This window comes from Thermobia domestica, chromosome 16 (assembly GCF_964235325.1).
Source record: "Thermobia domestica chromosome 16, izTheDome1.hap1.1, whole genome shotgun sequence".
In the NCBI taxonomy this organism is placed as follows: domain Eukaryota; kingdom Metazoa; phylum Arthropoda; class Insecta; order Zygentoma; family Lepismatidae; genus Thermobia; species Thermobia domestica.
Genome location: NC_137469.1, coordinates 34,325,749 through 34,453,281, shown reverse-complemented (window position 1 = coordinate 34,453,281; position 127,533 = coordinate 34,325,749). Strand labels below are relative to the sequence as shown.

The 127,533-nt window shown below is 36.6% G+C and overlaps 2 protein-coding genes and 1 pseudogene across 8 annotated transcripts in view; 1 reads left to right on the top strand and 2 right to left on the bottom strand.

The window, feature by feature from the left end:
* Positions 1–7,514: 7,514 nt before the first annotated feature.
* LOC145672448 (glucose dehydrogenase [FAD, quinone] pseudogene) lies at positions 7,515–25,344 on the bottom strand (annotated as a pseudogene). The gene is made up of 2 exons (XR_014128624.1): positions 25,263–25,344; positions 7,515–9,331 (listed from the first exon to the last, which is right to left on the bottom strand). The product of XR_014128624.1 is annotated as a glucose dehydrogenase [FAD, quinone] pseudogene (transcript).
* Positions 25,345–37,328: 11,984 nt separating this feature from the next.
* LOC145672988 (cytochrome P450 4C1-like) lies at positions 37,329–103,932 on the top strand. The gene is made up of 12 exons (XM_081742282.1): positions 37,329–37,532; positions 56,602–56,708; positions 59,625–59,715; positions 66,993–67,178; positions 69,796–69,865; positions 73,728–73,854; positions 75,480–75,579; positions 76,804–76,916; positions 80,200–80,268; positions 84,451–84,622; positions 96,055–96,234; positions 99,680–103,932. Exons 1-12 carry the CDS (start codon positions 37,370–37,372, stop codon positions 99,838–99,840), a joined length of 1,539 nt encoding a protein of 512 aa, XP_081598408.1. The 5' UTR covers positions 37,329–37,369; the 3' UTR covers positions 99,841–103,932.
* Positions 103,933–106,765: 2,833 nt separating this feature from the next.
* Positions 106,766–127,533, bottom strand: part of RIC-3 (RIC3 acetylcholine receptor chaperone) — a 144,463-nt gene continuing 123,695 nt past the window's right edge. For all 6 annotated transcript variants that reach the window (XM_081742275.1, XM_081742277.1, XM_081742276.1 and 3 more), the window contains 4 exons: positions 121,148–121,208; positions 117,929–118,030; positions 111,998–112,101; positions 106,766–109,258 (listed from right to left, as the gene is read on the bottom strand). In XM_081742275.1, coding sequence (XP_081598401.1) covers positions 109,133–109,258; positions 111,998–112,101; positions 117,929–118,030; positions 121,148–121,208 — 393 coding nt within the window. In that variant the 3' untranslated portion in view covers positions 106,766–109,132. The remainder of the gene's footprint in view (positions 109,259–111,997; positions 112,102–117,928; positions 118,031–121,147; positions 121,209–127,533) is intronic.

Below are 127,533 nucleotides of genomic sequence, written 5' to 3'. Positions count from 1 at the left end.
ATGACTTTACAACAATATTATTGTGACTGATTACTGAAAACATAGAACATTATTCGCTACTTGGTAGAAGTGCCAAAGATATTTTGTAAAGCTTTGCTCATATTAAACGATAAATACCAATGCAAATTCTTCCACAGTGTTGCCAATTTGGGGGAAAAGTCGCTAAATCTAGGGGATTCGCATTCCCAAATAGCGACAAAAAATAATTTTTCCGATTAGCGACTTTTTTGGTGATTTTGGAATGACGATTTGGCGACTTATTTACAAATCTAGCGACTTTTGTACTGCGAACAACTTATCATAAAATAAGTACTATTAACTCGAAGCAGTTTACATATATGTTTATTTTCCTTTTGCTTATTTGAACCAGTGCAGATATTGACGAGCTGGGAAAGTACATAACATTTATCTCTATATTCCCGCTTTGATTGCTGTTATCTCTTACCTTCTAACGGGGACCAACTCCACCTTTTAATATCCTTTAGTTTAGAGAGCTTCCGTTTAGAAGCACACATATTTCATTAACGATAGCAAACAGATTATTTGTAGAAGCGTGAGTAGAAGTGAAGTAAGATTTTTCAGAGACCTTGAATTTTGTTCGTTTTTCTAAACTTATTTTTGATTTCGTTGAAGCAAAATTGATCATAAAGTTTATATATATATATATATATATATATATATATATATATATATATATATATATATATATATATATATATATATATATATATATATATATATATATATAAGTGAAATTGTTAGTTATATATGAGCAGGATCGGATCTAGGATTTTCTGAGGGGGAGGGCACCAATAACTACCAGTACATTTGAATTCAGTTGGAATTTTTTAAATGCCTTTAGGCATCTGTAGTATGAGTGAGGAAATGCCCTGGAAATGCTAAGGGTTAGGCTATTTGAGAATGCGTTTTCGAAGCGTTACCACCCGTAGCGAACGCGACCATAGTGGTTATTCGGTAATTTTACTTTCTCCAGAGCTATAAATCATACTGCGAACCAGTCAGAGTTTCCAGATCTTTTTTGCCAGGTCCAGGTCTATAATAGCAGAGTTCCAATACTCTGCACAAAGCATCTTCCAAGCAGCTGTTTCTTGCTAAAATCCCCTTGCCTAGCAACACATCTTTCCTTTTTTTCCTTCCTTTAAACATCTTTTAAACAGCAGGCGGTCTATTGTTCCGAAACGCACCAAATACGCTCGAACTGATGTTTTCTCCGCGTTTTTATTGCTTTCGCGTTTTTGATTAGCCACTCACATTTAAATACATGGTTAGCGTATTTCAAGGGTACGCATGTAATAAAAACGCGTGGCGAACGCTTATGATTAGCCATGGGCTAAGTGTCTGTTCTCGGTAAATCCTTTTCTTTCAACTTTTAAAAAATTGACTTAAAATATCGATTTTGCAAAACTTCCCTTTGTTTTAAGCCCAAATGGAAACATGTCAGCAGATTTTTTTTGGAAAGTGTTACTATTTTCTTCTGCTACCTTCTGACTTTAGTTAGTGTATATTTACAACAAAGAGGGGGTGCATGTGCACCTTGCAACCCCCTAAATCCGGCCCTGTATGTGAGTCTTTCATATACGTTCTTTTAGCGTATATAGTATTATGGCTTGAATTGATCACGTATTTTATACACACAAACACAAACACACACACACACACACACACACACACACACATATATATATATATATATATATATATATATATATATATATATATATATATATATATATATATATATATATATATATATATATATATATATATATAAGAGGCCAAACTTCACGAAAAATTTTTTAGCGACTTTTCACCGAAAATTGGAGTCATTTCATCTCCTATTTAGCGACTTTTTGTATCAACTTGTTGGCAACACTGTTCTTCCAGGTAGTAACTAGTTATTTTTGATATGCTCGGAAGGAGATGTGTTTGTGCTGGATTGACGCACAAGTAACACGCTAAAGTGGTAGTCATTTTGTGTTGTTTCAACACCTCATTTTTTACAGTGTAAACTATGAAGAAATCTCTAGTGAAAGAATTTAAGAATATTTACGTTCCTTCCTTTGTTCCTTCAAATATAGCAATTTTCTTTTCATTATGACCCCAACAATTATAAAATGTACATATTCAATAATGTCATAAAATATTTTACATCTGCGTTCTTTTCTCTGTTGAATCAAATATTAAGAGAACTTTCTTTCCACGTAACTTTTTTGTTTTCATTATTCCGTCAACTACTGTCTGTTCGAAATTAGGTTAAAAGAGCAGTAGAAAACTGTTTCTGAAATAACGTGTTTGATACTACAGAGAAGCGATGACGAAAAATAATGATTAAAAATGACCACACTGTTACAGAATGGCACCATGCTGTCGAAAGCTTGAAATTTCCCTGACTAGTAGCAGAAATTCTGAGAATTCTGTAACCTTTCTAGAAATTTCAAATTCCCTGACTTTTCTAGGATATCCTGCTCACTCGCCACCATGTTTATTGCAAGTAATACAAATCTCCTCATAAGAAAGAGTAACCAAAAGCTTGCTATAGCTTTTTATTTTTAACACTGACTTGTTTTTCTCGTTTCTTTTTGTTTCATCCTTCCTTATTTTTTTCATTTCTAGTTTCGGAGGGTACGGACCCCGCCCCCTTGACTACGCGCCTGCGCTAGCGCAGTCCCCATTGCAAGAACAAGAGTGGTGAGGTAAAAGATCAGCCAAGCTCATACGTCGACGCAACAGACAAACTAAACATGTGATAGTAATTGACTCACATAAACTAAACATGTGATAGTGATTGTGACTCATTATTTACAACGGTTCAGTTCTGTCAAAACAACGGAGTGGAGCGCTTGGAGCCAATCTCTTTACTGTACTTTCAGGACACATTTTATTTGTTGAACAAAAGTTATTAATATATTCGAATGGCTAATTTGCACTCAAAATTTCATAGACATTCAAATTTTTACAATATTATTTTTTATATTTTTCACATTTCGGAGCCCCTCTCAAGATCGCGTGTGTACAACTGCAAACGTCGCACACACCTTAGGCCGGTCCTGCTCAGCTATATTTCATAACGTAAGTAAATAACTTTTTTTAATCAATAAAGTTCTGTGTTCGAAGTGGACTAATTACCACGAAACATTACGTCACAACCGGATAGTGCAAGTTTAATGTAAATTTAAACCGTAATATTCCGGTTTGAGCCGCTAGATGGAAACACCAATATTTTCCTACTGTATACACTATACAAACCACATTCTTACTCTATGATACAAACTGTTCCTACTACATAAATTTATTTCGATGCTAGAGAACTCTTTCTTAATCTTTTTTGTTTTTCGTTTTGATATTAATGAGAAATTATATACTAACTTACTGCTTATCTAAATTAAACAGGTTTACTTCTTTTGTAGTTAAACCGGTCTATATCTGTCTTCTCAGGCGATTTTAATGAGACATGTTGGATTTTGTTGGCACAAGGGAAATATTTATATTAAGGACGTTTCCATAAATATTGCATAAGTAAGGCTTACGTCTAGACATAACCTTGAGTAAGAATTTCCTTTTATATCTGTCTTCTTGAGGAGCAATTTCATCATGTGCGGCTCCTGTATAAGGTTTCATGATACTATTTTAATGGTACCCACGGTTTGAAAATATTGAAGTAGTGTTTTTTGAAAACAATACTGTACTTTTGCTCTTTGGCACAAATCAATATTGATAGACCCAGGGACGTACGGAAGGGGGGGGGACACGGGGGTCCGGACCCCCCCCCCGAAATTTCGACTTTTTAAAAAATTAGCCTAATTTTAGGGGCAATTTTAGCAATTTTAATATAAAATAGCTTCATATTTAGTTTGGACCCCCCCGAAATAAATTCCTGGGTAGATGTAGGGGTCTCAGACCCCTACATCTTTCAAGATTTCATTAAAAAGAAAAAGAAAAGAAAGAAAGAAAAAGAAAGAGCAGTTTATGTTTACAGTTGCATAAGCGCTGCAATCGGACATTTTAACATCTCGCACACGGCAGAAAGTGTCTGGAGCAGTGATGCTAGCTCCTCAAGTTAAAATTTTCCTCAGGAATGCTCAAAAATTCCCTTTTTAAGATAAAATTTCCCTAATTTTATTTCACTATATATATATATATATATATATATATATATATATCGGGTGGCCCAAAAGTAGGTATACAGTGACACCTAAAACTTATTAGACGCTCAAGTATTCGAAATATCCTCAATCAACATTTCAATGTTCTTCAAACCTACCCGGAAAGCTGCTACACATATTGCCAGACAAACTTTTATCCGAATCAATATCTTACCTGTGTCCGAACCTGTTTTATCAAATTTGTCTCTGGTACGATAAATTCTTAAGCGTGTTTGTGCATGTTTTAAGATTCCACTTTCTTTCCTCTTCAACCAAGTTACCAACCATCATTCAAGAAATCAAGATATGTGAAAAGACAAAGAGAAAAGAAGTGTCAATCAGGTTATGACAGTACTAACTACGACTGTATACCTACTTTTGGGCTGCTCTGTATATATTTAAAGAGAGCATTATTGCGTATCTATGGATTACTAAACTGTGCTCATATCTTCACAAAATACATTTTTGCTTTTGATCTATTATTACTTCAATGTTTATCTTGTATAGTGACATCTTCAAGCCAGGAAGCGGAAGGATTGTGGGGGGTAAAGTTTGTCACTTTGTGTGTGGAATTCTGGAAAGAATGTCACCGTCTTTCGTCATACTCCCCTAGTGCTTAGTAACATAACATTTGTTGAAAAACTAAATTTCCCTACATCTTATCTCAGATTCGTAAAGTCTCCCTTTTTCCCTCCTTTAAAAAGTCTTTGCGAAATCTCCCTACGCCCCGTGAAATTTCTCTCAAACGAGCATCACTGGTCTGGAGTCAAGGAATAACGCATTTATACCTAACTCACTTTTATTTTCTTACATTGTTCAATTGGTTGTAGCAACTTGACAACCGTAAATGTATGTACCTTCATGTATTTCTTTGATATACAGTATTTTGTTCAACTGAGTATCACTGTGGGTGGAGCAACTTGTGGTTTTATGTAATAATAATACTATAAGACATTTTAAACAATTATAAAAGATCCTACCCAACTTAAATTTAGGGGCTATGAAATGGCGATTTTCGTTTTTCGACTATGATCCAGTCAACGTGGCGATCGGTTAACTGGAAGTTTACTGTAATAAGTAATAAGCTTCACTTTTAAGAACCAGAAAAATGTTTTTTTTTTTTTTTAAGCCGATGCTCTTGACAATTCAGAATTCATCACTCTGTTAGACGTGAATCTTCTGTTAGACAGGACAACCATAGCTCCAAGGTTAATAGAGTAGTATCGTGAGTGTGAAGTTTAGCTTTTACCAATTTAACACTACCAATGCAGCCTTTTCCTTTGTCTATGATTATCACTGTTGCCACACTTGGTACAATTGTACCAAATTTAGCCTTTTTTTTTTTTTTTTGTCATTCGTCGGCCCGTTGGTACCACGCTGGCATTTTCAGACCCTTTTGTGAAAAAGTTGGTACAATTCTACCCAATTCAGCACCATTTAACAAATACATGTCACATTTTCAAAAGTGTCAGTAACACTTTTCCTACATCTCTTTCTTTTGATGTCTTTCATGAAAGGTTCTAGGACCCTGGACCGGTTTTACATTTTTTACAAGTGTCAGTTAACTTACCTTATATTCTTCATACAGTCTATTATCCTTCTTTGGTCATGAAATAAGCGAGAATAAGGTGCAATAATTTATATTTTAATATTTTATTATAACGTACTGTTTACACACGAACTCAGAGATGATTGATTTGTTCCTAGTTTTATATTTTTTCATATATGTCAATAATACTTTTTTTGGTTTATTGGTCATTTTGAAATAGAGGAGCCTTTGGTTTCGTTACAATACGTACCGAAGATGATAACTGTTTTCCCTTTTAATTTGCGGCCTCTATTATACTTCCTACGTGCGAGTCATCTACTTCTAAGGTTGTTCGGGTTCCTCCTATTTGGATGGTTTTAAAAAATAATTTTTAAAAAGAGCACTTTGTTGATTTGCCCTCTTGGAAGAGGGGAGTGAGAGTGTTCTAGAACTTCACGTCTTTTGCTTTCGTGTTATAGAGCCATGTATTACACTGTTATAAAATAATGAATTCAGCCCTTTTTGTTTCAATTTGGTACTATTTTTCAGCCCACTCCAGAGATAAGACTGTGGAAACACTGATGATTATTGTTATTGAAACTATAATTAACTTATTATTGTCATTGTATATTGTACAGTATATTGTTTTGTTATTAATGTATCTTCTTCTTCCATTGAATTAGATTGTAAAAATCGATTAGAAACTGGGGGAATCGGGTAAAACCTGGTTACATAACGTTAATAAATCAACTACTTCTTAGATTTTGAGCAAATTTTATGAGCTAGAGCTTTTCTATTTCAAGTGTGCCCTCAGAAAATATGCGAAACATACTTTGGCCCCACCATCGCCGCCCTCTTACGGATGATACCTTATATTTGCTTTGGAGAAAGTATTGAATAATCTCGGGTATGTTGCCGATTTGTCATTCAGCCGTGTGGTCTTGGCAAGTGAAGATCGTAAGCTACTTAAAATGGGTAACAAGACAGTGCACAGCGAAGCCCGTGAAATAATTCAATGTGGCATTCCTGTCCCCTTCCAACTATTGAAGGATATCGGCCACAGCAAATTATCCCTCCTCTTTATACTGGGGCACGAGAAAACACACATCGACAGCAGAGCCAGCAGGGGCACACTTGAAATAGAAACGTTCTAATGAATTATGATTTCATTAGCAAAGTCGTTAGACAATTAAAGATCTTACTAGTCGAAACACGAGAGTAATCCAATGTTCCCAGAAAGGAATCCATAAATCCTTTGATATCTTGTGATTCTTGCGACTTTGTTATACAAGATGTTTCTAAAGTCTTCATCCAATTTCACAGTACCTATTATAGATTGAAAATGACTAACCGTGTTTAAATGATACGTCTACAATTTTAAAGACAAAGTGTCCAAGTTTCATTTGGCTGGCGGGAGATCTTACTAGTGCATAGGAGCGATGTACACTAGTAACATCTCCTGTCAACCATCAATCAGCAAACTATTCCTATCAGTATTCAAAGTATGAAAAGTGTTTGCCTATTGACTCATTTGTCGAGTGCGGCCGATAACAACTTTGCGTTTCTGAAAAGCCTATACAGCATTTTGAAATTGGATGATATTTTGTGAATGTATTAATAAGTATGTGGACTTCAATACTCCTTTCGAACTGTAAGCGTTTCATTTAAATTTTCAAGTCATAATAACTTGAAATCGTACGAATACTTTAGAGCCACTCTGTGTTTCTACCAATCAATTTTGATGGTGGGAGGGACTTTATACATATATCAACTTTAAAAAAATATAAATTAAATAAAACAAACTAGATTTTGTAAAATAAACTTTATTTCTGTAACCATTCCTCTTTGATCATGTATGCACCTTTTTCTCCGATCATTATGGCCGCTGCATGAGTGTTTCCACTAATTATAAATGGCATAATAGAATTGTCTATAACTCTTAAACCTTTAATACCATACACCCGTAGTCGAGGGTCCACTACTGCTAAAGAATCAGAAGGAGGACCCATTTTACATGTCCCTACAGTATCCCCTGCAATCCAAGTATAATGTGTAGCAAGGCATATCCAATAAGAATCGGTTCCAAATTTATATTTCGAACAAGCGGGCGCTGATTTCATATCAAGTTCAGCTCCAATGCCTTTTAATGTCGGGGTATCAAGCAAATTCAAAAGTAATTTTATGCCTTCAAGATAGACGTCTAAGTCACGAGTTTGTGTGAAGAAATAAGGATAAATCAAAGGAGGATCATCAGGATACTTGGTTCTTAATTTTATCCTACCGCGGCTACGAGGATGTAGGACTAATGGGTAAATGACTATGGAATCGTAGTAGCTTGATAACTGTGGTGGGTTTTCTGGACTTGTGATAATAAATTCTAAATCTGGATAGAGCGAATGCTGGTTCTCAAATTTAGATTGAAAGAATGCTGTTACCAGAGGGTACGATGACAATGGGCCTTTTTGGTGAATATAATATAAGTAAGAATTACATTGTTCTTGCATTGCTGACGGTATTTTAAGAGTTTTATTCAATTTTAGTATAAATCTATCTGTGGTCACGTGATCTTGGAGATTGTATCCTACTTTGAGATCTTCAATGACATTAATCTTCATTTCTTGCAAGTGATCTCTGGGTCCTATACCGGAGAGCATTAGTAATTGAGGACTTTTAATAGCGCCTGCAGATAATATAACTTCCTTTCTAGCGTGAATTACACCTACACTACCGTTTCTGTGATATTCAACTCCAAAAATCTTTCTTGTTGAGGGCTCTATGAGAACTCTTGAGACCATAGTATGCTCTGCAATATGTAGATTAGGCCTGAATTTGACTGGTCTCAGGTACGCTCGATTGGTACTGTATCGTTCGCCTCGGAACGAAGTGGTTTGAGGAACGGTAACACCAATGGGTATTTCACCGTTAATGTCATTTTTCTCAAACCCAAGTTCTCTCAGTGCGGAGAAAAAGTGCCACACATTTTCATCGAAATATTGAAAGGATTGCACGATTTGATTACCGCCAACACCATGATATTTACTATGTGCAAGGTCAGGATCTAAAATATCTTCTGATTTCAGAAAGTAATGGAGAACGTCATGGTAACCCCAGCCGATATTCCCCCGTTCAGCCCATTTATCGTAATCTAGCTTGTTTCCCCGTGTGTAAATCATGGAACTAATAGAACTCGTCCCTCCGAGCACTTTACCAGCATGCATCACACAATATTTACCACGGCGAGCAATGCAAGCTGTGTTTTCAGGTTCTGTCCTAAAAGCCCAATCTACACTAGAGTTTATTAAGTCTCTTCCTCTAGCTGGCACTTGTCCATGATACGATTCTTCACCTCCAGCTTCCAGCAATAACACGTTCCATGATGCCACTTCGGAGAGTCGATTGGCTACCACAGATCCAGCAGTTCCTCCTCCTACCACGATGAAATCATACTCTGAAAGCAGTTCAGTTGTGTCTTTAATAGCTTTCCTATTGAACGTTACTATGCTCTGGTATAAACTCATCAAGATCATGGATGCAGGACCACAGCATGTATGGAAATCTGTTATGTCACAGTTTGGCGATATGGTGGAGGAGCTTGGCCACGTCATGATCACTTCTTGGTCTTCAAGCGTATATTTAAACGCTGAAAGAAAATAAGTAGCATTATTTGTATTTTCATTAAGTATATACTGTTAATCTAGATATAAAAGAAAGTACACTCACTGTCATTAATATCTTTTTATGATACTAGCAAGATGAGAGTACATAGTATGGTGAATGAGATCACCACTACAGGAAAATGCAGGAATAGAAGAATATAAAAACAACAGAAGTAGGAGCGATTGGACAAAATCGAGAGAAATAGGAGTTGTGTGACCATAGGGTGTTCTACCTATTACAGGCGCGCACTCAGAAATTTATGTTGGGATGTCCGGAGTTTGGGGTCCACCACTAGTAGTAACTATGTCCAAGTAGTCAGTGGCGGCGATTGGACGTTAAAAGTGGGGGGAGGCAAGACATGATCTGAATATTTGTATATCAATGTTAGTTCTCGTGGTTGTTTCTAACACTTTATTTGACGAAAGGTTGTATAACTAAAAGGATGCTATTACCGTATATGGTATTTCATATTTATTAAGTAAATTGACAAGAGCAACGCAAATAATTACTAGCTCTTTGTACTCTTAAACAACGAAGGTGTAAGAAGAGATTCGATTTCTTGCTCATGAACATCTTAAAGGTCTGTCTCAAAAATTATGTGATCAGATTATTTAATAAATTTGCAAAACAAATAAATGAAAAGGATGATATTAATTATAGTAATGAATAATGAGGCTTGTTTCGCAAATGTTATGTTGCAACTGGAGATTAATGAGCAATTTATATTTTTAATTCCACATACGTTATTAAATGTATGTTATTATTCTTAGAAAGACAGTAAGTACTACAAGTACATGCTACGGCATTTAAAGAAATATTTACATGTTCGTTGCCATTAGGTGCAGTTTCACTTTCTTGGAAACACAACAATACTTAGAATCAGTCCACACTCCAGTTATACAAAATAATCCTAAAACCTAGAATTATGTTGAGTTCACTAAATTTAATTGTATATACACTCATACACCCTTAAACACGCCACTTCACTAGTATATTACACTGCAAAACAATGGAAAAGGTAAAAGTTGTTTCTTATTTCTCTTTTCCATCAATATTCCTTACTATTAGGAAGAAAAGACGTTTTAGGAACTGTCGATTTTTGTGCAATTAAAGAATAACTTATGACTTTTTTTTTTTTTTTTAATGTTCTCTTAATTAGTTTCAAAGCGGCTGAGTAACATATCGAGCCATTGTAAGAAGAAATGAAAGTACGCTGGAATTGTTGCGCTCCAATAGCAATTTTGGAGCAATTTTCCGTGGCAATTAAAACCCAGTTCGTGTAGCTTCCTTAACTCCACGAGAAGACAACCAATACGTACTCACGCAACGGCAAATATTATCTGCCACCATTTTTTTCTATGAATCAGTAATGAATAATAAAACTTTACATTTCCAAATGAAACTATTTACATTACTAGGTCACTTCAAAAAAGTGGGGGGGCAACTGCCCCCTTTACCCCCTTTACCCCCCCTAATCGCCGCCATGCAAGTCGTTAAACTGGTATTATTCTACACCCGATAAAACGATAAGAAATTTTAAAATTTCCACCTATATTCTCAGCAAAAATAATAAAATAAATTGTTCTTATAAGAAAAGAAATAGTACAGACGTAGTGTAAGATCAAATTTTAAGGTATATCAACCATTTTTCTTCGAGAGCAATCATAGTTATCTTAGAAGAGTAGTACGACCTGGCATATACGGGGCGAAATGTTGGACGACGAAGGAGAGAGAAACAAAAGTTGCATGTTGCGGAGTTGAAGATACTGCGGTGGATGTGTGGAGTGACGCGGAAGAACTGAAGTGATCCGAGAAACGCTAAAGGCGAGACTAGTACTAGAAAATCTGCAAGAAAGTAGGGAATGGTGGAAACTTCAACATCGAAAAAATGAAATGAAATCTTTGAGTCTTACGTCTCACGGTTATGCCGGTTAGGCTAAAGGAGACGGTGATTACGAGAAATGAATGAAATGGTGGAATGAAGAAAGTGGGAGGAAACGGGAGAACCCCGAGAAAACCCACGCACACGATGTTTGTCCACCACAAAGTTCACTTGGCGGGAGCAGGCTTTGAACCCGGGACCCCATGCACTAGAGGTGAATGTTCTACCACTGAGCCACCTTGGCCCCCAACTTCAATATCGAGGAACTGCATAATTTACACTGTTTACCAAATATTGCTAGGGTCATCAAGTCTAGGAGGCTCAGGTGGACTGGTCACACAGCCAGGATGGAAGAAAGTAGGAAGTTTTAACTGGCAGTTCAAGTGGAAAACGACCATTAGGAAGACATAGGCGCAGATGTGAGGACAATATTAAAGTAGATCTCGCAGAAATAGGAATACAAAATAGAAACTGGATCCAGTTGGCTAAGGATAGAAATCAATGGGGACGCGCTGTTATGGACGCGTCATTCAACCTATCGGTTCCAGTCTATGAGACAACAGGAGACGAATTTTTATGACGAGACAGTGGTCTTCCAATAAAAAGAGATATACTTTTTAAGGCGAGACAGCAATTTCACATCTTTCCAAGACGAAATACTCCCAAATTTCGTCTCGTAAGCTTTTAAGCTTTTGATGTTCCAATTAATCCGCTACACCACATGACACATTGCCAAACTTCATTAAGCTAACTTGTTAATTCAATCGAATAATTTGCTTTTCGTTACTGTATGGTTAGCGTACGCGACTTTGACGCTGGACACCTGGGATCGATTCCCGGTGAGATTGATTTTAGTTGAGCGTCCCTTTCAGCAGCGAGGCTATATGAGACGTGGACCTACTGATTAACGTGGAATCCGAACCACATGAGCTCCCGCCGGGAATCGAACCCGGGTCTCCCACGCCAAAGGCGAGTACGTTAACCGCTTAGCCACGGAGGAGCTCTCCCGCTGAGAGTTCATAGGTCCTTGTCTCATACAACTTCGCTGCTGACAGGGACGCAAAACTACACTGAAGTACTAACCAATCTAATTTTTACACATAATAATAATAATAATAATAATAATAATAATAATAATAATAATAATAATAATAATAATAATAATAATAATAATAATAATAATAATAATAATGCGAAAGAAGTTATATAATTAACTAACTAAGAAACTCTATGGCCTATGGGACCCGGAGGTTCAATGCCGCGTTCACAAAAGCTCTCCACTGACTTCTATCCTTAGCTAACTGCATCCAGTTTCTACTTTGTATTCCCATCTCTGCGAAATCCATCTTAATATTGTCCTCCCATCTGCGCCTAGGTCTTCCTAATGGTCGTTTTCCGATTGGTCTTCCAGTCAAGACTTTGAAAGCGTTTCTACTTTCTTCCATTTTAGCTAAATGACCCGCCCACCTAAGCCTCCTACACTTGACGACCCTAACAATGTTGGGTAAACCGTATAAATTATGTAGTTCCTCGTTATGAAGTTTCCGCCATTCCCCAATCCTGTTCCTCTTGGGTCCGAATATTCGTATCAGGATCTTGTTCTCAAATACTTTCAGTCTATGTTGTTCCCACAGAGTAAGTGACCATGTTTCTCAGCCATACAAAACAACAGGCGTGATCATCGTTTTATATATTTTAAGCTTCAAATTCCTCGACAGAATTCGCGACGACAAGAGATTTTGAACCGAATACATACATACATACATACATACATACATACTACATACATACATACATACATACATACAGACACAGACACACACACAGACACACACACACACACACACACACACACACACATATATATATATATATATATATATATATATATATATATATATATATATATATATATATATATATATATATATATATGTGTGTGTGTGTGTGTGTGTGTGTGTGTAATCGATGTTGATCTTTTATATGTTTAAGTACCAAATTTCAGGATTCTACCAGGAACGGTTTTTATTTTACAGGTAATTGAATGAACCATGGCGGAGTCAGATGTCAAATTCATCAAAGAGGAGTTGCGAGGTGTAATGAAGTTCTTCTTCCTGCAACAGAAGACGCCCAAGGAAATCCATGGTTGCATGCCAGACACATTGGGTGGACAATGCCCGTCATACTCCACTGTGAAGAAATGGTGTGCGAACTTCAAGCGTGATGAATTTTCAACAGAAGATGCTTACTGGTGTGACAGGCCAGTGTCAGTGTCAACTCCGGAAAAAGTGGACCAGATTCATGTTCTGATTTTGAGCAACAGACGGATTTCGCTTCAGAATATAGCTGACAAAGTGCACATATCCAAAGAACGTGTTGGGTCAATAATCCATGATCAGTTGGACATGCCAAGCTTTCTGCAAAATAGATTCTGAAATGTTTGAACGCGGACCAGAAACGCGAAGGTGTGAGATCATCGCAGGTGATTTTACGGCATTTTGCGAACTCCAAGAACGATTTTTCGAATCGACTTGTTACCCAGGATGATACGTGGTTGCATTACTTTGATCCGGAAATCAAACAGCAGTCATGTGAGTGGCGCGGCTCAGGATCTCCAAGGTCCAAAGAATTCAAAGCACAAAAGTCCGCAGGGATTTGCTTGCCCCAATATTCTGGGATAAGGATGGTGTTTTGCCCTCAGACTACTTTCCAAAGGGCCAAACCATAACTGCAGAGTATTACTGCAGTCTGCTGGCTAAGGTAAAGGACGCTATTAAAGAAAAGCGCCGGGGAAAGTTGACACGAGGTGTCTTGTTCTTGCAGGACAATGCTCCCATCCACAAGGCTGGCAGAACAATGGATTTTCTGAGGGACCTAGGGTTTCAGTGCATTGACCACCCACCTTACTCGCCAGGTCTTTCCCCTTCTTATTGTTACATGCTTCCAAAACTCAAAACAGCACTGAAAGGACAGAAATTTCACAGTGATGAAGAGGTGATAACAGCTGCGGAACAGTCTTTTGCAGAACTTGAGATTTTTTTTATTTTTTATTTTATTTATTTTTTATTTTATTTATTTATTTATTTTATTTTTATTTATTTATTTATTTTTTTTTTGAGGAGTTGGAGAAGTTGCAACATCGAAGTGCCAAGTGTGTTGACCTTCGAGTTGACTATGTTGAATAGCCTCACACTTTTATGCCTGCAGCTCAAGTCCTTCTGGGTCGGGCCAAGAACTTATCAGCCCACCCTCGTATATATAATGTCCACACTTTTTGCTCTCATAACTAAAAAGGCACCTCTAAATTACCAAACAAGGTCAAATTGAAGAAAATACATTCTTATAGGCAGACTAAGCTGACGAAAGTAAAGTAGATTGCGTTGATCACAGTGGTCGCTACAGATCTTCTTATAGCTCTAATTAAATTCAGCTACCTATTAAATTCGCTCAATTATTGAAATAAATAACAAAAAGTATTGAAGAAAGTTTCAAGGAAAAATGAAAATTATCATAGACATTATATTATTATAACATTAGTATTAGTTCTGAAACTCATTAGAAGAAAAGTGTTTCTGAAAAACATCATTAACAAATCATACTACCTCTTTTATGATCAATTCTTATGTTTGGAAGTATATCGGGAGTGTGAAGAGGAATTATAATTAAATCCTGTTACCTGGGTTTATTGATAAATCATATAATTGAATAGAAACTCATAATTAAATAATATGAAGTGAATTAATATCATTCACATCTCAGCTTCGTTTGGTTGTCAAACGTGTATATTTTTAATTACAGAAACTCCTTAAAGAAGGGGAAGTTTTTTAATTACAGAAACATTTAAAAGGAAAGAAAATGTTAAAAATTGAATGATATGCTTAAGTTCGAAAATTTTACAAGGTAATAATCAATCGAAAGGTAGCACCTTTAAGTTAGAAATTACTTGCAAGGAAGATAAAATATCCCGTTTAAGTGGAATGTTTTGCTCGACAACTGTAAGTATGACTTTCCACAAGAATTGGCAGCATCCAAGAAATCAACTATCAAAAAATGGAAATTTAGATGAGAAAGTTCCTGTTTTGAACGTAAGTTCCCTTTTAACTAGTTTTCGGTGAAATATGATTCGGCCAAACAAGAATTCCTGTTTCACTAACCATAGCTGACTGCATAGCTATGTAAGTAATTTCGTAGCTTAATACATTGGGTGAAACCGGCGGGAGTCAATATTTATACCATTGGACAAATCTCTTTAACGTGTTGAGTATCTACTAAGTCATCTCCGTTTCTTTTTAGCTCATTGATTTACACGGAGAACTATTTTTCGTTTTTAAATAAGCTTAAATTTACTGATTCTTTAAGTCTAGTTAAATGTCCTTTACTTTATTAAAAAAAAATTGCATTTTATATTAATTAAATATTAGTTAAAATAAATTTAGCTATTAGATATTAGAAATATTAACTTTCACGAAGTGTAGGATATTTAAATGTACTTGAAAAAGAAACCAATAAAATTAAATCATTAACATTCCAGGTTATTTCAAACAAAACAAAAAAAAAGGAAAAATAATCACCAATATAAATGCGTGAGCTAAGAAAAACAAAGATGACGCCGATGTTCAACATCCTTAACACTTGAAACAGACAGACATTAGCAGTTATACAACTATTCCGTCTAGTGTTGCCGACAAGACGAGAATTTTTTTGTCTTGTTTCGATTCTTATATGGAAAACGAGACGAGAAGTGCATTTTCAAACTCGAGTCGAGACGAGAAACACGATTTTTTTTCTCGTTTTCGAGACGAGACGCAGAACATGAAATTTGTCTCGTTTTCGAGACGAGACAAGAAATGACTCGAGTCTCGTAGGGAATACAAGTTCATTCAAGTCTCCGATCTCAAACATTATACTAGTGTTATCTGATTCATACGAAACAACTATAAATTGATAAAAAAATATATTGAACGAACATAATTAACAGCATTTATCAATGTTTAAAGATACGCATATCATTACACAAATATACTCCAATAATAAACATAGTTTAAATGTTGTTATAACACACTATTCATGGACCTCTCGTGACTCAGAAGGGTTCCGATAACTTGAAAATCAGGGCATATATCGTCTCATCTCTTCTTGTGGGCAGTACTAAGCTGTCAAAAAGCTGATCTTGCGCTTTGCTCAATTTTACCTTCTAAAAAATGCCTTAGTAATAGCCTAAATTGTAACATGTACGTTATTTTCTTTAATTGACTCTCAAATAAGCTCTTATATACATACTGCACATACCTTCTCAGGTAACACAATAGCACATTGGAGAAGATCACACCAGCAGCTTCTTAACTGAGGAAGCAAGCGTGTTAAAGACAACTAACCTTTCTCAGACCTACCACGCAGTTCCTTCCGTTTATATAATGTTTAAGAAAAACAATGCTGGAGAAAAATGTCAGAAATAACTCTAGTTCTAAAGTGACATTTTTCTCAGAAATCAAGGCGAAGAAAAAGAACACACTGCAGGATTTATCTTATGTGTCTGTGTCTGTCTGATTAGCACCCGAGGTCACTACGGAAGATCTCTTGTAAAGATTCTTGTCTATTAACGGAAATTTTCGTTCCACTTCCGGTGTCCTCTTGTTTGGCAGAATTTACTTACCGAAGGAAAGAACGTTCTCACAGGACTTCACAAGATAACCTTCGTTTGACTCGTCTTCAAAACTAGTTTTTTTTTTTTTTTTTTTTAATACATCACAGATTTTAATCTTCTTTTTGGTTACTTCCATTGTTTTATTTTATTTTGTGAATTCTGGAAATATGACAATATAGGCAGGTTCATAAATATTCATTCTGCATAATATTGTTTAAGTTACGTAACTAGCAGTTTTTTTTTAAATGTTGTAAACAGGAATTAGACTATATAAATGCAAATTTTTAGAACTAAAAATATCGCTGTAGCCTCTAACAAAATGCAATCATTACTGCTATCAACACGATCCATAGTTGGCAGATTCAAGATTTAAACATTTCTGCGTCATTTTAATTTCACCCTAACTGTTTTAAATTAGTGTTTGTTTCTGTCTCATACATAAAAAGGACTAGGACACTTCTACCGGTTTATCTCTGACACCTGCAATGGGTCTGTTTTATAGGACTTCCAATATTTTTGGAGATTTAAAAATTAAGTAAAGAATATATTTTACAAAACTTTACATTGCGGGCACACATATTCAACAGCTAATAACGGATAATAAAATATCAGTGGACGAATTTTCGACAATAGGAACATTTACTATTGATATGCCACATTGACTTGATCCCTAGTCTTCCATTGCAAGCGCTGCTATCGGCTGAAGGAAATCCACTCGCTTTCTCTCGCTTAGCAACAGCTGAACCCTTATTGGCTCAACGCGTGGGTGTGTGAGGGTGTGAGCGTTAGTTCGCATTTTTGCCACGGCTCAAGTCGTTTTGGCAGCACAATAGTTATTTGATGTAACTTTAATTTCTATAAAGATGTTTTATTTTATTACCAGCATAAATGCCCGTTCTTCGCATAGAATGTTTAATGAACATAAAACCAGTAATTTAAATCCTGTAGAAATTGCTCCGTTTTCCTCCTTCAGAAGCTGAATTTATGAAAACGCTGACGTCAGACACTTGAGTAGGATGTGGGAGGAAACGGGAGTACCCCGAGGGAAAACCCATAGACACGATGTTGTTCACCACAAACTTACTTGGTTGGGGACCGAAGCAGGAACCCCACGCACTGAAGGTTAGCTGTATACCACTGAGCCACTGTGCTCCGTCGGTTATTTTTAATATATTATATAATAAAAACAACTGAGGGAGGCACGCTTAGTAGTAGAGCGCTTATCTACGGTGTGTGGGGTACCTGATTTGATACCCAGCCATGAAATTTGTGGTAGACAACATCGTGTTCTATGGGTTTTTCTCGGAGAATTCCTGTTCCCTCCTACGTTCTCATCAAGTGTATCATCGTTTCCGCCGAGTTTTATCTCCCTAAATTCAAGGATTAGTTAGATATATTATTCTTAGCAATAAGCTGAACCCCTTTTAACCTCCTTAGAATACATGACAAAAGTTTTTGTCCAAATTCATATTTTTTAGCTAGTGTAATATGGAGTGGGCGCTGGTCAGTGAGTCAGTTTTACTCTTTTATACGTATATAGTATATATACAATTATTGCTTAACCAAGTTCGAGATATAATGAGTCACACAGACACAGTTATTGGAAACAATAAAGGAAGACGGCTAGGGGTTATATGTAAAACTATCATATCTTTAAAACTCTCTGTGATGGTTCTGACTCCTTAACACTATAAGAAGTCAGTGTAGTTTGTGTAAGTGGAATATTAATTGGCGTGTTCAGTTGAGTGCGTGCATAATGAAATTATGATTAGATAGTTCTTGTATTGTACAGGTAGTGTTGTTAATCCTAATCTTCAATGTATTCCTCTACTCCAGCTCATTTGTTTCCAGTTTGCCATAGTTCTCTTTAGAACAACAACGGAAAGGATCTTGTCACTCTAACCCTGAACTACTGGCTTAGTGGCCGCGCCTAGCTACGTTAGAGTAAGTGGGGGTAGAACCTACCTTCAGGTAGAATACTGACACATTGACATAGGGTCTACCCTTAAAGTTATTCGTTGAGAAACCAAAAGTGAAAATAATAGCCTAAGAAAAAACTGTTATAAACAATATTTTTTATAAAATGCTCTAAAGAAATTGTAGTAGTAAGACTAAAAGAGTTGGAAGTTCTTCCTTAGGACATCAATTTAGCATTAAATAGCACCCAACACTTTGTCTTAATCTTGATGATGATTTGTAGTTTAACGTCCCTTTCAGCAGCGAGGCTATATGAGACGGGACATACTGATTAACGTAGGATCCGACCCACATGAGCCCCCGCCAGGAATCGAATCCTTTCCGGCGGGAGCTCATGTGGTTCGGATTCCACGTTAATCAGTAGGTCCACATCTCATATAGCCCTCACTGCTGAACGGGACGTAAAACTCAAAATCAACTCAACTCAAGGAATCGAACCCGGGTCTCCCATACCAAAGGCGCGTACGCTAATTGCTTATCCACGAAGGAGCTCTAGTCTTAATCTTGTTTCTTAATTTTTCCTCACCAAAAAATGATTTTTCTTCCATTTTAGTGCATTTTATAAAAGCATCATTTTAAAATTTTTGAACCGTTATTTTTTCTCTCTTTTTTTTTATTATAAGATACTTTCATATTCAATCAATTGTTAAAGTTTATCACAATCTGAAACGTAATTCATGAAGATCTCCTGAATGTTATATGCACACGCCAACTTCAGAGCTCTCATGGTTGCATAACATAATAGGATATATAGTTAGTAGAGAACAATATAATTTTCCAATAAAACGATAAGCCAGAGAGAGAAACTTATGCAAATTATTATCGTCGGGTTTATACGTGTACAACATTTCAGAGCACTTTTGTTTGTTTATATGGAAATACGTGAAATTTAAGTTGCAAGATATGACTCTAACAAGAAAACAAAGCCTTTAGATTGCAAAGCAAAAATATAACTGTTTACCCTCACTAGATTAAAGTTCTTCGATTAAAACTATCGCAGATAATTATTTAATATCCTCATAATTTTTTAATATATCTTATGATTTGTCTTGAGGATAGTATCGATGGACTTGAATGATAATCTATTCCAGGAGTGGATAAACTATTGTAATGTATGGTAGACAATCAGTACACGGGTTTTCCCTCAACTTTTTTTTTTTCTATTTTATACAGTATTGCACACAGAGTTACAAATAAGTAATGATTTTTATTTTAAGTTGGACCTCCTGCCCCGTGCAGCGCGGAGTTTGGTAAGGAACTTCTTGCCCGTAGCAGCTCAGAGGTAATGAAATCTTTCCGGCCCAGAGCAACTTGGAGAGATAGGTAGGATGTAATCAGTGGGAGACTGATGACCAGGGCCCGGATCTTGTTGACCTTAACTTTTCTAAAAAGTGACCTATAAAATGACACTAAAATTTCTGTAAAATGACCCTAAAATTCACAAAAATTGACCTTAAAACTTGCGTATTTTAAAACGTTTACTTCGTTAAACATACTTTTTAAAAATATCTATTGGATTTTAACTATCATTTCTCAGTCATTTTCAAAAGTTTTGTTTCAGTTAGTTGCAGCTCATTGATCAAATGTTGTGTTCAATTATCAGTCCATTGTACGGTATTGTACGTACTGAAAGTGTCAATTCACTCCCGAGTTGAAACTAGGAAGTACCCTTAAACAGTGGTTTATTTGTGGATTTTGTACAAGGGGGGAATATTTATAAAGAATTGCTACCAAAACATGAAGTTGAATTATTGTACTTTAAAACAGATTATGTAGCCTATGAAAGGGGGAGATATCTTTCCAGGCTAGGAAGACTGAATTAAACTTAGAGACAGGGAAGTCAAGACTTAGAAGGGGGGAAATTCCCAGGCTTCCCTGGCTACAAAAAAATCCCTGCACTTAAAGAATAAAAGTTCGCAAGTGTAGACTGTATACACGAGAATAATAGATAAAAAGAAGTTTAAAATCTTTGAACGCCTTCTAATTTATTCTTAGTTATTCACCTGATCATATCCTTTGTGGTCAACAACCCGAAAACATCTATTTGACCACCTACCAACCCCCACCCCTCGTCAACCAGCTACAGTTTAGTGTTCATTAGCTTGTTAGGAATGCAGTTTTTCCATCCCAAAAGTCAGGAAGCAGGAAAAGAGATAATTTAACTTCCTGTTTTTCAAATCCCCGTAAAAGTATTCATTTTAAGATTTCTTTATGTAGAAGAAAAGGAATAAAAAGACCATAAGTGACCTAAAAGTTACCTTAAAATATTAAAAAATGACCTGAAACTTCAAAACGTCAAAAGGTAACCAAATGTTGACCCTAAAAAGATATATTTTTAGAACCTAGAGTTGATGAACAATGTTTATATTTCAACTTGTCTTGTCCGATGCGTAACAGTAAAAAGTTGACTTTTCAACAAGATCCGGGCCCTGCTGATGACTTTTGCCTTTGTATATCTTATATATATATATATATATATATATATATATATATATATATATATATATATATATATATATATATATATATATGTATGTATAGCCAGTTTGCAGGCGGAGCCTGTGGAAGGGTTGAAAAGGTCCTCTTTATGACTCTTGTGTCATTTTTGTATTTTTTGTGCTTTTCTTGTATTTCGTTCGAAATGACATTCGTCAGCTGCTTGCGATCTTTGTGCTGAAGCACGCGGTGATGTTTGTACGAGATTCGTAAATATCTGTTAAGGGAATCCATTTGTAAAATGTAACTAATTATAATAATAACACAACTGTCAACCTATATAATGCTTTTTATTTCTTGGGAACAAGAGCGAGACCCTTTTGTTTGGTATTTAACATTTACTTTTAGTTCTGAGACTATATGAAACTTTAACTTCTATTGGAAATTGAATTCAGTATGATGGAAACATCGATCAACGATCAGAGTAAATTCCTACAAGTAGGCCTATGAAATTTATTAATTTGAAAACAAACACGTCATTGCTAATTAAAAACTCAACCGAATTGTTAAAGGTCTTGTTTCGCAATCGAGAGGTCCTGAATTAGAATCCTACAATCCGCCATCCTGTCGAATATCTACAATTTTTCAGGAGTTTCCCTTTTTCACCAGACGAATTTTGGATTAGTGCCTTGTAGATTTCATTGGAAAATTTCTTCTTAGTTCTTATTTTTCCTATTGTAAAAACAACTTTAAAGCTGTTTCTGACACTTCATTAGTAAACACATTTTCTTGTTGTGTAGTTGTTGTAGAGGTAGTTTAGCGCCCCTATTCGGTACCAAGACTATATGAGATATGGACCTATTGTTTAAGGTGAAATCAGAAACACCACAATGCCTTCAAACTGCAATGCTGTCCCACCGAGAATCGAACCCAGGATCCCATGCATCTAAGGCGTAGGCGCTAGCCGCTACAATAGTATCAGCACATGTTGGCAAGAGATTGTCCAAGGTGAGACATATCATGCCCTCAAGGCCTCTATATCAATCGACAGACTTCATTGCGTGAGGGTAAATCCTCGAATGCACTTTTCAAGAAACTAATTTTTATGGCACTAAAAGTATGTGATAATGAGATATAAATTAATGACATAAAACTATCACCAACTACGAAGCTTTAATTTTAAAATATTTTTCATTACATTTATTGTCCTAGTAGCTGTACTATTTCTTGAAACAAAAAGTGCTTTAAGCAGCAAGAACTAATTTTCCAGTAGGAAAAAAAAGACATAAATAAAAGAATATTCTTTTGAATATTCATAACGTGATAACATAATGCGATAAGACAGTTTTCATTATGTAACTGACTTATTTTTAAAATTTATTCAAGTCACAATTAAATTTTTAGTTCTAATATTACTTTCAGTATATAAAAAAGTAGACCAAAAATGTGTTACTGTACACAATTCTATGTCTAAAAAACTTTTAAAATGTCAGGGCCTAAAAATAATTTTGTCAGTAAATTTATTCTGTTCTAAAGATAGCTTGGCTTGCGTAGTGATCGTTCTTGTTACGTAAAGCTTGCATGGATGGATTTTCATTTATTAACAAAATCCTATTCTGTTCGTAAATCCGAATTTATGGGTCAAGCTTTTAAAAAAACGAAGCTTTACGTCATAATCACGAGCATTTAGGGTAATAACCTTATCAAAAGCCTAAGTATATATAACCTATAAAAAAAATCAAATGACGCAAATAGTAACTAAATTTTGTGACTGACGTAGTCTTTATGTTAGTCATATACTAAATCATTAAAGTTTATATTTCATGTGTTGACTCGTAAAACTTCAAAAAAATTCCGAACTATATCAAAAATTTTCATAGCCACAAATACAATTTAATAAGTAATCATTTTGCAAAGACGATAATAATAATAATAATAATAATAATAATAATAATAATAATAATAATAATAATAATAATAATAATAATAATAATAATAATAATAATAATAATAATAATAATAATAATAATAATAAAGTAAATTTCAACGTAAAGCCATTTCTAAAAACTGTAATAGCATCAATTCACTAATTCCATACCAGGACTTAAAACTAACATTGTTCTTAAGTGACCAAGTTAAAATTTAAATGATCTGAAATCTTTTAGTTTAACGTCCCGCGATTATGCTCTTTAGTCTAAGGGAGACAATGATTAAGGCAAGTGAATGATGATGGAAGAATTGGTGGAATGAGAAAGTGGGAGAAAATAGGAGTACGCCGAGAAAACCCGTAGACACGATGTTGTTCATCACCAGGAGCGTCATTTCAGATTTTGCTTGGGGGGGCAAGACCCCTTGATATTAGTAAAATTTAGCGTTTTTCACTGATTTATTACTATGCTGTTGATAAAATCTATATACATCTCAAACTCAGGGGGGGCAAATGCCCCTTCCTGCCCCCCTAAATGACGCCCCTGTTCATCACAAACTTATTTGGCCAAGGATGGAACTAGGGACCGCATACACCAGAAGTACGCGCTCAACCACTGAACCACCGTGTCCTCTAATCAAGTCAAAGACTCCAACATCACCTTTACTATCAAATATACACATTATAAAACCTGTCTTATAATGTGTACATTATGTACATTATAAAACCTGTCTTATAGTCAATTTATTAATTTAACGTCATTAAAAGCTTCACACAAGGTAAAACATATCTTTTATTTATCTCACCATTAGCATTAGGTAATGCATTAAAAAGTTCACTATCAAAAGTAAACTAAATTAACAATTATTTTTATAGTTGTTATTAAAAACCTCTCGCAAACGTCCCAGGACTTGTATTCATAAAATAAAACCATAACAAGGTAACTACATGGTGAAAAACGCTTTAAGTCTTAAGTCTTTGTAACAATTCTAAAATATAATAATTACCACTCATTCCAGCTTTGGAACTTCTTGTATAAAATAAAAAGACAAATTCTGACCAAAGCATATATTATTTAATAAATAATATCGTTAACGAAATATAAATTAGACTACTAACTGTTAAACGCCGAAACTGTAACCAGTTTATTTTTTAAGTAGTATACTAGCTGAACCAGCGCTCTTTACAGAACGCATCATTCACATATGAGCATGAATCTCCTTGTCATTCCTCACAACATCTATACATGTCCCTTTACAGACACAAGTGAAGGACGTCTTGATAAAAATTGGCAAGGGGTATCATAAAGGGGAGATTTTTTCGATTATTTTTTTTAAATATCTCGCACTGTTTGCAAGATTTGAACCTACTTCCGGTTGGAGTTTTAATTCATGTATGATCAGTGTTTTCTTTCTTCTTGCAAGCAGCATATAATAAGCAAATGCATTCATTGCATACACAATTAATTATATGTCAATGACCAATGATGTTCATTGGGAAAAACACTCCAAACAATAAAGATTCATCTTAGATAGAAGAAATGGTTATCCTTCGTTTTTCGTTATTATTTGGCCATGAAACAAACGCCGGAGATATATACTAACCCAGTATACAAATATGTGATGTTGGAATATATAACTCGTAGGATACGATATTTTAATTTTTAAAATTTCAACACTTCCAGTGTATCCTTAAAAATATAATAAAGGTACAACGGCCATTTAACAAAATCAATGAAAACTAAACACTCTACACAAAATTTGCAATTGATCAGTGAAAACGGCATCTTTCTCGAGCTCGTGGTTTCCGAGATTTCATGATCAAAAGAACTGGCCACAAACATATAAACGTTCATAAACATACAAATTTTTCTTAGCCACAAACATATAAAACTAACATTTTAATATATAGAAAACTGCTATAGTCAGAATTGGTCTTTTAATATAATATAGTATTGTAAGGCACAGGTTCAGTTTCTAACAGCACAAAAAACAAAAATAAAAAACTTAAACTGTTCATTTGTTATTTCAAAATAAATAAAACCTCACCTTTGAATCAGCAAAGAGTAGAATACTCCCTCCGTTTAGGTACGAAACAAAATTCCAAATACTTCTATTCGTAATGCATCGTCAATTTTTATAAATAGAGACCAAAGTTATAAATCAATTTTATCTCATGTAGTGTACAAGAGCTAACACAGAGGTACCAGGTCATCTCAATTTGAAAACAATACAATGTTCATCTGTCGTGTTAAGTTCTATACAAGGATGCGGCTGACAATATTGGAAGCGCTCACATGAAGAGTTTAAATTTCACACGAAAATCAAGATGAACGAGAACTAAAAGCGAGAACGGAATTATTTACTGTATTGTCTCAGATATCTTTGGAGGGAATTGTGTAAGTAGATGTAACTGGAGATGTAATTTTCCGACACATGAAAGTAATAAAATAATCACACTTTTTCTTTCTTTTTTTCTTTAAGTTAAAAGTTTCAAAACAATGACAACAAAATATTTTAAACAGAGTGGCACAGTACAACCAATGTTCCAATTGTCTGTACTTTATAACACATGCCACTAATTAAAAGGGTTATAATTTTTAGGGGCAATTTTTCGCAGGAAAAAAAGGAAGAAAAAATGTGCTAAAATAAGGAGAGAAAAAAGATGCTTTATCTCGCAACTATTTTGACAACTGGCCTTTTATCTAACTGAAAACAACTTAATGCAAACTAGATGCCTCTCTCTATAATATGTATAAGTTCTTAAATGCAATCACTTTTGTATTTGGAGATACATTTTCTTTATAAAGAATTTCTTTTCACATTCATATCTGTGGAGCAATCTTCTTATTCACTCGGAATGGCAACTGTCGATACTGAAAATTTACATTCAATGTATGAATTACAGAGTTCCGTATCATGTAATGAATTCTACACCATTTCTTCGTCTTTCTTGATTAAAATAAATAAATAAGATCCTCAAAATTTGGTTTTGAGTTCCTTCAACCAAGATTGGCCCTAGGTAATTTGCCGCTCCATGCAATGACACCATTTGCAGCCCCCATTTCTCCAGAAAGAACGAATCTTAAAAGCCACGATTTTAAGTATGCAACCCCATCATGGACAACCAAGACGAGGATAAGAGCAGTTGTACTCAGAAAGGCATAAACACTACAAATACAATTTCATTGTGTCTGCTTTTTCAAAATCTTTAAATACTAATATACAACGTATTATATTAGTGAAAGATAAAGCAAACACATCTGCAGAGGAAGATGATAATCCTTTTTATAGAATTTAGTATCGAGCTTCAATCTCAATATACAAGTTTGCAATCCCAGTGCAACTAGCTCTTTTTATCTTTATTTCTTGATTTTCTTTCTTTATCTGTTAAAAAAAATATTTCCACCTTGAATGATAAGGAACTTGTTTATGATAAAGACAAGGCTAGTTTTCATTCAAAACTGTGATAGCTAACAAAATGGAACAGGTGTTCTCTACTGTTCGAGAATTGAGTTCTCGTATTTGACAACAATCAAGCAATTCATGCTGGGATTTGTTTGACCATTTGCTTTAGGACTGTCCATGTGACCTCAAATAGAACGTCAGCTTAGTAAATTTAACTACCACCATGAAATCTGTTTCCAACAAGAAATATTTATTTTAAATAATACATTTATGACAGGTTTTGCCACCCCATGCAAATGCACATGTTTCACACATGGTAATTATGTTCAACTTGAGTTCATGTCGTCGTGTAAATGACTAACTTTCTCATTCAAAAGAGCACTATGAGATCAATACTATATCAGTATAAATTTAAATTCCTCGATATCAATCGCGACCATTAGCTTTTATTTTGTAGCGAGTACCCTAACAGCGCAATTACATAGCAGCCGTATGCCTATCATATTCCCTCAGGTACATGGGAATGTGTTCAGTTTGTGCCTTATGTACCTATAAGAAAGAAATCACATGGATGGCAAGTGTTAGTCACAGTCTATGTCCGCCGTAGGCACATACCTGACATGTACCTGAGGCACTTACCTAGTATGTTCTAGGTATGTTCTTCCCCATACCGTAAGCGTCCGATGGGCAACTAGCGACATCTCGCCACAAATTTGTGGCACCGCACCGACGATCCCGTTCCCACTTCCGTTTTGAAAATTATACCATCAGAGGCAGAGACGCGACGAAACGCCAATGAACAACATAATTACTCCCCAGAATGTGTTAAATCGCCTTTATGGGTAATTTGTTTACAATAAGATGAGTCTAAAAAAACACGAAAAAAAGTACCCGGGAATGGGCGCAAACCACCAACTTTACTAAGCGCGTGCTCTTCCGACTTGGCTACGGAGGCCATGAAAAAAAGTCGCCTGTAAAGGGATAAATGCTTGGGGTCTTTTTAATTTGGCTAATCAGACTGCTCTTGTAATCGTGTATATTCGACTATAACCGTTTGCGATCAGATGAAATTCTTTCGCCATGTAATTTTATAACAAAATGACGCGCGTTTATTTACTTCATTTCATGGTTCTCCCATATTCACTTTCAAATGATCGGGGACAATTGGCATCTAAAAACAAAAAAAGTACAATTTTACGCACTCATCTCAAGATTTTTCACTTCATGATATAGAGGCAGGAGTTACTTTTGACCTCTGGAGTTCACTTTAGAAACAATTCGTCAGGAACACATACATACATATATATACACCGGCATATAATAACCACATGTACATGACTGGCGATAGTTCGTGTTGGTCCCTTCGCGATTCTCCGCGCCACGATGAATCGAAGGAGCGCGGCCCAAAATGAAGTCCTCACTGTTACGCAGTGGTAACTTCAACACCTCGACTCTAGATATCTCTTTCGACTCGACGAAACCCAGCTGCCAATGGCCCACTAATGACAATCCTTCGACACGTCGCTATAGCGACGATCGACTTTTACCGGCAAGTGGGCCACTAGGTGTTGGCAACATTTACGGCATAGGGCTGGCAAAAGTTATATCGTCCACGGTATATTAGGTACATTTCAGTCACGTACAGAGCATGTATTTGGGCTGTCTAGTACATGCTGCACATGTTCCTGGCATGTACCTTATGTATTTCAAGTATCTCAAAGGGATATGCCTGGCACTTGTCAAATGTAGTTCTGCATATGGTACCCCCTTAAATAAGCAGTACCCTTGGCGAAATTGATAATTTTGAGTACGTTCTTATTCTTTATCCCTAACTACGTAAATAATTAACTGTTCACATATGTATGAAACACTCATCTTATTTTTTATTCATCAGTTATGTCATCTCTTTCTTCTAAATTCCTCTCCCAAATTCGATGCATTTGTCGCCTCTTTTTTTTAAGTGATTGTGTGCTAGGACAGGAAGTGGAGCAGAAAGCGCGAGAAACCGTTGCATGTTACTGCGCATAAGCAAATGCAAACAGCTGACTCTCATTCGTGCGTCGCTGCAGATATCAATTATGTGTCATAAGTATCTGGAAAAGTATGCACCTAAAGGACGTACCTCGAACATGAAAGATATATGTCCTAAATGACGACATAAAAACAAATGACTATCACAGTGTGAAACTGAGCCTGGTATATAAATGCAACACTTGTGGTACATAGTCGCAAATACCAATTAGGTGTAACAAGCACCTAAAACTTTAGGTAGCTGAAGTACATACTTAGCACATGAATACTATATGTGACAAGTGTCGGATACCTAAAAAGTAGCTGGGACACTTAAATGGCACATGCCGAGCACATCTTGTGCTGTTAAGGTAGTAGGATGTAGAGCTGTTAAAATTATAATAATTCATTAATCGTATATTTGAATAATGGATTCTTCGAATAATCATTATTCAAATATTCGAATATTATTCCTTATTTGAATATTCGAACAACATTCGTTACTTAAATATTCAAACAGTATTCGTTACTCGAACAATGTTCACTATTCGAATAATTGATTGAATAATTTTTCAGATGACAAATCATCATTGCAGTAATTACTTGGACAATGAATGAACTCATTCGAAGTTATTCGAATCAGGAATAATTCAAATAATTGTTCGAATATCGAAACTAATATTCGAATAGCATAAAAATATTCTAATTATTATTTCAAACAATCTTAACAGTACTAGTAGCATGCATATCCCACTATCAATCTACGTTTGGTGTTATGCTAACAAATTTTTTAATTTTTACTAGTAGAAGTGCTCGTTCTTCAAACTGAAAGAAAAATGTTCATTCAAAATCTTTGATGTGACTTTTAGTTTAGCGTTCCTTTTAGCAGTGAGGCTATATGAGACGTAGATCTACAGCTTAACCACATGAGCTTCCACAGGGAATCGAAAAATGAAATATTTCAGTTTAACGTAACATGGTTATGTCTTTTAGGCTAAGGGAGACGATTATTAAGGCAAGTGAATGTTGATGGAAGAAATGGTGGAATGAAAAAGCGGGAGGAAACGGGAGAGTACCGCGAGGAAACCTACGGATGCAATGTTGTCCATCATAGAAGTACTTGGCCGAGGATCGAATTAGGGACACCACGCCCCTGACATCGCCGGGAATTGAACCCGAGACTTCCACGCCAAAGGCGCAAACTCTAAACACAGTCACGAGGGAGCTCTGCAAAATCTTTGAAAGTAAAGAAATACGTGAAATATATAAAGACAAGCAACGCTTTCAGCATTGTCCCCATTGATTTTCGAGCCAGAACCTGTAACACAGTAGAAAAGTAGGGTTGCCTATCTCAAAGACATTATGGTTCACTGTACATATATGCACTATTAAGATTGAGCCCTAATCCCTCTTCGAGTCGAAAATAAAAAGAAAAAAAAAACTGCTTTGTACGCGATTTGATATGTGAATATCTGTTTATGTTCAAATTGGTGGCTCTAGGCGCTCCCTTCTATAAGAAAATATGATGACTAGACTTCGGAATTTTAGGCACCAAAAAGTTTAATTTTAGGCGCCTAAAATAGGTACTAAAAATAGGAAAATAGGCGCTAAAAATTAAAAATAGGCTCTAAAAATAATAGTATAAATTATTACATACCCCTTTTTATTAACATCTTTTGTTTTCAGTGAATCAGGTGATTCATTCAGTACACAACTTGCTCATTCGTAATTTTGGAAACAGTAAATTACCAACAGTTTCTCAAAGTTTTCGACTGTCAATCTCTCTCTTTTGTCTGTAAGGATCATCTTTGCTGCCGAAAACGATCTTTCCACTGAGACAGATGTTACAGGAGCATACTTAAATTTCGATACATTTTTCATTTCCACTTCGTCGGGGATGGTTTCATCCTCTCCCATCAAAACTTTCCCTATACGAGCCAACACAAGAAATCCCTCATTCTTCTTCACTACACTTTCCCACTTACACTGCACTTTTTCCCCAACTTTCCCCGTAGCACTTTGGATTTTCTTTTCGGCTTCGTTAACTACTGACACCTGTTCACTAAGTGGCTTTCCCGTAGCTTCCAACTTAGTGATCGTCGTAGGTAAGAATGAAAAATTTGACTTGATATATACAAGATCTCTTTTGAGAATGGGATCTTTGAAAAGTTCCTTCAAAACTGAAACACTTGCAATGTTTTCCACACCAGGAAGTTCGCCAACAACACCAGCAATAGCGTCCAAGTTCTCTGCGTAATACAAAGCTGCTTCAAGCCATGTTCCCCAGCGCGTTAGGACAGGTTGTGGAGGAAGAGAAATGCCAGGCAGTTTTTCTTTAAAGACAGCGATTCTCGATGGGGCTTTGCAAAAAGTTTTTTTCATGTTAGAAATGAGGGCATTGACTTGAGGAAATTCGTTCCTGATTGTTTCAGAAATTCTATGAAAAGCATGTGCTACACAGGTAACATGGATGAGGTTGGGGTAGAAAGGTTTTAGGTTCTTAAACGCAGCAATCATGTAAGAAGCTGCATCTGTGCAAAGAAGAAGAATTTTAGAATCATCCACACCACTAGGATACAGAAGTTGCAAACTTTTGTTCACGGTGTAAGCAATTGTCTGGGCACTCAGTTTCTTAATTTCCTTGCTACTTAACAAGTGAGGAGTTGAAGGTCCATCTTCATCAAGTTTTCCTACAACAACATTCACTATGTATCTATTGCATGCATCAGTAGTCTCATCGACGCCTACCCAAATGCTGGAATCGCCAATATCCTTTCTGATTGTATCAAGTGTATTGTTGTATTCAGAATCCAAACACGTTTTCCTGAGTGTTGACTCACACGGTATCGATTGCTGGCACCACTTCTGTAAAAACTGTCGGAATGTTTCATTTTGAAGTGTGTTCCATGGGATGTTGGCAGCGACAAGGGCTCTAGCAAGATCCGCATTAAATGTGTTCGCAGTTCCAGATTCAGATCCAGATCCAGAAGGCTGAGTTAACTGTGTCTGTTTCTGTTGTTTCTTCGCTTTAGATTTGGCAAGATGTCCAGCACCATCAATGTGTTGCTTTAAGTGGCACTTCTTTTCCTGAGAAACCTTAAAAAAAAAAAAAAAAAAAAAAACGCTTAGAAATATATTTTCAAATGCTTCTTACAAAACTAGTGAAGATGGTGGCGTTTTAACTTTAATTTCGGTTTCAAATTCTCTAATTTTCTTCGTGTACATTGCGACTAGTATTTTCAAACGGGTCAGTTCGGGTCAGCTTATTGTTGGACACCCTCAGTAACGGGTCGGGTCAGGTCAGCCTAACTCGGGTCACGAGTCTGGTATCGTTAGACCAACTCAGTTCACCAGTCGGGTCGGGTCAAACTATCTCGGGTGACCCGACTCGACCGGTGAACTGAGTTGGTCTAACGCTACCCGACCCGTGACCCGAGTTAGGCTGACCTGACCCGACCCGTTACTCGAGGGTGTCCAACCAAAAGTCGACCCGAACTGACCCGATTGAGAGCACTAATTGCGACAACTACCATCACTGTTTGCTTGCCTTTCTGGTCGTAATGTGCTTTTTTTTTTTTTTTTAATCGGTGAACGTTACATTATTGATTTAAAGTTGACAAAAAGGCAAACTTGTTGGTCTACCTCGTTAAAGACCAATATACCCCAGTCCCATTTCGAATCAGAACAGATCAAATAAAAGACTAATCGATGAGCATTTTACTTCAGAATAATCCCCAATTTACAGACAGAAGCAATAAAATTGTATATCAATATCTGAGAAATAATATTTAATTTTAAGCACTGTAACTAATTTAATTTTAAGCACTATATTTTATTTAATTTCGAATGCTGACACACTCCAACTTGGCAAAAATTAAAACATAATTTGGCAATATTTTGTTTGAGATTTGGATGCCAAAATAATTGCATGAAAAATTTCAAAATATCGTCCCTTTAAAATTTTCTTTAAAACTGTAATTTACAAAATTTTTAACTGATTTGAACCAAATTTTCCCCAAAATATGATTAAAATGTTTCAGTGTGAAAATCAGTGACCTGTCAAAAATTTAAAATAAGGGCCGTTTTAAAATTTCAAAAATTCAAAATTTTTGCAACTATCAACTGACAGAAACCAAAGTTAGAACGAAAATAAAGTATTAGCAATGCCTTAGTTGAGCGTGAACATCAGCATGATACAATAAATAAAATTGGCGTTTTTTAATTTTTTTTTTTTTTGGAAATTAGTTGTCTCTTGCGGCCCTGCGACAAAAGGTGTATGGATATTCTTCATCAGGAGAGAGAGAGAGAGAGAGCAATCGATTAGAATTCCTTTTTTTTTTTTTTTTGGCTTTGGGGAGAGAACATCAGAGACAAATTCTTCCTTTCTTAAGATCTGTCCTAAAATAAAATTATCCGCAATTGTAATTCTTGTTAGACGAGTGTCAGACTGTTCTTTTCTTGCCCCTGTGTGGAATTTATTTGTCTGTAACTATGGATGGAAATCAATAGCATCTTAAGACAATAGACAGTAGCACCTCGAGCAAAATTGATAAATAAAAAAACAAAGAGACAAACAAGTTTCTGCTTCGTAAAACAAGTTCTGAGACAATCTATGAACCTCAAACGCCGTTATTTAACTATTAACAGATCTTTTCTTTCTTTTTCGAGAAAAATAACAAAAAAAAAAAAAAAAAAAAAAATGGCCTTTAAACATTTTTCCTATCTTTTATGCTTTTCAAGATATTGACATTTCTAGTTTTTCTTTCAAACTGAAATCCTCGTTTTTAGATATTTTCGGGATGAAAGGATATATCCAGTTTCCTTAACTTTTTAAAGATAATCAATATTGGCATTGCACATTTCTTCTTTCAAACTTTTGGAACTGTTGGCATTTAAAAAAAATTGAATCCCGCCTTTCTTAACTTCTTTCGTATTTTTTTTTTTCTTTTGAAAAACGAGATAGCAAAAATATGTTTTCTTAAGCTCCTGAAACTGTCGAGTAATTGCTGGCATTAAACATTTTTCTCCGAAAAGAGGACCCCTTTTGGAGTTACTGACACAATATGTCAACTTTAACTTACATTGTTTTTAACCTTTACCGCTTTTTTTCGGGGGGGGGGGGAGTCCTTCGGAAAGAACCGAGAATGCCATGTCCGCTTTTCTCAAGATCCCCGAGAATCCCTAAAACTGTTGAATGTGTAAGTCTAGACACTTTCTTCCATTAGCACTTTCAAAACCATCGTTCATATATTTCATTTAAGCAGGCTGCTAGAAGTCTTTACATTTTAAAGATTTTCCTGTGTTACAGGATTATTTTTATGTTTTTTCTTAACTGATCTAAATTCCATGTAAATTAGATTTTCACGAGTTCAGCAGCTCAGTAACGTTGTCTCTTAAAATAGTTAACCTCCCATTGATAAAGGTTTTACTTTAGCTAGCTATACAGAAACAAGGAGGGGGGGTGTACAATTGATTTAATTAAATTTATAAATTCTGTAAATAAAAATAGCTTTTCTTACCTGCTTGCTGCACAATGGACAAAAGATTATTCTTCCATCGTATGTTAGATCTGGAAATTCTTGCAACCACTGGCGAATCAAGGTACTTTTTGAAGACTTCTCCTTTGGCATTGTTGCGTATGATACAAAACTTCTTTTTAAGAATCCTCAAGATCTGTGACTGGGCTGTAAGCCGTTGAGTCCAATTGTTCATGCGTTGTAGAGACGATGTATCGTTCTTGAACTACGTGTTTAAGATAAATCACTGCACTGACCCGAAAATGATACATGGATGGATACTCCAGTCAACTGAACCGCGTCACTTCATGAATCGTTTCTGTTCGTGGACTTTGGTTTTTCCCAAATATTGAAAGCGAAGACCCGAAGAGATTCTTGCTTCAATAGAGCTGTGTGTTGATTTGTGAATGTGTGTGTGTAAACTATTGTCCAAATTCCAGAGAGCTGAACGGATCACAGAAGAGCTGAAGTGAGCCGCTACAGAAGAGAAAAGGTGGAATAGTTCCAAGAATGCAGAACGGCAGGGAGGGGAATATTGGTTACTGCGATATGCACTTAGCAATAGCTTTGGTTTTGCCCCTGGGGAAAGAGAGACAGACAGAAAGAGATAGAGATCTTTCAGTACAGTGTCTGCAGGATGCAAAGGGATGGTTTGTCTTTGTCTTTCACAAATGGGCTTGACCTTGAGCAGAAATAGCTCAACTTTTAGAAACAATTTTTTACATACAACCACCCTCTGCGTTTCACTTCTTCATACGAGTTAGACTAAAATTAGCCTCGACAAACACACTCACTCTGCCTTCAGATTTGTCAATTAAATTTCACTCAACACTAAAAAAAAAGTTTATTTAAAAAATACAGGAATTTTGTATTTTTTGCAGTTTTAGGCATTTTTAGGCCAAAACGGCCAAAATAGGCGCTAAACTCCATTTTAGGCATTTTTAGGGCACTTATAAAGTGTTTTAATAGGCTTAATTCCTCATGATTCGTAAAGATCCGAAGTATTTTTTACTTCCTATAAAGGGAACAAAATAGGCATTTGCCTTAAAATCCGAAGTCTAATGATGACACATATATATTCTTCTATATAGTAGCACAAACAACTGTACCTAAATATTTAAAACTATCCATTTATTCTACTTTACTATCATTGCTAGCAGCGTAGTGATAGTTGTTATAATATGAAATATCGTCGTCGTTTTGGCAGAAGTTACTGAGTTCCTGAGTCGCAACTTTTGTATGTTAACACAGAAGATTGAACAGCGCAAGAACAGTGAAATTATGTGTAGGAGTCAGTGCCATAGCTAGAAGGTGACCAGAAAGAGCTGATCCTCTGAAACTTCCAGCTGAACTTAAGTTATAAGTAACTTAATAACTAAAATGTGATCTCAGCCCCCTTGTCTTAATATTCAGCTTACAGGCCTGGTAGAAGTAGGAAGATAACATAAAACTTCGTAGATCATAAGTATAGGACATAAAACATATACCGTGAGACGGGGTTACTTTGCACATCAGGGGTAGCTAAATTTGCACAAAATATGAAAAGAGTTTTACAGTCCTCTGTTAGTAAAACCATGAACTGTAAAGAGAAAGTTTCAACTGCTACCGTAAGATAAAACATCTAATTGTATTTTGGCTATAACGTTGGCAATTAACATCAGTTCTAATTACCGGGAGGGTTTGTTGTTGTAGAGGTATGGAAAGCAGTCATTGTAAAGACCGACAAAATTTGGAAGATATCACCTACAAGAATTTCCGTCAAAGTTAAATCAGTTTCGTAGAATACTACTGTGTATAATGGGACTTTGAAATAATAGTTGAAATTGAAGTGTGAAACGTTTTAAAGTCATAAAAGAAATAAAACTGGAAGAAGGCGGTTTCAGCCTCTAATCGGAGTTATTTTGCACCAATTCAAAGTAACCCTTAGATAAGAAAATTATTACTGCTGGTATCTTCTTCCTTCTAATTTTAGGTAAATTTCCTATTTAGGTAGATGCCAGAATAGATTTCTTGTTGGAAAATAAATTACGAAGAGTGGCTTGGTTTTTTTTTTTTTAGAAACCATTGGACTTTTCTGGGGTCTTGAAGCTTAATGAATGACTAACATTAGATTAAAAAAAAAAAAATCATGTCATTTGGATGGGCTTCAGGCTGAAATCCCCAAACCCTGTAAATCTTCCACTGATTACAGTTGGGATTATATTCTTGGTCATAAAGAGTAATCAAGGCGAATCAGTTCACGGCGATTTTTTTTTTTCTGTTCCTGAGTTGGCATTTTTGTGGGATATATGCTAAACTATCAGAACGTGGTTCCAGTACCGGTACCAGAAAATACGTAACTTTCTTTACAAATATCGATAATTCATACTAAGTACTGATACTGGTACCATCATTCTAATATCAATATTTGTAGTCTGCATGCAGTTTTGTGTAGGAAGTGAATGTATAAATACTGAAAGGAAAACATTGCACAGAAACATGATGTTCGTATGTTGGACATACATTTTTTGTATGTTGTGCAAAGTATCCTCACTTATGGGGTTACTTTGCACCAAAGTTTATATTTCAGTAACTATGGTCATACTTAATGTTTACTTCGCCCTTGGCGCGGGAGATCCGGGTTCGATTCCCGGCGGGAACTCATGTGGTTCGGATTCCACATAAATCAGTAGGTCCACATCTCACATAGCCTCGCTGCTGAAAGGGACGCTAAACTGAAATTCAACTCAACATTAATGTTTACTAATGCACTTGTACGAATGTTTTCCTTATATATCTAGCTATTATATGTTTAAAATACAGTGTTCTAAATAATTACGTTTGTAACTTACATGCGATTTTCTTTGAAATTCCTAGTGCAAAGTAACCCCGTCTTACGGTATTGACCTTAATTAATATTGGCAAAATGATTTTTAAACGGTCCTCTAACTTTGAGACAGCTGTATCTCAAAACTAATATTTTGGACCTAGGAGTTCTACCAGAATGATGACAATATCCACTTCGTTTCTTTACATTTACTTCCATGCTTGTTTCTCTCTACATCTTTGTCTTGAGGAAGAAAGTGATTAAATAAAATATTTGGTAAAGTTAATTAGTCATGGCAACACTGTCTCTAGATGAGTAAAGGTCTCCCACCCATCAACTTAGCATTGACCTTGTATTTCGTAATCGCAAGGCAGTTATCAAGTAGCCAGTGTTTAGTGAAGTTCACTGGGTGGAAGATGGAGTTACTGTTAGCGTTATTGGCTGTTACCGCAGCAATATTATTTTATTATTTCCTTCGAAAGGACTCCCGACAGCTTCAGTTGCTGAAGAATATTCCAGGACCTAAGCCACTCCCAATTGTAGGTAACGCTCTGGAATTCGCTGGGATCCCTCACGAACGTACGTATTACCAGTAATAAATAGCCTGTAAGTTATGCCTTACGTAATCGTCCAGTTAAATTAACCAATGTTGCCAATTACTAATACGTAAAATTTACTCGATATATTTTGAAATATCAGAGTGAAAACATCATTTGGCTTGGATAATTAGATATGGTTTTACGTATGATCTGCAAATATAGTAGGTTATACAGTAGCATACGAGGCTTCCGGGCTTAAGCTCCCCGAAATTTTATTTACTATTTTAAAGTAAATGAAATATCTTGCAAAAATTTCACAGTTCCAGGAATGAAGTTAGCAAAGACCCCCCGAAACAAAATCGAAAACACGCCACTAAGACTATACAATAAAAGTGGTAAGCAATGCAATTATGTGCAGATAGCTAAAATATGTAAAAATGCTCTTACTTTTATTTTTTAGTACTTTCCAATTGCATTGAAAGATTTGACTTTATTTTAAATTTAGCGTCCCTTTCAGCAGCGAGGCTATGTGAGACGTGAACCTACTGATTAACGTAGAATCCGAACCACCTGAGCTCGCGCCGGGAATCGAACCCCGGTCTCTCACGCCAAAGGAGCGTACGCTAACCGCTTAGCCACGAAGGAACTCTTATATTGAAAGAATATATATAATGATTTGTTTTTACGATTTACAAAATATGCGAGAAAAAATTGAAAATATTGCTGAAAATAAATCGTATATGATATGCGAGACGGTGCAGTACGAATTCATGTTTGTAATATGCTAGACTTTGTGGATCTCTCAAACAGGCCCATAATTAAAGGGTGGCCAGTTGGTTGACCAGGGCGTTGATCCTGAGTGGACCGAGGTCTGGATGACTTTGTTTGGGAATCTAATTACGAAACACATCTGACAACGACATATACACATCTGCATACCTCCCAAAAGATATATAGAAATCGGTACCACTGGGGCTGAGCCCCCCTAAAACTTTCAGTTGTTTCTTGACATATATGTATGAATGTAAGGTGAACTTGAGCTTCATCGTACGCACCTTTGGCGCTGGAGACCTGGGTTCGGTTCTCAGCGGAGCTCATATGGTTCGGTTCCCTTGTTAGCTATAGGTCCTCGTCTTATATATCCTCACTGCTGAAAGGGGAGGTCAACTCAAAATGAAATCAAAATAGTAAAGTGAACTGAAATCAAGTCCTTAAAAACGATCTCACCCTCCCTGTCTTGGTGTTCTGCTCTCCGATCTTGAAAGGACGGCAAATTGTAGATACTTGGTTAGTAGAAGCAAACCTACCAAAGACTACTGCTATTGTACGTAAGTATGTGGACAGCAGCAGCAGTGTTTCTTTCAGAAACAATGTTCCGAGGGGGGCACACTTAGCATTCCGGGTGGCACTGCTGGTACTACGCGTATTCTATTTATTATTATATGAAAGACGTATTATTTCGGTCTCCTCCGGGGGGTACTCTTAGAGCTCGGGGGGCAGTGCCCCAACAAAAAACGGTCTGGAAGAAACACTGAGCAGCAGGGTTCAAGGTGGTGGTGATTTACAGAACTCGTAGAAGGACAGAACGCATTCAAAGAAAAGAAATAGTGGACGGGAAAAAAATGAAGAGGATTGTCATAGAGAACCAATGACGATTAAGAAGGGGTAAGGGGGCATGCCGTCGGTAGCGGTGCCTGCCCCCTACGTGTAGTAGGTCAACTAATATAGAACTATTAATCTCGGTATGCAAAAAAAAAAAAAAAAGAAAAGAAAAAGAAAGAAAGAAAGAAAAAACCTACCCCTTAGAAATTATCTGCCCTTCCGCAGCCCCCCCCCCCCCCCCCAAAGAAATTATAGCTGGCGTCCTCACTATAAAAAACCGTAGAGACAATGCAACACAACTGACCAAAAACTCAATCGCCACCTGGAACGACCTGCTTCAGGACCGTAGCAATCCGCAGTGTGCAACGCATCGGTGCGCTGAACGAAGGGGCCGTTCACCCGCTGTTTCAAGGTCATATTACTTATTACAGAATATTTAAATGAAATGAAATATAATTTCTAGTTTATCGTTCCACGATTATGCACCGAGGCTAAGGGACGGTGATGACAATTAAATGGAACATTGGAATGAAGAAAATGGGAGGAAACGGGAGAAAACCCACACACCACATGGTGTTTATCCACCAAAAAAGCCTACTTGACATGAGCTGGGATCAAACCAGGACCCCACTGAGCGATCTACCACTGAACCAACGGGTCCTCTCAAATTTTCGTTCAGCAGCAAGTTTGTTCTGATTCCTCCTTCGCCTATGTAAATATGCAAGTACTTTTTCAAAAAGTAAAATTTATTTAAATATTAAAACCGTTCGTATTATACACTACCTTGCAGATAGATACCTAGGCTAGGCATTTGAATGCAAAATAGCAAAAGAGCCACTGAAATGACGGCGAAACCATGTGCATAAATATGCCTTTGTTGAAACCGGAAGCTCTAGCACACTTACTCGTATTGTTTTAATTGCATTACGGAAGGAGAGGCCCAGCCATTGCTACACCAAGGGCCTCAAGGAGAGAGAAGGAAGGCTCCACAGAACCAACCGAAGTACCATATTTTGTATATGAATCAATTCAAGGGGGATCCGTTGTTGTGTCCTCTAGCAGGGAGATCAAGTTTCACTATATTTTCAAAATAACTTGCTGATTGGAGGCTCCCAAATATCCTCCTTCACCGGAGCTCTGAAAAGATTTGTTACGTCATAACATGTTTCTACAATCGCAGTCCGCCGAGAGTTGCATAATCTCAATATACTCCGCAGGATTACCAATTGGAAACTGATCACTGCTGCCAACCCGTAGCACAAGAAATATACCGAGAACATAAAACATAGACCGCTCATTATTGTTGGAGAGAAATAGTGTTATCCACGAAACGAGTTGCATTTTCAAATTCGAAACGAGATGAGAAACATAATCTCATCTCGTTTTAGAGACGAGACAAGAAATTAAACAACTATGAATTGCTAAAGTGATTGTCCGAACACAATGAAGAGCATTTATCAACGTTTAAAAAGTAGTGCTGTCGAATTTTATGACATTTGCGGTTTTCGGTTTTTGAGAAAACCTGTTTTCTGAAAACCGACGGTTTTCAAAGCCGAAACCGCAAAAGCAGTTTTCAAAGCCGAAACCGCAAATGCGGTTTTCAAAACCGAAACCGCAAAAGCAGTTTTCAAAACCGAAACCGCAAAAGCGGTTTTCAAAATCGACAGTTTGGTTTTATGAAATTTCACACTTTTTTCAAATACCAGTTTTCGTTTTTTTCAAAAACCAATTTCGACAGCACTAGTTTAAAGATACAGAAGCATCACACATTATACTCCAGTAATAAAGATGGTTTAAGTATTATTATAATTATCACATCCTTCGCGCACCTCCCGTGACACAGAAGGATTCTAGTTTATCTAGACCAGTGGTTCTCAACCTAAATCCTATCACGACCTCCTTTTTTGACATCTTCTTGCCAGCAACCCCCTTATAATTTCTGGTTTGTAATAAGCTTGTATAGGATTTTTAATATACCTATTGCAGATATCTTACGATATCCATCTATTTCTATAATATAGTAGAATCTATTTCTTGCAATAGTGGATACAGTAACTTCCCTAAAAGCGAATGGATTAAAACCATATTTGGTCAGTTCATGAGGTTTACAAACATCGAATCCAACCCGTCATACTGTTTCAAAATGAATTGCATTGACTGGAGTAGGTATAGTTTTTCTTCCATGGTAAGCATTAAAACAAAGACAGGAAATCGTTCATCAGTTGAAAATCATTTGATAATGTGCATCACGAAGATTAACCGGACATCGCCGCACTAGTGAAATCACACCATGCTCAGGTATCTCATTAGCTTACAATTATATACCTAATTGTATTTAATATGCAGGTTTGGTTGCATTTGTAGTTTTCTAGTATTTTAATATGCAGTTCTCATTAATTTCAAATCGTACCCAAGGCCGGATCTAGAGGGGGGGGGGGCAATTCGGAGCACTTGCCCCGGGGCGCAGCTCGTTGAGAGCATGTAGGGAACACGGAATGTCGTATGGACGATGATGGGATAGTTGGTGGAATGAAGAAAGTGGGAGGAAATCTGAACCGAAAAATGTTTTCGCAGCATTTGTTTAAATAACAACCACTTTCTCTAATTCAGAAGTCAAATCAGTTGCCAAAAACTTAATGAAAGCAATCAAAGATCTGAAATTTGTAATTAATGTAGTATTTTGGGACTCAGTTTTGCATGAAATAAATGGGGCTAACAAAGAAATACAGAATAAGCAGTGCTTCTTTGAGAAAAAAATGTTCATTAGGGGCACACTTAGTATTGGAAGGGCACATATTATTTTCACACGGTACTATTCTATTTATTATTATATTATAGACGTATTATTTTGGTCTCCCCCCAGGGGGGCAAGGCTCCCCTAGAAACACGTCTGGAAGAAACACTGACAATAAGGATTTGACTTTGCAAAGGTCTCTTTATTTGTTATCTGATCTTTTGAACACAATCTCCAGGTTCAGAATTATGGATTTGACAGATGGCTGTCGGAAGCGAAAGTTACTGTTAATTTGATAGATGTGGAAGATCAGTTCAGAGAAAAGTGTATCTTGAAGACAGTAGCGTACGCAGGAATTTCTTTCGGAAGGGGCCCAAACTCAATATGAGGGTATTTTATGTTAAAGTTCCTAAAATTGTCCCTAGAGTTAGGCTAAATTTACAGAAAAGTCAAGATTTCGGGGGGTGGGGGTCCGGACCCCCAGGGCCCACCCTCTGCGTACGTCCCTGCTTGAAGAAGAAGAGAATGTCAGGAAAGATAATGCAGCAAGACTTTTAAACTGAAGAGGATCACCTCAGACAATCTTTCTTCAGAATTCTTAACCTCTTACTGGAAGAACTCTTTAGCAGAATGGACAGGCTTAAAGAAGTAAGCAAGAACTTCAGCTTCCTCAGCGGAAACTCATTGTGTGAAATATCTTCGGAGGACCTAGAGTTGTGAGCATGAAATATTTCAAAATGAACAATCAATCTGTCTCGTTCTGTACATTTGTTAGCGAATATTCTAGATCCAAGTTACAGAGGCAAGAACTTGACCACCGAAGAACAACCAGAGCTCTAGAATATCTGAGTCAGATTTCAAGGCTTTATTCAGATATTGATGAGACAAAAAGTTCTCTCCCAATTTGCACATTACAGAATGAAAGAAAATGTCTGGTGCAAAGAATATATGTGGTCTACTGCGTCAAAGGTGTTTCCTCTAACTAGGTGGAATGGACTATATCCTTCTTGAGCTCATAAAAGTTGCAAGCAAAGTCAAGATTTCGGAGCTCCTTCCTGCTCCTTCCAGAGTTGGCGTGGGTCAATGAAAACTTGACCCACGACCCACTGACCCACCAACCACCGTGACCCACCACCCACCATGACCCACGACCCACCGTGACCCACTCTGACCCACCACCCACCATGACCCACTGTGACCCACTACCCACGGTGACCCACCACCCACGATGACCTACTCTGACCCACCACCCACCGTGACCCACCACCCACCATGAATCACTCTTATCCACTTTGACCTACTCTGACTCACCAAAATCCATCGTCATCAACTCTGAACACGATCCACGGTAGTGTTGCCACGAGACGAGACATTTCTCGTGTCTCGTCTCGTCTCGTAAACGAGACGAGACACGAGACGGGACAGAACCCTTTTAGACGAGACACGAGACGAGACAGACTACTTGTCCCGTCTCGAAAACGAGACGAGACACGAGACGAGACGGGACGTCTCGTGAAATGTCTCGTCTCGTCTCGTGTCTCGAAAATCAAAACGCTGGCGGGAATGGCCATGATTGAAATTGCCAGTGGTCATATAGATTGCAAAAGGAAAATCCCCTTTGTGAGAAAATATGTTGAAAAGCCTTCATAGAAAAGTGTCCTGTCTATTGAATGAAACAATCGTGATACATGAGCTTCCAGGAGTATCATCCTTAATAACTTGTCCCCAATTCCCCTTGCTGTAAACTGAGGAATTCTCTTTTTTTTATTTCTGGCTGGAATGATGACAAACAAAATCAAAGACAGGCAAGATTTTTACAAGGTCAACAAACCGAACTACCACCACCATCTATTCAATTTGAAAACTGGGTAAGGTCTACACTCATTACTGGCTGTAGTTGAAAGTTCTGGCTGAGATGGTGTAAGATAACAGACCACACTTGTCTTTATTCTCTGGTGGCAGTATTCTTTTTGCTATATGAACCGAAAACGGCAATTGAAGTATGTCATCTTGCAACTAAAATTTTGTCTTCTCTCTCTCTCTCTCTCACACACACACACACACACACACACTCATACACATAAAACATACTTTTACCATTTTACCAATCGCTCGCTTATTATACAGCAGTCATGTTGTAAAATTCACCTCTTCGTTTGGAGGCGAAGGACAAAGAAAGCAAAGATATTATCGACAAACCCTTCACATTGTTTGCTTTCAGCAAATTTATGATACTAACAATAACACTTTAGGTGAAGATGTTTTACAGGGGGACCTTCGTTTTGTTACGCGGAAATGTTTGATCTGACCAGAGTGCGAAATTGTCCTCTGCTTCCATGTTGAGAGGAGGGGAATACTTCCCTTTCCTAGTGAATAATAATCATTAGGACCTGAATTATCTTCAGAAATTGTTTCTTACAGGCATATAAAATCTTCCGAACTTGATAAGTTTAAAGAACATTTGGTATAATATTCATGGAACTCCGTTGAAAGCAGAAAATATCATGAGAATGATCAAAATTCGAACATTGGAGAACATAATTAACAGAAAAGAAATAGGATACCCAAACCATATTTTTAAACCTGCTATAAAATGTATATCCTATATTTTTACTAATTCCTTACTCCCATGAAAGTATCCTGGGGAGGATATTCTCTCCATTTTTTTCAGACTGAAATCCTTTTATCCCGTACGATTTCGCCCCCTGACACAATACGAAAAAACAAATGCTGTTAAAATCCATACACATGACCCTTCCAGGACTCAACCCGGGGCCTTCAAGCCATGGTCTATCGCCGCAGACCGCTCGGCTTGGTATGAAGAGGTACGTTGTATGATTGCGAATAGATCACGACAATATAAGAAACTTTAATCCAAAATGGCGAACCAAAAATCAACTCTTTTTTAGCCACTAGCTAATCTGGGTGTACTGTCATGAGTTTGTTACAGAAACGGGGCAACCACCACATAGTAGCACACACCCCGCGGTTATGGGAACAGATTTGAACCATGGAGGTGAAGACTATCCCCAAGCATTCTTTCGTCCGATGTGTCGTTCAGCTCCCATTACTATGGCACTTTAAGTAGAGCTTACTGTGCAGTAACATATAAAATTTCAATCAAATACTTTCCATTACTCAATAAAATTATTTGGTTCCGAGCTATTTTTTTTTAATGCAACAAATCTAAACATGCTAAAATGGAAAGTAGTTTTTGGATTGTTATGGGTTAACACTGTGAAACCTAAAGGCTGGAATATATGAAATCAAAGTGTACACACATATCTATATCTCTATTCATCTATATATCTTTCCATCTCTCTCTCTCTCTCTCTCTCTCTCTCTCTCTCTCTCATATATACAGACACTATAAAGCAAGTGGGTTGATAGTATACGGTAGTGTCGGGGATGGTGACACCTTTACATCGAACTTTGCTTGTCGTGTAAACATTATTTGACATTAGTGTCTTCATCTTCGACGTACCTATGAGCAATTTACTGTATATTCGTGTATTGAAACTGGTGAAACAAATTTCAATGTTTCAGAATGGAGAAAAAAAAAAGAAGCCAGGGTCGAGAAGCCTCAGACAACTAACAGTAGAGATATATTATCTCGTAAACTATATGTCCTTGTCTTGTGAGCTTATTTGAATTTATTTTTAAGACCTTTAGGCAACTTTGGCCGAATGGATGATGATGGGGAAATCAGTGGAATGAAGAAAGTGGTAGGATACTAGGCAACTTCGAGAAAACACACACATTCGAAAAATGAAATGAAATGAAATGAAATCTTTGAGTTTTACGTCCCACGGTTATGCCGATTAGGCTAAAGGAGACAATGATGATGAGTAATGAATGAAATGGTGGAATGAAGAAAGTGGGAAGAAACGAGAGAACCCCGAGAAGACCCACGCACACGGTGTTTGTCCACCACAAAGTTGACTTGGCGGAGCTGGGATCGAACCCGAGACCCCAAGCACCAGAGGTGAACGCTCTACCACTGAGCCACCGCGGTCCCCACACACATTCAATGTTTGTCCATCACAAAGCTGACATGGCACTAACCGAGATCGAACCGACTACCACATACACTAGAGGTAAAGGCTTCACGGTGTAGCTACCGTGACATTTCTTGTCTTGTGTGGTCTGGGTAATACTTGTAACTTAGTTGTATCTTGATTAGCATAGTGCAGTCTGCTACATTTTACTTTCGTTCCCATGGTATGCTGCTATATTTTTTACGAGACAAGACGAGACAAAACGAGACAAAACGAGACAAACGAGACGAGACGAGACGGGACGGGACAGAGCCTCTCGAGACGAGACACGAGACGGGACGAGCACATTTTTTTGAGACGAGACACGAGACGGGACATGCTTTGCACGAGACGAGACGAGACAGCCTGAAGTCTCGTCTCGTCTCGTCTCGTGGCAACACTAATCCACGGCCTCTTCTGAACTGACTAAAGAGTTAACACTTGTAATAAAACATGACGGTGAAATTGTCACTAATTGGAGTTTGAATTTCTAGTCAATCGCTCAAGCACCACTCTGTTACAATAACGGTGGATCTGACCTTTACGATATAAAATGGTAAAGTGTTTGTCAGTGAGGAAATTGAAACAGTTCGAGGTGGGGGGAAATTAGTGTGTGCCTAAAATATACTTGTACTAAGAGAGTATTCTTGCAAGTGTTAATTTCTGAACGCATTCCACAAGAAACTTCCATTCGCAGGGAAATACCCCTGTACAATATGGAAAAGGTTATGGTTTCTCAGTTCACAGTATTTTTCTCACAAAAGACTTGAAAAATCAGTTGTTCATAGGGTATAAAGGTGCTCGGGTACCCTATGTGAAAGCATGTCCATAAAGTATGCTCATAATTGTAATTTGTGTAATCACTAAAATACCACGTTAAATTTAAGTTACAAATATGCATAATTGCAATTATTATGAATATTTATTCAAAAGTAGTTACAAAGTTGAATAACACAAATAAGCCATTAGTAACGCAAGTATACATTTTCCGTAACTCGTAATTTTCCACCTTAAAACAAATCTGAAATCGGATTTATTTCCTGTTGGTAACTTTTTGGCGGTAAATCATCCGCAGTGGAATGATGTCCATCCTTCAGCCAAGAAGTAACTAGCTCGTCTACTTTGAGCTTGTCTAGCGGTGGGCCATTAACATTGATGAGCAACAAGTTAGACAATTTTTGAGCACTTAATATATTTCTAATATCAGTCATCTGTAAATTCATAAGGGAAAATCACCGTTCGCACTCTGTCGTGGAAATTGATAATACTTCTACCCGATTTCTGCAACTTCTCATCGACAATCTATTTGGTCTAGGAATTAATTCGTGCGGGTGGACAAGAGATGGCGCAACGAACGGAGCGTCCCACAGTTCCGTGTATCCACACGTGTTGCAAACCCCTGTCATCGCGTATCGTTCGTAGTATAGGGCAGTGGATTAAAGCGTCAACAACACCAGTTTGTAGTTAAGTGAATATGGCGCAATTTGTGCCTGATAAAGTGTTTTTGCGGGGTGTCCTGCTGCATTACTTTAACATGCAGAAAAGTGCGACTGAAAGTCATCGTATTTTGGTGGAAGTGTATGGTGACCATGCTCTAGCTGAGCGAACGTGTCAGAAGTGGTTTGCACGGTTTAGAAGTGGTGATTTCGGCTTGGCAGACCAAGAGCGAGCTGGACAGCCAAAAAAATTTCAAGACGAAGAATTGACAGCATTGCTCGAGCAGGATTCGTGTCAAACGCAGGAACAACTTGCAGCAGCATTAGGCGTTGATCAAACAACAGTCTCCAAACGCTTGAAAGCCATGGGAATGATTCAAAAGATGTCACATTGGGTTCCACATGAATTGAAAGACAGAGACGTTGAAAGACGAAAAACCATTTGCGAATTGCTGCTTCAACGACAGAGCAGAAAGGGGTTTCTGCATCGAATTATTACGGGTGATGAGAAGTAGATCCATTACGAGAACCCTAAACGAAAAAAGGCCTGGGTGAAACCAGGTGCACCAGGTCCATCACAACCAAAACGAGATATTCACTGTGCAAAGGTTATGCTGTGCATATGGTGGGATATGAAAGGTGTTGTGTACTATGAGCTGCTGCAACCGGGTGAAACTATGAATGGAGAACGTTATCGACGACAATTAATGCGTTTGAAGCAAGCTCTGGCCAGAACACGACCAGAATGGGAGAACAGACATGATAAACTTATTGTTCAACATGATAACGCTCGCCCACATGTCGCAAAACCGGTCAAAACCTATTTAGAAAATGTCGGATGGGAAGTTTTACCCCACCCGCCGTATTCACCAGACGTTGCTCCTTCGGACTAATACTTGTTCGATTGCATGAACAACGATTTGATTGGACAGCGGTTTACTTCTTCAGAAGATATCGAAACATGGGTCTCTGACTGGATCGCTTCCAAGGATGAGGACTTCTTTCGCCACGGAATCCGTACATTGCCTGACAGATGGGCGAAAGTGGTGGCTATTGATGGACAATATTTTTCTTAAGGTATTTATGTATTTTGTGTTTGTACTACAGCTTCAATGTGTGCGTACCAACCGCACGAATTAATTCCTAGACCAAAATACTTGTTAGACTTAAGTCTGATAACGATTTTTCTCGGTCAGTTTTGAAATACTCAGCAAGAAGTATAATCTCTCTATCACCATACAACATCTTTTCCATATCGACCATGTCAGTTGGCAACAGGGCCGCCCACAGGGGGGATGTATGGCGCAAGCTGCGCCATTGAGAAAAATTTTGGGGGGGATTTTACTCTACTTTCGAACTAGCAATTTTACTGTCGGAATAGCATTAAAACACGATTTTGAGAAGCTAATTTTCAAAAATTTTCCGGGGTGAACCCCCGTACCCCCTTGCATCGATACTCGATGAATGAAGTACCGCGCAAGTAGCCGTATGAAAGGAAAGGTTGGTTCGTTTTAAGAGAGAAGGGCCGCCCACAGGAGGGATGAATGGCGCAAGTTGTGCCATCGAGAAAAAATTGGGGGGAATAAAAAAATTGGGGAAGAATTTTACTCTATTGTCGAATAAGTAATTTTGCTGTCGTCAGAATAACATTGGAACACGATGCGATTTTTTTTTTAATCTCGAGAATGAATCCCCCTACCCCCTGCTTAAAACTCTATGAATGAAGTACCGCGCAAGTTGCTATATGAAAGGATGGAGCCAAGTTCTGGTGAACAACAGTTACAAACACTCAAGGAATCACTTTCAAATTTTAGATTTGAAACTTGCCTATGTTGTCTGTTGAAAATTATAAAGTAGTTTGACATAATTGTGAGCTAGTGGTAACCATACATACAACAGCCAAGTTTCAAATTTAAATTTGAAGTGAGCCAGTGAGTGTTTGTAACTGTTGTCCACCAGAACTTGGCGCCTATTTTTGTGATTTCAATTCTTTTTAAGGCCACTCGTACTTGGCTCTTTTACAGGAATGTTTTTTGTTGGATATCACTTCTTTTTGTAGGCTGATTTCGAGGATAACATTTTCTTTTGGTATCAAACTCAATAACTTGTAACTTGCGTCTTACTTTTCATGTACAAGGGAATTATATCAATATTTTGTAAAGAAAAAAATAATAATACTAATTGTAAAAAAAGAATACCTGTGCCATACACAGTGTGTAGAAGTTTTTATACCCTTCAATATCCTTATAGAACATATTTAGTATTGTACACTACCAAGACTACTAATAAAAGTAATGCCATTTTTATAATTACTACTGCCCCTACTACTACTACAAGCATTCTATAATACTACTACAGTAAATAAAAAAAAAAACAAGAATAACAATTACTAGTATTATAAAAACTACTGCTACACTGGGCAATTGTTTTTAGAGGACTTGAGTTTTGTGGAGGGAAGAGATTATTAGTTTTGGGGGGGAGTGCGCCATCAGCTTTGGGGGGGATGGGCACCCCTGGTTGGCAATGTCGACCCATGTAGAACAGAAACTTCATCTACCACGCCTTTGATAGGGAATCTTGTGAATAAATTATCAATTAAAGCCTGATAAACTGCTGATTTCTTATTTGTTTATAAATTTAATTTTTGTAATTACACATGAAGGTTTGATAATATTACCAAGTTCCCTCCCCCGTCTAGAAAGCGAAAGGGAACGAGGTTTCTGGAAAGTATTCAGAGGTGAATGGGAATTTCCCTCCTTCTTCAACTTCAATTACCACACTGCTGTTTTCCATGTGCCAAATTACGATGTATTTCAATTAAATTATCATAGTATAATTATTTCCGTGTTGAATTATCAATACTTTTCAGTGGAAAAAAGGATGAAATTTCAAAGTTCCAAATCAAAGTAAGTAGACCAACGTAAAGGGAAAAAAAGTGTAAAATTTTCCATACAATTATGCGTACAATCCAAACTTCAAATTTCCGTGTAATTAAACTTACAGTACAAATTTTATGCCTATTTTTCTCACAACTTTATGGGTTGATTGCCCTGTGCTGTGAGCGCTCCATATAATAAACATAAGCTTCAGCAATTATTATAACAGAAAGCAATGGATATATGAAGCCAAGCACTGTATTTTTTGTTTCTGATTTTTCTTTTCTGAAATAACATCGATCGTTTTCGATCATTTTTACAAACCAATTCACTACCAATTTTCCATATATAGAAAGTGCCCCCCCCCCCCCACATAAAGGAGAATTTAAAAAAATGCTAGGACACATTCTGTTTATTTTCAATAAAGAGTTAATACACTGAATTTCAGCTCCGTAAGTTTAACGGCTTGCGAGATACTCATTATTTTTTCGCAAAAATTCGGATCCTCACTACCTCCTTAGGGTATTATGCATTATAATAAAAGCAATATAACATCCCAGTTTGGATTGAGGCCTAACTATATACCAAAAGTAATTTCATTTGACTTTGCAATTTGACCGTGATGATGAGGCACACATAGTTACATGATTCAAAAATGTATTTTTTCCAGTAGTTAGCTCTAAAAACTCACAGGTCTCGAAAGCCAATTGTAGTGTAAGTCCTATTGCTATTATTACTATTAAAAATATCAACATCCAAAAGTGTCCGAAGTTCTTTTTTCGCTTGGTTAGATATACTCACCTCAGGTAAGTAGACAGAAACAAGTGGAAAAGAAAGAGAAATGAAGGTCTTGAAAGTAAAACGGAGACAAATTTACCAGTCTTCAGAAGATACTGTCTACAATGCAGTGAGCAGAGAGGGTCGGTAGATCATACTGAGTCGGTGGGTCATGGTGGGTGGTGGGTGGCAGTGGGTCATGGTGGGTGGTCGGTCGCAGTGGGTCACAGTGGGTGGTGGGTCGCAGTGGGTCACGGTGGGTGGTGGGTCACTGTGGGTCACGGTGGGTGGTGGGTCACATGCTGTTGACCCACGACCCACTGACCCACTCAGAAAACTTGACCCACTTGACCCACTGACCCACTCCATCTCTGGCTCCTTCTGAAAGGATCTTTAGCACATATGGAAACATCCATTAGAAGAAACGCAACCGTTTAACAAATGAACATCTTGCTAAACTGACTTTTGTAAAAGCATAACCGGAAGTACACATCACCATTTAAAAAGAGATCTGTTGGAGATGAAAAGGAGTTGAACCAAGTCCGACTCGTAACCAAAATGATCCTACAAAGGAACAAGTGGATATTCAGTGAAGGAAAAGAAAAAGCATATTCAAGGACGAATGGACCTAATGTGTGAAGGAGAAACAGACACTTCTACACCTACAGACTCAGATGATGGTGACACTGATGTCAATATGCCATATACAGACTGGTGAATCTGATATCTTTCAGAACAGTGACAGTGTTCATTCTGATGTTCCTGATGGAAAAACATATTAAAGTCAATTAAACATGGCAACTGTCGAGTTTGTCGTATACTCGTATAACAAAAGTCTTACATGTCTTGCATCATACTTCTTGCTGGATAACTTAGCCTACTTTAATAATAATAATAAAAAAAAAAAAAAAGAGAGAGAGAGACTGTATTCACTGTAATAACTGCGATTTTTATTTCCACAATACTAGTGTTGTATCTGTATTAAACAATCATAGAAACGAAAAAAATATTTTTTCTAAAATTTCAATGAAATATTTCAATTTTAAAAATTTCATGGAATTATCCATCACTAAGAGGACCTGAAAAAGTCGTGCTCGGATCTCGCTTTGAAATACCAAGACGATTTGAATGCTATAGAATTATGTGTAGAAATTGAGAGTCCAGGCTGTTGTATTCTTGCCGGACCTCAAGAAGTCCACCCCAAGGAACATACTCGACATGATTACCGAAAATGGCCTTCGAAGTGTCTGTCCAAACGTCTCAGTGACTCTTAGAGAATTTTTCTTTTCCCCATGCGGTGTGGCGACTTGTGAAAGAAGTTTCAGCAAACTAAAACTCATTAAAACATACTTATGTTCATCCATGGGACACGAAACGCTCTGAGATTTGGCAACATTAGTTATAGGTAACAAGGTTGCTCAATCAACATCTTATGAAAAAAATGATTGAGGACTTTGCGTAAGAGAAAGCCAAAAGACTATTCTTGTGAACACATGTTACAAAACGAGAAGGGAATTATATACAGTTGAGTTGAGGTGATTTTTCTTTAGCGTTCCTTTCAGCAGCGAGGCTATATGAGACGTGGACCTACTGATTAACGTGGAATCCGAACCACATGAGCTCCCGCCGGAAATCGAACCCGGGTCTCCCACGCCAAAGGCGCGTACACTAACCGCTTAACGACGGAGGAACTCTGGGAATTATATAGAATACCATTGTTAATAGATATTATAAATAAAAGTACTTGTTCTCTATATTTATTGTTACATATAAATGGATGTGAAACGTGTTGTTAATAGATACTATAAATAAAAGTACTTGTTTTCTATATTTATTGTTACATTAAATGGATGTGAAACGTGTTGTTAATAGATACTATAAATAAAAGTACTTGTTCTCTATATTTATTGTTACATATAAATGGATGTGCAACGTGTGTAACTATCTACCTTAAACTTAAGCATATTACTAGAATAATTATTTACACACAGGTGGAAGACTCACACATAGAGTGAAGCCAATACACATGCGAAGAAAAGGCAATATAGACACCCGAAAAGCCAATATACACGAGAGAAAAGCCAATATATACATGAGAAACGCAATATTGCATGAGAAAAGCCAATATCACTTGAGAAAAGTCAATATACGTAATTATCTACATACATTTGGAAGGCCCAGACATAAAGTGAAACCCAACACAATTGAAAAGCCAATATATACACACAGGAGGATTCATAAAGTAAGTCAATGAAGAAGAATTTCCTGAGCCAACAAAAGAAGAGGAAGCTACAGGCTATCAAGTTAAGGGTCCGTATTTACTTACGGAAAAACTTTCTAAATGTAAAGGTAACCAAGGAAGTTCTGTCGCTTTTTCACCCAGCACATCCGAACATCGATATGTCACCTAAGACGTAACTGGAAGATCAAAAATAGTCCCCATCAGCATCGACGACCTTCTGCCAACGTTCTGGAAGGCCATTAATTCCATCGCGGTAGAACGTGGTGGGCCGTGAAGCGAAGAAGGTATCAAGTGCATTTGGCATCTCTACTAGGGATTTGAACTGGCGTCCAAGGAATGGAACAGGTGATAATCGGACGGTGCAATGTCCGAAGAGTATGGCGGATGAAATAGTGTTTCCCATCCAAGGCGTAGAATGCTGTCCTGGATCATCCCAGCCACGTAGGGCTTAGCGTTGTCCTGTAACAGGAGGACCCCTTTGCGATTCAGAAGTGCGATCCAGAGTTTTGACTTTTTCTTGAACACGGCTCAACTGCTGACAGCACACAGTTGCATGTATGCTCTGATCAGCTGGTAGCAGTTTCCGATGCACGATGCGGCGAGCAGTCAACCAAACACACAGGAGGACCTTCTTTCGGTGTACTGCTGGTTTTGGCTATTTTGGAACCGGTTCACGGAATGCTAACCAATGATGACGACGCTGTGGAGCTTCGTACAGGACCCAATTCACATCATATGTCAACACTCTGTCCAGAAATGGCTCCTTCCTCCGACGAGACAGAAAAGAAACACAGGTGTCTGCTCGCGTTGCCTTCTGATCCGGAGTCAAATCATGTGGGACCCATCGACCCAACTTGTAGTGCTTCCCAAGTTGATGGAGGTGCTGCCGAATGGTTTCTCCATTCACATTGAATAATAGTCCCAGTTCGTCAGATGTCTGGGCACTGTTCGCCTCAATTGTTGCCTGCAGATCTTCATTTTGTACATGTGTTGGTCTTCCGGCACGTAGTGCGTCTTCGAGTGTTTCGTCACCGCCCTTAAGCTTGTTAAACGAGCGCTGCACTGTCTCCGTAGTCACGACACTCTCACCAAAGGCCTGACATATCTTCCACCCCATTGCAGCGGCATTTGACCCCAGTTTGAACTCCTATAGCATACACACCCTTATGACGCTCTGTGGAGTTCCCATGTTCATTCTGTCCTTACGCAAGTTGACAGTGTAACTGAACCAGGTAGTATGTTGGATATACCCACACCAACAACTGACCTTCGCTTATCTCCATTCGCATTCAACTCACGGTATGAGGGGCAATTGAACACAGACCTCCACAAAAAGTGACAGAACTTTCTTGGTTATCTTTATATAAAGATGGAAAACAAAAATATTTTACCGTTCGAACATTTTTAAAAAAAAGTACTTTTTCTTGAAAGCCGAGGACGATAGACAGAATTTAAAAGTAAAGTGTCTGAAGTGCTCCGGTGGGAAATATTTATCAATAGCCATGATTTCGTCCGCAAATTTGAGGAAGCATCTAAAGTTTTTTTTTTTCTTTTTCAGTGTTTGAATTTCTAATGTAGACTGAAACAGCACCCACACAAACATTTGAGATCAAGCAATTGTCCAAATGTTAATAACATGTTTACACGTGGTTTTAATAATATTATATTAATGCTTTCTTCAAAACAAGAACTAAGATCTGTTTGTCAGGAGAAGTAGACAGGAATTGGGAAGTTTTTTTACGCATACAAAAAGTAGACAATTTTTTACAAAGCAGTATAACATTTCAATAATAGTATAATTTGTTTATAGTTGATGTATATCACTGTGAATATGTTTGATGGCTGCCATAATTAACGATATTCAGTAACTTGAAAAATTCATAGGGATTATGCTGGCAGTTGCTCCGGAAAGCGGCCAATTAGACTACAACGAAGACTAGCCCATCACGTGTCACTTTTGGGCCTACTGTATATGTTAATAGGGAAATAAATTACGGGTGAGTTTTACAATACCCGCTCCTACTCATTTCCTTAGGAAGCCACCAGAAATAACATTCGATTATTATTATTATTATTATTATTATTATTATTATTATTATTATTATTATTATTATTATTATTATTATTATTATTATTATTTACAAAATGGGTTCAAACTTCCCTAAACTTAAGCTAACCTGACCCTACTCTATTCTACTTCTTCCTACTGTACTCTACTCTGCCATACAGGCACGTAGCCAGGATTTCGTAATAGGGGGGGTCCGTGACGAAGTTTTGCGGTAGTCACACCAGGGACTCCATCATTCTAAACTATTTTACTGCAAACATATATTGGTTCGTTTAGCCACGATTTCGTAATGGGGGGGGGGGCATGGCATGAAATACTCTGGTTACACACCAGTGGCTCGATCAATCTAAACTATTTTACTGCTAATTACCCATATTGGTTTGTTAGGACAATAAAATGAGGATATCTGTTTATTTTAATAACGAACTATGAAGAATCTCGAGTAAAAGAAAATAAACAATAGTATTGAAAAATGTATAATCTTCCGAGTTTTTTAAGTTCTTCTGACAGTCTATCTGATTGAACCGGTTTATCGATCGTCATTTGTAGTCCATAGGATTAGCATGGAGCTAGATGGAATTCGGAATGCTCCGTTACAATAATATCCATTTTTAACTTGATCCCCTCCCAGTTTTCTCCATACAAAGCTCCTCATAAGAAAGAGCAACCAAACGCTTGCTGTAGCTTTATATTTTCAACCCTGATTCTTTTTTTCTCGTTTCTTTTTCTTTCATCCTTCCTTATTTTTTTTTACATTTCTGGTTCTGAAGGAGGGGGTCCGGACCCCCCGGACCCACCCCTTGGCTACGTGCCTGTGCCATACCCTTGAGTTCCTTCGTTGCTAAGCGTTTAATGTGCGCGCCTTTGCCGCGGGAGCTCATGTGGTTCGAATTCCACATTAATCAGTAGATTCCGTCTCATATAGCTTCGCTGCTGAAAGGAACGTAAACCCTGCGTTAGGCGCGTATGATTTTGTTGCACGATTAGGCGCGTAGGTGACACATTAAAACATACTGCTGCAGAAATAATTTATTTTTTACAAACTGTAGACAGGGAACAGAAGTATGCTACTGCCGCCACATCAAACACCAACAGCTACTGAAATGTGCGACTCCGAAACACCGACACAAAGTGTTGCCAGCGTGAGACAAAAATCACTGGGGGACACCTGTCAGCCACGCGCCTAATCTAGGGTTAAACTCAAAATCAACATCAATATCTGCGCTACCCTACGCTACTCTACTCTACTCTTTTAAAGCTTGCCTTGTATAGTTTACTTCAAATTACGTACAATTTTATAACAAAATGCAATTTATATATTGTTTTTGTCTTTGCAGAAGTATTTCAACGTGTTTGTCAGTTTACCACAGAGTACTCACCAATTTGCTTGATTTGGTTTGGTTCTCTTCCATATGTATTATTGGATTCTCCAGATGATATTGAAGTAAGTAAATAAGTAAGGTTTTGTTGAATCTTCCAAAGCTCTATTTTTCCAAATTACCAGTCTCGTATTGAGTTGGTACATAAATGCATAGGGCCTTATGCAGAGTCGTTTCGACGTATGATCAGTGGCGCAATCAGCTATGAGCTCGGGGGGGTCCAGATCCTCTCCAAAACTAACCTGGCCTATCTTATATACAACAGCGCTGCAGACAAATTTTGGTGAAATTTCGAAGAACTCATTATTGCTTCTCATTTGTCCAGAATTTTTAAAAAGTAAGCAGACCACATACCGTACTCACCGTGCGTGAAAAGTGCTTTTAAACTGCATCGAGGTATGAGACATCACGTGCGAAAAATCGTCTTGCGATAGTTTACTGCCGTCCTTTTCGATCAAATGCCTTACCTTTGTAGGTAATAACCCTCCACAGACAAAAGGCAATGGTTTCATTTTCCCCGCTTTCTGAATATTTTTTCTGAGTTGCTACTAGTTTTGTGATATGATCCTTCCCTTCACTCTAGGTGTGGTCAGGCAAGTGGTAAGCAGTAAGCGACGGAAGTTCTTTCCGTTTGGTAAAATATATTTTGGGAATAAAGGTGGTATGCCTAGAAGGTACAGAAAATTACATTCTTTTTCATTTACTGAAAACTGTATTCAAATTGTCCTTCCATTCTGAAGTTATTTACGAAATTAATTTCATCAAACGAAAAGAACTTTTGTCACCAACTATGTCCACTTTGTCCCATTGGCATCCTTATAAGACTGTAAAAATTTTAATATAGTATTGCAAGTTATCCATTTGCGAGCAGAATTTCTCGTGAGCTGGCATAGTGAAGTGCGCAATCAGTAACAATACATACCGCCACACCTGTGTGAATTCGGTGCAACAATCAGTCTGTGGGCCAACGAAACATTTCTTTATAGTCAGAGTGGAAATTCCGTTTATTCTTGGGTAGTCTTACTCGTATTTCTGAAGTTGATTTTGTTTCTGTTATTCCATTGTTAGATGATTACCCTGGTTAGATGTCTGCACGGGCTCGGACCTACAAAGGATATATAACTTCGTTCCCAGGTCGGGCTCGGGCCGTAGATTTTTAAATATACAACCATATTTCTCGGGCCTTTTCGGGCCTCACTTTGCAAATATACTCTACAATGATATATATGCACCGTTCTTTCTAGAGAACTTTTAAAGCACAACTGCAAAATTAAATCTTTAATTGCTGTAAATAAAAATACAATTTTGCGTTAATTATTAAGTTTCTGTAATTCGGACTTATTTCGGGCTTATTTGACTATCATGCGAGCTCGTGCCGGGCTCGGGCCTAAATGCTAAAACATATTTCGGACTCGGCTCGGGACTTGAATTAAATTTGTAATCCTTCTTTAAAACCTGATGTAAGTACGGGAAATACGATGGCTCCGTGTTAAAGCACTTAACTTAAATGTGGTGTAAGATGTCTCTAATTCGATCGCAAACCATATGAATTCGTGGTAGGCAACATAATTTCCGTGAGTTTTCTCTGTGTTCTTCCGTTTCCTCTCACATTGTCATCCCACTAATTATTTCATAATTATCTTCATTACTCATGTCTCGTTTAGCCTAAAGAGCATAATCATGCGATGTTAAGTTTAAAAAAATGATTTAAGGACGGATATAATGCCATTCAAGCTTTCAGAAAAAAATGTTTCTTTTAAAGAATTTATGACCAAGAAAGATAGAAAGAATGTTAATAAATTCATAAAATCTGCAAATCATAGCCTGTGACGACAAGTAAGCAAATAGTATGACTTGTAAGTTAAAGCAAATAATCCATAACTATGCATATTCATGCTCTGTTGCCATTACATAAAATCGATAGCTTAACATCTGCGTTTAAAATATGCAAAATTACTAAATAAATAATACTTCTATAGTTAGCGATTCAAGACTAATATCTATTTTCCGAATAATTGGTAAAATAATTTTGGTCCAATTATTCGAACAACAAAATCTTAGAATAGTTGTAACATCATGATCATACAAATGTCTGTCCTACAGTGTACGATTTTACGGACTAAGTCAGTCTCGAGTTAAGTTCGGAGGCGAATTGTTCATTATGATGATCCGCTTCCTCTGTTAAATTACATTTTATGGACTGAATCGGTCTTGGACCAACAGCTTCAGAGACAAATTGTTTAGCTGTTGTTCCGTTTGATGTATTAGATTACATTTTATGGATTAAATAAATCTCGGGTCAACAAATTCTGAGGCTGGTTGTTCAGTATTATTCCATTTGATGTATAAAATTACAAAGACTAAATCGGTCTTCGACCGACAAATTCGATAGACAGTTATTCACGACATTGTTTTGTTTGCAGTTCAGCAGTTAATTTTTCATACTGATGTTTATATCAATAATTATTTGTTTCTTCAATTAAGTTGTTTCGAACAGATTTATTGTGATGAAACCCTCGAACATAGTATGTTCCTACGATATATGTATAAATATTTGAAAAAAGGTTATTCGATTTTTTTATAGTGTTACTCGAGATAACTCCTACTGTGCACGGCAGTCGAGTTGGTGTTTGACCTTGAGCGCTGTTCTCATGTCGACTAATCCGTTTATAGCGACATTGCCAACGCTATGATGCGTGAGTCAGCTTCCGCTGACACCCTGTACGTTCTTACTGAGCTGAACGCAAATCTATGACCGGAGATTTAGCAATAACGATTCGCAGGTTCATTGGTTCATGCCAGACGTCAATTCAGCTTCCACATAGTATAGCTATTATGCCGCATAGTATAGTTATTATAAGCTCGAGGTATTGAAGTAATATTGTTGTTTTTACCACATAGAAACCTATATTCATTCAAAAATTACTATTTTATTTTTACCAATTAAATTAATTGTTTCTTTATCTTTTAAAATTTTATAGATCATACTTGGCAGTGCAAAGTATATAGATAAGCCTGTCGATTATCAATATATGCATCCGTGGCTTGGAACAGGGTTGCTTACTAGCACAGGTAAAACATACTTTCATAAGTCATTGATATGAAAATAATAATTTTGTGTCACTGTCTATTGTATTTCACTTTACTGTAATCTGAAGTAGGCAGTAATCTAATTGGAATTATATGAACCGATATAGCATACCGCTAGTAAATTAAGATGTCAAAATAATATGAGTTGCAAAAGTTTTAAAAATAAGTTCTTCTACTATATTGAAGCATATCTAATAAGAGGTCTATTTATACAAGCGTACCGGTAGTAATTTATATTCAGTTTATTTTTATAGTTAATTAAGAAAACAGATCTAGTGAACTTGTAGAAACCTACCTAGGTAGTTTACTAGATTGACGTTCGCAAACGCACTTGGGGGAGGATTAAATGTCCACAATCAGCAACAACAAAATATACAAATGAATGTTAAAAAATTTTAATCAAGTTGAACATACACACACGAAAAGTATGAATATTGTATATCGTATTTTACTACCAAAATATAGTAAATACTTTTTGTACTTCATAGACCAGATAGTCTGAAGGTAGATTTTGAACATTTTATGCAGAATATGACTTTTTATTAGCTGAATGAAAACAATATTTTCTTTCAATAGTGATAATACACTTCCCACAAAGAGTTTGGAATGTGGTTATATTGGGCAAGGTATATAATAGGTACTGTTATATCGGCGTAAGCCCAGAACACCTAGCGGGCATCTATTATGTGTTGTTTACTTTCAAGGCAACATGTATTGCCATAGAGTATAAGAGGTTACAGCTGCTCTTCCCGCTGAAATGTGGAGACTGTGGCGCCGCCACTCAAGGAAGTTGGGTACTACGAACTACTAAAGGCAAGAACGAATTAAATCATTCAGAGCGCGCGAGTTTGATAGAATTATCCAATGATACACTTAGTTACTGCCAATAGCAGACGATGCAGTTAGTTACAACTCTAGCTGGTAGTGTCGCCGAGTCGCTTTCGTTGCATTCTGGGAACGATTTGGTATCAGTGTGTATTGCTGCCTCTGCTCGGTTTCTCACATCTTTGCACTCGTGCCATTGGGACGAACAACCGTTCATGCCATTGGGACGAACAACAGTTCATGCCATTGGGACGAACAACCGTTCATGCCATTGGGACGAACAACCGTTCATGCCATTGGGTCGAACAACAGTTCACATTGTCGTCTTTACATTTTGATCAAACCAAAGTACTAATATTGGCTTGGTGGAAGGAGATCATACGTAGGCAGAGTTAGCGTGCCTTGGGGTTACACAAAGAGTTATCTTTAAAGCGCTGAAATGGTTTAGGGAGACCAATAGTTATATGATCAATCGAAGAATAGAGGAACAGTCACCTAAAGCAACAACACAACAAAACCTGTGTGTCCTCAGAATAAGTAGTCGACTGTCCGCGAATTTCGAAATGACATATAAATTAATGAAACTTGGCATCCGTGTCCAAACCCAAATAGTTTGCAATCGGTTAAATAGTGTATGTACATACATTTAAGACCCCGCAGATTAGTGTGAAGTGTGCCCCTACGAATTCGGCATCAGGTAGAGCGATGCGGATGGGTCCTGAATCTTAGGTTATATTTGTAAGAATGACGTAATGGTTTCTCCCGATTAAACGTGCATAGCATTGCGCCCTGATACGTTTTGGCTACAAAAACGTCGAAGTGGGAGGTATCAGTATATGCAAGAAGTCCTTGGAAATGGTGGAGTCATGTTTTGGACGGGAATCACATATGAACGGTGGATATTGCTGATCGAATGTTAATGTATGAGAGAGATAAATTGCCCAGAATTATGTGGGGGATATCTTTCAGCCCTTCGTCCAACTATTTCGCAACCAATGTTGTGCTTGTGGACGATAATGAACAGTGTTTGAAATGGAAAGAAGCAGAGGGGGTATGTTTTATTTCGATTTTCACTCGACATACTGCCTATCTAAATGTTAAGATACAGTGAGGGTATGTTGCCTAAAAGATTGCATTTCAATTTACATACTGACTAAAAGCCATTCGAGTGTTTCTCTGTACTTACGGGAGGAAGCGACATGGAGAGACTGATCCCCCGCCAACAACTCTGAAAAAAAATATTCCATTATGTTGCCTTATAGTGTGAATTATTCACGAAAATACTCAAAAACCTAGTTTTTATATTAACAATTTCCTGCAGAATAACTGCCAGGCCCCCACTCGACTGAGGCGTATTCCAAACCCTCCAGAAGATCCGCCCATACTCAAAACGAGTATAGGACAATATCCAAGCGAACAAAATCCAAGCTAAATTCTGGCAAGGCGGACAAAATCCAAGGAACAGTATCATGTGTGTAGCTGTGATATGTGTCTGTGAACACCCTAATTAAATTGTATTTTTGTTTCTTTCTCCAATTGTCATGCATTCTAAAGTTTTATCTGTAATTCTTGAATTTATTGAAATAACATTTCATATTTTTAAAGAACTGAAAATCCAATAAAACATGTAAGATTGTCACAGTAAGAGTACAGATGAGCTTTACTCATAAAATATTCTCGCTACTGCTAGAACATGCCCAGGTAGATCCAATTTAGGATGATCAGAAATATTTGGACTAAAAAGAGTATACTCACATAAATCAATCAGAAAATGAAAGCACTGACTTGCTAAATCAGAAAACAAATAACAGCAAAGCAGACCAGTCCTTAAAAGAGTACACTTAATTCTATTCTATTCAAGAGAATTAAAGTAGAAAATTAAAAAAGATATAATTAGATAAAAAACAAATTTACTTCTCTACCCTCAAAGTATTTACATCAGTTACACTTGTCAAAATAACCAATAACATATACATTTAATTTAGTTTGTCTAGACACATTTTCACATATCGATTTTCTAGAAACACTTTTACATTATTTAATTCGCACATTATTACATTATTAGAAAATCACACTTAACTAGCATTTAAACATAATAAATGGTGGATGGCAACGAAAAAAAAAAAACATTGTATCATTACCAAATTTTGATCTTGATAGCTATATATATTTTACTCATTTAGAATATATACGAGAAACTCGAGTACTAAAAAAAAAAAAAAAAAAAAAATCTACAACTACCGTACATATTTAACGTTTTGATCATTTCTGACCTAAAATTTGATCAGTATATCAGGATTATTTTTTCTTAAATATTCCTAAAACACTACCAACAAACAAATCAAGACTTCTGTATGCCACCTCATAAGGATGAAATTAAAATACTCCAATGAATGGTCTTACTATATACTGCACGTCTTAAATGTATTATATATAATAAAAATGAGATGAAAATACATACCTTTACAATGTACTTGTACATACATACTTTTACATACTTTCATATGGATATTATGATAATTAAAGCTCATTTGCACTCTTACTGTGACAATCTTACATGTTTTATTGGATTTTCAGTTCTTTAAAAGCAAATGAAATGTTATTTCAATAAATTCAAGAATTACAGATAAAACTTTAGAATGCATGACAATTGAAAAAAGAAACAAACACACAATTTAATTAGGGTGTTCACAGACACATATCACAGCTACACACATGATACTGTTCCTTGGATTTTGTCCGCCTTGCCAGAATTTAGCTTGGATTTTGTCCGCTTGGATTTCGTCCGGGCCTCACTCAAAACACGGCATTTATATGCTTTAAGACAAGAAGACACACCATACATAAGAAAGAAAGAATTCAATATGCACATCAAACTATAATAGATTAACTTCTTTGAAGACACTTCATTTTACAAACAAAAGGTAGTAAAAAGATAACAAAAATGTCGGTGTTGTCAACTTAGAAATTATTCCTACATGAGAAATAAAATCTTTTTATGTGCAATGCTATTCGTAAATTACTGTGTATAAAAATGGATTTATTAAAAAGTATTTAGCATCTACTTTCCAGTAACGGTATGTCTTGATCACTGAAAAGCCAGAGGCGGTATGCTTTCATGACGGAAAATCCAGAGGCGGTACGGCATACAACTGCATACCGCCTCACTTCGACCACTGATTAATGAACTCCCATGTCGTGGAGCATTGGCACAGAATTTTCTGCATCTGCATAATATTTGCCACATGAATTGGCCCCTTGTCACCAGATATGAATTGCATTGGACATGTATGGAAATGTGGAATATATTGAAATTTTTTTTTGTGTGTGTATGTGTGTAAGGCGCCTAGTGTCTCCGCAAACTTTGCAGATCCTCATTCATACTGTCTATATAAAATTGAATATTCTTTCCAAGATATCACCAATGCTTTCATTGCAAGAATGTTTTGACGTGATAAAGAAGTGCACAAGGGACGTGAAAGTCATACATATAACTAAGACACTGTGAGAAAACGTGACTTGGATCACTATTACATGAAAATTAGTCGTTTCGCAGTGGAAATAGGTGAAATTGCTTTCTATGCATTACTTATGCTTGTTTCAGGTTGGTAGTGGACGTTCACACCTGGTTTACGTTTCGTAACACTTTATACTCTCAGCCTGTATAAATGCAGTGTATAATAGTGGTCGGTTGTATTGCCCTATTTTCTTGCCCTGTTCATAATATTCCAAATTTGTTGTGAGAAACATATTAATTATTTTTAATAATAATAATAATAATAATAATAATAATAATAATAATAATAATAATAATAATAATAATAATAATAATAATAATAATAATAATAATAATAAACTCTTGGCTTTATTTTGCATGGGGGGTTATAGTGTTAGGAAAAGGCTTTTTTATATGAGTGATGGAAGATCAGCACATCTATGGAAGTTGTTTCTGGCTTTGCAGGCCGAAGTTTTCTCTTAATTCAAAGTACAGTTGGTTTCCAATTGCCTCACAATTGCATCGAACATGAAATGGGAATATGACTTCTCATATAGGCCAAACGTAACGCAATATTAATACTCGAATTAAGGAACATACTAGACAACCAAAAAAGCCACAAGAAGGGGGCATACCGGGATTGGCACTTCATTTGAAACAACATACACATAATATAAAACAGGTTAATGTAATAGGGTCAGCAAAAACAAAGAAACAACAGGAGATTAAAGAACCGCTTTGAATCTAGCTACTGGCAACATTGATAGAATTTGGTTACCTACCTTTGATGCATATTTGGAGTCTGGCAATAGTGATGTAACCTGGACACCGCGCTATCTTCGATTCATCACTCCTTCTGCACGTCACTCTGCTCGTCACATTTCAGAATCTACTCTTTACGTTACATTTATTCATTTAGTGGTATATATTCCTTGTTTTACACCTTTTATCTCCTATCCGTTTTAACCCTTTTCACCTTGCCACTGAGGACGGAACCAGCTTTGAGTTCCGAAACGTCTAAAAAATATTTAGGCTTTCCAACGGAGGATCCATTGGTAAGTAACCAATTTTTTCTTTTGTTAATTTGAATCATCCTCTCATGCGCCCATATAATTGTAATGGAATAGGGACATTCGCACTAACCGTTTTGATGCACAGCAACACATTGTTAGCCTATTATTATTATCTCAAGATGATCGATGATTATTATTTTTCTTTCCTGGTTAAGGAATCGTTAAGTGAGCACAATAAAAGAAAGAAAAAAAAAGCAAAGAAATATAGAGGCCAACTTAACAAAATTGACAAATAATGTATTTCACAATGAAGATATATGTGTTAAGAAATAAAAATTTTGAATTCTTTCCGTTTTACATTCCAATTTTTACCCTCAGTAGGCTAAAGAAGACGAATGGCTCATAAAAAAGAAAGTTTATGAAGTGCATTGATGGAATGAAAATGTGAGAGGAAACGAGAGAGCTCTGAAAAAACTCACAGACAAGATGTTACTCACAACAAACTCATATGGCCTAGGATCGATCCATGGACCCCCCCTTGCACCAGAGGTGAGCTCTCTTGCACTGAGCCGCCGTGCCCCTGTTAAATATATTGCATTTTGTTGCACTGTTGCCTGACTTGCTTTTCTGTCTGTACAAAAGGGAAATTAGCCACGCATTCGATGTATTTCTCATACTATCAAAAGTAGCGACAATTGGTGTCTTAAAGGTGATTATCGAACAGTTTATGGAGTCGTTAAATAACTTAGAACACAAGACGTACGTTTGTAAAGCGTAACAAATACCCATAAACTGGTCCAAAAATGTGCGAAGGATGAAAGCCTAGTTTTGGATAAAGCTTAAAAATTAGAGTTTGGTACTGATGGATCTTAACGTTCAAAAATAGAGCCAAGAGCCAACAAATTCCATTTTCCTAACATTTTCACCAGAAGTCAAATAATAAAGTAATAGCATCAATGTTTAGTCACGTTACTGTTCCACTTATAATGTTCAGCAGGGAAAGTTCGGGTGTTGCTGGTTCCATTATCCACAATAAAACTGTTAGAAGTTTTTCATACAGGAGAGAAATGACACTCACGTATAATTGCTGCTGTCTTCCATCTTGCCAAAATGTCTGCTAGTGATAGATGTAGGCACTAAAGGTGCGATCTTCTTATCACGGAAAAATGGAGTAACTTCGTACTCGCAGCAGTGATCAGGAATCTCGCTGTTCGGCTCATCGTGCTCGGTGTTGTGCTGGCAGCATCAGTGTTTTTGGAGTCTTCCTGGGATCGAACACAGAATCGGTCGGTTCAAAGATCTAGGTATTTTCCACTTCAGTCAGTTGAAGAGGGTTTGATTTGACTTGTAGTTTTGTATCAGAAGAAGTCTCTATTATAATAACAACCCAATAACACTGAGTCCGATATGCGATAATGAAGCTAGTATTTCTGTTCGTGATCTACTACAAACTGTCCTCTAGAATAGTTTTTAGCAAAACCCCCTGTAACTTTAATGCCGTTGTCTCATGACCTCGTTTATGTTGCCTCTTGAGAAACATTGTATTCGATTAGTTTTGTTGTCACTGCAAGGTTTATGCCGTGTGTCAACTCTAGTTTCTGGGAAAGTAAAATATGAAATCGAATTTGGTTGCTTAATACTTATTTTCCAAGATTAAGTTTACAGCTTAAAGCCAAGAGCAAAATCTCCTATGATTAATTTGACTTTGGGTTCCCATTGGATGGATATGTATGGATATTTTGTTTCTTAGAAGCAAAGAAAGAAAATAAGTTTTAAAGTAGAAGAAACAATTATGCATGCATCGAATGATTGTCTCATTTTCTGGTTTCTGTGTTTACAATATTCTTATCTACTCTGTATCAATTTAATGATTTATGAGGGCATCCTAAATTCCATAAAATATTTTTATTTTATTTTATTTACAGGAGAAAAATGGCAGCTGCATCGAAAATTGATTACTCCTGCCTTCCATTTTAAAATCCTGGAGAACTTCGTTCCTGTGTTCAATGCTAGAAGTAAAGTTTTGGTGCACAAGTTGCAAACAAATGTTGGAGGATCACCCTTCAACATTTTCCCATATATAACCCTCTGCACACTGGATATTATATGTGGTGAGTTTATATATTTAGATAACAGGACTTTGATTTCAGTATATGCGAAAGTAGTTCACAATGCTCTTTTTTACATTAAAATGAAAAATCGGATTGTTCCGGTATTCGGAATGAGAAATAAGAGTTATTGTTTAATTAAAAACTAGTTGTCCCCATCAAAATTTAGGTTAACCTACAAAATGCTTGCACGCAAGCGACATCTCTTAGAATTAGGTAGGAGGCAGCACAATTTGCGACAACTATTAGATATTAATAGACTAATAGAGTGAAGCGTCTTGTTTTATAATAAAGATTAGGTTTAGTTAAATATTACAATATCCCCTGATATTTGTTAACAACAACATGTTATTCTCCACGAGGATCGTCAAGCAGCCAGAGAGAGACAGAAGACGCTTCCAGCTGATCATTCTTACGTTTTTCTTCGAGCTGCTCTGGGAGACTCCCTAACTTTACATCTGCGCTGCTCTGGGCAAGAGGTTTCTATCCTATCTCCGTGCTACACTGGGCAGGAGATATTACCTACTTCCACGCTGCTACGGGAAGGAGGTTCCTTTCGTCTCCGCACTGCACTGGACAGGAGACACCAACCCATCTCCGTGCTTCACGGGGCACTAGACATCATCTCACCTCCGCACTGCACTAAGCAGAAGGTTCCTTCAGTGCTGCCAACCAATTTCTCGAAAAATCAGGAAAACTTTCACCCAAAATCCAGGAGACACAACTTACTATCTGAAGGTGTTGATTAGGATGATTATCCTTTTACAAGGCAAACAGTAAATCCACTTATGATTATACTTACCAATAAAAGGCTAATCTTCTTTATCTGCGTACATGTCAACATTGACTTCGCTGGGGAGAGAGCGATCCACAGCGAATCCATAGTATGAGGTGTTGGAAGTGAGCCTTTTTGTATGAAGCAATCCTTGCAAAATTTGGGTATCAAGTCTATTTGTTATGTCTTAATCAAATTTCCGGTAGAAAACCCGCTTTCTACAGCGATACTTGAGTGAAGAAGGCAGAGCAGAGGCATTACATATGTGGATAAATTCGGAAATATTACTCGGTTATCTTTTATTATTATTATTATTATTATTATTATTATTATTATTATTATTATTATTATTATTATTATTATTATTATTATTATTATTATTATTATTATTGACGAACATCCATAAATATTGAACAGAAACATCATTTTCAGTTTTCAAATCTGTGTTTCGCAATAAGCGCCACTCTGTGTGTACTTGTTGCAATTTACTCTGTTCTATAATGTTAGGAAAGTCAGCTACGAGAGGAGCAAATGATTGTGCCGATTTATTTACCACATTTGATGGGCTGATTATCTCTAAATATTTCATGACGGGATCATGAAGCACATACATATGTCTCTCGAGTTGAGTTGAATTTAACGTCCCGTTCAACAGCAAGGCTATATGAGACCTGGACCTATTGATCAACATGAATCAAAACCACGTAAGTTCCCTCCGGGAATTGAACCCGGGACTTACACGACAAAGGTGTGTACGCTAACCGCTTAGCCACGAAAGAGCTCATATCTCTCTCAAATTTGATGTACTGCTTCACTATAGAATTCAAGACACCTGAGTTTAAAATCTCGTAATCCATCATTTGGGAGATTTCTTGATGACGTGGATAGGGAAACTTTTGTTCCAAAATACATTTCATCTATAGATAAGAACTCCCGGGTGTTTCTGAAGTCATTTTCATAGAGCTTTTGGTGATGCAGAAAACGAGGATAACTTTAACTTTTTTTTTTGAAAAATCAGTAGACCAGGAGATAACTTGGAAAACAAGGAAATCTCCTGGAAAATCAGGAGACCTGGCAACACTGGGTTCCTTTCGTCTCCGTGCTGCTCTGGGCAGGAGGCATCATCCCACCTCCAGACTGCTAACGGGCAGGAGGTCCACCCTCACAGAGAAAGGATTATTACGCACTTAGAGGAAACTACTTACTTCTAGCATAGTGTACAAAGCACTTGTATAGAAAATTTGTAATAAAAAGGTGAGGGAAAGAAGTAACCCGTGTAACGTCTCTACTATTCATTACAATATGTTTACCTGGATGTTAATGCAATCTGTAACTCTCAAATATTTTGAAGTTCAATATTAGCATTATTCACAGGCTGAGGTGTCTTGTTATACGGACTGTTATAAGGATAGTCAGTCCGAGGTTGAGATTTCCCATAATTGAACAATAAGATGTCTTACTTAGGACGGAAGATATCCGGGTTCAATTCCAAATTTGAGTATACATACACCCTAGCAGAACACCTCGTATTCCCTACGTAGGTTAAAGGTCGGCATGCTTCGTTGAAATTGGTAATTGCGAAAAAGAAAATAAGTTGAAAAATGCATTGCCCCAACATACGCGGCTCATGTCAAAAAGACCGATATTTTCTTATAAAAAAAAAAAAAAAAAAAAAGATATGCCGAACATTGTATGAAGTGTGATCTACTTTCAAAGCCAACGCTAACTCAATCATTTTCGTTACTGGAATTAATAAGTAAGCTCAGAAAATAATGAAATATAAAAATATTTCTAAGGTATTTTTAAATTTAGTTTCTGATGTCCTACATATTATTTATATTTCAGAATCAGTGATGGGAGTGTCTGTTAATGCGCAAGACAATGAAAACTCGGACTACGTAAAAGCAGTTTACAAGTAAGTCCATTAATCATATTAATGAGTAGTAGTGACGTAATGCTACAGTTTTTTTTTTTTTTTTTTTTTTGTGGGTTTACGCTTGACTGTTTTCAAAAATACAGTGTGTATTCATTCCCCAGTATAAATCCATTCATTCGTAAATTTAAGGGGAGTATGTGCTGAACTATAAGAATAGAGGGCCATGCCGTGGAGGGGGGCGAGCGGGGCGACGGCCCCGGGCGCTGAAGTAAGGGGGCGAGAAATTCGGGAGAAAAAAAGGAAAAAAGATAGGAAAAATTGCTTGGAATATATGTATGGGGGCGCCGCCGTATACTCTCGCCCCGGGCGCTGATTTTCCACGGCACGGCCCTGATTAGGGATAGGTGCTGATTGCCATAGGTGCTGACTGCCACAGCCAATTATTGGTGCTGACTGCCACGACTATCGCTGGTTGCAAATATGATGGTGCTGACTGCCACGACGGCGTGCTGACTGCCACGTGCCTGGGAGAAACTGTATTTGGAAAGAGAGGAATTAATCCCTCATACTAAATTTATGATTATTAATTAATTTAGTAGGGATTAATTTAGTAATCATCACAGCAAATCTATGTGGCATCCTATAAGTTACAAAGTTGCTCATTAAGTGGAAGGACATACACTTCGATGTTTATAAAGGGATTGTCTTTTCTGTTATATGTACAATTTTTGCACATTTCATTGTTTATATTAATTGTTTTATTGTATTATTTAATGGATATGATGGTCTGAAGCCAGCTGACAAGGGAAGTTTGGGAGAAGCACTCGCCTGCAGAGAAATAAGCATGTCATTTGAAGGACCAATTCATGCTCATTACAACAGGTCAAAAACTCCTTACGTTGAGAACTGTTCGAGATATTCAGCTTGGGGAATTTATATGAGAAATCACACCTATTGTGTAGGTTTGAAATTAATTATGAATGACGGAAAGGCACGAAAGAAATATGTTTCTCTATATTTTATAAAAAAATATTCGACTTTCACGAAATGTTGCGTATGTTTTCTTTGCGACTTCTTCTTCTTCTTGTTTTTAATTGCAAGGTTGAAAGCAATCGGAACAAGAGCTAAATTTACTTCTTATTAAGAGAGAAAAATATTAATGATTTTTTCCTTAAAAAATTATCCAATGTTCATGAAATATGACATGTGATATCCTTCAGTTTTCCCAATGGAGCGTATTGCTTGGATTTTGACTCGTTGAGGGATAAGGGGCAAATTACTTCCGACTTAAAGGCAGTATTTGACGGTAAACATTCGTAAAATAAAAATTAAAAAAAAAAGTTGTGAAACACTCTGTATATCTCATTTTAGGGTTAAGAATTACCTTATTGTTTAGGATTATAATCAGTTAGGGAGAAGAGGTTCAATCAATACTATCTTAACAAAAATGTATAATGACAACTTACCCCGAAAACATGACCAGATTTTCATAAAATAATGAATGGTATACGGTTGCATTGACGTTCCCCAATGCATCTCATTCCTTAAAATTGAAATCGGTAAAAAGATAAAGGGGAAAATTTACCCGATCTTTTGTTTTAATATTTCATAGTAAGATTTATTTGAAAACTCTGATTTTCATGAACTGAGACTTCTTTCCTTTGATGCTAAAGAATTATCTTTATTTCTTGGGATTGAAATAGGTCAGGGTGTACATTCTAGTTCTCCTAACTTAAATAAATAAATAAATAAATAAATAAAATCAGTTGTTTTTACTATGCACACCACCATTATTTCTAAACTTAACAGCTGACCTTAGAACAATAAAATACAGTAAAATAAACGTGAATCTTGAGGTGGGTGTTGCAGTTGTCTAAAACTGGCAATAGCTTGCCTATAACGATTATTTGCGTCCAACTGTCAGTACTCCAAAGAATCGTTGTAAACCTAGCGCTAAATTTTAGATTGGTAGAGCAAAATTAAGTATAGAAAAAATAACATTTTAATTGTAATGTTGTAAAAGACCCAAGGCAGTAGCGTGCACAGGAATTTATTTCGGGGGGGGGGTCCAAATTCAATATGAGGGTATTTTATATTAAAATTCCTAAACTTGCCCCTAAAATTAGGCCAAATTTACACAAAAGTCAAATTTCGGGGGAGGGGGATACGGACCCCCCAGAACCCACCCTCTGAGTACGTCCCTCAAGGCTTATAATTAAGGCAGCAAATGTGCGTGAAATTGATCTTGTGAGATTTCATGTATCAAGTCAGAAGTTAAACGTAGCGGAAAGAATACGAATGGTTCTTTAAATTGACTTTTATTGTAAAAATGAAATTAAATCTGAGTTTTACGTCCCACGATTATGCCGGTAAGGATAAAGGAGACGGTGATTATGAGAAATGAATGAAATGGTGGAATGAAGAAAGTGGGAGGAAACCCACGCATACGGTGTTTGTCCACCACAAAGTTCACTTGGTGGGAGCAGGGTTTGAACCCGGAACCCCATGCACTAGAGGTGAACGCCCTACCACTGAGCCACCGCGGCCCCCTGACTTTTTATTGTATTGGCACTAAGATTGCAGGAAGAGAATCATTGTGGAACTCAGCCCTCCTACTCACGGTTACTGCTGTAGGCTAGCCACTCAGTCCAGTAGTGAGATTCCAGTTTTTAATCACCTATATTTTTTCAAGCCCAGCGTCTGCACTTCATTTTGTAGAGGTCCATTGCACTCTCTGTACACTAGTGATGAGAAGTCGGAGCACTTATAGATAATAAGGTCTTTTCGCATTCTATGCGAACAGACTTACGAGCCTAAGACTCGTATCATTTCGTGAACATAACGTGTATCTTTTTGGTGCACAAATATATCTTCATTTGAAGTCAAACTCGGATTATCAAATATCCATCATTAACAACAGAAAAAAATCTTAGGCTAGTATTTATATATGGTTCCGACTCTTGGTTGCCCTGAATTCCTTTTCGTTTCTCGGAAAGCTCAAGTTACAGCACTTGTCCACGAAGGTTGTTCCTATATCTTTTCAAACTTTATTTTCTTAATCGCTCACCCGATATGTAAAGAATAGGAAGAGGGTCGGATTATTGCAAACAAGCAGATACATTTCCTGTTTGGAAATAGAGGTTGCAAATCAACGCTAAAATTTGTTTCCAGTGACGAAGCTTAATTGTAAACCTGGTATCGTCTTTGCTTTTGTTGTTCATCGTAGGAGTCCATACCCTATAAAAATAGGGTAGCTTTCGGCCAGTTGGCGCATGCTTGGCTTTTCGCTTCCTACACTTGGACTTGAAACACATTCTTTCATACCATCTGCCTTTTGTTGTACTTGTAAGCGATGCTTTGGACCCTTCGCAGTGTCATTGCATCACTGATCGTTCATTGGCTATTGACTTGACATGACTTGTAAAACGCTTGCGTCAAGCTTGAATGGAACATTGAATGCAAGGTTGCCTCCATGTAATTTCGTTACTGGAATCCAACTTGCGGCATGCTTGCACGTTTCCCAACCAAGCTGGATGCAAGCTTGGGCGACTTGCATTTCAAGCTTACAGCAAGCGGTTTCCAAGTTATCTTTGTTACTAGGGTAAAGATTGAAATTGGTTACAAGAAATGCGTAGGATCATTATTCCTATGTATTTCCTTATGAGATTGTTTTCTTTAACTAAATAAATCTTAATTTCTACTTACATTTGCTCATTTATTTCTTGGAGCGAATGTTTTCCTTATAACAATATATATTTTTTCAATTAGTTGCAGCTATTTTCATGTATTCAACTGAAACATTTGATACATAAGCACTTTACAGTTCGATGAAATCACCAATAGTGTGATTTATTGTGTGTAATGTAATAGTGATTCTATGTTCTGTATCTGTTATTTTCAGATTAAGTGAAATAATCCATGATCACCAATTCAGCGTTCTACAGCTTCCTAATTGGCTGTTCAGCTACACGCCTGCTGGAAGAGAGCAAACCAAAATGCTGAATATCGTTCATGGTTTCACAAACAAGGCATGTGATTTCATTTGTTTGTCTAACAGTTAAGTCTCTTGGATGAAACGAGTTGTAATAAAGTGTCTTTTGATATTATTATTATTATTATTATTATTATTATTATTATTATTATTATTATTATTATTATTATTATTATTATTATTATAATAAGTATTTCTGCCTTTTGAAAGATCCTACGACTAGTTTCTTTCTTTCTTTCCTTTTTTAAAATTTTAGATTTGGGCATTGAAACGTTTCTTTTACTTTTCTCGAAATTCAGCTTCCTCTTCTTTCTTCTATTTTTCAAATCATCGATCAGTTGTGTTCTTCTTCTTCCTATTCCTTGCTTTCCTTCCACCTTTCCTTCTATGGTGGTATGAAGAAGATAATTTCTTTGTAAGATGTATCCAATCCGATTGGCCTTCCTATGAAAGATGCTACCTAAAACGTCCTCTTCTTTCCTATCCATTTTAAAACATCTTTGTTTTGTTACTTTCTCTCTCTATTTTATTTTCTCCATCTTCCTCCAACACTAAATTACTAATCATTTTTACTTATGAAAGTGCGGTGATTGTAAAAAAAATATTAAAAAATCGAATTCGAGATTTCAAAAAATCAAAAATGTTATTTTTAGATGTCTGTCCGTCTGTATTAGTCTGTTCTGAGTTCATCCTGATGTACAGTCAGCAACAAAAATTCTTTCCATTTGATGAAATTAGATTCGTAAATAACTTCAGAATGGAAGAACAATTTGAGTACAGTTTCCAGTAAATTAAAAAGAATGCAATTTTCTGTACTGTCCAACCATACCAGCGTTATACCTATTTTATGAATAATCCAAACAAAATTTCAGTACTCGACATGGAGTGATTAAAATTTTTATCTAGCTCTAATATTACTTGAAGCAAAAATATTTTTTTTTAGGAAAACACTATAAAGAAGAAGTTTAAAAACCAACGCTAAGAACTTTAATTTAGTTATATAGTCTCTTATTTTCAAACTTCGGGATTTTTCTATCAATAATGATCACTAACGCCTACTGCACGTTCACTTTCTAAAATGATTATTTTTTCGAAAAAGACATGCACTTCATAATGAAAGTGTTGCTGTTTGGAAGAATGTGGATAGAAAGGAGTAATTTTTTGTGTTATTTTTGTTTTTGAATATAGTCTCCATATCCACCGATAGTTTTTATTGAGACTTTAAAATCGGTGACTATATTATCATTATTTAAATGTTATGAAATATGAAAGAGGCATCATTTCTCTCTCTTCCGTCGGGGGTGCAAAGAGTAATATGGTGATTCGACCCTGAATGAGGCTTAGGGAAAATTCCCATCTTTGATGTATATATCGACATTAAAAATATCATAATATGCTCACAAGAAAATATGCATATTGTATATATATTTTGTATTCAAACCTTACTGATGTTCATCGGTCGATTTTCTTACTTCCAAAATTTTGAACACAAAGTAGGCGCATCTTGTCTTCGTTAGAGATCTGTGTATCTTGAACCTCTTCAGTAGAAGGCACAACTTATTCCTGCAATAATTCGCACCCTAAAACTAGAAGTTGTTTACAGATAAACTTCAAGAACCTTTTGACGTTTTGACTTTCATGCTTTGATTTTTTTTCCTGCAGGTTATCCGAGAGAGGAAAAAGGTGATTGAAAATCTCAAGTCTGAAAAGTCTCAATCTGCAGAGGATAAATGTCAAGATGGAGAAGAGGAATCCATTTACAGTACGTGTATAGTTTACTTATTTATTTTTAGCTAAGACAAAGCTTCTAACAAAAAATACTAAACTTTTGGAATTTTATTGTGATACTAGCAGTTCATTTACGCATGAAAAATAAGGATTCATCACAACACATATAATTGTAGTAGGCTTATTACAATGCGCCTGATTGTACTACCTGTCCGTGTTAATGGTTTAGGGTACTCATATTTGAAGTCTTTCTTTGAACACCTCAGCAGTTCAGATGGACCTTTCTCGAGGACTATTTAAATCAGTCATTTTCCACTTAAATTGTCTGTGATGTCAAAGTTTGCGGTTCCTCTTCTCAGTGGAGAGGGGAAGAAGCAGGCAGGAACGTGGTATTGATAAAATAGTCTATAGTGGTGACAGTCAAACAAAATCATCGATCTTGTAGTCGATAGTTTTGAAGGAATACTACTCGTGGATTCATGACTACTTATGGAAGCATGACTACTCATGGAACCATGACTACTTGTGGATCCATGATTACTTGTGGGTCCATGACTGCTCGTGAATCCATGACTACTCGTACACTGCCAATTTGATTGTTTCATTCTTCTATCTCATCACTTCTCCTCCTTTTCTATTGTCTTTCGGCTTTTCTCATACTTATCAAAGCACCCTCCTACGTCACACATGGGCCAGTTGGAAATGATGGATTTAAATCATGCATCTCCTTCTTCCAATCATGTATTATTAGGCTCTATTTAAGCCTTCTAAGCCCCTGGGCCGATTAAAATTTTGTCCTCCCCCCTTATTGGTTAGTATTCAGTTCTGTGTATGCAAAAGCAACAACAACAATAACAAAAACTGACAAAAGACAATACATTATAGTGTGTCTCTACTAGTATCTGTTATTATCCATTTTATCCATTATTATATATTATATTATTATTTATCTATTATATATAAATAGATATATATATCTATATATAATTATATATAGATATATATATATTTATCTATTATATTTATCTATTATATATTATATATTATATATAAATAGATTATTATCTATTTTTGTTCAAGCTGTTCATATATACCAGTATATCGAAAAAGTAATATTATAGAATAAAATAGTTTAGTAATAAAACATTACCATAGTTTAAGCATTTACAGAACATTTGCATCCTTGTTGTCCGAAGTATATTGTACCATTCATTGCAATTGAACTAATTTGTTTGATTTCTTTCATGTGAATTGGTAGTGTCAAAGAAGAAACGACTGGCATTTTTAGATCTTTTGTTAGAGGCCGCTGGAGATGGAAAGACAATGACTGACGAGGAGATCCGAGAAGAAGTTGATACCTTCATGTTTGAGGTGATTTTAATCAATACCACTTTACAAGTATAATTACAATCAATCAAACTTGCTACTGAATTCGGTAACTATTAAACTTCCACTAATATTGAACAATAATTGCGGACTTTGTCGGCCTTATGTCGGCATGGTTGGAAATAAGTACGTTGGGCTAACATTGCGAAAATTGTATGTTGAGCAACCAATAATCTTCTGTGATTTATTCAACGGTTTTAATCTCACACTCTAAATTACAGTGGTGCCCCTTTCGTAACAGTTTATTAGCATTGCTTGGCAAAGCGATCATTACGGAATATATAGCTATATATGTAAAGGTAACCAAGAAAGTTCTGTCACTTCTGTCTGTGTTCAATTGGCCCTCACACCGTGAGTTGAATGCAAATGGAGATAAGGCGAAGGTCAATTGTTGGTGCTGGTATATCCAACATACTACCTGGTTGTGGCAATTCACTTCCACCGTGAACTTGCGTAAGGACAGAGTGAACATGGGACCACCACAGAGCATCATAAAGGCGTGTATGCTGTACAAGTTCAAACTGGGGTCAAACGCTGCCGCAACGGAACGAAATATATATGCCAGGCCTGTGATAAGGGTATCGTGACTACGCCGACAGTGCAATGGTGGTTTAACAAGTTTAAGGACGGTGACGAAACACTCCAAGACGCACCACAGGCCGAAAGCCCAACACACGTAGAAAATGATTTAGAGGCAGCAATTGAGGCGAACAGCGGCCAGACATGCCAGGAACTGGAACTAGAATTCAGTGTGAGTGGAAAAACCTTTTGGCAGCTCCTCCATCAACTCGGGAATCACTACAAGTTGGGTCGATGGGTCCCACATGGTTTGACTCCGGGCCAGAAGGCAACGCGAGTAGACACCTATATTTCTTTGCTATATCGTCTGAGGAAGGAGTCATTTCTGGATAGGGTGTTGACATGTGATGAGAAGTGGATCCTGTACGGAGCTCCACGGAGCCATCATCATTTGTTAACATCTCATGAACTGGTTCCAAAACAGCCGAAACCAGCACTGCACCAGAAGAAGGTCCTCCTGTGTGTTTGGTAGACTATTCGCGCGGCATCATGTATCGGAAACTGCTACCAGCTGGTCAGAGCATCAATGCAATTGTGTGCTGTCAGTAGTTGAGCAATGTTCAAGAAAAACTTAAACTCTGGAGCCAGCACTTCTGAATCGCAAAAGGGTTCTCCTGTTACAGGACAACGCTCAGCCCTACCTGGCGAGGATGACCCGGGACACCATTCTACGCCTTGGATGGGAAACACTATTTCATCCGCCATATTTCCAGGAGAATGCACCATCCAATTATTACCTGTTCTTTTCCTTGGACAATCATCTTAGAGAACGCCAGTTCAAATCCCTAGTAGAGGTGCAAAATGCACTTGATACCTTCTTCGCTTCACGGTCTACCAAGTTCTACCGCGATGGAATTCATGGCCTTCCAGAATGTTGGCAGAAGGTCGTCGATGCTGATGGGGACTATTTTTGATCTTCTAGGTATGTCTTAGGTGACATATCGATGTTAGAAGGTTGCGAGTGAAAAAGCGTCAGAACTTTCTTGGTTACTTTTATGTAATAAATCAATTTAAATGAAATACTTTGTAGCAAGCCTCCTCTTGATTACCATCATCATCATAAATACTCTGCCATTAAGCTCACTTGCTCAACTAAGAAGCTTTCATGCTACACGGTTTTCAGCTAACCTTATTGCCTTGACGTACGATTTTTCTGTTTTGATATCGTCCACGAACCGTAGTCCCCTTCCTGTCGTTCCTGTCCCCACATCCTCTAGCACGCTCATCATGATACAGTTCGTTATACAGTAATTAATATTCAACTTGCACATAATGTAGGTGACCCAGCGCAGCGTACTTGCTAATGGTCTTGCCTTTTGTGCGAGAGGGCTCAGATTCGATTCCTGGTGAAGACACTCGGTCAAAAAAGTGTAACAGCTTTTCCAGACCAGCCATCTTGAGTGAGGTTTTGCCTGGATTTCCCTCATTCATACCAGGCAAATACCGGGATGGATCTAACATAATGGTCCCAGGCCACTTCCTTCCTTCCCCCATTTCTTCCTTCCTCTCCAATTTCTTGGGCAGTGTAATCGCCGAGGGACGTCAACCCTCATATGTAATGGACTGACATGACCATAGATACCGAAAGTCCAGATATCTAATCCTAATCAACCTGCACCTAAATAACACTACGAATAACTAAAGAGATTATAGGAATTGGGAGACCATTTGATTTTGATATGACGGTTACCATGTACGTATATGAGAAGGCTTTTTAACTTATAGAGTTACCTTTGTATTGTTCACGTTACGCCATTAATGAGTAATACGTAAAATATGGTGTATGTGTAACATATACATACATAGATACATTTACAAAATCTTCATTCCATTCAACTATTAGTCGACTAGAAAATGCAAACACATCTTTCACTATTATCAAAAATGTATCGTTTGACAATAAAACGAGCAAATTCCATGATATTATGAATAATGTCCATAGTTGTTTCAAGAATAGTAACGGGAAGGACAGACGTTATTGTTTTTAGTAGTGTACTTTATTTTTCGTCCTTCATTTGTTTTTTCCCCTAAAATGTCAACAAGACTACATATCGTACGAGGTAATCCGAACTCATCTGATCGGGATTAAACTTGGCATAGTGCAGGGTCGGATCCAGGACAGACTTCTGGGGGGGGGGGAAGGTGGGTTGTAATACTGCTACTTAGAGCTACTTTTAAGAGCTTCAAACTCTAGAATGGGTTTTATTTATATACATAAAGTAAGAAAGTTTCCTCTTCTGGGGGGCGATCGCCCCTTGGATCCGCCCCTGGCATAGTGTTAGATATTGAATCCTATATAAGTGTGTGAAATTTTATGTTTTCCAGGCTTTCGGATTTCGAGTTATGGCCAGTCAAATTTTGAGTTACATTTTTGAAAACAGAAACACAAACACCGAACTCTTCCGATAGGAATCAAACTTGGCATTATGGTCTGTTTGTTAGTGTGTAAAATATTACGTAGTGCAGGTTTCTAGTTCCTAAGATATGCACAATCAAATTTCTAAATCAATTCAATTGTATTAATAAAAACAAAATAAATACAGCTTAATAATCAAATGTCAATCTTGGACAGGAAAGAATAAAAATAAAAAATAAAATGAAGTACTTTTTTTTTTTTACACCTATATGCGTATTTCATGTGTTATTTTGTAATTCAAAATCTAATGCATTATCTCCACTGTTTTAATAGGGACATGATACAACATCTGCAGGTGTATGTTGGACTTTGTATCTCCTAGGTTTACATCCTACTATACAAGTGAGTATTGCTAGTAAATAGTGAACGAATTACGCTATTTCATAATACGAATATTATCACTGTAAACTACATTTACATTGCAGATAAATGCAAACACAGACATGTTTGATTCTCTTAAGATACTACATAGGTTGAGTACCGGTATAGCATTATTAAAAAAAATACAAAGAAATTAGTTTTTTCATTTTCTCGAAAACTACGCATGAGATTTACCATTTTGTTCAGCTCTATAAGATATATCATTGGCATATGTCTATCTTTGAACATTTCCCCCGTTAAACAGTAACAATATTGTAGAAATGTGTATCATTACTATATTTTGCAATTACGCATCATTAATCAGTGTTACTAAAACTAAATACAGTAATTATATATATATATATATATATATATATATATACAGGGTTTGTATGATAAGTAATGAGACCAGGTCTGGAAACATTGTTTTATTGATCTGATCTGTACAGGGACTTAAAAGCTTTCGAAGTACTCTCCTCTTGCGTCGATGCACTTCTGCAATCGATGTTTCCACGCTGCAAACGCCCCCTGGAAGTCAGCAGCCGGCATGTCCTTTAGAAATGTGGTCACGGCTGCTTGGATGGCTGTGACGTCTGCAAAACGGGTTCCTTTCAAGCGTGGCTTCAGCTTCGGGAAGAGGAAGAAGTCGGCCGGGCTCACATCTGGGCTGTAGGGTGGTTGTGGAAGGACTTCCACCCCAATCCGGGTCAAAAAGGAGGTCACTAAGAAGGCGGTGTGGGCAGGGGCATTGTCGTGATGCAACTTCCACCGGCTAGCGATCGCCGGTCTTTTCCGCTTGACGCTCCTGTGCAGTCTCTCAAGGACTTGTTTGTAGAAGGCGGCGTTGACGGCTTGTCCTTGGGGTACAAACTCCTTGTGGACCACCCCCACATTGTCAAAAAAAAACAATCAACATTGTTTTCACCTTTGACTTCGACATTCTGGCCTTCTTGGGGCGCGGGGACGCAGGAGTGTGCCACTCCGCGCTTTGACGTTTCGTTTCAGGGTCGTACTGGAACACCCACGACTCGTCACCTGTTATGACGTCATCTTCAAAGTTAGGGTCACTGTTCATGAGGTTCAACAGTTCCTGACAACAATCAACACGTCGTTGCTTTTGTTCGTCAGTCAACACTCGCGGCACCAGTTTCGCACAGATTTTTCTCATTCCCAATTGTTCCGTCACAATCTTGTGCACTGTTGTGTGGTTCATATCGAGTTCATCAGCAATCAATCTCAACGATAATCGACGGTCTGAGTTCAGGAAATCCCTCACTTTTGCCACAGTTTCGTCCGTAGTCACTGTTGTCGGGCGTCCAGCCCTCTCCAGATCCTCAACGCTTTCCCGGCCGTTCCGGAACGCACTGTGCCAACGAAACACCTGGGCTTTGGATAGGGCTTCCTCTTTGTAGGCCTCCGTGATGAGAGAAAGCGTCTGAGTAGCCGTTTTCCCCAGGCGAACGCAAAATTTGATCGCATAACGCTGTTCGATGGAACCCTCCATGTTTGTTGATTTTCCGCCGTGACAAGAATGTTCACAAGGGCTTTGTCCAAGGCTTGTCCGCGCTCCACTAAGGCTCGGAGCCAACTGACGCGCGGTGCGTTGCTTTGCTCGGACCCCCCCCTACATCCTCCATCACCGACAAACCCGCTCCAGCGACACGCGCGCCGCGGCGCGGCGAGTCTCATTACTTATCATACAGACCTTGTATATATATATATATATATATATATATATATGGTCTAGGAATTAATTCGTGCGGGTGGACAAGAGATGGCGCAACGAACGGAGCGTCCCACAGTTCCGTGTATCCACACATGTGTTGCAAACCCCTGTCATCGCGTATCGTTCGTAGTATAGGGCAGTGGATTAAAGCGTCAACAACACCAGTTTGTAGTGAAGTGAACATGGCGCAATTTGTGCCTGATAAAGTGTTTTTGCGGGGTGTCCTGCTGCATTACTTTAACATGCAGAAAAGTGCGACTGAAAGTCATCGTATTTTGGTGGAAGTGTATGGTGACCATACTCTAGCTGAGCGAACGTGTCAGAAGTGGTTTGCACGGTTTAGAAGTGGTGATTTCGGCTTGGCAGACCAAGAGCGAGCTGGACAGCCAAAAAAATTTCAAGACGAAGAATTGACAGCATTGCTCGAGCAGGATTCGTGTCAAACGCAGGAACAACTTGCAGCAGCATTAGGCGTTGATCAAACAACAGTCTCCAAACGCTTGAAAGCCATGGGAATGATTCAAAAGATGTCACATTGGGTTCCACATGAATTGAAAGACAGAGACGTTGAAAGACGAAAAACCATTTGCGAATTGCTGCTTCAACGACAGAGCAGAAAGGGGTTTCTGCATCGAATTATTACGAGTGATGAGAAGTGGATCCATTACGAGAACCCTAAACGAAAAAAGGCCTGGGTGAAACCAGGTGAACCAGGTCCATCACAACCAAAACGAGATATTCACTGTGCAAAGGTTATGCTGTGCATATGGTGGGATATGAAAGGTGTGGTGTACTATGAGCTGCTGCAACCGGGTGAAACTATGAATGGAGAACGTTATCGACGACAATTAATGCGTTTGAAGAAAGCTCTGGCCAGAACACGACCAGAATGGGAGAACAGACATGATAAACTTATTGTTCAACATGATAACGCTCGCCCACATGTCGCAAAACCGGTCAAAACCTATTTAGAAAATGTCGGATGGGAAGTTTTACCCCACCCGCCGTATTCACCAGACGTTGCTCCTTCGGACTACTACTTGTTCGATTGCATGAACACCGATTTGATTGGACAGCGGTTTACTTCTTCAGAAGATATCGAAACATGGGTCTCTGACTGGATCGCTTCCAAGGATGAGGACTTCTTTCGCCACGGAATCCGTACATTGCCTGGCAGATGGGCGAAAGTGGTGGCTAGCGATGGACAATATTTTTCTTAAGGTATTTATGTATTTTTTGTTTGTACTACAGCTTCAATGTGTGCGTACCAACCGCACGAATTAATTCCTAGACCAAATATATATATATATATATATATATATATATATATATATATATATATATATATATATATATATATATATATATATAGTAAAACCTGCCTTCAACGGACCCTTTATTAAACGGAAAACTGTCTTAAAGGGAAATATTTCATGGTCCTATGGATTTTGGAGTAAAAGACATGTAAAAGTCCCTTCATTAAGCGGAAACTGTGTTATGCGGACAACGGAAAGCAAAATAAACCTTTAACGGAAAATTCTGAGTTTCAGACTACATCGTTTAGAAAATTTTTAAACATCCTGTGAGAGGGTAAACATATACTGTCTGCGATAAATACTTCGTTCTTTTGTTAAATCTTTATGGGCAGTGTTGACCTTCGTCAATCACTACTCATATTCAGTTCCCACAATTTTTCACTAGTCCTACGTAGCATGTCAGCTGCCAGTCTTCTTTGTAGGCGTACTTCTGTTCCGCTTGTGTAGCAACTAGCGACAGTCAAAAAAATGAGAAGAAAACTGACAAAACAAAGTTCTAGAAAAAAGGAATTGAGGTAAAGCAGAAGTTGTATATCTACATCGCGTGTCGTGAAAACAAGGAGGAAAGAGTTCAGAGGACTTTCAAAATTCCAGAGAAAGCTTTTCTGTGTCCTGAAGTATACCGCAGCCAAGTAATAGCAATGTATGCAAAAAATCCTGCTTGACTATTGGGAAAAATAAAGGAAAGTGTGCACAGCATATTTTGTGTTTATTTTAAGTTTTTTTGGGGTATTAATCCGTAGAAGGAAAAAGTACTGTAATTGAACAAGTTGCGTACATCAATATATTTTCTCATTATGTCCGTTATAAGCATATATATATTTTCAACGGAAAGGTCTATCTCCACTAAGCGGAAACCTGTCTTTAACAGAAATTTTTGTGAGTCCCGCTCGATTCCGCTGAAGACAGGTTTCACTGTATATATAATTACTGTATTTAGTTTTAGTATATATAGCTAGTAGTTTTAGTATATATATATATATATATATATATATATATATATATATATATATATATATATATATATATATATATATATATATATATATATATAGCTTATTAGTATTTGTAATTAATTTCGAGATATGGAACTTATAGTCTTCTATTTTGGTATGTTTGCAGGACAGAGTAAAAGAGGAACTAGATGGCATTTTTGGACAAAATCTAGATCGGATGCCAACACTACAGGATCTTCAAGAAATGAAATATTTGGAGAGGTGTATTAAAGAGTCTCTTAGAATCTATCCAAGTGTTCCAGAATTCGGAAGAATACTTAAAGAAGAAGTCAAATTAAGTAAGCATATTTCTAAGTATATTGTTATAGGTGAGAATGGGGCAAAACGGGGAAGTATCACACCATGGATAGTGAGTTTGTTACAAGTGATCTCCCCGGCCCTCTCAGTTCTGTAAATGACGTCGTTGTGGGCAGTCTTGTCGCTGCATAAGAAGGCAAAAACTTATTTTTGTTCATTTTGATATTACTTTTGTTTCATATTCATAATGCGGTTAATGAATAAAATGAGCTATTAGTTTGACCTGCAGCGGTGTTTAAAAAGCACTATTAATGAGATAATAGGATAAGAATTCATTTGCTAACTTTTTTTTGTTGTTGTTGGAAATTCTATGTGAGATCATCCGAAGGGCCAAGATTGACTTACCTATGTAGAAGTAAGATGAGATGATACAAAATACTTATTAGCTCCCGATGTAAGTATACACCAGCGTATAGTTTCACTCAATGTGTGTATATGTACGTGGTACCATATTTCTCAGGGCTAGTGACGGGATCTGAACCAAATTCGGTGATCAAGTAGCCCATCGTTTAAGGAATAATGATCGCTATGTTTGCTGGTTTAGTTCGTCCGGGACAGCTTCTATGTGGTATTTTATTTCTCGGTAAGTACTGACTGAATCTGAACCAAGTTTGATGAGCCCATCGTCTAAGGAATAAAAATCAATCGCTATAATTAGTGGCCAAGCTCGACCAGGGACAAGCTCGGCTTGTAATTAATTAGTTAGGTACTGATTCAACTTTAAACCTACAGAGGGATGTTTAAATTCATAAGATGCAGAAAGTGGGTTTATTGCAATTTTGCAGGAGTTAAAGATGAAAGTAGTAATCGCCCCACTTGGCCTCACTTTTTGGCCCCTGGGTCCCTGCCTCAGGACCCATGGTCCCTGGCCGGGGTCAATGACCTAGGGGTACATAGGACCACCCCCTCTAAATTTTGGCAGGGGTACCATGGCCCACCCCCTAAATTTTGGCAGGGGTACATAGGACCACCCCCCTTAAATTTTGGAATTTGCCAAATCTAAAAATTTGGTATGGTAGCCTAGGACCATAGTATGTACCTCTATCCGTATTGGGGGTCTATGTCGTTCCCTTTTATGGGTAAAAAATTGCCAAAAAGTCAAATTTCGGGGGTTTTTGACCTAATTTATCCCCTTGCACGAGGTATTATTACCCTATATGGTTATATGGGCGTGTACAGGGGTCCATTCCCTTTCATAACATATGGGTATATTAATGCACCCATTGAAAAATTTGGGAGGGGTACCTTGGCCCACCCCTTAAATTTTGGAAATTGCCAAATCTAAAAATTTGGTATGGTAGCCTAGGACCACAGTATGTACCTCTATCAGTATTGGGGGTCAATGTCGTTCCCTTTCATGGGTAAAAAATTGCCAAAAATTCACATTTCGGAGGTTTTTGACCTAATTTATCCCCTTGGATGAGGTGTTATTACCCTATATGGTTATATGGGCGTATACAGGGGTTCATTACCTATCATAAGACATGGGTATATTAATGCACCCCTTTAAATTTTTGGGAGGGGTACCTTGGCCCACCCCTTCAATTTTGGAAATTGCCCAATTTCAACATTGGGTATTATAGTACAGGACCCTAATATGTACTATGATAAATTTGGGTGGTCCACCTCATTCCCTTTTAGGGGTAAAAAATTGCCAAAAATTCAAATTTCGGGGGTTTTTGACCTAATTTATCCCCTTGGATGAGGTGTTATTACCCTATATAGTTATATGGGCGTATACAGGGGTCCATTACCTTTCATAAGACATGGGTATATTAATGCACCCCTTGAAAAATTTGGGAGGGGTACCATGGCCCACCCCTTAAATTTTGGAAATTGACCAATTTAAACATTTGGTATTATAGTACCGGATCCTAACATGTATTATGATAAATTTGGATGGTCCACCTCGTTTCCTTCTAGGGGTACAAAATTGTCAAAATATAAACGTAAGCAATACGTTGTACCACGTGTTTGGTCTTTTGGCCCAATTTAACCTCTTGGATGAGGTTCTATTACCTTATATGGTTATATGGTTATGTATAGGGGTCTATTCCCTATCATAAGACATAGGTACATTTGTGCACTCCTTTAAAAATTTGGGAGGGGTACTTTGGCCCACCCCTTAAATTTTAGAAATTGCTCATTTTATATATTTGGTATTATAGTACTGGACCCTAACATGTATTATGATAAATTTGGGTGGTCCACCTCGTTCCCTTTTAGGGGTACAAATTGCCAAAATATAAACGTAAGCAATACGTTGTACCACGTGTTTGGTTTGACCTAAGTTATCCCCTTGGATGAGGTTCTATTACCTTATATGGTTATATGGTTATGTATAGGGGTCTATTCCCTATCATAAGACATAGGTACATTTGTGCACTCCTTTAAAAATTTGGGAGGGGTACTTTGGACCACCCCTTTAATTTTGGAAATTGCCCCTTTTACATGTTTGGTATTATAGTATAGAACCCTAATATATATTACTATAAATTTGGGTGGTTCACCACGTTTCCTTTGATGGGTACGAAATTGCCAAATTTTAGTACAACCACGTGTTTGGTTTTGGCTCAATTTATCCCCTTGGATGAGGTCCTATTACCTTATATGGTTATATGATCATGTATAGGGGTCCATTCCATATCCCCTTAAATTTTGGAAATTTTCCAATTTAAGCATTCGGTATCATAGTACATGACCTCAACATGTATCATGATAAATTTGGGTGATCCATCTTGTTCCCTTTCATGAGTAAGAATTACTAAAATATAAACATAAGCAATATGTTGTACCATGCGTTTGGTTTTTGGCCCAATTTCTTCCCTTTGATGGGGTTCTATTACCTTATATGGTTATATGGTCATGTATATGGGTTCATTTCCTATCATAAGACATGGGTACATTGACGCACCCCTTGAAAAATTTGGGAGGGGTATTTTGGCTCATCCAGTCGGTTTTAGAAATTGTTTTAATATAAGCATTTGGTATCATAGTACAGGACTTCAATATGTACCACTATAAATTTGGATGGTCCACATCGTTCCCTTTCATGGGTAAAGAACTACCAAAAATCGAATTTCGGAGGTTATTGACACCTATTTAGCACGTTATATGGTTTATTACCTTTATATGCTTATGTTCCCTTTTAAATTTGGGAATTATCAAATAACAAAATTCGGTAAACGTTTTCTAGGACCCATTGGTGTTCCTCTTATGGCCAAATATTCAAAATTTAAATGTTATTGACCGGTTTTATTATTGAATAAGTACAGGATTTATTACTTTTTTTCATAAGACACAGGTGTATTTGTGTACCAATCTTAAATTTTGGGAGGGGGTACATTTCTTATTGTCGTATCAATAATTGGTAATTGGATAGTATATCATTCATTGGGTAAATCATTGTGATCACGTGATCAGTTATTAACCTATGATGGGATTAGGAGTCCAGGACATTGGTACATTAAAACTTTGTAGTATAATTTAAGAATGCGTCATTGGTTTTAATTATTCACGCCAAATATAAACGTAAGCAAGACGTTGTACCACGTGATTGTCCTTGATGAGGTAGTGTACAGGGATTCATTTCCTTTGTTGTGGTACTTCTTAAGTTTGAGTACACACACACTTCTAGAAAACAGTTGGTTCTACTCAGGTAAACAATTGACGGACATTATTGACCTTATTGAACATATAATGATATGATTAACTCTAAGACTTAGGTATATCAAGAGAAGTATTCTTTAAATTTGGGAATGGTGATAAACAGAATTTTAACATAAGGTGCGAAATTTGAAACAATACATTGAACTTTAGTCACAGCTCATAGTCTAAGATCATTGGTGGTGATTGATTTGAAATCTGATAGCTAACCTTATTGAATCTTATGACTCATAGACGAAAGGCAATACATGCTACAACACTGGCAAAGTTATTGTTAATGCAATTTGATTGGTTGATCACTATCTTTCCTGCAATCTGATTGGTTGATCACTATCTTTCGTGCAATCTGATTGGCTGATGATTTTCAAATCTTTGCTGTATTCAGTTTTAAGTTTTGTTTAACATTTAAAAATCTTGGTTTCGTTCAACATTTTGCACTCACTGATAAATATGATCAAAACCGTTTATTTGTTAATCGAATAGTTAAAAACCGGATAAAGTTTGACGGTTAACCGTGAAACGTAAAATTTTTTTAGTTTGAAATTTTTTTTGCTTGAAATTTTTTTGTTTGAAAATTTTTTCGTTTCCAAATTTTTAAAATTTTTTCGTTTGAAATTTTTTGTTTGAAAATTTTTTCGTTTGAAATTTTTTGTTTGAAAATTTTTGTTCGAAAATTTTGTTTAAAATTTTTTGTTTAAAATTTTTCGTTTCCAAATTTTTTGTTTGAAATTTGTTTCAAAATTTTGTTTGAAATTTTTTTCGCTTCAAAATTTTGTTTGAATTTTTTTTTGGTTTGAAATTTTTTGTTTGAATTTTTTTTTCGTTTCAAAATTTTGTTTCAAAGATTTTTGTTTGAAATTTTTGTTTCAAAGTTTATGCACCTATTAGTAAAGAACCGGAACTGTTTAGAACAAAAACATCTGGCAACATTGTGGTGCAATAGTACACGTCAGAACATGATAATGCAACGTCATCAGTTTTGCATCATATATAAGTATCGTTCGAGTTAGTATTCATGATAACGTCATCATGGCTACTTGTCTGCAGTTTCTAAACACACGTGATGTGATGAAATCATTTACCAAGATTACTGATTTACAACAGAATGTACCTTATAGAATCTTAGCTAGCCAAATGATCCCTACAAAGTTTGGATTAAGAATCGTAGTGAAGCTTGAAAATGATAAGAATATAATTTTACCAGCAAGATATTTACCCATGGAACCATCAAAACAAGAAGAACTGCTGCGTTTCTTAAATACTGTATCTGTATCTTTATGTTACAAAGGATTCTTGGGTCGAAGTCATCAACTTGAATTTAGTACACAGCCAGATTCGTCAGCCATTGTGATGAAATCATGAATTCAAACGTCAGCACATTAGACATAGTTGTATGAATGTGGTTGGTCGGCATGACGTCAGCAACTGTGATGAAATCATGAATTTAAACGTCAGCACATTCCTTACCAATGACGTCAGCAATAATTATAAACCAGCAAATACAGTGTCATCCCACGAAATCATTTGAGCAAGTGCTTTTCAGGAGGAAAGATGTGTACTTCTAACGATAAAGAGTTCATCTTCGCAAGCTATTATCCAATAAATATATTTCAAACAAAACATGTGATGATTGGTATCAGTGCTAGAACATTTGAACCTGTGATTCGATTGGGCAAAGCAGAACAATTTGGTGTACAACTGACCTGTGAAGAATGGCAAATATTATGTTCACGAATCGACCAAATGAACGATTATTTTCATGATGAGCTAAATGTGACCATAGTCAAATCATTAGGCTCAAATCATGAAGTGGTGCTGCGTACAGTCCTCGAAGAGAAGATGGTGCTGTTACGTAAAAAGAGTACATTCCATGTCCCTCGTAACATGGTGTATCTAACACAAACTGAATGGAACAAATTCATCAGCGTATTTCAGTGTGTTAAACATGCAGTGGAAGTGTGCAACAAAACTAGTATATTCCTGAAAAAGTACTATTTTCAAAAATGTGTTATGCATATTGTACAACATGTATCTAGATATTGTGATGGTTGTCAACATCGTTCGTGGGTGCATAACTGTATTGATAAACAGTTTATTTGTGATCAAATGGACATTGAGTTTCCACCAATTGATATTGCATTAGACCTTAAAAGACTTCAACTGGAATTAAAATTATATGCTAAAGACAAACTAGTGCAAGAAGTTCAAAATACATTGTATCGACAATATCCAGAACCACTATCTGGTATGGATGTATGTGGAGTGTAATAAAATGATCCATTTCAATGAATTGTGTTTTTTCATTTCAAGTACAAACCCATATTCTGACGTGTACTATTGCACCACAATGTTGTCAAAGGTTTTTGTTCTAAACAGTTCCGGTTCTTTACTAATAGGTGCATAAACTTTGAAACAAAAATTTCAAACAAAAATCTTTGAAACAAAATTTTGAAACGAAAAAAAAATTCAAACAAAAAATTTCAAACCAAAAAAAATTCAAACAAAATTTTGAAGCGAAAAAAATTTCAAACAAAATTTTGAAACAAAAAATTTCAAACAAAAAATTTGGAAACGAAAAATTTTAAACAAAAAATTTTAAACAAAATTTTCGAACAAAAATTTTCAAACAAAAAATTTCAAACGAAAAAATTTTCAAACAAAAAATTTCAAACGAAAAAATTTTAAAAATTTGGAAACGAAAAAATTTTCAAACAAAAAAATTTCAAGCAAAAAAAATTTCAAACTAAAAAAATTTTACGTTTCACGGTTAACCGTCAAACTTTATCCGGTTTTTAACTATTCGATTAACAAATAAACGGTTTTGATCATATTTATCAGTGAGTGCAAAATGTTGAACGAAACCAAGATTTTTAAATGTTAAACAAAACTTAAAACTGAATACAGCAAAGATTTGAAAATCATCAGCCAATCAGATTGCACGAAAGATAGTGATCAACCAATCAGATTGCAGGAAAGATAGTGATCAACCAATCAAATTGCATTAACAATAACTTTGCCAGTGTTGTAGCATGTATTGCCTTTCGTCTATGAGTCATAAGATTCAATAAGGTTAGCTATCAGATTTCAAATCAATCACCACCAATGATCTTAGACTATGAGCTGTGACTAAAGTTCAATGTATTGTTTCAAATTTCGCACCTTATGTTAAAATTCTGTTTATCACCATTCCCAAATTTAAAGAATACTTCTCTTGATATACCTAAGTCTTAGAGTTAATCATATCATTATATGTTCAATAAGGTCAATAATGTCCGTCAATTGTTTACCTGAGTAGAACCAACTGTTTTCTAGAAGTGTGTGTGTACTCAAACTTAAGAAGTACCACAACAAAGGAAATGAATCCCTGTACACTACCTCATCAAGGACAATCACGTGGTACAACGTCTTGCTTACGTTTATATTTGGCGTGAATAATCAAAACCAATGACGCATTCTTAAATTATACTACAAAGTTTTAATGTACCAATGTCCTGGACTCCTAATCCCATCATAGGTTAATAACTGATCACGTGATCACAATGATTTACCCAATGAATGATATACTATCCAATTACCAATTATTGATACGACAATAAAAAATGTACCCCCTCCCAAAATTTAAGATTGGTACACAAATACACCTGTGTCTTATGAAAAAAAGTAATAAATCCTGTACTTATTCAATAATAAAACCGGTCAATAACATTTAAATTTTGAATATTTGGCCATAAGAGGAACACCAATGGGTCCTAGAAAACGTTTACCGAATTTTGTTATTTGATAATTCCCAAATTTAAAAGGGAACATAAACATATAAAGGTAATAAACCATATAACGTGCTAAATAGGTGTCAATAACCTCCGAAATTCGATTTTTGGTAGTTCTTTACCCATGAAAGGGAACGATGTGGACCATCCAAATTTATAGTGGTACATATTGAAGTCCTGTACTATGATACCAAATGCTTATATTAAAACAATTTCTAAAACCGACTGGATGAGCCAAAATACCCCTCCCAAATTTTTCAAGGGGTGCGTCAATGTACCCATGTCTTATGATAGGAAATGAACCCATATACATGACCATATAACCATATAAGGTAATAGAACCCCATCAAAGGGAAGAAATTGGGCCAAAAACCAAACGCATGGTACAACATATTGCTTATGTTTATATTTTAGTAATTCTTACTCATGAAAGGGAACAAGATGGATCACCCAAATTTATCATGATACATGTTGAGGTCATGTACTATGATACCGAATGCTTAAATTGGAAAATTTCCAAAATTTAAGGGGATATGGAATGGACCCCTATACATGATCATATAACCATATAAGGTAATAGGACCTCATCCAAGGGGATAAATTGAGCCAAAACCAAACACGTGGTTGTACTAAAATTTGGCAATTTCGTACCCATCAAAGGAAACGTGGTGAACCACCCAAATTTATAGTAATATATATTAGGGTTCTATACTATAATACCAAACATGTAAAAGGGGCAATTTCCAAAATTAAAGGGGTGGTCCAAAGTACCCCTCCCAAATTTTTAAAGGAGTGCACAAATGTACCTATGTCTTATGATAGGGAATAGACCCCTATACATAACCATATAACCATATAAGGTAATAGAACCTCATCCAAGGGGATAACTTAGGTCAAACCAAACACGTGGTACAACGTATTGCTTACGTTTATATTTTGGCAATTTGTACCCCTAAAAGGGAACGAGGTGGACCACCCAAATTTATCATAATACATGTTAGGGTCCAGTACTATAATACCAAATATATAAAATGAGCAATTTCTAAAATTTAAGGGGTGGGCCAAAGTACCCCTCCCAAATTTTTAAAGGAGTGCACAAATGTACCTATGTCTTATGATAGGGAATAGACCCCTATACATAACCATATAACCATATAAGGTAATAGAACCTCATCCAAGAGGTTAAATTGGGCCAAAAGACCAAACACGTGGTACAACGTATTGCTTACGTTTATATTTTGACAATTTTGTACCCCTAGAAGGAAACGAGGTGGACCATCCAAATTTATCATAATACATGTTAGGATCCGGTACTATAATACCAAATGTTTAAATTGGTCAATTTCCAAAATTTAAGGGGTGGGCCATGGTACCCCTCCCAAATTTTTCAAGGGGTGCATTAATATACCCATGTCTTATGAAAGGTAATGGACCCCTGTATACGCCCATATAACTATATAGGGTAATAACACCTCATCCAAGGGGATAAATTAGGTCAAAAACCCCCGAAATTTGAATTTTTGGCAATTTTTTACCCCTAAAAGGGAATGAGGTGGACCACCCAAATTTATCATAGTACATATTAGGGTCCTGTACTATAATACCCAATGTTGAAATTGGGCAATTTCCAAAATTGAAGGGGTGGGCCAAGGTACCCCTCCCAAAAATTTAAAGGGGTGCATTAATATACCCATGTCTTATGATAGGTAATGAACCCCTGTATACGCCCATATAACCATATAGGGTAATAACACCTCATCCAAGGGGATAAATTAGGTCAAAAACCTCCGAAATGTGAATTTTTGGCAATTTTTTACCCATGAAAGGGAACGACATTGACCCCCAATACTGATAGAGGTACATACTGTGGTCCTAGGCTACCATACCAAATTTTTAGATTTGGCAATTTCCAAAATTTAAGGGGTGGGCCAAGGTACCCCTCCCAAATTTTTCAATGGGTGCATTAATATACCCATATGTTATGAAAGGGAATGGACCCCTGTACACGCCCATATAACCATATAGGGTAATAATACCTCGTGCAAGGGGATAAATTAGGTCAAAAACCCCCGAAATTTGACTTTTTGGCAATTTTTTACCCATAAAAGGGAACGACATAGACCCCCAATACGGATAGAGGTACATACTATGGTCCTAGGCTACCATACCAAATTTTTAGATTTGGCAAATTCCAAAATTTAAGGGGGGTGGTCCTATGTACCCCTGCCAAAATTTAGGGGGTGGGCCATGGTACCCCTGCCAAAATTTAGAGGGGGTGGTCCTATGTACCCCTAGGTCATTGACCCCGGCCAGGGACCATGGGTCCTGAGGCAGGGACCCAGGGGCCAAAAAGTGAGGCCAAGTGGGGCGATTACTACTATGAAGACGATAGCGCAATATACATTTCTTAAAGTGCAGTTTCATTCCTATCAATAGATGGGCGGGTCAAAGAAGGTAACGCCTTCTCTTGGGCCAGTGAACAAAATTTATGTATAGTAAAAATGTATTAGGAGTGGGTATCAGGAATTATTTATTTATTTTTATTTCCATTAATAGCTAAGAATGTGATGAGAAATGAAGTGATGGTACAATAAAGTGTTGTTCCCATCTTGTCTCACTGATCCGTAGATTTTCCTTAAATTCTCAAGTTCATTTCGTCTTTCCTTGTCAAAATCTACGTCTCTTCCCCATATAGCATCACAGCTCATATAGCGTTACTTCCCCATATAGGGTTTTGTAAATCAGTACTTCTACTATTTTAGAAATTAATTTACTTCTTATGAAATTGACAATCGTATGATAAGATTTGTTTCCGAATTTTATTCCATCCTGTATGGAAATCCGAATCTATTGTTTGTATCTATTCGGTAGCACCTTCAAATCTTTTGTCTTCAATTATTAAACCTCTTGTTTTTCTCCCATCTGATCCTTGTTACTTCCATATATATATATATATTGCTCATTCATTTTCTTTGCTTTTCTTGTCAGCTCTTTATACGAGGTGCTACCCAAAATATCCGATAATTTTCTTACCGGGAATCATATATATATATATTCCACTCTAATGCTATGTGTTCTTCTTAATATTGTTATTCTCTCTCTGAGTTAACTTTTTACCAGAAAGTGATCAGAATTCACTACGAAGGGGTGGGGCCACCGAGTTTAGATCCCTGAACCACGTAACTCTTTTTAAATAATATATTTGTGTTTCGTTTGCACCAGAAGCGCACTGAGGGGAATCTATCCCCCCTCCAGACTCTCTCAATCTTTTCGACTTCGAATCCGTCTCATTTGAATATTTCTGGATACACATCTGGTGCTATATTATGGGGCGTTTACACTTGGTCGATTTAGTCGCACGACTAAATCGACTCGCTGCATTTGCCACTAAATCGAAGCAACTAGGCCGAATCAGATCGATGGATGTGTTCAATTATTTCAACCACAGAAAATAGAACGTCTTTCAATTCAGTTGCCTGTCGATTAGTCGCCTTCGATCAACAAGCGATTAAGTTGAAGTCCCGTTTACACGGTCGATTAAGTTGAAAGTGACGTCAATTCAACTGAATCGAACGCAAATCGACTAAGTGTAAACGCCCCATTACAGTGACGATATCAGCTACTCTTTTTGGGGGCACATGATGAGGTAGGGACGTTTTTTGGGGGGGGTTGATATTTTTTTAGTGTACCGAAAAGGATAAAATATCTATATATCATATCTGGGGAACAGGGACAGTTAGGCTCGAGGGGGGGGGGGAGATTTTCATCTCTGCCGTCGTCATTGCTCAGGTGTATCAAATATTTCCCATTATATTTTCTCTCTCATTGTGGAGGCACTTTATGTAATTGATCTCAAAATATTTATGATTAGTTGCATATGGTACATAGAAATAAAGATTATTTTACATTTTGATCTATGGAAATAAAAAGACTTCTACTATTAAATACAATTAATTTTTATTATTATTATTTTCTTGCAGAAAATTATACTTTGCCTGCAGGGACAACTCCTGTTGTGATACCTTATACATTACACAGGAATCCACAGCTTTTTCCAAACCCAGAGGAGTTTAACCCCGATAATTTTCTGCCTGAACGAGTACAAGGACGTCATCCATATTCTTACATTCCTTTCAGTGCTGGGCCTAGGAATTGTATAGGTAAGAAGTGCTAAAAAATAATGGTATTAATATTTTTTGACTAGATCACTCTATGGTTATACGATTAAATAAGATAAGGTCACCATAAAATGTATGTAGTTATTACTAGGATCAGGATTTGTATTCAAATAACAAAGGTGTCCAGAATGTGATCATGACGCAAAATATGTTGAAATGACAGAAAATTGATGGTTAGCCAATGCACACTTTACACTACGTTGGACCAATGTATTTTTGTCATTACCAATTGCTAACTACGGATGTCATTCTGTACTAGTCTTCGCAAAAAGTAATTATAATTGCTATGCTGATTATTGCAAAATAAATCGGAAAGTTTGCGTTGCGTTGATGCCAACCGTTACGAAATGTGCCCGCATGTCAACTTTTAGCCTACATAGAACCTATCAAATGTGTTGATCCGGTAGTGACATAAGAACCACTTCTTGATTTTAACGTTGATCAATATATGGTGAAAATTATAACAGGTAGCGAGAAGCGGTTCTCGGCAATCGATTAAGCGTTTCAATAATATATTCAATCTCTACTCTAATCTCTCTCTATTAAAACCGAATGTGGCAGGAAATAAACTATTTCTAGTTTTACCGTTTGTCGCTGTGGAGACAATAGATGGAACTGATTTCCTGCAATCAATTGAGCGTCTCAACATCACATTTCATTTCCATTCTTAAGTATGTACTGAAACCGGAAATGGTAGAAATACACTACGGCTTCCAGTTTCAATATCGATCTACATAAAGTAAAATCGTTAAGGGACCGTGAGAGGTGGTTTTTATGGAATAGGTTCTAAAGTAGCTGCCATCTTCTCTTAACCCAGTATTCAATCCGGAATTGGTACAAATCAACCACTTCCGGTTTTAACATTGATTGTTATAGAATGAAAACGGTAACATACAGCGAGAAGCGGCTTTTTGCAATTGATTAAGCGTCCCAACAATATATACAATCTCCATTCTAATCGCTCTCTATTAAAACCAGAAGTGGCAGAAAATCAACTAACTCCTGTTTTAATGTTGATCTTATAGAGTGGAAACTCTAATAGGTAAAAAGCGGTCTCTTGCAATCAATTAAGCGTCTCAACAACTCATTTCATTTCCATCCTTAAGTCTCTATGGGAACCGGAAATGGTAAAAAATCTACGACTTCCGGTTTGAAAATTGATCTACGTAGAGCAAAGACGATAGGGAAAAGTGGTTGTATGGAATCGATTTAGCGTTGTAAGAGTAAGTACCAGTTTGTCACTCAACACTCTATTCAAACCGGAAGTGATAAACCACTTCCGGTTTTAACATTAATTGTTATGGAGTTAAAACGGTAACAGATAGCGAGAAGCGGTATTCTGCAATCAATTAAGCGTCCCAAGAATATATTCCATCTCCAATCTAATCTCTCTACTAAACCGATAGTGGTATAAATCTACTACCACTTCCAATTTTAATAATAATATAGAAAATATCACACCATACAAACCAAACTTCTTCAGGGTGCGTACACATGACACTAATTTGTTTTCTATGTGTTGATTCTAAGATGAACACTTTAATTATATGCTCATACTAAAGTTATACTTAATACCAGATACATTTAATAGCCTGTAATAATGTGAATTTCATTGTTACAAAGTACATGACCCAGATTTCGATGGACAATTTGGTGCCATTTCGAGAAAAGGATCCTATATTAATCTACTTCTTTAGTGGGACCGCCTATAAAGCTTTCGAAATAAGCCATCAAAAAATTCTTGCTGAATATTCATTTCATACGGATTAAGAGGGGAAAAGGATTACTTTTTAATTGCATTTTTAAGATTAACAATTAATTACTGAAAATTTTAACGTATTAATTTAATCGCTAAATTTTAACGAACTAATTACAATCCTGCTTATTTTATAAATGTTTGCAAATTCTTGGATGTGATAACTCTAGGCCTATATTTAAGTACTTGCGTATTCAGTTAAAGTGTGCAAGATAGTTACGTCTGCGTTGTAATGTAGTAATATATTTAATTTTAATTTCAAGAGAGAAGAAATTTTTGTAGTTACTCTATTTGTAGAACTTCTAATAATTTACCTATGATTTCTATAATGTATCTGGTATCGACAAAAATCGCTTCTCTCCTTTGGAATCGAACAATGGACACCTATGACTATATCCACTCAGAAACTGACACAAAAAGCGAACATTCACGTTGTTTCCATCTCATAGACTACATCTAAAACATTCAAACATCTCATTAAGAGGTATTCACTGAGTCATCAGCAATGTGCTCTTCCATTTTCATCGTGTCATTTCCTCTCATGGCAACTGCTCTTTGCACTACAGTTGAACAGATTGCAACTATGATTTTCGTAAAATATCGAGACTGCAACATAGCATTAATTTCATGAGTTATTTATTAAGGTGATTATTATTATTAAAAAAAACTCATTTGGGTCTAGAATTCCTAACTGAAGCCCGATTTTCATGCGGTTTGTGGCAAATGATCAAGAAAGGATGAGAGATTTATGGAACTATGTTTACTAAAATTCATCCCGGGTGATATCGACCACACCTCAAGAAAAACAGCAAATATTCGCCAGTGTACCGTACAATTGGAATAAGGTTTTGGATTTTTGAAGCGAAATTGCAGAATACAAATTAAGGGTTAGTGGTAACATTCATAAATCACATGTTGAATAGCTATAGCCGGTTTCTTGAGACAAACAGCGGAGAGATTCTTTTGGCGACCTAAGGAGTCGATAACTTACATGAATGACATCTTCCACAACATCCTCCTGCAGAGTCCGATGCTTTCCTGTCTCACTCAGAAGCAATCCTGTTTCTTCCAATTTATTCACTAGCGGCCATTTTATGTTCCTGTTTGGGGCAGAACACGAAGCATATTTGTTTCTAAATGCCCATTGCGTAGCAATAACAAATTCCGTTCTCCTGAAATCTTTAACGATAAACTCATGTTGCTTCAAAGAGTACACTATTCTCACTATGTCCTCATCGTATACAGTAGCACAGACCTGCACAGCACAATTCCCAATACAACGGCCCAGTTTCTTGTTCTTATTGACCTTGGCGAGGTTGCCATCTAACGAAGAAAACTCAAATCTCCACATCGCACCGCACCTCATTCCAACTGTAAGGTACACTGGCGAATATTTACTTTTTTTTTCTTTCTTTCTTTCTTGAGGCATCACCGATATTACCTTGGATGAATTCAAACCTGTAAACATAGTCCCATACATCTCCCATCCTTCTTTGCCACAAATCGCATGAAAATTGGACTTCAGTTAGAAATTCTAGACCCAAATGAAATCCGTGTTAAAAAAAAAAAAAAAAAAAAACACTTCGTAATAACGATTGCTGAGCATAAGACTAACGCTTCTATGGAAACTCTGGAAAACTGATTTCCATACTGCTTTGGTTTACTCCTCAGGTCAGAAATTCGCTATGTTAGAGATGAAGGCCATGGTCTCAATGGTGATCAGAAACTTCGTTGTTCGATCCGTTGATAAGCGAAGTGATGTTACTGTCTTAGCTGAACTTATTCTTCGACCTAAGGAAGGAATTCGAGTTACTTTGGAACCACGAACTTAGTGCGGACAGATTATTTCTCTCTAACTATTAAAACACCTCATCTAACTATTAAGTACCTCTCGCCAATATTGTTTACATCGAAAAATGTATAGAAATTAGAAATGATAAAATACTTAACAATTATTACTTTCATTTTATTTTAATATAGCAAGTTTGCATTCAGATATATACAGAAAGTGAAACATAAGAGTTACCATAAATCATAATGGATTTTTAAATACAAGCATGTAATCCATTCAATCACACTTCAATAATAGTGTTAGCAATTAACGCATTGCAATGATGGAGCCATTGTTGTTAACACACAGTAAGTATCGGTGTTTGTGTGAAGGTTTTCTTCTATTTGGTTTATTACTTCCTTAAATGTATGATTACAGCTATAAAGAATTTTATATTGCAGAAAACTTAAAATATTTTATTATTTTATATTATTGTTAAGATCTCTAGACATAAGCTAAATTTTTCGAAGTTTAAACAGGATAAATATACATTTAGAGCTTTTTTTTTATCTTTGGGAGTGCTACGGTATACATCAAACTTTAGTTCGACGGCAAAATTTGTACATTTAAACGTTGGCACTTCCTAATTTTCAAATACAAACTGGAGAAAACAGCAGAAACTTCTAACCGGACACATTTTTGTCTTTTTCAACCTTTTTGTGTGAAGAAGGTGAAATATGGTAAAACTTTAAAACAAATTTATTGAAAGAATAATTAAGAATAAATAGGTATGATAATAAACGTGGAAGGGCCAACCCCAAAAGATGAGATATAACTGACCATATTATTTCATTAAGTAATTTTACGATTACGATCATTTCTGTTATTCAATAAGCGATTCCTTACTCATGAAACAATAGCACACGTCGAGAAATTATAACGTAGTATGTTGCGATACTTTGGACGCAAAGAGACCTAGTTGAACTGAAGGTCGAACACACATAACCGAACTGTAATTCTGTCGATAATTTGCTTTCATCTTTGAACCAATAATTTAAATTTTCACAATTGATTGTAATAAATAACATATAACTTAAAATGTGTTTTCAATTACTGATAAATTTTATTAGGATTATTAATGAGTGACAGAAATTGATAATTGTTCTTGATGAGTGATAAAACTGATTACCATTTCCCATGTTGATTAATAAGTGAAAAAACTTACTAGGTTTACTGTTATTAATACGTGATAAACCTTACAATCGTTTCGCCTTGTTTATTGATAACTGTGACACACCTGACAATTGTTTTACCACTTCGTCACAGAAACGTCTTGAATCTTCCACTTTTCATGTAATTTTAACGAATTTATCAGCTGCTTTTCAATGATTTATCCTCACGTCACAACTTACAAACCTTACTAGTTGTTGATTTTTGGCACATATTACAATTCTTTAATGTTCAACTTCCATAACAATCATTTGAAGTTACACTTACCTCGTATTTATGCTCTTATTTCACTTCCCTTTGGACTATTTCCTTCAATTTATTTTGTGCATGTTAAAAAATATGCTTCTGTTCGTTTTCTTAAATTTATTAATATGCAATTGGTCCTTCAAGTTTCGATCTCTATATCCGACTTTGAAAGTTACTTCTATTATTTTGAATTATAGCATTTATAATGTTTAAGAAATAATGACAGTTATGTATTATTTACAGAACTAATTTCATTCTGAAACTTTATGCGATTGTTCATGAATAGACTCCGGACGGCCATATATAAGAAAGTGATCCTAACTTTCACCTTTTCCATGTTCTTAACGTAAAACGTATGAAACATTGATACTTCATTAATATTGTTTGGGATGATACTTTCCGAACATCTCAACAACGATATTGAAATATTTCAGAAAATTCTATTATACTTCAGACAATTACATATATATATTCCTCTAACGTCATCTATGTTGTGGATGAAACATATGAAGTCAATTACTTACATATATTGAAAAAAAAATGTTCTTATACATTGTATGCATATTTTTTTAAGATGAGTGCTAGACGGTTGCACAAAAGACTATTAAAATCTATGCTTAATGGATTAATTCAAGTCTGCTTTTTTAGTTGATTTCTTTGTGTTCTCAACGCCCTAATTATTGTGAAGGCCCGTGGAATATGGTGCAAAATATATACTAATCAAGACCAATTTAGGGATTCAGCCCGAGTCGCCATTAAAAAGATGTTCACGTGCCTGATATTTCTCTTAAAATTATTTTGACGTGAACCAGTGGCGTAGCACACTTTTGCGGGCCCCCCCGCAAAGTATAGAGAAGGGGCCCTAGTTGTAAAGCCGACAGAAGTAAGGTTGAAGCTCTACTTCTTTAAATCTTTATTCATCGCAAGACTTCGGGGCCCTGTATACCTCGAGGCCCTCCCGCACTGCGGGGGTTGCGGGGGCAGCTGCTACGCCACTGACGTGAACACACACACACACACACACACACACACACAAACACGCGAATCTTAACTAAGTATCATATGAGGTTGCGAGAAGAGAAGACAACCGGCCCTATGAGACAAAATTTTGGCCGAGTAAAGGAGAACTAGTTTTTCCTGCTATTTCAATGTAACAGTACAAAAGATGCACGAGATTGTCTCTGCGCTCGCCCTTGTTTTCTGTAGTCTTTCTAGGATTATACAATTCAGTCTTTGTGTGTGGGTCTCTCTCATTTCTAAATTACATTATTTTATCTATAGGTTATGATAAATCTTTGAATGTTGACAGATTTTCAAGGTGACAGTATATTCGAAACACAAATATAACATGGCATAACTACTTTTCTTCCTTTATTATTCTTTGGATATATCTTATCCGCCCCATTATTAATATTTTCTTACTAAATCGTGTTACTTTTAACGAGTACGCAACATTACTAGCCCAGGGCCTCCAAACACATAAATCTGAGCCTGATATTAACACATCCTAGTGGTGTATATTTGTGCGTAAGGGAAATTCGCAGTAAAATCCCACCCTCTTTTGTTATAAAGTAGATCTAATAGTAAATATATAATAGTACGGTAAAAAATAAAAAAAATAAAAAAAATATATGGACATATCATTTTCAGCTGAATTAGGCGTTATAAAGTTACCGTCCCCTATTTATTACCTAGAATAGTACATGCAAGGCTCTTACTATTCACTTTGTAGCATTTTCAAAGTCCTAGGCCATTATGTTCTACAAGTTATAATATTGTATTTTGATTTACAGTTATTTTGAATAGATAAATGAAAATACTCGACCGACTCTTAATAGGTAACAATCTTCCCTTTACCATCTTTCTGAATATAGCCTTAAATTTGTCTATATGTAAAACGGACATACTATAAATCGAACACGCAAGAAAAAAAATCGTAATTTCTTTTCTGTAATTGTATATTTGTTTTGTTTCAGTACTGCGATAATAGTGACAACACCGCCTCAAAAATCTTTCTTCCCTAATACAAGTTCTTGTAACAATAGATTTTGAATAGAGGGGCCAATTTGGCCACAAGGGAAGATATTCTCTTTACAGAGGTATATGCAATTTAATTGATAAGCTCGTCCAGAATATATTAATAAAAAAATATAACAAAGCACAGCCATATCAGTATATCTCTTAGTTTTCATAGACAAAAGTGTTTAAAACAAAGACCAGAATTCGACTTTGTAGTGTTTTCACTATTACTATTTCCTAAGTGTACACTTGTGTTTTTTTGTAACTTTCACTCAAAACGTGATTAATATTCGTATTATTCGATCGGGAACTAACGTATGTTATAATCAAACAGTTTTTCACGAAGCAAATTCTGCACGAAGAGGTGTTTCTGCTATTTTCTCCAATTTATACTTATTTCAATATCACCTGCATTGACGGAAACAGTATAAAAATAGATATGTTAATTCTTTTTTGTGTTTCAAGAAACACACTTGGCACATTTTTTAAAATCTTTTCTGTATGAAAAAAAAATCAGGGTAATGTTGAAACAAGCGATTTTTCTTATGGTGTCTCAAAAGAATATGCTAAAACTTATGTTGTTAGTAACTTGTTTTCATGTAAATAACTGACCTACGCAATTTTAACTTCAGTATCAATAAAGTTTTTTAATATTTTGTATGTATAGTTTGACTACAGTATCTATAATATTGTATCCTGTATTCACCAAAGTTACCCCACCAGTCTTTTCATTGTGGATAGACACGTTAACTGCAGCGTTAGCACATCTTCAAACTAAAGTACTTATTCTATTTCTTTCGCGTGAGTCAATCATAATACGTTGACTATTAAATAACATATAGAAAGCATATTTTTTCGTTCTGACTGTTATATTGCATAATTCACCCTCGTTTCAATGTACTACGTGCACAAATGAATTATTTGTTACAATACAGCATCTAGTTGGTATGCAAACTGAATCGAAAGATACTACGTACGCTGATCAATAAAGACTGATCATCAGTGTTTATGAGGTGAATACAACAGCAAGGCACAGAAAACGAAACACGTCTGTGTACTGGGAGAAGTGATGAATAGATCGAGCAAGTTTGAAGGCCATTACATCAGGAATGTGACCTTGACAGTCTTTCAAGCACAGGTAGCTTTAGTTTTGCATAAGGCAACATGGAAGTGACACGCGAAGAACAGTACAGAAATTCTGTTGACTATCTTGCAAACATCAACGTTCCGTGTGTACCCCATCCTCTATATGGCCCTGATTTAGCACCTTGTGATTTCTTTAGTTTTCCAACTTTGAAGAAACACCTCCGGGGACGGCGTTTCCCATTTTCAGGGGCAGTGGTAAAAGCCGCGGAGATGATTTTGAAGGAGGCGATCTATCCAAAAAATGGTTTCCAGCATGTCTTTGATGATTGGCAAAAACGTTGTGACAAATGCATTGCATGTAATGGGGACTATTTTCAAAAAGACCATCAACATTTGGAGGATTAGTACAGGTAATTATGTTTTATTCATTTATGATCATTCTTTATTCATCAGCTCTCGTATATCGAAGTACAATCGATTCTGTGATTAACATATCTCTAATACAACATATCATAAGACCTATTACTGGTCGAAGTAACTTCGCACGACACATCTGGTAGGGCCCTTTTGATAACCAGATGTTAAGCAATAGCTTAGAATGTTCTATTTTTCTTTTTCTTCACGCTAGCAGACTAAAATCTACATACTATTTTCAAATGAGAAAATCAAGAGGAACAAATAAATAAAATAAATAAAGCAGCAAGTGGAGCAAACTTAATTAAAAATTTACTAACAGCTCATCTTTAGTTAAAATAAGCGTATATAAACCAAAACAACAATTATGCATTCATTATATATACAAAAATATTCTAAAAGTAAGCAGAACAGCACAACAAAAATGTTATAATAATTACATATCTTGCACGAAAAAAAAACATCAGCAAGGTAAAAATAAGTTAACATAACAGCAATGTTTTAATTTCTCTGAGAGAAAATTCAGTGCCGTGCCGTAGAAAATCAGCGCCCGGGGCAAGAGTATACGACGGCGCCCTCGAACATATGAGTGAGGTCGACAGACTAACCACGAAGTACCACCATGGTTAGCGCGAAGCGTAAGAAATTTCCAAAAATAAACCGCGCTTTTCCTTGATTTTGAGCACTTTTTATTATTTTTTTCCTTCCATTTTATATATATATGCACATGCATTTTCCTAACATGAGTAACATTTTCCCTATCTCTCTTTATTCTTTTCTTTTTTCCTTCCGAATTTTGCGCCCTCTTACTTCGGTGCCCGGGGCCGTCACCCTACTCGCCCCCTTCTCACGGCACGGCACTGATTTCTTTTAAAGAATTATAGTTTCTTGTACACGAAAAAACCGTGAACATTCGTCGTATTATATGTTTCCTCTTCTTATTTTTATTAACATTGGAAGTTCTATATAAATGAGCCTCCAAAACAACACATCCAGGCTTTAAATACACAGTAATACCAGTTTTGTAAAATTATACATATAAACGATTAATATATTTGTATTTTCTCGTATAAGTTATTTGCATTTTCTGTTAATAATTACAGCAAATTAATTGCCTTTTAATGGCATTTCGATTGGTAATACTTCTGAAGTTTTTAAATCAAAATACACGTAATATATACACTTACGATTTTGCACTATTAGAAACAGCCTGTTTACGAAAATAAATCTTCAAAGTTCTTTCAAGTCTGTTTAACTTTTCCGTTTTCCGTACCCCAACAAGCTATCAAAATGGTCATTTCTTTGGCAACTCTTCAATACTTTATTTTTCTTTTCTTTTTTCTTTTTGCCATAAACATATTATTCTGATCTCATATTTTTTCATTATTAGTTTGATTCTGACCCATACTACTGTCATTTACATATGTCATTTGTCTCTGCAGTATTCATTTCCAACGGTAAAAATGTTGGCTTGTTCCACTCTTATTTATATAACTTAAAAATACCCGGCGATAACAAGGAAAATAAGATGATAAAAAAAGTGTCATATTTCATGTTGATTTCCGTATCGGTTTTATGAACTAGCTTAGTAATTTAATTCATATTTGAGTCAGCATTGTATGATACTTTTAACCAGTAACCAAGCAGAAATTCGTTCCTAACTTGGTTAAGAATAAAAATTTACAATGACAAACTATTACAATATGGCGTCAACAAAATTCCACAATATTTGGCGCTTAATTCATATTGAATCTGGTACTGAACGTAATGTTACTTATTACGTTACTTTAGATTTTTAGCCTTCAAATTAACAATAATGAACAAGAAAATATAGAACAGTAACTGGATACCCACAGTGGAGTACTATGAAATACTTGAGACCTATTCACAAACATATGAATTAAAATATTCATCACAGCAGCAATATTATACGGTGTTTCTAATCTTTCAACGTTACTTCTCACACTTCGAAAGAAAATAGTTTTATCATGTTTTCTTTGTATAACAAAATAAATAACAACTTTTGTACGAAATTTTAATACTGTTTCTTTCTTATTCATAGAGTAAGACAAAATTGTCATTACCCTTCAAGTCTATTATTTTCGACAGCAAGGAAATATGTATCCCTTGTTAACAAAGGAAGATGTGTTGCAATTTCAAAACACATATTATGATGTACTTTAATATAATAGTTACTTATGAGTAATTTCTTCGTTTTCCTTCTGGTAGAAATATGGTGGAAGTGATTTATAGTCGTTTTTTTTTTTTTTTTTTTACAAAAAAGAAAAAAAAAACAGACTCACTTATTTTCGAAGAGTTCTCTACTCGCACCAGTAAGTAATATTTTTTAACCCATAAATACGTAAAAGAAAGGATTCAAAGGAAAGAAGAAAACAAAACATACGAAACCTTTCAGTTTTACATCCCACAGTTATGTCCGCTGGGCTAAAGGAGACGGTGATCATGAGAAATGAAGGAAATGGTGGAATGAAGAAAATGGGAAGAAACGGGAGAGCCCCGAGGAAACCCACGCACACGGTGTTTGTCCACCACAAAGTTCACTTGGCGCGAGCTGGGATCAAACTAAGGACCCCATGCACCAGAGGTGAACGCTCTACCACTGAGCCACCGTGCCCCCGCTTCAGAATACGAGTCAAGTGTTTGGAAGATAAGCGAGTGTTCAAGATTTTGTTTTAAAAAAATAAGCCTGTACAATATTAAATAAAAATGAAAATAAACTAATTATTTTCATAAACACTCTCATTATCATCGTTTTGTAACTTTTTTTTTTTTCATTCTATATACATACACGTATTAATGGATATTCAATCATAATTATATGCGTGAATACCTAACACACTTGCATACACTCTTATATACACACACATAAATATATATGCACCCAATCTAAGCTTATACTTTTCACTAGAAATATTTTGATATTCATCTCTGAAACGTAACAAAAAAAAAAAAAAAAAAAAAAAAAAGTGAATTTTCCGTGTTGCATGACTCGTGCCAAGTGTATATTAAACGAGATACAAATTAATATTTTTTCTTTCTTCATTTTTCACTTTGTACAGAACAATTTATTGACAAAACTTCTGTGATTGCAGAAAGTGCATTTTTTTTTTTTTAATGTTACAAAATAGTAAATAAATAAATATGAACTGTAACTTAGAGAAAAGAATAAAATTTTAAAATTATATTGACTAGAATACACAATTAGGCTCTACTTTTGTGAGTTATGCAGTATTATAAATTTATTAAAACAAATTCTATGGGCTGTTTCTTTAATGTATTGAAATTATACTCAGAATCTATAACCTACATTATTTATATTTGAAAAAAGTTAATCTTTTCTACTCTATACAAAAAGAAACGTCACAGAATTTAATTTCTTCTACTGTTATTTTCAAATTGTTTGAGAACTAGTTTCTTTTTCCTCTCTAATATTTCAATAGTCAAAATCAGCGGCGGACTCAAGAGAGAAATTTTGGAGAATGAAACATATTTATATATAGCTTACTAACTACCGAAAGTTTGGTTATTGTACTATGATTTGTTGCAAGGGATGTTATGTCTTGACATAAAGGTAATTACACACAAACTTATTGTATATGGTTATCTAATTGATGTCTGATTATTTAGTCAAAGAAGTCGGAAAAACTGAGATCAGTTTGTTTTAGATTTCGCTACAAAAATTATCAGACAAATATTAATATCTGACGCAATAAGTAAATGGACCTAAAACCACTTTGTGTTTCCAAGTTAACTTACTTTCTACGTGCTGTGCTTCATGTTTTAAAGAAACTGGTCTATTTTGCAATATTAAACTTTTATTTGGTCTGGAAAAGCATTTTTGGCTTCTGGAACTTACACAAGATTACGCATGTTTGAAAGGTGTGCTTGGAAGGAGAATTTTCAAAATTTCTTTCTCGTAAATCCGCCTCTGGTGAAAATTGAGAAATGACACAGGGCACATTGATTGCGCTTCTAAATTAAATCTACGATTGAGAAGGCTGCAGTTTTTTTTCTCTCTATAATCTATGACATCTGCTTTTTATATATTATGAAAAGAAATAAAAAGTTAACGAGAATAATATTTTTTGAGCCAAGAAAAGTGACAAGCAAATCGACATATTTCACATACACACATATCCCAACCACAGTGTGTAAAAAGTTTTGCATTAACTCTACAATAAAATTTGAGGCATATTGCTTGATTGTGATTGAAGCATGTTCTGTTAAAACTTGCTACTTAAGTAACAATATAAAGAGCCCACTATGATTGTTTTTGTTCTTTTTTTTTTTTTTTTTGTTGGCTAACTCAACATTATTTTGATACTCTACTTGTTTGTTCAGTCTTGATGTTGGTGTGATTCTTGTGAAGTATCTGTACTTATGTTATTGCTCAGATGGCCATTCAGGATTTCGATGTCCTCCGTGTTTTGATGATCAATCGGAAGTTCTGGCGGCAGCAAATCCTGAAAAGAAGAGAGAGAAAAAAATCCCTTGTTACTAAACAATTAAATATGTACAAAAGTAACAAGACAAAAAGATAAAAAACAAAGCATTTGGCGTAACGGCCCGATTTGTGGGCCTCAGCCACTCCACGCCATCTGTTGGCGATTGGTGGAACTACGTCTAATCTAGCGACGAACGCGTTGTCAGCACGCCGCATAGCCCTATCGCTAACCAGCGTATCGGGAGCTTTCTAGACCTAGTAGCCATCACGTCTTTTACTCACGTGACTCCTCAGTTTGCCTCTCGACCCTGGGTGGACGCCGAAAATTGGGTAAGCACTACTTTTATCAACAGACTACGGTGCCCCAAGACAAAAAGATCCTTAGTTATAAAATATTTCGCTTAAAATTACAATATCAACAACTTTTGTTGAACCTGACAAAAAAACAGAAGCTGATTCTTAATTCCCCCTTAAAATTACTTGAATCAGTGTATGATTTATGGGCAGGTTGATTGCTTGATTCGGAATTTACGATGCTTTCAGCACTGAGGCTATGTAAAATGTGGTCATACAGCTCAACTTGGATCGGAATCACATAAGCTACAACCGGGAATTGAACCCACGTTTCCCGCGACGCTAACTATACAGCCGCCAAGGGAACCTTCGTGACAAGGTGATGTTCATTTGACTGGTATTTATGTACTTAATTACACTGTAAGTTCATGCTCATCCATTCGTTATACTTGTAAGGTTACAGACTACTGTATGCTGTGAAAAAAATCTTTCTCTCTCCCCTAGTCACATGTACTACAAAAAAATGTTGTCCTACTAACCGTATTTCAATGGAACTTGGTAAATATATATCCTAGATCCTTTCGTGTAAGTAGCTGATCCAAAGAGTGCCCAAAGTCAAGAAAAAAATATCTTTTTTGAGAAAAATTTCTCGAATTTATGGATAGTTCCGCCCTATTTCTGCTGCAATATTCTATGTCGGTGAGAAGCTACATACAATTGGCAGCTTTTCTACATTTTCATCTTTTTAAACTATTTCTTTTCTTCACTCAACGATCAGCAAGACAGCTCAAAAGCTCATATTTTTATTTACTACTTTCAATGTATATTATATGTACAGGGTTAGCATAAAGGATTCATTCGTTTTGAAAAGACTATATTTTCAAAAGTATTACACATACACGCATGAAAGCTATATGAAAAGAACCACAAACTAACCAAGTTTGTACTGTGTGTCAGCACGAGTTCATTATCTTTCCGATCGGGTGTGGCAGTGTGCAGTGTCGCAGTACGAGGTTAGTACCTGTCGAAAACGGAGGGAAAGCAAGAAAAAAGATTTTGTGTACTTGAATATGCCAGGTGTTCGTCTGTTACAGCTGTGCAACGCGTTTTCAGAAAAGAGTATGGAAAAGAACCGCCAAGTAAACAAAGCATTTTGCGGTGGTATCGGCAAGTCAAGGACATTGGTTGCTTGTGTAAAGGGACAAGCACCTGGCCTCCCAGATCTCCTGATTTAACGCCCTGCGACTTTTTTTCTGCGGGGGTACGTTAAGGACCTTGTTTATGTACCCCTACTACCGCAATCCTTAGTCGAGCTCAAAGAACGCATCAGTGCTGCAGTGCAGACAATTGCCAGGATCGGAATGCTACAAAAAATGTATGGAATGAGATCGAATATCATCTAGACGTGTGTCGTGTCACCAAAGGGACACATATCGAACATTTGTAGAGGGCGTATAAACTTGATTAGTTTGTGGTTCTTTTCATATAACTTTGATGTATGTACGTGTAATAGTTTTGAAAATATAGCCTTTTCAAAATGAATGAATCATTTATGGTAGTCCTGTGTTTCTTTATATTAGTGTAAATAGAATACATGCATAAAGTAAACGTGATGTTTTCTGGACTACCTCACGCATAAAAATACTCATAAAATGGACTTTGCGATGCGTTTTGATCGTCAATGGTTAATTTTTATATAACACAGAAACGTATTTGGAAAGTTTCAACCTAAAAGAATGTATCTGTAAATAGACGATCACGGTACTATAGAATAGTTTTTAGGGGAAAAGGGCATGAAATGAACCATTCTTACCTAGCGAATGCTCCTAACTATAAAATGGCTATTTATTCAATATATTTATTGGCTTTTTACGAAGACTTGAATAAATAACACTCTTCAACGAAATTCCCGTATTTGCCGAAGTATAAGATGCACTTCATCCTCTATTCAATTTTGAGGGGAAAATATTTTCCCTGCATATTATAAACTTCTTTTTTCTTCTTCCTTTTTTAAAAATACAAAATGCTATTTAGCAACAAACATAGGAGGCGTTAACTGCTAAAGTAAACGTAGAACCACATGCACGTCTGGCAGTGTCTGCAGCGTATGTGTGTCCAGAGAAAAGCACACACACACACATGAAATCATAAATAAAGGGATTGTATCCAACTTGGAATTACTGTGTCATTGAACCGTACTTAGCTGGAATGCTGTTGTACACTGCACGGAAACAAGAAAGCATCAAACAACACAGAATCAGGAATACTTCTTGAAACTGAAATAATCAAGGCATGTAAGATGCATTTCGTTTTAGGACTTATTCTTAAAGGAATATGGTATGTGGTTACGAAAACTGCGACTTAAATGTCTTGTTATTGAGAATTATACCAAATATATGATTAAAACAATTTCATTGAAATATTTGGTAGTGATCCATAAGCTGCCTTAATAAGTGTCGCTTACCCTATCTTGCTGATCCTCCATATCTCCAAAAGATTCCATTACAGAAATGTCCGCAGATGTCTCTTCTGCACCGGTGGCATTTGTGGCCTCTGCAGCTGCACTTGCTATGGAAAATAAGAACAAGAAACTTAGCAAAGGACAATGTTTAAGAGGTAATTCACTAATTGAACATTAAAGCCAGAAATTGGTCTCTAATTTCTTGCGATTATTTTAAGATGATGATTTCTTAATTAAACTGTAATATTAAAAGAATTTAGACACAAAGTTTTAATATACAGAGTGACCCATAATTATGTATATGTCGTTTCAAAGACTGCGGTATAGAAACTAGTAACATAACTTGAACATAAACACATTACTCTCATATATTTCCTTACAAGAAATTTAATCTCTGTTCTCCATGGCATGGATTCACCAATGCACCATCCAAATCGATATATACCTGGAGACGAAAAGCAACATGTCACAAGCAATATGATCTTGAAGCTTTGCTGGCGTCTACTATTAATCCAATGTTCTCGGGATTGCTGCCAGAGTGAGTGTTGCTGTGCTGAGCTTTCGTTACCATACAGCGGGAACATCTTCAGAGCTATGTGTTGGAGTGTGCTGGTCGTACAATTTATATTGTAGTCTTTAGGAATTGCTGTATTTCTATTGGTTGTTTTTGTTGGCCAATGGCGTGATCTGATTTTGCTAGTGGAAACTGTTCTCTGATTGGCTGATGGTTCTTTTCGTACTGAGAAGCTGGATCCAGATGTCAAACAGTTCTGGGACAGGAAAATACATGAATCTCTATTCATCCGTACATACAAGCCATCCATCAACAGAGACGAAGGTTATCATCTACCTGACATCTGGATCCAGCTTCTCAGTACGAAAAGAACCATCAGCCAACCAGAGAGCAGTTTCCACCAGCAAAATCAGAGCACGCCATTGGCCAACAAAAACATCCAATAGAAATACAGCAATTCCTAAAGATTACAATATAAATTGTACGACCAGCACACTCCAACACATAGCTCTGAAGATGTTGCCGCTGTATGGCAACGAAAGCTCAGCACAGCAACACTCACTCTGGCAGCAATTCCGAGAACATTGGATTAATGTCACAAGCAGCTTGACAGACCCGTACTGATATTCTGTGGAACTCTCTCTGTGATAACTTCCCGTAGTTCGGCCAAATTGCGTATGTGACTTTGTCCTTTAAAATACTCCATAAGAAAAAGACAGGTGGTGTCAAATAGGGAGATCAAGCTTCGTCTTACCTCCGCGTAATTGTTTATTAAAGACAAACGTACACAACGCACATGCTATTCCAGTGACAACTGTTCCGCCATGCTGTCTGGCATACACTAACGGTTCTAAGTCCAGTTCCAGTGACCGTTATCCTCACTCTCAGGCTATACAGTGTTGCCATATCGAAACGTTTTGTCCAGAATTTGCAAATAGTATAACCAGTTCAACATCATTAACATAATTATGGGCCACTCTGTATATGACTCTATGTCAGATTTCCTTTACAGTGTTATCAACAATCCATATACATGATCAAACGATGTTGTTCACGAGACAATACTGGAAGAAAAATAAGGATTGCAGTTTTCATTTTATAAAACTTTTTTTTTCTTTTTAATTTTCGACGGTAAAAGAAAATATGGTGATCGATTAAAAAAAAAAAAAAAAAAAAAATCGAACTCCAGATTTCAACGAATTTACACGTTTCATGATCCATAGATGCCAAAACAGTGATTTTTTGATGTTTGCTCATCTGTTCGTCCGCCCGAACGTCCGTTCTGGTATACATGTATCCACTCGTCTAGAGGCTGTACCATTCAACGTATCTGCACCAAATTTTACATTTAAGGTTTTCATACGATTCTCTAAAGATCTTTCTCGAATTTTCTTTCTATCCCCAAAATTGAGCGTAATTTACTGAAAGGTGAAAATAAAAAAGTCCGATTTCCTCCCGAAAGTCTCTAACGATTTTGTTTTAAAATTTCATACATCAATATTTCATTAACAACCCTATAATCTGGTATAAGCCACTTCTCTGGGAAAAAAATCCAGAAGGGGTAATTTACTTTTAGGGGGAGAGATCTTTTAAAACGATTTTCTCAAAAACGACTTAAACAATTTTATCTATATTTCATAAATAATTATCGTTGAAGATGTGATACCTCGTATGTCCAATTTGTTATTTTTTTTCAGGAGACGAAAGAAACATCACTATATCTATTCACAATATTAACATTTCAGACCTTCCAAAAGGTGTTTTATCCTTTAAAAACACGCTGATACAGCTGCTCTTATCACAGCACATATGGCTATAATACATTGAACTCAGTGGCATACGAGGTATTACCTGAAATTGCCAACAATCGACATGTAAGCAAACGCTTTAATCGATTGTTTTTCAGCAATTGATGTCTTGTGACGCACGAGGGTTTGCTAGAACATGGGTTTTTGCTTTTTCATGAGGTTTATGCCAAAAACTCAAAAATCACAAAAAAAGTCAACATAGGGGGGTTCACATTTTCAACGATGTTATTTCGCTAGTAACCAGATAATATGGCATAACTCATTTCTCGTGAAAATATTCACAAGGGGTAGTTTATTATTGAGGGTGTGTTATTTCCGGGAGATTTTAAACAAACCACGCAATTTTGTTTGTATATATATTATTAATTGATAATACGACAAAAATCATTTATCCTGAGAAATCTATGAGGGGTACTTTACTCTTGAGGTGAGTTTTTCTCCGGTCGATTTTCTCAAAAATGACCCCGGCGATATTGTTCATATTTCATAAATAAATATTTCATTAATAACCTGACAATATGGCGTAACTCATTTGTCCTGAAAAAATATATGAGGTGTAGTTTATTTTTGAGGATTTTTTCGGACGATTTATTTTGACGCAATTTTGTTCATATTCCATAAATAAGTATTTCGTTAATGTAGTCCATTTCTCCTGAAAAAATTCAAAAGGGCCAGTTTAGTCATGGCAGGGAGTTTTTCAGGTGATTTTCTTTAAAACGACTCAGGTATTTTGTTCATATTTTATAAATGTCTCCTTAATCGTTAAAACCTTATTCCCAGTTAGCTAGGATTGGCTTTTCCTAGCTGTCATCCACCTGTTTCTATTTTGTGTCATATCTACTGTGACATCACACCATATCACTCTTCACAAAATCTTTCTCTTTGTTCGGGCTCGTGCTATTCCCAATCAGTTCTATAGCATCCACTCGGTGAACTATGTTTTCCGAAGGTTTTCTATCATGCCCAAATCACAATTTGTCAATAGAGCATAACTCATTTGTTATGAAAAATCCGCAAGGGGTAGTCTATTCTTGGGGACTTTTTTTTTCGGGTAGTTTTCTCAAAAATGTCTCGGTCAATTTTGTTCACATTTTTTAAATAAATTTATCATTAATGACCCACAATACATGATGAGTAATATCTCATGAAATAACTATCAAAGGGTAGTTTAATTCCTTTGCGTGCTTTTTTTCTTTTTCAAAAACGAATCGACGATATTCTTCACTATTTCATTAATAACTTATAATGTTGTATAAATTATTTATGATGAAATTCAACACTGTAATTTAAACAATAATATATTAAATATAGCTAAAATTAAACATCCATAAAATCTCACAGTTACAACTTTACACTATCCAAGACGTAAAGAATCGTCTTATACAGTATTATACTCACTCTTTATCAGGGCCGTGCCCTGCAAAATCAGCGCCCGGGGCGAGAGTATACGGCGGCGCCCCCATACATATATTCCAAGCAATTTTTCCTCTTTTCTCCCGAATTCCCTCTCCCTTACTTCGGCGCCCGGGGCCGTCGCTTCCCCCCACGGCACGGTCCTGCTCTTTATACAGTGTGACGCAGGAAAATAGGAAATTTTGAACGTTAGAGTTGGCAATAAATAATGCCGGCAGTTGTTCGGAACCAATGTGTGGTTGCTGTAAACGCGTTGCCATTTAGTAATCACGCAGCACTGGAGTGGTGCGAAAACGTGCTATCGCTGTTAAAGCACTTTACAAGCAGGGTGATAATAACAGTAACATTCGCTCGATATGTTGATATGCTTAAAACATTCTTTCCACGAGACTTCACGATTTTAATCTTAACATTGAAACCATGTGGTTTCAGCAGGTCGGAACCACGTCACACACTGCTCGACAATCGATGGAAGCCGTTCGCCAATTGTTTGGAAGGTGCACCATTTCACGTAACGGTGACATTTTCCATGAAAGCTATTATGGAAGAATGTGAACTCCGAAAGGAAGCATATCTTCCCGATTCATCTTTAAGAAGTAAAGAGACAGTTTGTGATATTTTGTAATGAAAATATAAATCGCATACTGTATACATGCACTTTCGCCAATAAAAGATGTTTCTCCTCTGTTTATTTGTGGAAATTACGCTACTTCAAAATTTCCCGTTTCCCTACGTCACTCTCTATATTTATTTATTTTATTTATTTAACAATCACCAGATACAGCTCAGAGGCCATTTTATACTGGATATCTAACAACAACAACAACAACAATGGAAAGGATTTGGGAAGGTATCGGCCAGGGCCTGTCTTAGTAGGTACCATTCCGGCATTTGCCTGGTAGGATTGAGGGAAACCCTGGAAAACCCCAATCAGGATGGTCGGCAGCGGGAATCGAACCCGCGACCTCCCGAATGCGAAGCCAACGCTCTACCACTTGAGCTACTTCGCTCGGTTATTTAACAATTCTAAATAAAATTAAATACACGAAATATAATAAGGAGAATTCTGGCACATTAATATGAAGTTAATAATACAACTGACTTTATTACGCCTGCATCTCTACTATGTGAAAATTTTTAGGAACCTTTCTGTTCCTTTTGTCGGTCACGATATACGGAGAAAACATTAACACGAGAATAAAAGTCACATTCGTAATAATCAAACTTAAATGCTCAGATTTTGTAACAGTCTTTCGAAAACAGAGTATTATCACTGTCTAGAAAACACATAATTAAACTGTCAAAATCTGGTGTATATACACAAAATTATAATTCCGTAATATTATAAGGACGTTCAAAGATGAAACATATACCAAAAATGGGTTAGCGGAGGAGATAAAAGCTATTCTTGGGATGGAGAACCGATTGCAAAAAACCGTTTAGTTTTCGCTCACTATGGGAATCAATATTGAAACCGGAAGTAGTAGAAAATTTTAACCACTTTCGGTTTTAGAAAACTGTTGCGGGTGGTGATTACATGTTCACTTGATTCGCTGAATTGATTGCAAAAACCGTTGATCACTATCTGCTACCGAGTTTCTTCTATGGCAATCAACGTTTGAAATCGGAATGGTTGATTTCTACCAGTTGAATAGGTTAACAGAGAAGATGGAGCCTATTCTTGGGATGCAGAATTGATTAAAATAAAAAAAAAAGACATCCTTTACCGTTTTCCCTCCACGAACACACAGAGTGGAAGTTCTAATAAATTTCAGCCATTTCTGGTTTCAGTAGGGTGTTGTGGGTGGTGATGGTATGTTCTTTAGGGACGCTGAAGAGATTGCAAGAAACCGCCTGTCATTATATGCTACCGTTTTTGTGCTATGGCGGTCAAGTTGAAATGGTTGATTTCGAACACTTCTTATTTGGATAAGAGGATTAACGGAGGAGATGGAATCTATTCTTGGGACGCTGAACCGATTTACAAAAAAACTTCTCCATGTACAGTATGTTACTGTTTTTGCTCCGATACCTGTCAGCAAACACAGATGGACGGACGAGCATAGCTGTTCTATAAGGCTTGCTTCCGAAACTTATGCACACAGCATGGAAATCTAATAATTGTCCGTTGAGGAAAACAGAAGCACACGTCATATAGAGAAACAGAAGAATATGATTAGTAATACCTTTGATACTCACCTGTGGTGTAATTTGTATTTGCAGCGTCTTCATCATTAGCGTTCATATATTCAAACGACGGTTTTTTCTTCTCTTCTTGCAATCTGTGATCCGGCCGGGCGTCTAACAAAAACAAAGCAAAGCAAAGTTTATTACAGCACAACGATCACTTAATAATAATAATAATAATAATAATAATAATAATAATAATAATAATAATAATAATAAAAACACTAACATTCGAGCCAGCCAACAGTGACGTTCCTTCAGTCGGGAAATTTAACTCCCTATGGACCAATGTGAATTTCAAGTAATAGTTATGTTTCTTCCCTTTATATGCTTATTTGTTAAAATGAAATGAAATGAAATCTTTGAGTTTTACGTCCCACGGTTATGCCGGTTAGGCTAAAGGAGACGGTGATGATGAGTAATGAATGAAATGGTGGAATGAAGAAAGTGGGAGGAAACGGGAGAACCCCGAGAAAACCCACGCACACGGTGTTTGTCCACCACAAAGTTCACTTGGCGGGGGCTGGGATCGAACCCGGGACCCCAAGCACCAGAGGTGAACGCTCTACCACTGAGCCACCGCGGCCCCCACTTATTTGTTAAACTGTATGATTGTGATTTATTGTAACCTTCAAGATATAGTCTGGGAATGCTTCTTGATGGGTGCTTTATTGTTTGGTTAAATCCATTTTCTTTCTCGGTATAGACTTTCTTTCTTTCTTATACGTGAACTTCGGACTAAAATTATTAATTACTTTCTTGGAAGTGTGCACATTAGTTTTATTTGTTTCAGGTTAAACGTATTTTGCATAAATTTCGAGAACTCAATATACCGATGACATGATGCACGTATTATCCTCAATTCAATAAAACTGTAAGCACCATATTTTTATCTTCGCTATAAAGATATACAGGGGTAGAAAAAAATCTAAAAACACTTCATAAAGGACACGTAAGTTTGGCCCTCCACTGTACAACACGTGTTGCGGTTGCCGATCGTTTTTTTGTTTTCAATGTGTCATGTGGACCTTCCTCTTCCGTCAGCAGTAACCAGTAACCACGTCACCAGTTCACCTGTGAGTGACGTGGTGTGAAAGTGGTGCAGTAAAATAGGAGACCTGACAGACTTCCAAAGAGGCATGATCGTTGGTGCCCGTTTAGTTCGAGCTTCAGTGGCAACTGTGGCGAACATTGTGGGGGTATCGAAAGGTACTGTGTCCAATGTCACGAGGGCATACACAATTCATGGGCAAACGACGTCTGCAAAGCACAACAGTGGTCGAAAGACAATCCTGTCAGATAGGGACCGAAGGGCATTACAACGGATTGTAGCAGCTAAAAATAAGACCACTGCAATGAAAATTACGTCTGAACTCAATTCCGGCCTACAGAGCCCGGTTTCATCGAAAACAGTGCGACGGGAACTTCATAAAATGAAAATTCATAGCAGGGCCGCTATCGCCAAGTCCCTGGTCACAGCAGTAAATGCGAAGAGGCATATCCAGTGGTGCAAGAACTACAAGGTGTGGACTCATGAGCAGTGGAAACATGTAATGTGGTCCAATGAATCGATCTTCACCTTGTTTCCAACAACCGGTCGTGTTTACGTATGAAGAACACCGTCGCAGGCCTATGATACAGACTGTCTGCTCCCAACTGTAAAGCATGGGGGTGGTTCTGTTACAGTATGGGCAGTGATATCGTGGTTTTCTGCAGGTCCCATCATAACCCTGCATGGAATGATGAATGCTAAGGCGTATGAGGCCATTTTGGGGGACCAGGTTCTACCCATGGCCCAAATAATGTTCCCTGGTGGTGATGGCATCTACCAAGATGATTTGGCACCCTGTTACGTTGCAAAAACGGTGAAATCATGGTTTGAGGAGCATGACCAGGAGCTATCACACCTCCCCTGGGTCCCACAATCACAAGATTTGAACGTCATTGAGCCACTGTGGTCTGAGTTAGAAAGGCGTGTTCGGTTTCATTACCCTCCACCAGCATCCCTTAAGGAACTGGAATATGTTTTGGAGAAACAATGGTACAAAATTCCACACACCATTATTCAGGAGCTGTATACGTCCATTTCACGTCGGATTCAAGCTCTTTTGGACGCAAAAGGAGGCCCCACACCATACTAGGTATGATTTTCACACTTTCGCAAACGTTTTAGATTTTTTTGCCCAACTCCTGTATATCTTCTGTATATATTTTATATAACAGGACAAGTACTTTCACTGATCTCAGTGAAGTGGGAAAAATAATTCTTACTTCTGTTGGAAAATTCATATAACCATAATTTAAGTCATAACTATATTCTGACATTTGACTGGTACGAGAACTACGCAAATCTCAATTAGGCTAAATCGGCCAAGCAGGATTCCAAATCCATTGGACGTTTTAACCCTTTAACATACCGATTATTTCTGAAAGAGCGTTTCAATTTTCACCTAATTTTTTATTGCTAAATTCTAACAATCACTGAGGGACAAACCAAATGGCAACAATGAAATTATTTTTAATGAAGGCAACAATGATATATACGTGGTCCTAAAATCTTCCTTTAATAAAACATCAAGTATACTCGCCAGAAACGTGGGCAAATAATCATTTTCGAGCTTTTATTTTTCGAGCTCGAATATATTTGAATTTTTATGATAAGGGGTTAATTGCGGAACTTACAACAATATTAGTTCTGGCTTTAGATGTAATAACAGTTCAAGTATATCGTGATCTCCTAGGAGCAATGGTGTTGAAGGATAATGTTCTTTTATTTATTGACATGTGAATTGGGTTATAATGTTAAAGTATGTTCCTCAGGCTCTATAAGCATTTGTTTCCCGGAGCAGGTGGCATGGTCCTGTATCGGATTCTCTTGGAGGCGAGACAATTCGGTTGGGGATTTGCCTATACTGTATCTTGCATAACGGTCTGTGTACCGCATTTAAATTCCAGTCATGGTTCCTAGCCCATATTAATAGTGGGTTTCGACCTTCATAACCTGGGTACTGTGTAAGGAAGCAAAAAAACAACTCAAAACATAGTTCTCTTTTTTTCCCTTTAAACCGATACTAAATAAAGAGACTATACCAGAATTAATCTACCTAGGTTCTGATTCAATCTATGGGGAAAATTACTTTGAAGGTTTCAAATGCACATACATCTCTATACATCAGAATTTATTAATTATACAATACACTCTAGTACAATTGATGTTTGACTGTTGCTTACCTTCTTGCTGCTGCTGCTGTTGATTGGCATTTGGACTAGACGCAGGCTCTTCTCTCAAGGCCTGGAGAATAAGAAGGCAATGTTTAAGAATAACTAAGAAAGTTCACTGAAATCTAATATAATAATAAAACTAAACTTATCACATTACAATATGTAACTCCACGCTATATACACAGTATGTCGGAAAAGTAACGGAACTTTTTCCTTTACAGATAACCACTAGCGCCATCTATTGAAGCAACATATCATCGGAAAGCTGGATATCTGTTCAACAAAACGAGACCACAATCATGAAAAACCGATTAACGGAGTATCAAGTGATAACAAGAAAAGTGTGTGTATCTGGTGTCACCTCGTCACAAAAATATGATGGAACAAAGAGCCAATATTAAATTTTATTTTAAGCTAGTAAAACATTTACACAAACATTGGAAATGATGAAACAAGTGTATGGTGATGAATTTTAATCTCGTACACATGTGTTCGAGTGATATACGCGATTCCGGGACGGTCGTGAGTTCTTGGAAGACGACCCAAAACCAGACAGATCGAAAAACAAAAATCGGGATGAGTAGGTGGAACAAGTGCATGAAATGATCGCCCACGCGCCTCATTTATCGCTCTGTGACTATTTTCTATTCCTAAAATTAAAATTGGCTATGAAAGGAACATTTTATGACAATGTTAAAACACGTCCAGTCTGCCGTGACGAGAATCATTGAGGTAATTCCGAAAAAGGACATTAAAAACTCTATGCTAGCATTGGTTGAACGTGGCCAGCGGTGTATTGATGCGGAAGGGATGTATTTTGAATAAAAAGAACTACAGTTGTAAAATAAATAATGCGTTTTGTTTAATTTAGAAACTTCCGTTATTTTCCCGACACATTGTGTACCAAAAAAACATTTCGATGATGAATGAACTGACTTAGTAAAGAAGCAAATGATATACAAATTTCGAACATCTATTTATTACTTTATAAACTCTTGTAATCTCTCTTGTAAATAATCAAATAAGAAAACCAATCCTTTTAAGTACGAGTCAGTATCTCATGCACAGCATCTGTGTATGTCTTTTTCCTGCATCTTACGCTTTTCAGTTTCACTCATTTTCTTTTTCCCTTGAACATGGAACTAGAATGGTTTTGAAAATTATAAATGTAAAAACCGTTGAGCGGAAAGATTGTGAAGTAGATACAAGTAGAAATTTCTATAATAACCATGTTTACTGCGAATAGAATTCTATCATACATCACATTTAATATATACATGTGGCTGAGGTTGTAAAGGAAAGCCAAGTTTTATTAGAAAAGTTTATATTTAAAAATTGTTCACTACTTTTCGTTTCTATTCACAAAGATATAAAATTAATTAATTTTCCAGATTCTGATGTTTTGAAACACTCCTGTTCTCATTGCAATATAATTTACTTACACTCATTTTGTTCCTAATAGTTATATACAAATTCTTATTATTTTTCTTTAATTGTCACACACACACACACACACAAAAAGCAAAACTTTAATGAAATGCACTATTTCCGAATTCATTTTCTTAATGTAGAAAATAATTACGGAATTTCATTCACACATCCACTTATGCATTTCCCTACATTTTCTACACATTAATAAGCATTACTAAATAGCATATGCTTTTATACTGACGAGTAACACTGGTATTTTAAAAAGAAAAACAAATGTCTACAGACGTTCACATTTAGACTAGTATATGTTTAATTTAGAACGGAATCAATTATTTGTCGTTTGAAGATTTTCAAGAAATGGAATTCTTAAAGAATTAAAATAACGCAGTAACAAAATTTCAGACTACGAGAACCGTTTAAATTGTGACATATAAGGACTCACAATGCACCGTGCCAATTATTGATAATGACTCTGCATGAAAATAATTTGAAACTCAAATTGAAATAAAAATGTTATTTTGATTATTTTGCCTGGAGCTGCCAGGCATAAGTTACTGGAAAGCTGGTGTCCGACAGTTCAACAGAACATATGATGCCTTGTAATAACAGAGACAACAGATCTGCTGATACATTTAGAAGTCTAACAAGTCATAATGATCGACAGGACGAATTATAACGTACGATTTCTAGTTAACAAAAGTAGTAATACTTGGAGTATTTAAAAGCCAGATTAAATATACAACTACTGGCAACAGTGTGGTCAGTAACTTTGATAGTCTAGAAAAAAAAAAAAAAAGAAATATTTAGTTTAACATCCCACAATTATGCATCGAGGCTGAGGGAGATCGAGACGATGAGAAATGAATGAAATGGTGGAATGAAGAAAGTGGGATGAAACGGGAGAACCCCGAGACAACCCAAGCACACGGTGTTTGTCCACTACAAAACTCACTTGGCGTGAGTTGGGATCGACCCAGGAACCAGAGGTGAAAGCTCTACCACTGAACCACCGTGGCCCCTTGCTTAGAAACAGCGTGAGCGAATACTACAGTGATTGGCGAACAACCCTTCCCTTTGTTTTGTTCACAGCATGTGCAACTATTTATCAGATACCAGTCTTCTTTAATTGCATTATAGAAGAGGCAAGAACAGGACGGTCTGATAGACGAAACGAGTAACTGACCTATCGTGTAAAAAAGAACGTGGTTTATCACATAAACTAAGAGATTATTCAACACGTCCTTCATACCATCTTCTTCTTGCTTTGTTTATTTATTATCATTATTTTTAAACTTAATTCTGTATCCCTCAGCTCCAGTGCAATATACGGCTTTCTGATTGACTTGGGAATAATCATGCTAAATATACTCATTTTCTTTACCATGCTTTTGTGAATTTCGTACAACCACTTTTTTTTCATCATCTTACTGAAATTATCCTTCTGATTTTTCAGAGCTATTGCAATGCTAAATTTTAATGTGTCCTATTTCTTAACATAAAAAAACATGGCTCTAAGTTTCTCTATATCCTAAATTGCACGAATGATTTTAAGCACAACGAAAATTTATTCGACTGATTGCAGTTAACGTCCCTTTTTATTACCCATGTTACATGACTCGGGATCTGTTACTTGACGTGGAATCTGACGGATTACTTGGATTTGTGTCTGAAGCAATCACTCCCATCAGGAATTCAAGTCGAAACCATAGAAAGCGTAAGTAAATGTTAGCCACTAAGCCATCAAGAGAAATAAATTACTAGAATGGGACATTCATCTAGGTAAATATTATATATATATATATAAAAGCCAAAGCACAGTGTGTACAACAGGAGATGATGATGGTGAAGAAAAGTGTGTCTTGTATCAACAGCAGTTCTGTGAATTTCAATGAGAGTCATTACCTTCAATCTTCCCAGTAGAAGTACTTGCCCATCTTTTCTTTTTTCTTTTCTTTTTTTTTTTAAAAAAAAAAAACTAGACAAATGGACCAGTCTGAATACAAATTTTCCTTGGTGTAGGGAGAAATTAATTCTCTGCAAACTCACTGAAATTCTTTCATTACTACTACATGTGCTGACAAGGGTTGATTTTTCGATGTATGAATTGATGATAAATTCATGATGATTATATGTACTTCATATTCATGTTTCAAGTTTTCAATCAACTTGCGGCTGTGAAGTCAAGTGCGTTTCAAAAGTAAATGTTTTACAGCAAAAGATATACACATTTTACCTAAGTATATTTCGCTACACTATAAACATTTGCATTTTGTTACTGGGAAGTTGATTTGCGCTTAGCGATACTTAATCTGCGAAACTCTACACTACTTCCCTTGTGAATATATGGTTACAATGAAAGCCTTAGACGCGGAACACCTGTTTCGTTTCCATGGAAGCTCATGCGGTTTGGATGTCACATTAAACTGTAATTTATCTCATACTCTCAGTGCTGAAAGGAGATGTTATACCCTTAAATCAAGCAACCAACCAAACCAACGACTATCACGTTTGTCCTTATGTTTCTGTCTCCTATTTCATTACGGCCTTTTCTAAATTTATGGATATTTCTTTTCTATTTCAAGATCACTCAAATTTATTCCAGGTCGAGTTCTCTAATTTCGAAACTGAGAAACTCTTGTTGTGTTTTATGTCACGACGTCAGGTCATAAAATTCAAGTGCCGCCTACATCTCGCTGGTTTGTTTGGTCTCTCGCTGGGGCGCAGCAGTCATTGCCACTGACAATACGCTTTACGAAATTATTATCTCTAGTCTCATAACGTAGTAGAAGTGTTTTACAAACATTCACACGATGTTCTTTCAAGTTTGAGTAAGTTGTTTTAGTATCCACCTACAGGAAATTGTTATATTGCAGCACGTCGTGAACTATATCGTGCACGAAACCATGAGTAATGTTAAATTCTGCACCACATCGTCGATTACTGCCAACATATTATCTTGTATCACTAGATCTACAGTAGCAAGAAAAATGAAATGAAATCTTTGAGTTTTACGTCCCACGGTTAAAGTAGACGGTGAAGATGAGAAATGAATGAAATGGTAGAATGAAGAAAGTGGGAGGAAACGGGTAAACCCTGAGAAAACCCACGAGCACGGTGTCTGTCCACCACAAAGTCCACACGGCGCGAGATGGGATCCAACCAGGGACCCCAAGCACCGGAGGCGAACGCTCTACCACTGAGTCACCGCGCCCCCTACAGTAGCAAGAGTTTTAGGTGAAATCAAAATACGCGGTCAACTAGTACGAACAACATCAATTATTGTCGTCGTCTTGTAAACTTCTGTGCAATACATAAACCTTCTGAAATGATAAACAGGAATCCCCATACTGTTTCTTCATGAATATCTGTTGGTTTCTCGCTCCCCCTCCAACTCCTCCGTTACTCAAAAATTAGGCGCCTGCGCGCTACACCTTTCATGTGCATGTCTGTAAGGAGAGCCGCCATCTTGCTACCAATAATCCACGTCATATTTCCCATCAGACTACGTACGCTGCATATGCAATACAAGAGTATTAAATGATTCTGATTTATTGGTAAATTGTGGTTATTTTCTTGACTGTCTCGTACAACACTTCGCAATTGTGAGATCTGTATATTGTCGCTGCATCTCGAAAAACCGTTACATTTTCGTCGAATATCAGCAGAAAGCCGCACTGCGGCTGTATATTCTTATATGTGAATCCTGAATAGTTAACTTGTAATAATGAAGCAAAAATGACACTTGTTAATGTAAACGTTGAGAAAGTAGGTTTTCGCTTTTTCTGAAAAGTCACCAGTCAACGATATATTCCTTTGTAAGAATCATATACCATTCGTTTCTTTCTGTTCGTTGAAGTTTAAGCATCTCTTTTCAGCACAGAGGCAATATGAGACGTGAAACTACTGTTTAAGGAACCATCGCAATGCGTTCAACATTTCTAATGTTCTCCCACTGGGAATCGAATCCAAGACCACGTGCACCAAAGGCGCAAGCACTAGTCAACTATACAAGCGGGGAGGGCTAAATCATATGCCAGTTTAGATTTATATTTATATACTTATCGTCAAGAGTATTCGGCTGAAAAAGATGATTTAAAATGAACACTGAAAAGATGGTAACGGAACAATTGTGTTTCTTTTTTTTTTTTTAGGGAAAAAGGAGGAAATGCTTTTGTTACACGGAAAGAACAAAGTTCCTTTATAAAAGAAACTTTCAAAACATTGAAAATGAACACGTCAAGAAGCCTGTACGTTAATTGTAACACCGTACGATTCGATAACTTCCAATATGTATCCCTGTAATTTTGTGACTTTTTCGTGACCTTTTCTTTACCAAATCATAAAATTTCCTAATATTTTCATCAATGCGAGTTAGGCCGAATTTTCATCCATGCAATAGAAACGTACTTTGCTTGCAATTTGGTAGCGTCTAAAACCGACGATAGACATTTTTGTTATTGAACTTTGGCGTTTTATAGAACAACATTTTTCAATCTGTACTTATATTTGTAAAAAGCTAAATTTCGTGACTTTTTCGTGACTTTCATGACCGTTTTCTGATTTCGTGACTTTTTCGTAACATTCGTGACCGATAGACACCCTGTATACGATTCGATGACTTGTAGTACGTTTAGTTAAACTTTACACCGTATGATGCGTTGCTTTGCAATAAATACGACTATAAGTTAATTGTAACGCAATACGTTTTGTGACGTACTGCTCAAGAATAACTTCTTGAAAACACTGTTTATTTAATATGTAGCATTTTCAAAACTTTTAAACGTGGTTGTAAAATTATATATAAAACCAATAATGAAAAGCGATATAAAAAAACTTACTTTCTACATGAATAAGCATATATAAACGCGAAAACTTTGACAATCTTAATAGTAATATTATTATAAATTCCACACACACATACACAAAATAAAATAAATACACAACGCTGTAGTTTGTTAAGGAAA

What these genes read in the sequence shown, in the direction of transcription:
- LOC145672988 (XM_081742282.1), top strand. Translation starts at nt 37,370, where the DNA reads ATGGAGTTACTGTTAGCGTTATTGGCTGTTACCGCAGCAATATTATTT. An exon ending in ATTCTCCAGATGATATTGAA is followed by an intron (nt 56,709 to 59,624) that starts GTAAGTAAATAA and finishes AAAATTTTATAG; the next exon opens with ATCATACTTGGCAGTGCAAA. An exon ending in TAAAGAAGAAGTCAAATTAA is followed by an intron (nt 84,623 to 96,054) that starts GTAAGCATATTT and finishes ATTTTCTTGCAG; the next exon opens with AAAATTATACTTTGCCTGCA.